This window comes from Astyanax mexicanus, chromosome 5 (genome assembly GCF_023375975.1).
Source record: "Astyanax mexicanus isolate ESR-SI-001 chromosome 5, AstMex3_surface, whole genome shotgun sequence".
In the NCBI taxonomy this organism is placed as follows: Eukaryota; Metazoa; Chordata; class Actinopteri; order Characiformes; family Acestrorhamphidae; genus Astyanax; species Astyanax mexicanus.
In genome coordinates, this window is record NC_064412.1 from 33,959,681 (window position 1) to 34,103,859 (window position 144,179).

The 144,179-nt window shown below is 38.6% G+C and overlaps 1 protein-coding gene and 1 long non-coding RNA gene across 3 annotated transcripts; both read right to left on the reverse strand.

The window, feature by feature from the left end:
* Positions 1-1,829: 1,829 nt before the first annotated feature.
* acvr2ab (activin A receptor type 2Ab) lies at positions 1,830-65,259 on the reverse strand. Of its 2 annotated transcripts, XM_007257547.4 has the most exons (12): positions 63,786-65,259; positions 20,448-20,655; positions 15,550-15,659; positions 13,434-13,588; positions 12,714-12,737; positions 9,680-9,823; positions 9,434-9,577; positions 8,482-8,627; positions 6,934-7,048; positions 5,551-5,689; positions 5,064-5,194; positions 1,830-4,352 (listed from the first exon to the last, which is right to left on the reverse strand). In XM_007257547.4, the coding sequence occupies exons 1-12, from the start codon at positions 63,838-63,840 to the stop codon at positions 4,158-4,160; spliced, it is 1,566 nt and encodes a 521-aa protein (XP_007257609.1). In that variant the 5' UTR covers positions 63,841-65,259; the 3' UTR covers positions 1,830-4,157. The 2 variants fall into 2 exon arrangements, with proteins under 2 accessions (XP_007257609.1, XP_007257610.1); XM_007257548.4 differs by lacking the exon at positions 12,714-12,737 and having other exon boundaries at positions 63,786-65,258.
* A 35,286-nt stretch (positions 65,260-100,545) lies between these two features.
* On the reverse strand, positions 100,546-102,527 carry LOC125802286 (uncharacterized). The gene is made up of 2 exons (XR_007439319.1): positions 101,932-102,527; positions 100,546-101,774 (listed from the first exon to the last, which is right to left on the reverse strand). It is a non-coding gene; the product is annotated as an uncharacterized LOC125802286 (long non-coding RNA).
* Positions 102,528-144,179: the final 41,652 nt, after the last annotated feature.

Consider the following 144,179-nt stretch of genomic DNA (forward strand, 5'->3'; position numbering starts at 1 on the left):
AGTGTATTCCAATATGCTATCTCTATCCAGCAAAAAAAAAAAAAAAAAAAACGGCTGCTGATGGCGAGCAGCATGACCCGGGGTTCGAACCAGCGATCCTCAGATCATACTGACAGTGCTTTGACAGTCTGCTAGATCAGTATTTCTTCTGAACTGGTGGGTTGGGACCCAAAAGTGGGTCGCTGACACGTTCTGGACGGGTTGCGGACAGCTTGTAAAAAATAAATACATAAAAAAATTATGCAGCTCTGGAAAAAAATAAGAGACCACTTAAAATGATGAGTTTCTTTGATTTTACCAAATTAAAAACCTCTGGAATATAATCAAGAGGAAGATGCATGATCACAAGCCATCAAACCAAGCTGAACTGCTTGAATTTTTTGCACCTGGAGAGGCATAAAGTTATCCAAAAGCAGTGTGTAAGACTGGTGGAGAAGAACACACCAATATGCATGAAAACTGTGATTAAAAACCAGGGGTATTCTACCAAACATTGATTTCTGAACTCTTTATTTGCATTATTTGAGGTCTGAAAGCCCTGCATGTTTTTTTTTATTATTTCAGCCATTTCTCATTTTCTGCAAATAAATGATCTAAATGACAATATTTTGTTTATAGAATAGTTTATAGAATAAAACAACAAAGTTCATTTTACTCAAACATATACCTATAAATAGCAAAATCAGAGAAACTGATTCAGAAACTGAAGTGGTCTCAATTGTGGTCTTAATGTTTTTCAGAGCTGTATATACATAATTAATGCTCATCTGATTGTGTACTCATCCTTTATATTGGGAAAAAAAATACATAAAAAGAGTTTCTCACTAATGTTTTCCTAATTCAGAGATATGCAGAGAAGTGAAATATCTAAGTTTGTGTCCTTATTTATTTTGGGCAGTTTAGATATTTAGTGATTGTGTATTATATGAGTGTTTTTTTTTTTATATGAGTGTTTTTTTTTTTTTTTTTTTAGTTTTTTAGTTGGCACCTGCCCCTGTTCAGGTAGGCCTGATAATAAATAAGAAGTAAAGCAGCCCAATTGAGAGTTTAAAAATGCTACAGTTACAGAAAGTTGCTGCTGCACCTGGTATGATTGCATAATTACTGTAACCTCTGCAAAAGCATAGTGCTGAATCCCTGAATACTGATGTAGTGTTTCCATATGGGTGGGGGGGGGGGGGGGGTGGGGGGGGAGAGAGAAACAGAGAGAGAGACAGAGTGTCATAAGATCAACAAACAGGACTGAGTATTATCCTGGTGGCAACAGAAGGACCCTTTATCAGTAAAATAGCAATTTATGGAATATGCGCTGGTTTATGTAAGCATCTGACCGATATGTAACTGGCAGACTCCATTGCAGCAGCTCCTCAATATCAGGTCAGCCCTTAATTTTGCACTGCTTTAACCATTTATACTCCACTGTACAATTAATCCGGCTATTAATGGTGTTCATGGTGAATAGACCAATAGAAATGCTCCAAAATAAGATAAAATGATATTTTTTTGATCAGCTAATGTAATGTCCTGTGCAGAGGTTTTAGGAACTTAATCAAATAAATAAAATATTTATCTCATGCAATCATAGACTGTAAAACCTTCATATCACATCAGAACATCAATACAGGCAACTCCCAGCCAGTGGATGCGTGTTAAGTTCATTCAGCAGTTTTCCTGATTTAGTATGAATCTTATTTGTATTATATTTTATCTGCATTATTCATGTTGATTTAACTCTTTTAATACTTGTAATTAAAAATGGATTGATGACATTGCAGTTATCAGATTGTTAAGTGCATGTACACATGTTAATCGGATTGATGTAAATGGGCATGCTCATTGTGATGATACTATAAAATGGTAAAAATATCCATTTTCACATTATAGTGTTTTTAAGGTACATTCTTTGGAGCATTTTCACCGGTCTATTGCCTTTACATGTTCACCAATATTTACTTCAACAAATATCCAATCATTTTAACTAGGAAACAAAAACTCCTTTCAAGCCATGGGTAATAAAAAATAAAGATGTTGTGAATTTAAAATCCGTCTCTCTTTAAATTTAAACTTTTGTACAAAAACAAAAGCTGAATTTTAAATACCAAATGTATTTTCGCAGGTTTTCATGACCAAATCATCTCTCTTCAATTGACTCCTTCAGCTTCCTGTGTGACTCCAGGGGGTGGACGTGAAATGGTTGGAATTCTTACACTCTGCAGTTCCCCCCCAGGCCCGGTGTGTGTATGGCTGTATGTGTGTGTGTGTGTGTGTGTGTGTGTGTGTGTGTGTGTGTGTATTTGGCTTGATCCTGTTCAGCCTGAGCAGGACCAGCTGCTTCTCTGAGAGGCTGGCTCTCAGTTACAGTAGCTCTGTGTTGCGTGGTGGAAAAGGGGCGGAGCATATGGTGAACTGAGGTATACCTGGTTGAAGGAGGTCTATGCTTGATCTGATGCTGCAGCGCTGTGAAACGATTCCCCAGCAGATCTGACTACTGCTCAGCTACTTTTTCACTGCAGGGCTAAATGGTGCGAACCTGTTAACCTGGCTACAGTTATGACCCAGCTTTGGTTTCTTTTTCCATCTGCTGTGTTGCTAACTCACAATTATAAGATGCTCAGTCATAATTACGAGATACTAAGTCAAAATCATAAGGTGCTAAAGTCATAACTATGAAATACTAAGTCATAATTTTGAGATACTAAGTCCTTATCATGAGATGCTAAGTCATAACTATGAAATACATCATAATTATGAGATAATACTCCCATATTATCTCATAAAAATGGCTTAGTATTTTATAATTATGACTTAGTATTTTATAATTATGACTAAGTATTTTATAATTATGACTAAGTATCTCAATTATAACTTAGTATTGCAAAATTCTGATTTAATATCTCATAGTTTTGACTTACTTAAGCAATAATGCATGGGAGGGAGTGTTATAATGTGTAATATTGGCACAGTGCAAATTTTACATGTTATAGCATGAACCTCGATTGTATAATTGTGTAATAATACCACAGTTCCACCATTATCACTGTATATTGAAAGATTTTAATTTAAGGAGGACGAGAAAATTCTATCTGTTTGGTTACAAACCGAATTCCATTGCTGCTCTGTTTGGTTTGTAAGCGCTGCATCATTGCTAGGTTACCTGTATGTGGCGGAGTAATACATGGAGAGCTTCGGTTACAGTGCATTACTGGCTAATAACGGTACTCATAGAATGCCTTTCAGCCAGTCACATAGCAGGGTTGGAACTAACTCTGGTGAATTATTTCATAATTATGACTTAGTATTTTATAATTATGACTTAGTATCTCGTAAATAGTCCAACATCGCTGTTGTAGCAATACCATGCTGGCAACTTGCCTCATCTGACATGTGGAACGGTTTTCCTCCGAGCTCAGAACTTTTTGGCCCTGCAATGGAAAAGCAGCCTCTGTTTTTTATTGTGTGTGTGTGTGTGTGTGTGTGTGTGTGTGTGTGTGAAAAGCAGTAGTACACTGGACATTCAGAAGCGGTTTCTTATTGGCATTGCAATAATCATTTATAGAAACACGCCAAGGAAAATAAACACGAAAAAAACAAAGCCAATGCAGTTTGAAGAGTGTTGCCCTTTCTGAAAAATCAAACTTTTGTTTCGTTTTTTTTCTTGCTTGTGATAATTTTTTTTCACTCTTAAAAAAAAGAAATAGTGAAAAGTAAAGAAGAGAAGAAAACAAGAAAAAAAAAAAACAACCAAAAAAAAAAAAAATATCAAGGAATCTCCCGCTTGTAGAAAAGAACAGTTTTGGTGCAAACGGCGACTTCCTTGAGCCTCCGTTGTGAAGGTCCTTTGCACACATCTTTGTGTGTGTTTGTGTTTCCATGTGTGTGTTTGTGTGTGTGTTTCCATGTGTGTGTGTGTTTGTTTCGTTTCACGAACGTCTGAAGTGTTTCCTTTTTTCTCTCCATCATCAGTGCAGAGTCTGGAATGAGTCTGTAAATAGTCTCAAATACACAAACACACACTTGAACACACGTAGACACACTTAAACACACACCTGGGGCTAGAGGTCATTGGCTCCTGACGCACCCCAGGTCACACACGCATCACGCGCTACGTCGTCCGGTTGCTGCAGTCTGATTGGTGCGTGTCTGGACGACGTGCTGCATCATAGGCTGGACTCCTTGGGCGGGTAGTCCAGGTTGGTCACCATTGTGACGACGGTGAGGATGTCGTCGGGGGCGATGAGGTTGGTCTGTCGCTGCATAGTGATGATGCGCTCCTCCACGCAGCCGGCCGAGAGCCGTGCCTCCGCCTCGTGATCCCAGCACTCCTCGATGGTCTCGCACAGCATGGCCAGTCCCTGCCACACACACACAACAAAAAGCAATTACAAAAAAACAAGTCACAATAGCTGGACAGGATTAGTTTCTCAGGGGGACGTCTGTGAAAAATATTTCACACTTCTACTCAGTGATAAAATCTCTGCATCTGGACTGAAATTGAAAAAAAGAGAAGGACCAGTGAGTTTTTTGGCTTTCTTGGTCACATGACATCACGTTCAGTAGCTCCTCCATTTTCACTCGCTGTTGTGTTTACATAGATCTCCATGGAAACTCAAGCACAAAGTGTAATTACGGTGCATGGAAAAAAAAGCTATTTTATTCACCGTGGATTGACTAAACAAATAGCAGCAAACTGCGAGAGGGAACCTGAAAGTGAGTTCTAGTGAATGGAGTGAAATGTCTAAAAAATATTTTTCACCAACGTTAAAGCGTTAACACAATTTACTACATGTACATCTGTGCTGCATGTCCCTTTGAAAATGCTGTGTTTAAAAGTGCAGCAGCAAATGTTCAGTGTTCTCTGTTGAAGCAGTTTCACACTGTACACATATACGCTGTAGAACACAGAATATTCTCGCTATATTTACTTTCTTGCTCCTGTGCCAGCCAGCTCTGACCAATCAGAAGAGACAGAGTGCTCGTGTGGTTTATTGGTTCGCATTTTGGTACGTTTGTGTCTTTACGCCTGTGTGAATCCAAACCAAACAGAGTGTGTGCGTGTGTCTCACCGTGTGTTTCTGCCAGTACTCTCTTAGGGTGGGTCTGAGTTTCTTGTGTACGACGACTTCCTGCATGTCTTCTAATGACGGGTGCTGCCCCACCTCCTCTTCAAACGGCAATGCATATTCATCAACTGGACCTAAACACACACACACACACACCCCTCAGTCAACCCTGTCCGTGCATGTGTGCTTTAAAGGGTGTGAAGGGCAGGTCAGTAGGATCATGTTCTGTACGGTAAGCACTAATTTCACACACACAGCTTTCCTCCCCCACTCAGCAGTGTCCCTCAAAAATCCTCACGACACACGCACATACACACACGCACACACAACACACATACACACACACGCTCTGTATGGTAAGGGTTGAGGACATGGGCTTTTGATAATGACTGTGTGTAAATATGAATCTGTATGCAGACATATGTGTATTTATATAATTGTGCGTGGGAGAAAGTGTGTGTGTATCTGTGTGTGCGCGTGTGTGTATTACCGTCAGCAGCAGTGCAACGGAATGCCAGTTCCCACAGCACAAGTCCCACAGCATACATGTCGATCCTCAGGAAGGCGTCTCGCTGGAAATTTATAGCTCCCTCCAACACCTCTGGAGCCATGTAGCGCCGAGTGCCCACCTTAATAACACACACACACACAGTTTAACACACAGTATGAGGAACCATCTTAAGAACAAAAACAGATGTCTGAAGTTCGATTAAAGGTTTATTTTTTTATTTTTAATTCTGATTGGGCTACGTCAATATGTGGTACTGAAATCCGGTACAAATGTGACCCAGTCAGTCTGAATGGCCAGATCGGATTTATGCAACATTTATTTTAAGGAAAAGGAAAAAATAGACATCAGTAGAAAAGAAAAGTATTTTTTTGTGGCGGGATGATGTTTGTAAGCTCAGCCTTCATAACCACTACATATTTCTTCTTAAATTGCCCAAAAACAATGTTTAAATGACTATTAAAGATAATATATTCTGTAATAACATGATGTATCAGTATGTATCATTAGATTTTAAGGAAATATGCTAAGTTTTAGCACTGGCAACTCTGGTCAGCAAAGCTTCAGCCAGTATTTTCTTTTTGAACTGTCCAATACGTCACAGTAATGTGCGTGGGTTGTGGCCTCTGAATCAGCCCACCGTCGATCATTCCCCCAGTCCTATTTCCACACCCCGGGTTGCCAGGTATAGACAACAACAGCATGCAAGCAGTTTGCATGCAAGCAGTCATGGAAAAGGGCAAGCTCAACAGGTAATCACTGAGTTTCAGTGAGGTTGCTGACCATAGCTGGGTAGGTAATTTACCAACACCACTGGCGTAGTAGAGACAAGCTTTTCATTGAAAGTTATATATTCACTTGTTGCCGCTTGCCATTTATTGTTGTCAATCTGTCAACCAATGTGAGTTTTCTGTCTAAGCAGGAGAGGATGGGGCAGAAAACTCTCTTCAGTGTTTAGAAATTGGGACTCCTCTAGACATTTCATTCACTCGCTCTCATTCATTACTGATCGTTCCTATTAAGAAACCAAGGACGCAAAATGAAGCTGAAATGTCCTTTGCTGACTAACCAGCTCAAACACATTTTCAGTGATGAGCCCAGCTGTCAGCCTCTGGGGCTACCTTATAGCTCCTGCAATCTGATGATGAATCTGGATAAAACTTAAACTTTCATTTATACAGTGTAAGCTATTTATACGAATGTCAGACATGGGTCACGATAAAAAGATGAAGAGAACAAAATAAACATTGTATTTAGTGAGAAAATAGGAAAATAGGATTTGAGACACTTTCACATGCTGTGTGAACGTAGTCACAACGTAATGTTGTGCCTGTTAAAGAAATCCACATGTAAAGGTCAGCTTACCTGTCCATGAGTGTCACCCGCAGACTTCCCTGCCTCGAATTTAAGCGCAAGGCCAAAATCAGCAATGCAGGCAGTCAAATTAGTCTTCATCAGTATATTCTTACTCTTTATATCCCTGAGAACAGAGTAGAAAAAATAGGTTAATAAGAGGACACTACAGCAACATATACAAGGTTAGGGGTGGGGACATTTTTTTTTTGTAAGATTCATCTCGATTTAGATGTAAATCATTTTGAACTCAAATCAATTCAGATCTGCCAACATGTAGCTACACATTTTGGATAACGGGCAAGCATTTTGACATCCTAGTATGCTTATACGATTCCATGTTGTAAAGTATGCTGTCACGCTGCCCAGGTTGAGCACATAGCTGTCAAGTCTCCCGTTTTGCCTGGGGAACTACCATATTTTACCCCTCTTTTCCGCTGTCCTCCCGTATTAGTAAATTTCCCAAATTATATTTTTATTAAAAAAAAATAATTCTAGCCACTGAACGCTCTGTGAATGGGAAATCTCTAAATGCCAATCACGGTACCGGTTCAAGGATAAAGTTCCGCCTCAGGAGAAGCAGCCAATCAGCTTGCTGGTTTTGCCGAGGAGAGTCAGTGTGCTAATGGGGAAGCCTCACCCTCTCTGTGAGTTTTGGTAGTGGATTGCAGCTAGCTGGATGTACAGCGATTTTTCTAAAAGAAAGGTAACGGTAGCTAACTATGTAAACTGTGATGGCATTGTTTCTGCAGCTGTTTTCTGATAGCTGGTGAAAAAAAACACAAATCAAAACACACAGGACAAAAAAGCACTGTGTGATTAATAAAATGCAATTCGTGACTAGTCAGATAGATTACATTCGTAACTAGCTAGCTTATTTAGGTATGAGAAAATATTATACAGGTTGAGAAAAAATATATATGTAATGTTCAACTTGCCCTTTCTGGGTATTTGTATTTTTCCAAAACGTCCTGGGAATTGCTATTTTCAAATTCCATGACTTTTGCAGGTTTAATATATATATATAATATCCGCTTGTTGTCCGGAGCTGGTAAATGTAACTAATAAAGTAACTTGTAATCTAACCTACTTAAAAAACTAAGTAATCCATAAGGTAATCAAGTTTTGTTTAACGGTGTAATGAGTAATCAGTAAAGATTACTTTTTATAACTAAATTAACTATGCCATCACTGCCTGTGACCATAGAAGTGATTGCAACCTGAGTTCAATGATATTGATTGGTGAACGAATACTTTTGCTAATACAGTCTAGTTGGGATCTATCTGACTTTATTGATAAGGATGACAGGAGCGTTAAAGCACAGTGCTTTATGTCTAATTTCTATTTTTGTGCAGAAACAATAATACAATATAAAAATGTAGACTTTTACTTTTACAGTGCTCAGCACACATCTAAAGCAGGCACACTGGCAACCTCCCTAGAGTTAAAAAGAAATCCTGAAAGCTATGGTTGCCACTGTTTGCAGGGGTAATAATAAGTACATTTTTCATTTTGGCAGGACAAGTGTAAGACTGTGTGCGCAGCCTGTGAAAGCCTACCTGTGTGCAATAGCCGGCTTATGACCATCCTTAAGTCCAGGGATATCCTCGTGCAGATACGCCAAACCCCTCGCGAACGTCTGCGCAATGTGGCACAGCTCGTTCCAGGATACCACATTAGCCTTTAGGTAATCAGTCAAGGAGCCCTGCAGATACACACACATGGTCAGACAGACAGGAACACAGTGAGCACAGGCAGCAGATTAATGTGAAATACTGTGGTGGCCACCAGGGGGCAGTTGTGAGTTGGGAGTGAATGGCAGGAGCATTTGCTGCCCACAGCCAAAGAATGGTTGAATAGAATGGCCTACAAATGTTAGGGTTAGAGTTAGTGAGTGAATAGGTGAGTCTAAATGAGAGTATGTGGAGTGGGATAATGTATGTAAGTATTCAAATATACAATTTTAATGTACTCCACAATGAGCCACAATTTGTCTATATAGAGCATGTGCAGGTGCATCGTAAAAAAAAATAAATAAATAGTAATTCAGTTAAAAATGTAAAACTCATATATATAATATAGGTGTATTACACACAGAGTGTTCTATTTGAGGCGTTTATTTCTTTTAGTGTTGATGATTATGGCTTACAGCTAATGGAAACCCAAAAATCAGTGTCTCAGAAAATTTGAATATTATATAAGATCAATTGGTACTTTTGGCAGTGTGGGCGGTTTGCCAAATCCTGCTGGAAAATGAAATCTGCATCTCCATAAAATTGTCAGCAGAGGGAAGCACAAAGTGCTGTAAGATTTTTCTGGGAAAACACTGCACTGACTTTGGACTTGATATAACACAGTGGCGCAACAGCAGCAGTAATATACAGCACTAGTATATTTTTCTTTAGTTGTATATTTTTTTATATGTAAATTTTATGTCAGGTTGTGACAGGTTTCAGCTCTTTGCACATACGTTCTTATGCACTGTACCTATTTGTGTGTGTGTGTGTGTACCTTCTCATGGTAGCTTGTGATGAGCCACAGCTCAATGTCCATGCCGTTTCCTCTCTTCTCGGCTCCGATGAAGTTGAGAAGGTTCTCGTGTTTCATTCCACTAATACAGTAAATCTCGTACTCATTCTGCCATGACTGCTTATTCTACACACACACGCGCACACACACACACACATACAAAATGTTATGTACTTTTATGCACTTTTGAGTGCTCTGATCAGGTATACACACACTTCTCTCACTTACCTGTATGGGGAAGATCTTGACAGCCACATGTTCGTTGAGTAGCTGAGCCTTCCACACGCAGCCAAAGCGCCCCCTGGCTTTGACCTCCAGCAACTGCAGCGGCTTTTGGCCCAGGAGAGGAGAAGGGGGAGTCGGCCCAGGGTCCTGCAACAAGACCAGCAGCACATTAATAAAAACAGTTAACTACAACATTCACTCAACCACTCAGATCAGATCGCACTTAAAATCCTTTAATTTTCCCAAAAATGAATAGTGCGTCTTTTAATCCAGTACGCTTTATGTATGAATTCTATCAGTCTGGTTGTAAAGAGCAGTAAAGCCACTCTGCTGAAGTACAGAGTTATACAGACGATTTAGTTCAGTTCTCCGGTACAGTGACTCAAGACTGGAGCAGTATTAGCATTAGACGCTAATTGCTGTTCAGAGGTGTCTACTATTGGCCTGTAGCCTGCTGCTAACCCTGGCTAACACTGCTGGAGCAGTATTAGCATTAGCCGCTCAGCACGCTAGCCCTTTCGCCATTCAGAGGTGTGTTTTATCAGCCTGTAGCCTGCTGCTAACCCCAGCTAGCAATGCTGGAGCAGCATTAGCATTACCTGCTAACCGCCCTAGTGCTAGCTTTTGTTCGCCATTCGGAGGTCAGTATTTTGGACTGTAGCCTGCATACTGCATACTGACTGTGTCAAAACAAGCTACACTGGATGAACCACTAGCTAATGTCGCCCTGGCTTACCGGAACACTCAAGATTCTTCAGTGTAGCGCTGTCAGAAGGCATAAGCCGCTAAACACGGCTAGCACTACCTGATTATACTGAATATAGACCGGGTTATTCCATCAATGGATTTTTTCTTCCCTGATGGCACGGGCATATTCCAAGATGATAATGCCAGGATTAATGGTGCTCGAATTGTGAAAGAGTGATTCAGGGAGCATGAAATCATAATTTTCACACATGGATTGTTCACCACAGAGTCCAGATCTTAACCTCATTGAGAATCTTTCGGATGTGCTGGAGAAGGGCTGCTTTGTGCAGTGGTCAGACTCTACCATCATCAATGCTACAGCATCTTGGTGAAAAATTAATGCAACACTGGATTGAAATAAATCTTGTGAAATTGTAGAAGTTTATCGAAACAATGCCACAGTGATTGTGTGCTGCAATCTAAGCTAATAGTGGTCCAACAAAATTTAGAGTGTGAGACCTTTTTTTTTGGCCAGGAAGTGTATTTTTTTTTAAATTACTAACGTGATTTAGAAAGTATCTTATAAATCGTTAACCATTTAAACAAACTAAATTGTAAAAATCAAGAATCACTAATGAATTCGAAGAATATCGAGTTTTTGTTTTTAACAATATCACCTAGCCTTATTCTACTCTGTCCCCAATTACAGCACAGTGATGTTTCCAGTAGGGTATCAGCTCTCGCTCTCTCTCAGTGCTGGTGAGGTTGAGCAACAGCCCCACAGTGGGGCGTAATCTTCGCTCTGCCACCCACTACCCTTTACTCCCCACTAATCAGAACCAGAACGAGAGCATGTCTCTCTGAGGACATTGAAAGAGAGGACGAGGGGCGTGCAAGGCTGGTTTGACATTGGTCAGGGTCACCCGGGTGGTAAACAGGCGCAGCTACATGCTTACGTTCTGACTTTTCCTCCGCTCTCAATTATTAAAGAGATGTTGAGAGCTGACAGTGGAACTGAAAACGCTTTAAAACCTAGAAGCAGTTTCCCTGAGACACACACACGCACTAACACACACTCACACTTACACATACAGTGAAATGTGTGTATCTGCTTTAAAACATGCAGCTAATGTCAACAAACGTTGACATCCCACTGCCTTCCACGTGTTTCCCACCAGAGAAAGTGACATCATTAGATGTGGGTCACATGTTTTTATTAGCACTGTCTGCAGAGTGTGTGAAATTTTATATTAAATGTAACAGAGTTGGCCAGAACATCGAGATTGATAAAATATATTTGTAATCACTTAATCTCTGATTTTTCTATTTAAAGGTATGTTTGAGTAAAGTAACATTGTTGTTTTATTCTATAAACTACAGACAACATTTCTCCCAAATTCCTAATTATATAGTCATTTAGAGCATTTATTTGGAAAAAATAAGAAATGGCTGAAATAACAAAAAACGATGCAGAGCTTTGAGACCTCAAACAATGCAAAGAAAACAAGTTCATATTCATAAAGTTTTAAGAGTTCAGAAATCAATATTTGGTGGGATAACCCTGGTTTTTAGTCACCGTTTTCATGCATCTTGCCATGTTCTCCTCCACCAGTCTTACACACTGCTTTTGAATAAACTTATGCCACTCCTGGTACAAAAACTCATGCAGTTCATTTTGGTTTGATTGGTTGTGATTATCCATCTTCCTCTTGATTATATTTCAGAGGGAATTTGGTAACATCAAATCAAAGAACTCATTATTTTTTGGTGGTCTCTATTATTGTTTTTTAGAGCTGTATATATAAAATGCTGAAATTATTCAGGACTAAGCTGAATCATAAAGGAATTAGCATAAATCAGTAAGGTCCCTTGATAAAAATACATACTGGTGCAGAAAACAATTAACTAAATTATTAAATACACTGTATTTACCTGAGTACACCCACATGACATGCATTCCATACACTCCCATCACCATTCCTATCTCCCCGCCCACACTACCTTGTCTTACTGTTATTGCTAAGTGTGTATCTGCTGTTACCAAACAGAAGCAGAACAGTATCACAATCAGAATACATCCATTCATGCTCTGAATAACACATACACACACAGATCTGTCCATCCATGCAAACTGAAAAGAACCTTAGAAAAATCAGAGAATGGAAAAAAAGAAAATAGGGAAAAATAAACCCAATGAACAGAAATGATGTGTTTTTTTTTCTGAATGGGGCAGCAAAAACTAGAATATACCAGTAACAGTAAATAAATACAAATAAATTAAAAATAAAAAAATAATCCCACCGGAAAAAAGAAGTAAAGCAACTTGATGAGTTAATCAAAGAGTTCTTACCTCTATCATTATATGAAAGGCGTGCTAGCGAAAGAGAAGAAAGGCAAAAGAATTACTGCTTCCAGCGCAGTGGAGGAGAGGATGAAGGATGGAGAAGCGTAAGAGTAAAAGAGGATGAATTCTATGAACCCTACAGTTAGCTCACTTTTGCATGACGTGCATGAAGATGTAAATAGAGAACTAAGGAACAAAATTAAGAACAAAAAAAAACTAAAAGAAAAAGAAAGAAAGAAAGAAGGTAGAAAGAAAAACAAGACAAAGAACATTTGAAAAAAAAAAAGATGTAGAACAAGACTAAAAGAAACAAAACAAAAAAAATACGAAAAAAAGAAACAACGGCAAAAACAAACAAAAAAAGACGGAAGGAAATACACAATAAAGAAGAAAAATGAAAAGAAATTAAAATAAACAATCCACCACATCCATGTGTGAGAATGAGTTCGAGTCATGGGACTGGGATCTGTATCATGCAGCCAATCAGACACAGCTCTAAGTAAATCTGAGAAAGTGCATTATTGATCTAAAATTCTCATACTCATAGCCCCCTGCCCCAAAACACTCACACACACACATACTCTCCCCAACAGCTTTTTATAGCCTGTCAGACACGTTGCATTATTCATGTGCATGTTCTGAGCCTTCCATCACCTTTAGTGCTCAATAAATGTGGTGTGTGTGTGTGTGTTTGGACTGTATGTGTGTAGAAGTAGTAGGGCTTACCTGTGTGGGCACAAGAACGGGTGGGTAGGCCAACTTATGGTGGCGATACATCCAGAATGAGAAGAGCAGGATAGCAGCAATGCCCATGATGGGCACCAGCGAGTAGAGCAATGTGCTGCAGAGCTCCGGCTTCGGCGGATAGGGATTTAACGTGGCTGTAAATGAAAAAGAAGAGAGAAAGAGAGAGAGAAAGAGAGAGAGACTTGTTTACAACTGGAAAAAAACACTTTTTACAGCTAAAATGAGTATAAAGGCCTCACAGCCCCCAGCATTTGGGTTGAAGCATCAGCTAGAGGGGTACCCAGAATTTGATCTGTAGGTTTTTAAGGCCAATAACTTCTGGAAGTGGATGAAAATATTGATATTTCGAATCATTGTGATTTTTTTTGCAATACTGTATCGAAAAAAAAGTACATGTAAATACTGGTGGCAGACAGTGGATCATTAAGTCTAGATAGCAGTATTGTAATCAACAAAGAGACACTAAATCCAGAACCATATGTTTTTCCATTAATAGCTAAATTGTGTTTTAAGTAATTAAACATACCAGTCCTGCTTAAAACTTTTCTAAACCTTTCCTAACCTTTAAAAAAAAAAACGCTTTCATTGTGGTAATTTCCGCCTCTGCAGTGACCTATCAGGTTCGACTGTGCTATGGGCCTGGATGATGTGTCCGTATACTTTGGCATACAGATATATTACAATATGCAAATAAGTAAATCAATAACACCACCACCCTGCTGACATCCAACCATCTGCATCTCACTGCTATCAGAGGCACACTGCTGCTGCTGCTCAGCCAATCAGCTCTCCCTTCTGCACTGAATCTAAACCCATACATCACCCAGTGTATCTGCCAAACTACCCCTCCCATTTTTTTTTTGCCTTTTTCAAATTTAAGCTGAGGGTGGAGTCAGCAAAAATCAAGGTGGTTTAGTGCCCTTTTAAAAAGTAAACTTTATATTCACTCACATTTTTTAAATATGGTGCCCTTCAATATCGCAATATATTGCACTATATTGAATTGAAAGGTCTTTATTGTGATAGAATAAATTGTATCGGCAAGTTCTTGCCAATACACAGCCCTTATGACTCGTAAAGTATAAATAAGAGACAGACTGATACCTACTAATAGCGTTTTTTTGTGTTTTTTTTTTTTTGGGGGGGGGGGCTGATCACATATGATAATGACGATATTATTATAATAAATATTAATATTGTATAATAAATTCAAGTTCAGGGAGCTGAGATTAGCTTTAGCAAGTATTTGGCTTACAATTCCCAACATGCCAATAAAACACACCAGACATGGCACACCAGACGCCACCTGCTCAGCAGCGCAGAGAGCACGCCAACAACCCTTATCTCACAGCCACACACACACACACATGCATGTAACATGTTCAGCCAGCTCCCTGTTAAATAAAAGGAATTACACAGCGTCTTTCTGATCTAAATGCTCTCCCAAGGCTCCAGCATTACCAGCTGGACGATATGTACAAAATTTGCATCACAATACCTACAACTCTGAAAACATTTAAGAGACCACTTTAGTTTCTAAATCAGTTGCTCTGATTTCACTATTTATAGTTATATGTAAAAATAACATTTTGTTTTATTCTACTATTATTCTGACAATATTTCTTCCAAATTCCAAATAAAAATATTGTCATTTAGAGCATTTATTTGCAGAAAATGAGAAATTGCTAAAATAACAAAAAAGATGCAGAGCTTTCAGACCTCAAATAATGCAAAAAAACCTTCAACATTTAGTGGAATAACCATGTTTTTTTAATCACAGTTTTCATGCATCTGGCATGTTCTCCTCCACCAGTCTTACTCACTGCTTTCCTCCACTGTACATGTAATCAAATCAGTATTAATAATACAAGTATCCAGATTAATATCAGTATATCAGATCATCTGAATCTGTTTCACTAAAAAAATGCAGCATTTCTTTCTTTAGGCCATCCCAGAGAAGACCCAGCCAATCAGAACTCAGAGCAGAGCAGCACAGTGCATCAGTGTGTGTATGTGTGTGTGTGTGAGGTTGTTATTCTTAGAGCACTAAAACCTCACAATCACAACTTGCTGAGTGTGTGTGTGTGTTACTCACTCTGAACAGCTTGTGTGTCCGGGCTGTAGTAAATCTTCTCGTTGCACATGTTTCCCTCACAGCAACAGAAAAACACTTCAGGACTGTCCTTCCTCTCCACGCACTCACCACTGCGGAGACACACACAGAGAACAGAGGGAATGAGGGAAAAGACAAAGTATGTGTATGTGTGTGTGTGTGTGTGTGTGAATACACATGTGCATGTGTTTAATTGCCACCATTTCCTGTTTAATTGTCTATTATTAAGAAGTTGGTCATCTTATGCAATACAATAAAAAAAATTAGGGATGCACTAAAATTTGTCTTTTTTTAAACTGATTATCACATACCATATTTTTCACACTATAAGGAACACCGTATAATAAGGCACACTATCAATAAATGTCTATTTTCTAGTCTGTTTAAATGTTTATTTTCTAGTCTGTTTTACATACATAAGGTGCATTTTATGCGACACTAATAACCAGTAACTAGTAGTAGAAACAGGGCTGTCACCATGTTTTCCTTCTAAATTCAGCAGGTCTCAGGGGAGAGCTGTAAAGCTAAGCTAAGTAAACAAAATTGTAATTCTTAAAAAAAAAAAAAAAAAAAAAAAAAAACTATTTCAGACAAAAGTTCTGTTTATTTACAGTAAGCTTAGATTTCCAGATTTCCACAAAAGCTGGAGTGGTTAGCGGCTAATTTCATCCGACAGAGCTAAACTGAGGAGCTCTAAGTGTTCCGGTAAGCCAGAGCAATTTTTGCTGGTGGTTCGTCCCATGTATCTTGTTTTAACATGTCTAACCTGCAGGCTACAGTCAGATATACTCAGCAAAAGAGCTAGCACTGTGGTTAACGGCTAATGCTAATGCTGCCCCAGCTTTGTGTGATTAGCATCTAATGCTAATACTGCTGGAATACTAAACTGAAACTCTTTTATAAGGCTGTACCTCAGCGGAGTGGCTTTATTGCTCCTTACAAACTGACTGGTAGAATTCATATGTAAGGCGCATCGGATTATACGGCGCACTGAGGGGTTTTGGAAAAAATTAAGGAATTTAAGTGCGCTTTATAGTGCAAAAATCTGGTATCTACCGATATTGAGTACCGATACCATAATAAACTAAAATACAAAAAAACTATGACTAAACTACTGGACAGGTGCTCATAAATCCTGATCTTTATAGAATTCCATTTTTATAGGTTTTATGTTGATAAAGGCAGTGTTCTGTATCCTACATAAAAAAGAATAAGGTTAAAAGAACATCAATTACTGTTTGAGTAACTGTACATTTTAAAAGATTTATGAAAGTTATGAAAAAATGATGAAAAAAAAAAATACTGTTTGTAAGTGCCAGTAACTAAAATTGAAATTGAAATACAGCACTTTTAGCCAATGCTTCTAACAGGCTTACAATGCCAGTGATAAAGAAATCGCTAGTTTACATCATTAACAAGTTTAGAGTAGCTCCACACTCTAATTTGTAGAATTCTGATGAGCCTGACATTTAAAGCGAGGCACTGAGAAATGATCGTGACCTAAATTCAAGATGGTGGCACCCAGAGACCTATCTAAAGGTACTGTGAGTATAAACAGTGCTTAGTTTTTTTAATAAACTATCTGTGCACTTTTAAAGTTCGCAGTGTCTTGTTTAGTGTTAGGGCCCTTAGAATTTTAACAATTAGGTGTGGGGCTACTTTGATCTATTTTACAGTGTAAAATAGTGATTTCTTTGCATGGGCAGCACTATGCCCCTATCACTAGCGTTGTCTGTTAGAAGCATCAGCTGAAAGTGCTGTATTTCAGAATGCTGGGAATAAATGGAGGTGGGATATTTGACAAAAGTTTGTACTCGTTATCGTCTTTTACAACAACCGAAGTTCATTTCACAATGGATTTTTTTTTAAATAGGATTTCACTTGCTAATATACACTTAAATAAAAACTTCTATTAGTTTGTACACTCAATTTTCATTTTATGATCACTGGGAGTTATGAATTATATATGTATATCATTTGTCCTAATAATGTATTTTGATAAAGCTGTTTTGTGACAATGTTGGTTGGAAAAAGCCTTACACAAATGAATCTAATTTGAATCTAAATTCATTTGAGTTTTCTGAGACTAATTCTAACCGTAATCCTACTGCTTTCCTTAACTGCAGTTCTTGGAATCTTTCCGTTTCAATTTTAGTTTTAAGCAAAGAAAGAAACAGAGCACAAACTCTCGTACATACTCATGAGTATTACTCATACCATGCTTTCTCTTCTCTGTCCAGACTACAAATTACTACCCAAACATTTCAGACTCAATTTAGTCCCACTGACAGTCATGTGCAACAAACAGACACATGTAAACAGTTTATTCCTATAACCATATATAATTACATTATGTACTGCAGGAATGTGTAATTTTTTTTTTTACAATAAGATAACATCACAGAACAAGAAGACACATCATTAAACCCAATGTATCATTTAAAAGGTTTTCTGCAGTGCAAAGTGTGGTACAGAAAGAAATAGCAGGAAAAAAGCTATAGGCTGGTGCTACAGTAATGGCTATGTTTGTATTATTTACATTACAAATCTCATTTTGGCTCACAATTTGCTAAATTTAACACTCAAAGGTTCTTAAATTCTTAAATGTAAGTAACCTGTCTGTAATGTGAACAAAGTGACTCAAATCTGATTTGACATGTTCATACAGCTCTGCAAAAATCTGACCTGTCACTTCAGTCTGGTAATGTCAACATAGCAATGGTGACCCAAATCTGATTAGAAAACAAATTAGATTTCACATGTTCACACAGTCTTGGAAAAATCAGATCAGACTCACATTAATGCAGGAAAATTCTGATTTGTATGACTTGTAATGTGAACATAGCAAACGTGACTCAAATATGTTTAGAAACAAATAGATTTGACAAATTTCTGGAAAAAAAAGGACCTGTCTCAAATTAAACCACAAAACCTGATTTTCAGTCACCTTAGCCTGGTAATGTGAAAACAGCAAAAGTGACTCAAATCTGATTGGAAAAATCAGATTTCACACAGGCCTAAAATTTGTCTCACATTAATGCAAAAAAAATCTTATTGAAATCACTTCAGTTTGGAAAGCTGAACATAGCAAAAGTGACTAAAATCTGAATGGAAAACACCGGAATTGACAGGTTTACACAGCTTTTAAAAAATCTGATCAGATTAGAAAACACCAGAATTTACATGTTTACACAGCCCTGAATCAAATCTGATCTGTCCCAGATAAAACAAAATCAGATTAGAATCACCAAAGCCTGGTGATATCTACGTAGCAAGGGTGACTCAAATCACATTAGAAAAAAATATCAGAATTGACAAGTTTATACAGTCCTGAAACAAATCTGATCTGTGTCGCATTAATACGAAAAATCAGATTTGAATCACTCTGGCCTGGTAATGTGAAAATAACTAATAAGACCTGCATCAAACCTGCATCTCCTGTTTTGCATGTCAGTTAAGTAAGTTAAGTTCTTGTTTAAATAGGTGCTTCTTGGCCATGATATGTGCTAAAACCTGTTACACAGCATCACAGAAGCAAAAAGTCTAAAGACTAATTAAAACAGAGAACAGCTATTTGCTGTAGTATGAAAGGGGAATCTTGTAACACTAATCATGGCGTCTGTTTACAGATTAAATCGTAATCTTACCCTTCAACCAAAAAAGACAATCAGTTTGAGGAATGTCCACATGCTAGTAGGGATGCCCTTTCTTTTGATGTGGAGATCTGTGTAACGCATGTGTTTTGAGTATTATTGAGCTGAACACTACAAACTATTCATTTGGAATTTACCTAATTTTTCTTAGTGTTGTTAAATATATTTCTGAAATTATAATCTGTCCTTTAATTTCTAGCATTTTGGTCTCTTCATTCAAATAAATGGGAGGTTGGTCTTGTGTGAGTGGATATAACAGCCTGGCTGCATTGCAAAGCAAGTATAAGAATTTCTTAGAAAAGACAGTACCACTTTAAAATAAGGTTATTTTATAAGGGTTTATGAATAGTTTACAAATTAATTTATTAATGTTATTAATTAGATTTAAGCAGTTACAACACATAAATAGAAAAGACAACAGTGGCCTGCCATGTAACAAATAGTGATTCCACATACATTTCTACTGTTAAACCTCAGATCTTTCTATATGCTTATCTTACTTTGTGGTTTACATTAATCATTATGGCATCTGTTTACAGGTAAAATCTCACCCTTTATCAAACAAAGACAATCAGTTTGAGGAAGATCCACATGCTATTAGGGATGCCCCTCCTTTTGATATGGAAATCTGCGCATTCGCAATAGCCGTAACAAGTAGAAAAAATCATGGTTTTGAGTATTATTGATCTGAACACTACAAATTAGCAATTTGGTATTTGCTAAATTTATACATTTATAAGTTTATAAATAGTTTATAAAAAAAAGATTTGATTTAATTTAATTAACCATTAATAAGCAGTTACAACACATAAATAAAAAGGGCAACAGTGGCCTGCCATGTACCAAATAGTAATTCCACATTTATTTACTGTTTTACCTCAGACCTTACTAGATCTTTCTTTGTCTTTTCTATCAAGCAACACAATACCTATAACTATATATATATATATATATATATATATATATATATATTAGGGGTGTCACGATTCTCTAAATCCTCGATTCGATTTTATTTCCGATTTTAGGGTCAGATCAAAGATCAAAATACTGGAAACTAAAAGACAGATTATTATTTCAGAAATATATTTCATAACAATGATAAAATTTGTTAAATACCAAATTAATAGTTTGTAGTGTTCAGAGCTTTATTTTAAAGTGGTACAGGTCTCAATTTCTGATGTAGAAGAGTTGATGCAGATTTCATAAAGGCACCGTGCAGCAGTATACCTGTCATAGCAGTTGACATCATCCAGCCAACATCCCTGTTTGACGATCTCAATGGTTCCCGAGTTGTTCTTCCAGGTGGAGAAACAATGTCGCCGTTTATCTTTCTCTCCAGAACAAACCTCGATTCCACTTCGATTCGTCCGCTCTTTCTCCCAGCTCGAGTTGTAGAACACACACTCCTGCGTTTCTGAGCGGCCCAGGATCGCTCCTAAAAAAAGAGAGAGAGAGAGATGTTAGCTGGCGTGTACCAAATAAAAACAAAGTTTCAGAAGATCAAAAAAATCAATGCCATCGAGCTGTGTGGGAGGTTATTAAAAAAAGTTTGGGATCCAGACAAGAAAGTCAAGAAAGCCAGGTACCTCTCCACGATTCCTAGAAAAATGCACATAATTGTGTTTTTAAAATAAGGCAATCACAACTGGCCTTCACAATACTGATACTGCAGAAGTGTGGATTTTTTTACACTTTTTTGTGTTTATAAATAAAGCATCGTGGTCCGTCAAGACAGCCACCAGTCCTGCTGCCCACCTGGTGCACGTGCTTGAAATTCAGAAATCCTTACAACCAAGCTGAGATGTTTACAATAAAATTTTTAAAAATCCTCTATCAAATTTATTATACATTCTTTATTCCAGTGCCCACGTTGGCTTTATCTTCCCTCAAACACACAAAAATATACTAGTATTTTAAGGGACATCATTAATATAAACATAATTGTATTATTTACATTTAAATATCCACTATAAAAACTTGCGTCTTAAGAAGAACAAGTGCGATTAATCGCAGTTAACCACAGAATATTTTCAAGATTCATCGGATTAATTTTTTTAATCATTTATTTTAAATCTGGTTTACTTTCGAAGGTGCAGGTGATTAATCAACTTAGTCCACTAAAATCAAAGTTATAGTTAGGTGGCATTTTACTAACCTCAGAACGACAGACCCCACTAATAACTTTATGTGCAATAAAATGAAAAATAGATAAATAAATAAATAAATAAATAAATAAATATATATATATATATATATATATATATATATATATATATATATATATATATATATATATAAGCAAAAGAGAACTAGTAATATTCACTCATTTGTGCTAATCTGTTATCTGTCTTTGATCTAAACGCTCTTTAGTTCTATCTCTGCCCCTACAAAGCCCTTAAAAACAAACACACGCACACACAGAGTGTGTGTCTAGTCCCGGTTTAAACAAGCTGTTTGTCTCCTACATCTCCTACACTCACACACACACAGCTAATACAATATGATCACTCAACCACATGAACCTCAATTCTCTCTCTCTCTCTCTCTCTCACACACACACACACCTAAAACACCTTCAGTTAATTTCCCAGAATAAACAGCAGGCCAGGTCAGGCCGGGGTGAACAAACAGAGAGTCAGAAAAGCTACAGAGTGCTTCATCATCATCATCATCATCAATCTGCAGACAGAATACAGTCAGCCCACCTCCATGTAAACATGCCAACGGACACACCTGAGAAACACAAACACACACACACACACACACACCTACACACCTACACACTGTTGTTGCACAAGTCCTGGATCTGAACCCAAACACACCTGATAACTTGAGGCCACGCCTCTGGATACACACCTGGATGTTCACTTAATGAAATGCTGGATGAAATGAAAAAAAAACTCGAAAGAAAAATGTAGCAAGTCTGGCAGCTGGTTGTGTGTCTTTCCCAGAAAAACTACTTCAGAACAATGTTAGATTGACAGTTTCTGAATCAGTTACATTTAGACGTCAAATAATGCAAATAAAGTTCTAAGAGTTCAGAAATCAATATTTGGTGGAATAACGCTGGTGTTTAATCACAGTTTTCAAGCATTTTGTCATGTTCTTTTTCTCCTCCACCAGTCTTACACAGCTTTTGGATAACTTTATGTCAGTCCTGGTGCAAAAATTTGAGCAGTTCAGCTTGGTTTAATGTCTTGTATTCATTCTAATATTCCAGAGGTTTTTAATTTGGTAAAATTTTTAATTGTTTTTTAGTGGTCTCTTTTTTGTTCCAGAGCTATTAATGGCATCAGTCCCAAATAAAATATTCACTAAAAGAAGAAGTCTACAGACAACAGACTCCTTCAACAGTTCATACACTTAATATGTAGGTGTGCTGTGGTTTCTGCTACTAACCTCAGCGGTGTTGCTCGAATGGATGTGGTGCTGTTGTTGTTATGTTCTGGTCAGGCCTTTCTTACTGTGTTTCACAAGAAAAACATTGACGTAACATAGTGAAGGATAAAAAAAAAAAAAAACTAGGCCTGCTATGACACATTCCTGCTCTGACGTTCACCTCCAGCCACTTCCTCATACAATATCGCACTAATGATAGCCTTGAAGTGAATAACCCTGCTGACTGAAGCAAAACTCTAATCATGTATTCAACACACTCTACAATAATGATATTCAGTGTTCACAATTTCTGCAATTTTAATGCAAACAAAATGATTTGGTTATATGAAACCACCAAATAATTTATACCCAACAATTAGACCTACACAATATCAATATAATAGTGCTTAAATAACAATGACCCAACGTTACATTTAATTAAAGAGAGTGTAAAAATTCTGTTATTGCATGATGTGCAGCATCAGGGTTTAAAGAATCTACTACTCCTGGTGCCTTTTGTCTGTGAGTCAAAAAAAAAAAAAAAAAAAAGAACTTCAAGTGTTTAAGATTATCTTCAAATAAAAAAACATTAGCTCACAGATGCCTTGTGCTGGCCGACATCACCCTAGGAGTGATATGGGGAAAGAGCGCTATCTATCCACCCAGAGAGAGCAGAGCCAATTTTACCCTCTCAGGGCTCCGGCAGCTGATGGCAAGCTGCATGACCGGGATTTGAACCAGCGATCTTCCGACCATTGTAGCACTGCTTGGCCTGCTGGACCACTTGGTGCCCCAAAAAAATTATTTCGTGGGTTTTAATTTGAAGATAATCTTATGAAACACAGTATTTATAGTGTTTTAACTCGCAGTCAAAATACACAAGGATTTACACCTCTGGACCACTTAACGCCCCACAATTTATGTATTTAAACATTACAATTAACAATCAGCAGTTAATGTTTAATCATTATGAACATTTAGAAGTTGGAGTTGGAATCTTAAAAAAATCTTAAAAATCTTAAAACTTCTGACGGTTTCACTGTATATCACTGTATTTATTATTTTATATTATTATTATTTATTTATTTTTGCATTACTTGGCTTTAATATAGGTTTGTGACTTACTGTATTTATAGGAGTACATGTAATATAAAACTCTTAAGCTTTAAATGAATGCATTGATTACTTTTGGGTTTACTTTGTCCTACAAAATTACACAATATATGAAGAAATCAGACTTCATTAGCAGAAAAACAGCAGAAGAATGTAAACAATAGACCCTAAAAAGCTTTAACACGACTTACTTTACAAAACTAGCAAAATTACTTAAAAAAATATTTCCATAAACACTATATTAGACATAAAATACTTAATGTTTATTCAAAAGAGATACTTCTCAATTTACAATGTATTATTACTAAAGCCAATAAAGACAATAAAGTATTTAAGCAGATTTGTATCAGTTTATCACAGTTTCCTTGGTTCTCCAGTTAACAAATACTTTAATTTCAGTGTTCATTAAAATTATCCTTTAAGCTACAGTATTAATATATTTAAGCAAGACTACAGTTAGTCATATTGTAAGCAGCAGCAGCAGCGGGAGTTTCTGTTCTCATGTTTCTCCAGGTAGGACAGCACCGTAGAGCTATGTTAGCTTGTTATGCTAACTGGCTTATGTTAGCACAGCTATGTTAGTTTGTTATGCTAACTGGCTAACATTAGCACAGCTGTGTTGGCTTGTTATGCTAACTGGCTAACGTTAGCACAGCTGTGTTGGCTTGTTATACTAACTGGCTAGCGTTAGCACAGCTGTGTTGGCTTGTTATACTAACTGGCTAGCATTAGCACAGCTGTGTTGGCTTGTTATGCTAACTGGCTAATGTTACACAGTGCTCCGCATCGCCTCTAGCGGTATGGCATTATGTAAAAAATATGCAAACCAGTTCTTAATTCCACTCCAGTATACCCTACGAACCAGTATACTGCCCAGCACTAATTTAAATTAAAGGTATCTTCTTGCTAAGTAAACCCAATGGCTAATATTGAGGTCAGCAAACAGTGTCCCAATTTATGAACAGCAGTTATGTATATACATTGTATAATAAGTCCAAAACATACTGTAACTAATATAATACTAGACTACTATTACAAAAATAATATGCAGCTTCACAGTTCTTAAACATCTTGAGATTTAGCTCTCAAGAACAACCAAAATCCACAAACCACTATTATACACCCCGTGACCACAGCAGGCCTCTCAGAACAGCCACAGCTATGAAGACCATGCTGCCACGCTTAAAACTTAAAAAAGTGAGAAAACCGCAGCATTACCATAATCACCAACCAAAACAAGTAGCATTCAGAAGGTTGCAATCAAACAGGAGCCTGGAGCTAGCGTGTGGTTTTGGGTCAGATAGTTAAAGGTTAGCCAAAAGCACCCAAGAGGAGAAGCTGATGAGACAAACAGTACCAGCATTTATGTTTTTTTTTTTCAATAATATTCTTTAAATAATAAAAAAAACACTGAAAAATATTTGACTAATTTCAAAAACACATCTCTGGAAAAAAATTAAGAGACCACTTCAGTTTCTGAATCAGTTTCTCTGATTTTGCTATTTATAGGTTTATGTTTGAATAAAATGAACATTGTTGTTTTATTCTATAAACTACAGACATTTCTCCCAAATTCCAAATACAAATATTGTCATTTAGAGCATTTATTTGCAGAAAAAGAGAAATGGCTGAAATATCAAAAAAGATGCAGAGCTTTCAGACCTCAAATAATGCAAAGAAAACAAGTTCATATTAATAAAGTTTTAAGAGCTCAGAAATCAATATTCGGTGGAATAACCCTGGTTTTTAATCACAGTTTTTATGCATCTTGGCATGTTCTCCTCCACCAGTCTTACACACTGCTTTTGGATAACTTAATGCCACTCCTGGTGCAAAAAATTCAAGCATTTTAGTTTGGTTTGATGGCTTGTGATTATCCATCTTCCTCTTGATTATATTCCAGAGGTTTTTCAATTTGGTAAAATCAAAGAAATTCATCATTTTTAAATAAATAAATTTTTTAGAGCTGTATATTACTGTATATAAATAAAAAAGATTTAAAAGTTTTATGATGTACGTATATCAAACATGCAGCAGTAAACTGTAAAAATAATCTCTCGCAAAGACTAACAAAAAGTTATGATGAAACTGGCTGCCATTAGGACTGCCCCAGGAAAGGAAGATTATGGGTTACCTCTGTTGCACAGGATAAGCTGTGAACCAAATGTTTCACAGAGTATTTTGGTTTGTTAAACACTTTTAAGTTTCTACATGATTCATTATGTGTTCCTTCATATTCTGGATGACTTCAGTATTCATTTACATTGTAGAAGAAACTTCTGACTGTTTGATTTAAGGCCTGTGTGTTGCTTACTCCTAACCTCCTGACCTCAGCAAATCAATCTAAATAAACATGCACACAAATGAATTACCAACAAAACACCTGGAGAAAATCAGAGAAATTGGAAATGACCCAATAAATAAAACACTGTCCAACAGGCTGAGCGCTCGGAAGGCCTAGGAAGGCGACTACTTCCCCAGAAAGAAGAGATACAGCTTTAAAACGCACAGAACACGCTTAACAATGCTGCACTGTTGTTGGGAAACCGGAGTGAACTAAACGACATCCGTAAATCAGCATTGTTTAAGTAATTAAATGTACTCAAGCCGGGTTTATGAGACAGGCACGGACAAAACGAGATGCCATTTAGAGATGCACAGCAGCACGAAGCTCGGCTAGCGCCACCAGATAAACCAACAAAGCTTTTATTGGAGCTAAACTGAATGTTAGCCAGCAGACGACCTGCTTCCCTCCTCTCTCAGAGAACCGGAGGGCTAATTAGGACGGACTCCACTCAGTCTGGAAAGAAACCCACTCTCCGGTCCCAGCTCTGCCACACTGCTCCTCTTGTTCATTGTCCTAAATGTCAGTGCACAGTAATCAGCAGAGATCTACTGAAGAGTTAAAAACTGTCCTGCGGGAGGAAGCTCTCAGAAAGCAGCTTTCTCCTGCTAAACAGGAGCTACAGTTACAACACTGTGGGGATTTGTTATCCTTGCATCATTCCAGTGAACTATGTCACCCTGAACGTCATCCACAGGCAACTTAGCTCACTATCTTAATGCACAAAAAAAGAAAGAAAGTTGGATGAGACTGCTGACACGTATACACACAAAGACATACAGTTGTGTTTAAAATTTTTTCAACCCCTGCTGCAGTAAAGTGTTTCAGCAAGTTTAATATTTATTTTTTATCTTGTTCACAATCAGATTAAATAAGGACTTGTAAAATAGACCAACTTAGGAGAGGAAGGAGGAAATGAGGGTAGAAGTAGTTAGTTGTTTTTAGAGTTAGGAGAGTAAGTGCTCTTTGAAGAGCTCTTTCTTCAAGAGTTTCTTAAAGGTAGTCAGTGACGCTCCTGCTCTGGTAGTGGTAGGTAGTTTGTTAGAGGTGTTAGGAGAATTGGTGCTCTTTGAAGAGCTCTGTCTTTAGAAGTTTCTTAAAGATAGAGAGGAATGCTCCTGATCTGGTAGTGGTAGGTAGTTTGTTAGAGGTGTTAGGAGAGTAAGTGCTCTTTGAAGAGCTCTGTCTTCAAGAGTTTCTTAAAGATAGCGAAAGATTCTCCTGATCTGGTAGTGGAAGGTAGTTTGTTTCACCATTGGGGACTCTGTATGAAAACAGTCTGGATTGCTTTGTGTGAGCGCAGCAGCCGGGAGGTAACGTAAGCCTTCAAGAGTGAATGTATGTAGAAAGGAACTTGCTCTGTCATCACCTTTAGGCAATTATAAGAGTTTTGAATGTAATCAGGCATTTAAAAAGCATCTGTAGATGTGAACATAAACATAACAAACATCAATTAAGCAGATTTAAAAGAATGTAGATACTAAGTTCAGAAGTATCTCAGAGGTAACTGCTCTCCATAAGTCAGGATATGAATATAAAAAGATAGCAAGAAAGAGGCTTACACCGAAAAGAACACCTTCCCTATTGTGAAGCATGTGAAGAAAATACGATTAATCGCAGTTAATCACAGTATATTGTTATGATTAATCTGATGTATTTTTTTAAGCAATTGACACCCCTAGTAAAAATATAATGAGAAAAAGAAAATGTATCGCAAATGAAAACAATACAATAAATTGTAATATTAATATTTTGTCCCAACACTAGTAATAATATGCTTTAATATTTCACTTTACACATCATTTTATTGTACTCCATACTATTTTTCACTATACTATATTTTCACTACTTTTACACTAGAATCATGTAAATATTTTAAACTGCTGTAACATCTGACTTTCTCCTCTGGGGATCAATAAGGTGTATCTTATTTTATCCTACAATTTACTTGCCTGTAATTGTCTGTCTTGACAAGTGTAAAAAAAAAAAAAAAAAAAAAAATATATATATATATATATATATATATATATATATATATATATATATATATATATATATATATATATACACATACATATATATATCATATCTATTAAATATATATAAATATATAAATATAAATGTATAAATATAGCCAAATCAACCAACAGAATAAAGCAAGCCTTGCTGCTGTAACTTGAACGCAGCAGGAGCAGCATAGCAATAATGGAGTTGCTTGCATTGAGCTAATCTGTGGGCCATCTCTTGATTAAGACTATATTCATTACTGCCACAGGCCTGTGGGAATTATCTCTGCCTCATAGACTTGCCATTATCTGAATTACTGTAGGAATGTACAGGAATGTCTGGCAGTGTGTCAAAAGGACAGGCTTCGCTGGGTTTGGATTTAAGAGCTACTCAGCACAGAGCTGCTCTTTAAAAGTGCCATTTAATCAACATGAAACAAACCAGGAGGAAAATGTGTAGGAGGACGGGAGTGTTTTTGGAATCGGTGCATCTGTTACAGTAAAACTGCTGTACACAAGTTCTAATAAATCATTTAGTAAATGGCTTTAAAGTAATGATATTTTTCAGTTGCCTATATATATATATTTGCCCCCCTAGAGTCACTTTTGTTTTGTTTTTGCATTTTTCAGATTATCAAAAACTTTAATATCAGACAACTATTACCTGAATCAAAATAAAAACTCTTTTTAAATGATGACTTCATTTATTAAGGGCAAAACTATCCAAACCAAATATCCCTTTGTGAAAAAGTGTCATAATGCTCCTGACTGCTTACTTCTAAGTAGCTATATGTATCTGTATTGGCGACTAAAGAAAAAGATGGTATTGATGCATCCCTAGATTTAAACATCCTGTCAGTTATTCTGATGGAATAATTTAGATCTATTTCCACATCATTCAGTAATTAAAACTATACACTATATTGTAGCAGCAGAACTGAACAAAGCTAAAGAAAGCATCAACAATAAAAGAAAGGTAAAGCTGATTGTTAGCATGATCATTAATCATCATTATTAATCACTCGTACTGTGCCACATTAAGGTGCATGCTTTATAAAGCAGTTTGAGTGGAGGAACATTATAATGCTCTGGTTTTGCAGCCAAAGCTGAGAGCTAATCAAAATCTGTCCATCTGCTCTTGGTATGCCTGTCCCAGGCTCTGGCTTGGGCCCACGCTCCGTCATTGTCTCCTTGGTTTGGCTTGTAGCAAAGGAAACAGGATTAAGTGAAAGGGAAGTGCTTTGACAAATTGCCAGCGTGGTTCATTCATTGCCGGGCTGTGCCAGGCTCGACGCCGCAGAATCCCGAGACGGGGCTCGGGGACGCCGCCGATTCTGGCTACCGACGGCCCAAAGACTTAGCCGCACCTGCGCAACCGGCAGAAACCCGGCCTGTCAAAACTGGGAGCGAGCGAGGGGAGACGAGAGTCACTGTATTCCTCTTTTCCCCTCCCTGAGAGCACGCTGTAGGTGAGGAAGTGACAGGTAGAGGCATTTGGACATGACAGGTGTGGCAGCTCTCAAAGCGCGGTGTTAAATATTTTAGCACGCCTCTGCTGCGACGCAGGAAGTGTCGCATGTCCTTGGAGCAGAGTGAGCGTTGTGCGAAAGGCTTTCAAGCAGCAAAACGAACGCGGCGAATTAATCAAGCGCCGCTTTGTGAGCGTGAATATCTTTCAAACAACACACAAAGGAGCCTATCGGGATTCACTGGAGGGGGGATTTGTTCAAGTGTGAATTAGAGATGCTAATATTCAAGAGGAAATCTACAGTAAAAACAGTGTAATATTCAACACAAGAATACACCGATTAGCCATAACATTGTGTAGGCCACCTTGTGCCAACTTAACAGCTCTGACCAGTCAAGGCATGGACTGGTCAGAAGTGTGTCCTCCATCCCAGATGCCTCCAAGCTCCAAGCCCTTTTGGACATGGTTATATACTATAATACAAAGCTAAGCAGTAAAGTTTTAGGTGGTGTTTGTGCCCATGCGTTTGCTGTTGAATGATATTTCAATAATGCAGTGCTGTTTGAGGGATCGCAGATAACAGGTGTTCAGCTTCGGCTAGTGCCTTTACCCTTTACACACTCTGGAAAAAATTAACAGAGCACTTCAGTTTCTGAATCAGAATCTCTGATTTTGCTATTTGTACATATATATATATATATATATATATATATATATATATATATATATATAGAGCAGAGCTTTTAGACCTTAAACAATGCAGAGAAAACAAGTTCATATTTATAAAATTTGAAGGGTTCACAAATCAATATTTGGTGGAATCACCCTGGTTTTTAATCACAGTTTTCATGCATCTTGGCATATTCTTCTCCAAGAGTCTTACACACTGCTTTTGGATAACTTTATACCACTCCTGGTGCAAGGTTTGATGACTTGTGATCATTCATCTTTCTCTTGATTATATTCCAGAGGTTTTTAATTTGGTCATTTGGTCAAATTGTCGTTATTTTTTCCCAGAGCTGTAGATCCTATGTTGTAAAATACTAAACACAAATGGGATTGGGTCCAAGTGTTGGTGAGCTGAAGCACTGACAGCACTGTAGAAGTCTTGGACAAAGGAGACGCCCAAAATAAAACCTGTAATGAAAAAGTAAAGAAATGACTAATGGGTTGATCCAATCAAATCAGGTTAGGAAAGTTCTCCACACCTCTGTAGTTATGTAGATGACCAAATTGTGACCGGTATAGCAGTACACAGTGCACATCCCAAAGCATGAACTGTGATAGGACCATCACTCATATGATATTGCATCCAATTCCAGTAAAAGACAGCAATCTACAAGCATCGCCAGGCCTACTGTTATTCCCCCGGCCTTTACAGGGCATGATCTGTGCACAACTCTGACTGAGGCTGAAACAATCAGCAGAGGGTCCAAACCTGAAGTCACAAACCAAAAGCCCAAAAGCTCCAATTACACCCTTCTGGTGTCAGGAGAGAAAGAGAGATAGAGATAGAGGGTGAGATAGAGAGAGAGAGAGAGAGAGAGAGAGACAGCTCTCATTAATTCAAGCTAGAACAATGCAGTATTTCAGTAACTTCTTGGCATCATTTAAGATATTCTGTCAATCAAACCGCCAAAATAGGCCAATTAGAGTTGGCTGTAGCACTGTTCAACAATCAAACCAAACTGTGGGGACCCCCACAGAATGAACACTGACCTGAAACCCACTCAGAGCAAGTTCCTCCTGCTCTATTCGCCTTACCTCCGATTTCATCACTCCTATTTCCCCCATGTATTCCCCCTCCATCCCCCGTAACTCAGGACTCACCTCTAAAACTAAGAGCATATGGTAGTGCTGGGAAATATCGAAAAAAAAAATCTAATCTTAATATTCTTCAAATATATTAAATTTTGCATAACAAAATAGATATTTAGAGATGTGCCAGAATTTTAAGATAGCACCACTTAGAGTTTACAAAAAATAAATAATAAATAATTTTTCTTATATTTTTTTATATTTTTATATTAGGGGAGTCAAAACTGTGCAGCACAATAAAACTTGTATGAAACCAATATACAAAAAAAATTAAAAATAAAAGGCTAGCTAAAAGCTTTCTTCAACCCTACAGCAGCTTGTCTATTAAAAAAGGTGCAAACCTAACTGAACTTAATTGAAACCTTAACTGAAATATGAGAAATAAAAAGAAGAAATGTAAAATATGTAAATCACTGCCACATAAAATAGTTCTTTACAGGTTTCCGAAAGAAGCACAGAAGCCTGGCACTCAATTGTCAGATTAGTCAAATAACAAATGTGCTGCACTTTACAATTTACAATTAAATAGGACTAATTGCACTCTTTTTTCATGGAAAATGCAGGTGGGACAGAGTTCTTTAAGAATTTATGATATACTCTATAAGTTAAAAAATTATAAATGATATTGTCGGTACAGTTAAAAAACTGATCACTGGGCTCCTGGTAGTCCAGCAGACTAAAGCACTGCCACTATAAGCAGGAGATTGCTGGTTCGAATCCCGGTCATGCAGCTTGCCATAGGCTGCCGGAGCCTCGAGAGAGCACAATTGGCCTTGCTCTCTCCCCACATCACTGCTACACGCTGTGCTTACTTCCGAGCACGCTGGCTACTTGGCAATGCTGCACATATATATATATAATAAAATACCATCGTAATGCCCGATTCTCATCTTAACTACTCAACTTTCCTTAGAACGAGATGTTCTTGTTACTTTTTACTGTATTTATGTTTATGTGCATTTTTATACTACAGCACTAGGGTTGCAACGGTATGAGATTTTCACGGTATGATAACCGTCTCAGAAAATACCGCGGTATCACGGTTATCACGGTATCACAGTTTGTTACATATATTATTAAAGTGACCCTTAAAGAAATTACAACAAAGGTTTTTTGTTCAATTAACTATTTATTGTAGAAACCTGGAACAACTATATAGATAATGTCTCCTTAAAAAAAAATAAACTGTACACCATTAGGTGAAGGAAACCAGGTTTTTCCACTACTCTTAAGGTCATTAAGGGTGTATATAATTATATATATAATTATATATATATATATATACACACACACACACACACACGCGTGTCACACATTACATGTCCTCTAAGAAGTAAAGATCCTGTGTTTAAACTATTCAGTACAATTATTTAAGTTTAAATTATTTAATATCTGATAAACTGAGCCTGGGTCAGTGTCTGATCAACGACTGTTGTAAACGTCCGTTTTACTGCCAAGTTGGTATATAACCAGATAGAGGGGATTTATTTATGAGTCTGGTTTTAACACATGAAAAACAGGCACGTCAGAATTTGAAAATTAACGCATGTAAATGAATGGCGTCTTTCACATCCAGTCCGGCGAGCACCTTTACACGGACACGTGAATCCGTCGTAGCACGCACTTCACGCCTGTACCTGCGTGCCCAAATTTCGGATAACTCAGCGCTTTTGCGGGCGCTTACCGCATGGGTTGTGCACGACTACAAAGAGATTTTATTTATGTTCAGATTAAAATTATAAACTAAACACATACTTTGCGCTGCACGGCGGGGTGGTGTTCTCGGAGATGGGAACAGGTTTGACGTATGTCCACCTTTAGCTGTGACTTTACGGCCACATTGATTATAAATCGGATAACCATCCTCGGGTGCGTTCGGCGGGTCTCTGAAATAGTCCCACACTGCTGATTTTAGTTTAGCCTTTTTTTAGGCGGACGGAGATTTGTTTAGTCTGATGCACTTTCTGCTGTTCTCACCGCTGTGTGCTGAGCAGCTGAAGCGGAGCAGAGTTGCGCATGCGCGGGTGAGTTTCTCCTCTGGCTTGCGTTTTACCGGTAATAAGCAAACACACACGGTATGATAACCGTGCATTTTAATACCATGGTATACCGTGAAACCGGTTACCGCTGCAACCCTATACAGCACAGGGACATGATCAGCGACAAAAGAGAGAGAGAGAGAGAGAGAGAGAGAAAGAGAGAGAGAGCCTCAAACAGTGAGAGTGAGGTAAAGGTTATATTTCAAACAACAACTGGTGAAAGTGACAAGAGCTGAGAGAGAGAGAGAGAGAGAGAAGGCTCGGAACTGTTCAACATTTCTGCTGACAGACATCTTTGACCCGTCTCAATAATTCAGCAAGCTCAAAAGATTCCCACTCCAGCAGCACAATCTCAAACACAGCACAGAGAGAGAGAGAGAGAGAGAGAGAGAAAAGAGAGACAGATCAGAAGAAAGTGGCTGAATGTTTTAGAATGTTTGTTGTTTATGAAATAAATATGATGTTTTCGCTTACAAGCCAGATCCACATTCAACTTACTTAAAACTCTAAGATCTACTATTCAAACTTCAGCTGAGGGAGAAACACATGCATACAGCTTAAGCTGGACAATATGATGATATTTTATCACATTATGTTTTTTTTTTTAAACATCGCAGAGATCATCAGTGCTTAAAGAACACTGACCCAACTGTACATTTCATTACAGAGAGTGTAACTGGATGGAAGATGAGACACTTTAAATAAAATTAAAAACGTATTCAGTATGAGAGACACTGTTCGAATTGTAGTTTTAGGGTTGTTTTCACACTTTTTTTTTTGGGTGTACGTTCAGTGGTCTGGAGTGGGATTCACTTTAAATTGACTGCTCCCGGTGCTGCGTGTGTGGTTGCATGATTGGTTCATTTTGTAATGTGGCTGCTAATTTATTGTAATACTCTCACCTATGTGGAGTGTCTCATGCTGGCCTGCAAGGATAAATAGCATGGATAAAGGCTGCTTGTTTGGAGCTCCTGCTTGGTGAAAAGCAACACATCCTGAAAACGCTGCTCGAGAGTTTGTATCCAATAAAAATACAAAAAATGTAACAAGCGTTAGTGAAACTACGTGCAAAAACGTGCATCAGTGGAACAGAATAATCATCAGTCCACAGTTTGTAAAAACGTTCTTGTGTGTGAAAACAAACCAGCAATAATGAGTCCCTCCTGCAAAATGAGCCTAAAAAATATTTTCTTGTTTACTGATGTCCTTCCACTATCGATTGTCCCACCCATTCAGCTGCTGGTCAGCTGTATATTGCCTATCACTAGCGATACTACAACACCAGGAGGGTGAAGACTAGCACATGCCTCGTCCGATATATGTGAAGTCAGCCACCGCCTCTTTTTTTAAAAGAGCATCACAGCGCGCTTGGAGGAAAGTGCAGCGACTCAGGTGTGATACATCAGCTCACAGACGCCTTGTGCTGATTGACATCAGCCTAGGAGTGATGGGAGAGAAGGGAAAGAGTATCATCTACCCACCCAGAGAAAACAAGGCCAATTGTGCTCTCTCAGGACTCCAGCAGCTGATGGCAAGCTGCACGACTGGGATGCGAACCAGCGATCACCCAAAAGTGTTGAAATATTAAATTTGACATATCGCTTGTAACCACTTAAGGATCTGCTTTTCCAACAGAACATCCATACGTCCCTTACACTCTCAAAAAAAAATTAAAATAAAGATGGCTGATGAGGCCAACTACAGTTGTGTCATCAGCGAACTTGATGATGTGGTTTGAGCTGTACTTTGCAGTACAGTCATGAGTCAGCAGAGTGAACAGCAGTGGGCTGAGCACACAGCCCTGGGGGGCACCGGTGCTCAGTATGGTGGTGCTGGTGGTGATTGTGGTCTCTCAGTCAGGAAGTCTAAAACCCAGTTGCAGAGGGAGGAGTTCAGGCCCAGCAAGCTCAGTTTTCCTATCAGATGCTGAGGGATGATGGTGTTGAATGCTGAACTGAAGTCGATGAACAGCATTCGAACATAGCAGTCTTTGTTGTCCAGGTGGGTGAGAGCCAGGTGGAGCGCAGTAGAGATGGCATCGTCTGTTGATCTGTTTGGACGATACGCAAACTGGAGAGGGTCCAGTGAGGACGAGAGCTGGTTTTTGATGTGCCTCATGACCAGCTTCTCAAAGCACTTCATGATGATGGGAGTAAGTGCAATGGGACGGTAGTCATTAAGGCAGGACACTTGAGACTTCTTCGGCACAGGGACGATGGTGGTCGTCTTGAAGCACGTCGGCACGATTGCAGTACTCAGAGAGATGTTGAAAATGTCCGTGAGAACATCCGTGAGTTGTTCTGCACATCCTCTGAGCACTCTGCCAGGTATGCTGTCTGGTCCTGGGGCTTTCCGTGGGTTGACTCTGAGTAGAGTTTTCCGCACATCAGCTGAGGACAGGCACAGTACCTGGTCGTTTGGAGGAGGTGTAGTCTTCCTTGCTGTCGTGTAGTTCTGTGCTTCGAACCTTGCGTAGAAGGAGTTCAGTGCATCTGGAAGGGAGGCATCACTGTTACAAGCAGGGGAGGGTGACTTGTAGTTGGTGATGGTCTGGATGCCCTGCCACATGCGCCGAGTGTCAGTAGTGTCCTGGAAGTGGGCGTGGATTTTCTTTGCGTAGGTGCGCTTTGCCTCTCTGATCCCCCGGGAGAGCTTGGCTCTAGCTGTTCGGAGGCCAGCCCTGTCCCCTGACTTAAAGGCCTTGTCTCGGGATCTCAGCAGCGCACGCAGCTCTGCAGTCATCCACGGCTTTTGGTTGGGATGTGATGGTTTTGGAGACAGTAACATCCTCAATGCACTTGCTGATGTAGCCAGTCACTGAGTCTGTGTACTCCTCCAGGTTGATGGAGTCATCAGAAGTAGCAGCTTCTCTGAACATGTCCCAGTCAGTGTGCTCAAAACAGTCCTGAAGAGCAGAGATGGCTCCTGGAGGCCAGGTTGTAACTTGCTTCTTCTCTGATTTGGCACGTCTGATGAGCTGTCTGTATGCTGGGATGAGCATGACAGAAATATGATCAGAGTAGCCGTAGTGGGGGCGGGGCTCTGCTCTGTACGAACCGGGAATGTTAGTATACACACAATCGAGCAGGTTAGCTCCACGGGTTGGAAAATCCACATGTTGGTGAAAGCTGGGCAGCAGAGCCTTCAGATTACTGTGATTGAAATCACCAGCAACAATAAACAGTCCGTCGGGGTGTGAGTTCTGGAGTTTGGAGATAACAGTGTACAGTTCTTGCAGAGCGTTAGCATTAGCACCGTTAGCATTAGCATTAGCACTGGGTGCTACATACACTGCTATTATGTAGACGCTGCTAAGCTCTCTGGGCAGGTAGAATGGCATGGCTCTGACTACAGCAAACTCCACCAGCGGCGAGCAGTAGCTGGAGATCAGCGCAGCGTTGTTACACCATGCTGTGTTGATGTAAACACACACCCCACCTCCACGTACTTTGCCCGAGAGGCCGGCGTCGCGGTAGCTTAGCATGCCGCTCACCTCAATTGCGGAGTCCGGGATGGAGTCCGTTAACCACGTCTCCATGAAAACGAACACACAGCAGTCTCTGAACTCGCGCTGGGATGTCCGCTGGAGCCGGAGGTAGTCAATCTTGTTTGGCAGGGAGCAAACGTTGGAGAGAAGGAGAGATGGAACCGCTGGCCGGCTGGAGTTAGCCATTAGCTTAGCGCGGACTCCGGCTCTCTTACCGCGCTTTCGGCTCCTCGTGCAACGCTTGCGGAGAGACCTCTTCCGGCTAGCAGGCTCAGGAAACGCCGCGGATCTTAGCAGGCCTAGCGCGCGTAGCTCCGCTCGTAGACCGTCTGTAAGTACAGATTTTTGTTGATTTTGCAGGTCTAGCAGGGTCTGTCGGCCGTAAGTTGTTCCCATAGCGAACTTTTGCATGATTGCGAGTTCAGATCAACATGCTCAGATTTATGAAAAAAAATGTCTCAATCTGCAGCATATGATCTGTAACTCAGATACATCTGCCTGAGCTTTGTGAAGAAGCACAACACTGCTGACTTAGAGTACCAGTCAAAATGTAAGAACGTGCCTTAAATTCAGTGTTTTTTCATTATTTTTTTTTATGTTTTTTTAGGGTGCTTTTATGACTGTAAGAAATAAAAAAATATATTAAGGATGTACTATGATTAAACACAAGTTAATTGAGGAACACCTTGAATACTGAATGACTGAATTGATTTATTGGCTAAGATATATCAAAGAAACCCTGAGCTATACAGGCAGTTCCATAGAAAATAAATATGGTTGATTTTTGACCCATGTGGGCACTAGAGGGGTTTTAACACACAAAGGGCTTTTATTCAAAAAGTAAGAAAGGAAAAAATAAAATAAGGATGTATTATGATTAAAAACAAGTTAATTGAGGAATTCCTTGGATTTTAAATTACTGAATTAATGTATGGGCTAAGATATGTCATAGAAACACTCAGCCATACATGAATTTACTATACATAGAAAATGAATGCAGGTCATTTTCGACCCATGTTGAGCATTAGAGGGGTAGTGAAACAAAAAGGGCTTTTATTCCAAAAGCTAAAAAGGAAAAAAATAATAATAAGGATGTACTATACTCAAAAACAAGTTATTTGAGAAATACCTTAAATACTGAACTTAATATGAAATTAAAACTCGTTAATTTCATTAATATGAAATTAAAGCTGTCTCACTTTTGACCCATGTTGCGCATCAAAGGGTTAGGTGCGCCTTAGTTTGGTTAACTTTCACCAGCTCTGTGCAATTACACATTCTCCAAATTCCGACAACCCTAAAACAATTGATCTTCAAACAAGAGTTTGTATCAGTAGAAAAATAAGAAAAGAATGTCAATATCAGCAGTGAAAAGTGGTATCAGTTCATACTCAGCTTCTGTGCTTCTGTAATGAGTGCTGTGGGTTAGATAACGTTTGAGCTCAAGTGGGTTAGTGTGCAATTCTCAATATTTCAATCATCAAAAAAATACAATGTTCTGAAAAGGCTGGGAAGTGTGAGATGGTCTTTTTTATAAACAAAATTAAAATAAAATAAAAAAACAAGCTCTGTGCTCAACTAGGAGCCAATTTCACAAGTGTATTCCTCTGTTTTCCCTGAAGGAATTACTTATTTACTGCTGAACTGGCCGGGGCTGCGTCAGCCTGAATTGCAGCACATCCTGAGACCATAATATTCTTCAACTCTCTCCAATAACGCATGTGTAAATAAAGGCCCAGACACGTTTTATAAAAGTCCCCCTCAGACTTAAAAAGGGAACTCAATAAAAGAAAAGGGTGATGGACAGAAGAACTGTTACCTTTCAGGATAAATAGTTGTTTTTGACACAACCAATGTTTGTGTTAGGAAACTAAGCAAGTCTGTCATTTACACTCTATTGCTCGTTTCTGAGTAAAACTCTGGTGGAACAGACCACAGCCCCCCAAACTCAATTCCTTCAACTTCAATTTCTCATAAATACTTTCACAGTTAGTTTTGGAGCAGCTGTCACAGTCATTCTACAGAACAGGTGCCATGTGTGCTGGCAACATTTATACAAAAGCATTTACCACAAAAAAATGTAGCAAAGTGTGTTTTTTCCAAACCGTAAAGCTATTTTTTAAATGCACTCTTAAACAGGTTACCGTAATTGGTGCATCAGATTATAAGGCACACTATCAAAAAAACTATTTTTTTCTGGTCCATTTGATTATGAGACACTTGTAAGAAACAGGGGTTTCATCATGTTTTTCTTCTAATTTAGCAGGTCTCGGCGCTGGGTGGTGGTGGTGGTGAGGAGGAGTGTAAGTAATTTAAGTAAAGCTAAACTAAGTACACAATACTGTAATTCTTAAAAAAAAAAATTCAAGTCAAACGAGCACTACATGTTAATCTACGCAGATTTTGCTCTAGAAAACGGTTTATTTAGGTGAGTAAAACACTTCCTATTTATTTACAGTAAGCTTGGATTTTCAGCAATTGCCGCAGTTAGCGCTAGTAAATGCAGTGCGACAGTGCTACACAGGGCGATATTAGCTAGAGGTTTGTCCAACGAAGCTTGCGTAAACACTGTAAACGCGCAGGCTACACCCCCATATACTCGCCTCTTGGCGCAGAAAGAGCTAGCGCTTAGCAGCTAATGCTAATGCTGCCCCAGCAGTGCTAGACGGGGTTAGCAGCAGGCTACAGTCCAATAATGCTCACCTCTAAATAACAAAAGAGCTAGCGCTTAGCAGCTAATGCTAATGCTGCTCCAGCTGTTCTGGACGGGGTTAGCAGCAGGCTACAGTCCAATAATGCTCACCTCTAAATAACAAAAGATATATATTTTATGTTGGGTATAAAGAATAAAAAACTGTGCATGTTCTCTTGAACATTTTAAATACTGAACAACAAGTCTTAAAAATAAAACTAAAGACCTGGCCTAAGCAGCTTAAATATTAAACACTCAAAAAAACACTTAAATTCAGGAAAACACGTTTAGATGAAGAGACTCTGAAAAAGGAGGGAGGAAAAAAATGAGAAAGGGGGAAAAAACAGAGAGAATGGAGAGAAAGAGAAGTGGGTTTGAAAGGCTGCACTCTTTCCATAGGGGCAGTAAACAGCAGAACTCTTGCCGCAGAATCTGATCTCTTAATCCAGGCTGGAATGCAGTGCAGCCGATCAGTCTCCACTTCAATTACACTGCAGGGCGGCAGCTGTCCCGGCACAAAACCCCCCTCCCACTGAAACTGTACCCCCGCACTGTACGCCAGACACTGAAGACCCAAATCCAAACACCAATACTGTACTTTTTACTGTACGCTCCGTCTCAGTTGCGGACATGGTGACAAGCTCTAAGACGACGTCTGAATCTGATGTCTCGTTGTGGGGTGCAGAAGAGCACGGAATCCAATGGATTCAGGACACTTTTTGCAGAAGGAAACACTCAATTCTAATTGTGCAAATTCATACTGCTGTGCAATGTATGTGCAAATGAATGGGAGCTGTCTTTTACAACACCACCACCTGTCCTTTTTCTTTCTCTATTTTTTTAGTTTATTGGTGACGACCATAGACTGTGTATAGCTGGACAGAGCATCGTCTCTCAAAAGTGAAGCCACCACAGGTCAGGCACCCATGCTGTTCGGTTGCAGAAAGCTGTGTAACCCCATCCATCCCCATAGGTTTCAATGGAAAAACAGACAACTTTCAATCACCTTTTTTTTCCAATATACTGTAATTCTACCTCCATTATTTAAATGCAGCAGCTCGTGTAACCCTTGCCTATATTGTCAAAATTTTATATCTCCACAGATTTTTTTTTTTTTAACTTTATTCATCTCTATTCAAAAAGGTGTGGCTATTGTAAAAGGGCTGGGTTACACCTAGCCGGGGTGGGACCAATGACTGTATGGGTGGGACCATAGACTGTGTGACCTATGTGGAGGCAGCCCTCAGGGGAGGGTTTATGAAAATAAGTAGACAGTCTCTCCACAGTCTTTCTGCCTCCTCTGGTCTCTACTGCGCAGACTCGGGTTTCAGGATCGCCAACATGGCGGAAGATTTTGGCTTTATTGTCATTGAATGAATGGGAACAGCGACACGGCGTCCATCTTTTTTACAGTCTCTGGTGACGACAATCAGGCTGAACTTTTTGTAATCTAAGAAGGTTTATTCTGGAAGGTCCAAACCATATAGAAAAGTGCTTTCACACTGCAAACAGACCAGACACTTTTGTTTGAAAAACAAATTTGATACGTCCTCACTAGGTAGCCAGCATGCTCAAAGGAAAGCACTGAATCCCCAGCTCTGATACATCAGCTAACAGAAGCCTTTCACACTAGGAGTGCAGTGGGGAGAAAGGGCCATCTAACCACACAGAGACAACAAGACCAATTGTGCTCTTTTGGAACTCCGGCTGCTGATTGCTAGCAGCCAATGTAAGCCCAAAAGTCAGTGTCTCAGAAAATTACAATATTATATAAGACCAATTGGTACCTTTGGCAGTGTGGAAGTCCTGCTTGAATATGAAATCTGCATCTCCATTAAAGTTGTCAGCAGAGGGAAGCATGAAGTGTTGTAAGATTTTGTGGGAAAACAAAACTGCGCTGACTTTGGACTTGATAGAACACAGTGGATCATCACCAGCAGATTACATTTTTCTCTAAACCATCACTGATCATTAGTAAATTTTGCATTTCGTTTGGAAATCAAGGGGCCAGAGTCTGGAGGAAGAGTGGAGAGAAACACAGTCCAAGCTGCTTGGGGTCTAGTGTGAAGTTTCTATAATCAGTGATGGTTTGAAGAGACATGTCATCTGCTGGTGTTGGTCCACTGTGTTTTATTAAGTGTTTTCCCAGAAAATCTTACAGCACTTCATGCTTTCCTCTGCTGACAACTCTTATGGTAAAGTGGATTTCATTTTCCAGCAGGACTGGGCACAATGCCCACACTGCCAAAAGTTCACAATATTCTAATTTTCTGAGATACTGATTTTTGAGTTTTCATTAGCTGTAAGCCATAATTATCAACAATAAAATAAATGCACATGTACAACAAATGATACCTTGTGTAGCAGGAGATATTGCAATATGTGTGATTTTATTTAACATTATTTATCGTAATTTAATGAAATCTGAAGTAAAACCTGACAAACATGTAGACAGAACTCCCTTTTTTCCCTTAAAACCTACATACCAGCCAAATCCAGCACCCACCACCCCAACACCTCACTATAAATCTCAAATATCAGGCTGCTACTCCACCCAGATGCTAGCAGTTCACCCTGAACATAAATGCTGACCTCCTCTCTGTACTGCATTCATTCCTGCCTCCAGATCTGCCTCTCCACTCCTCTCTACTATAGCCCAGTCTATAGCGCTCTGCATTCCTGCCTGGTGCCCTTCAGACCAGCCAGGCTGCACATAGCAGTCATTCTTCCTGTCCAGCGCTGCAGGAGAGCTCCTCTGAACCTCTCTCTTTTACATACCGCTGGCAGCGTCTGGAGTTCAGCGCACAGACCGCCGCGATAAGGGCCGAGATATCCAGGCTTAAGGAGCTGATTTAAGAGGCTGGATGGTGAAAGTAAAGGCAGGAGTGGCTCATTTAGCAAGCTGCGCTGTAGGAAGACTTGCACAACAGGAGCTTAAAAAGCATATGGGAGCGAGAGAAGATTCAGCAGAACTCACGTCAAAGCACAAGAAAATCACCCATAGTACCCTGGACAGAGAGGCCTTATTATTATTATTCATTCTACTTAGAAAGCACCTTTCTAGAACCCAGAAAAGCTTACGATCAACACTCAATGCTTTACATATTTCATTGCACTTAGAACTCAACCAAAACACACACTGATGAGAAGTAGCAGCCAATCGTGTACAGCATACTCTCAGTCTAAAAGATTTCATAACTGTATTTATTTACACAAACATGCTTAAATCAGCATTCTGGAGCATGTTTACCCTAAAATAGCATCATTCTGATACTCCACTAATGTGTAATGAGCATAATAGTGTCTGTTTTTGCTACTCTGATCTTGGCACACTGCTAACTGCACTATGTAACTTTGGTAAAGCCATAGACTGTACAGTACGCCCCTGTCCACTCTCACTGCTACGAGAGGCTAGAGATATACGTGCTGTTTGGCCAATAGTAAATAGACATTACCTCAATAAATGTTTGATAAAGATGATGTCATCGATTGTGTTCATTTGTTCACTGCATCGACCAATGCTTCAATAACAGCGACTCCATACACACAGTGTGTCACACCTGGTGCCGTAAGACTCTCTCACTCTCCCAGACTGCGCTCTCCAGTCTCCGGACTACGTTACCCAGAACGCACCTTACCATTTCATTACACAATCACATGACTCTGCACCCACCTCCAGGAAGCTAATCCATGAAATTTTCTACACCTGTGAACTCTGTATAAATAGGACTTGAGCATACACACTGGTCACTGAGTAATTGTTTGGTTTCACCTGCATTACAAAGCGTTTCCTATTGCTTGTTTTTTTCTCTCGTTTACCCTGGATTGTTTTTCACAGACGCTGATTTTTGCCCGCCATCTGCTACTGCATTCCGTGTATTACCTGGACTGTTTATGATTCAGATTTTTGCCCTTTCTCTGTTATTGTCCTGCTGTGTACGACCCCTGGCCTGTTTATCATTTATGGTTTGTCTTCTCCTAAATACTGCTTTTTAATGTTACTGACCCTTTTCCCCCATTTTCTTCCCAATTTTGCACAGCAAATTACCCAACCCACTCATTAGGACTCCCCTATCACTAGTAATGCCCCCAAACAGCAAGAGGGTGAAGACAAGGACATGCCTCCTCCGATACATGTGAAGTCAACCATTGCTTCTTTTCGAGCTGCTGCTGATGCAGCATTGCCGAGTAGCATCACAGCGCGCTTGAAGGAAAACGCATCAACTCGGTTCCTATACATCAGCTCACAGACACCCTGTGCTGCAGGCATCCCCATTTAGTGATGTGGGGAGAGAGCGTCATCTACCCACCTGGCGGGAGCAGGGCCAATTTTCCTTCCTCTAAGTGCCAGCAGCTTGATGGCAAAGCTACATGAGCGGGGGTTCGAACCTGCGACACTATAATTAATTAAAACTGTGTTGTCTTTAAATGGGAATACTTGTTTTGTTGTGCTGTACGGTCTCATCGTTACATCAGTGGAATTTAATGGTCTTAAAATAACATTTATAAAAATTATCGCTAAAATCCTGGAAAAAAATATATCGTCGATAAAAAGTCTTATTGGAAAATCATGTAATCCATGCTGCCCAGCGCGAGACAACCATTTACGCTTAAATACCTGTACTCACTCTACAGAGGTGAGCTTATTACAGTACCCTTGCTCCAGTTCTATCACAGTGTGTATTTATTATGTATTAAGTATTATAATACTGACGGAAAGGGAAATAACACATTAAGAAAGCCTATCCTTGTCCAAAAAAAAGGCTAGTGTGAAAACGCACTAAAACTGGTGCAAACGCAGGATGGTTTGATGAAAAGCACCAAGGTTTTTATAAGCCTGAATGGAATCATTTTAAGAACCAGAGTTATTTTGGTCGAAATGCGCTATCAGAGACTCCTTTGAGAGCACCTTTATTTTGAAGAGTTTATTATTAGACCATGAAAGATATGTGCTGATCCAGTCCTTCAGAGCTTCCACAGGAGAAAGGGAGAGTATGGAGATGAGGTGGTGAATGAAAAGAAAGAAAAAGAAGGAAGAAGAGACCCTTGAGAACTTTAAACAACAGCATGAGAGAGATAAACGTACAACATCTAGTTTTAATGAAGGATCAAAGAAGAGTGCAGCAGCCAGTGTGTCTAGACTGCAGGCTGCTGGAGGAAAGGCTCTTAGGCATATAAAGCACCATCTGTAACTCCCATTAATCTCACTACTCTCTCTCCTCTACCAGCAGTTACTGCTGCCCTACACACACACACACACACACACACACACACTAGTAATATGGTCCAAACACTACTGTCAGAACAGTAGTAATCCATTACTGATGTCAGAAAGGAAATGCACTTGCATACACATGGCAGTATCATCCTTTCACAAATAGTCACACATACAAACAAGCAGAACATGTTTTCACATGCATCCACTGATCATATAGAAACACTTTGTAGTTCTATAATTACAGTATCTGTTTCTCTTCATAGTTTATTATCCTCCCTTCACCCTGTTCTTTAATGGTCTTGACCGCAAATTACTACCACAGAGCAGCTATTATTTGGGTGGTGGGTCATTCCTCTCAGCCCTGCAGTGACGCTGGCATGGTGGTGGTGGGTTCATAGTGTGTGTTGTGCTGTCATGAGTCAATTTGACACAGCAGTGCACTTAAAACACAATTATTGTGTTCGCCTCCACGTTTTGTTTCACATTCTATTGTTCCAAACTGATTCTGATATCACTATCATAGGAACTATATATTTGACAACATTTAACTATCACTTATGTCATTATCATGTAGATTAGAGTGACTGCTTAAATTAGTGAGAGAATGCTTGATTTTTTTAACATCATGTAGCAGGTAAAAAGAATGTAATCATAATAATAATAAAATCCTAAATATAAACTCTGTAAATGTTGTACATTAAGAATGTAATTACACGTAAGATTTTTTTATTGTAAAAAGAAAACTGTGTCAAGTCTTTGTGATGTATCAAGAGCCACGGTATCCAGGGTAATGTCAGCATACCACCAAGAAAGATGAACCACATCCAACAGGATTAACTGTGGACGCATGAAGAAGCTGTCTTAAAAGGGATGTTCGGGTGCTAACCCGGATTGTATCCAAAAAACATAAAACCACGGCTGCCCAAATCACGGCAGAATTCAATGTGCACCTCAACTCTCCTGTTTCCACCAGAACTGTCCGACAATAAATTATTGTGGCCTAAAGCCAGGTGTTTCAGTTTTATTGTGAAACCCCTGTATATAAAATCACAGTTTTCATGCATCTTGGCATGTTCTCCTCCACCAATCTTACACACTGCTTTTGGATAATTATGCCACTCCTGGTGCAAAAGTTCAAGCAGTTAAGCTTGGTTTGATGGCTTGTGATCAACCGTCTCTTACTTTTTTTTTCCAGAGTTGTATATATACACACTTTTTTTTGTGAGTACTGGCTCAAGGCTTGTCAAGTCACTGTAGCTCTATTGGCTTTGTGGACAGAGCACTCTCAGCCAGCAGCAGTAAGGCAGAACAAAGAGAGATACTACCAGATATCCTCAACGTGTGTGTGTGTGTGTGTCTGTGCATTTCCAGTGGAAAAAAAAAAAATCATGGTTGATGTATTGCAGTCAGTGAACCTGCTGACTAAACAGATATGTTATAATGTCTGGAATATTTGATTTCCTTCAGTCTAGAAGATTTCCCGATTATATTTCTCTCATTTATGTACTAAAATATGCTTAAACAGCATTCTGGAGCATGTTTACCTTAAAATAGCATCAACTTGATACTCCACTGATGCGCAGTAAGCAGAATAGCACCACGATTGCAAAAGTATTCATACCCCTTGAACATTTTCACATTTTGTCACCTAACAACCATAAACTTAAATGTATTTTATTGAGATTTTAAGTGATAGACAAACACAAAGTATTGCATATGTGTGAAGTGGAATGGAAATGATATATGGTTTACAAAATGTTCATCAAATAAAAATCTGAAAAGTGTGACATGCAAAAGTATTAACTCTAAAAACCCTAAATAAATTCCAGTGCAATCAACTTTGTCACTTAATTAGTTAATAGAGTCTAGCTGTGTGTAATTTAGTCTCTTCTGTGAAGACCTCAGTGATTTGTTAAAGAACACTAGCTAACAAACAGCATCATGAAGACCAAGGAACTCACCGGACGGGTCAGAGATAAAGTCGTGGAGAAGTTTAAAGCAGGGTTAAGTTACAAAACATATTCAAAGCTTTGAACATCCCAAGGAGCATTGTTTAATCGATAATCCAAAAATAGAAAATGTATTCTACACCTGCAAACCTACCAAGTCATGGCAGTTCACCCAAACGGACAGTTCAAGCAAGGAGAACATTGGTCAGAGTAGCAGCCAAGAGGCTCATGATCACTCTGGAGGAGCTGCAGAAATCCACAACTCAGGTGGGAGAAATTGTCATAAGTTATGCACTCTGAGATTGGTGAAGACAAACACCAAAGCACTTAAAATTTTTAATTGCAGCGAATGGTGGCTTTACTAAGTATTGATATGGAGCTGAATACTTTAAGTTTGTCTATCACTTGAAATCTTAATAAAATACATTTAAATTTGTGGTTATAAGGTGACACAATGTAGAGAAGTTCAAAACATATGAATACTTTTGGAAGCCACTGTGTATCACAACTTTAACACTACCTCCTTAGTCCACATGATTCTTCCACTCTCAGTGACGGTTCTGTAACTCTCAGCTTGTCCAGAAATGTATGTGTCCTCTTCTTGAGTGTAGGGCAGGGGTGTCCAAACTACGGTTCGCTGGTCATTTACGGCCCTTTCCTTTTTTGGAACGGCCCATGAGGTATTTTAAAAATAGAGTGAAAGTTGTTTTATGAAATTCTAAGTTTAAACACTAGATGTGGCTATCACATTAAGTCAACCTAAAACACTTAAAACGCTAGATAGAAAATGCAGAAAATTTCAGACATGTTGGGAAAATTACTATTTTTTTTAACTGAGTTCAGAGGGAAGTGTGTTTAGCGTTTAATTTGTCAGGAATCAGTCGCCGTAATGAAGGAGTTTAATATTAAGAGACATTATGAAACATTGAAACATTACTTCAACAAAAATCTTAGTTTACACAACACTGTCAAATATAAATAAATATAGAAACTCAGTAACTCAAGGGCGAGCAAATGATACTAATCAAGAAAATGTATTATTGTAAGTGGTATATTTGATTATTTGCTGTATTACAGAGTCTGTGGCCTTATTTATTTGACTGCACATATGTTTCTCCTTCTGGCCCACCAACAAAAAAATTTGGACACCCCTGCTGTAGGGGAATCTCAAGAGCCAGAAACGCCTTTTTCTAGTTTTCCCATTTATGTTCCACCAGAAATCAAGGTGCCGATTTAGGGCGTTTTAACACTAGCCAAGTGTCAGAACACCCTTAATGTTCATTACACACAATGATGCACACAATATTGTGGCATTTGAAACGGCACCAACCCATTTCCATTGAAATCACTTGTAGCCGACATCTCAGTGTGTTTCCCGTATTCAGTAGCGTTTGCAAGGCAAAGCAGCTTTTGGTTGTCTAAACACCTCCTGTCCTCTTTAATAGCACAGGGAAGGTTAAGGTGGCTGAGGGCTGTGTGGAAGCTGGCGTTAACACACACACACACACACACACACACACACACACACACACACACACACACACACACACACACACACACACACACACACACACACACACACACACACACACACACACACACACACACACACACACACAAACAAACACACACACACACACACACACACACACACACACACACACACAAACACACACACACACACACAAACAAAAAAACACACACAAACCTACCTGTCCAGTCATCTGACATAAAGCTTGCCGTACACATGGCAGACACAAGAACATTGGTAGTAATAAGGAGAATCAGGACTGCACTAGGTACACAGCCTGATGTTTGACAGTGTGTGTGTGTGTTTCAGAAGACTTGTCTGAACAAATGTACCTGACCGCTCACTGAGCTCTGAACATTATTCTCTGTCTCTTTCGCATACACACAGCTCTTGTTCTGCCAGTGTGTGTGTGTGTGTGTGTGTTAGTGTGTGTGTGTGGTTAGACATTGATGCTAAGTTCCTTCTTTACTCTCCGGCTGCTGTGAGGGTGAGGTTTCAGCTCATTATGGACTACACAGGTTCTAATGATGGTGGATGAGTGCAAATAATGAGATAATATCAGATTTAATTGTGCTGGTGGTTAAGGCCTGAGGTGGAGAGCTGCGGTAAGTACTGTATAAACAGTAGACAGTTCTGTGTTGTGTGAAGGCTCAGTTACTGTGATCTTTTTTTGGAGTAAAATGTACAGGGGAAGTTGTGGCATCTTCTGGCTTTTTTGGTTTTGGCCCTCAAGACTCAAATCAGTGCAAAAGTTATACCATACCGTACGGAAAAACGTATGGTAAAATAACTAATGGCAACTATTATTAAAAGGTTTTAAAGGCCGTGGTTTTATGTTTGTTGGATACAATGTGGGTTAGCACCTGAACATCCCTTTCAGACAGCTTCCTCTTGCTACCCCGGTAATCCTGTTGGATGTGGTTGGTCCTTATTGGTACTTCACAAAGACTTGCTGTCTTGTTCACAGATGCGCCAGCAAGACGTGCACCAACAATTTGTCCTCTTTTGAACTCTGGTATGTCACCTATAATGTTACTTTTGGTTCATGATTTTTAAACCATCATCTACAAGAGGTTTTTTACGAACCCTTGAAGAATCCTCTATTTCTACTGTGCAGCTAGCATACTGATGGATGTCATTTGGTATGGGTCCAATATCAGCAGAAAATTCTGAAAGTGATATGGGACAGGGGAAAGATCAGTCAATATGATACCTAGCTTTAAATAACACACTCAGTGTTTTTCTTAAGAATCGGTATCCCTGGGGTGCCTAAGTAAACAAAACTGTAATTCTTAAAAAAAAACAAAAAAAAAAACATTTTCTTCAAACGAGGGCTGGATATTCATCTACATATATTCTTTCCTGAAAACTGTTTATTTGAGTGAATAAAGTGCTTCCATTTATTCACAGTAAGCTTAGAATTCCAGTCTTTTGTCCAAAGGGTGAGCGCTAGCCAGCCGTGGTTAGCAATAGTTAATGCCACTCGATAGAAGTGCTAGTGGATCAGCTAGATGTTCATCCCATGTAGCTTTTTTTTAACACAGCAAACACAGACTACAGCTCGATATACTCACCTCTGAACGGCTAAGGAGCTAACGCTGAAGAAACTCCCTTATATCACTGTACTTCAGCAAAGTGGCTGGTAAAACTCATACATAAGGCGCACTGGATTAAAAGGCGCACGGTCAATTTTTGGGAAAAAATAAATTATTTTAAGTGCACCTTATAGTCTCAAAAATAAGGTAGCTTCAAATTAAAACCAGAATCATAATAAACTCATATCCAAAACTCCACAACCTTGCTACAACTGGACACTCCTAAAAAATGATAAAAAAAAATTTACCAAGCAATGAAAGATGACATCTATTACAAGAATTTCATCTGAAAAGCATGTTATTTGTTAATTTATACTACACAAGTACTGGGGACAGAAAGACAATGGGAGAAGGATAATGCGCTCACACACACAAGTGCAATATTTTGGACATTTAAAGGAAATTTTAATTCCCATGTTCAGCTGTTTCTCTCATTTCTAAGCTATAGAATAAGATGGCAAGAAGGAGGGCATAGCGGAAGTAATCGTTGACCAATCGACTAATTGGATAAAATATCGCCAGATTAGTCTAGTACCAAAATAATTAATATTTTCAGCCCTATTTCTCACCTAAATATGATACGAGTTCTTTCCAAGTCCTGCAAGTTGTGAGGTGGCACCTCCATGGGCTGAACTGATCAGCCTTGGGTGGTCCTGACCCTTGGTTGGTTCACCATCAGGGTTGCCCTTTCTTGGGGCACTTTAGGAGGGTGCTGACTACTGCATTCATGGACCACCCAACACCCGGCCGTCTAGACATCACAATTTTGCCACAGTAACCAGATAATCAATGTTATTCCCACTGTTTCAGTGGTTTTAATGTAATGGCAGTTTGACTTATAACACTACCTGCCTAAACACTCTCCATCAAAACTATATTTAAAGAGCCCAGTGTTTCTCCTGAGCAGGAAAACAGATGCAACCATGTCATTTTAACACACTACACCTGGACCAGGCCACTACGGTCACCAGAAGCAACAAAATATACACAGAGCTGCCAAATCCACACAGGAAGAGAAATCAATACACCCTCTGGCTCTTACTGAAGACATGCAAGGAGGAAGATAAGAGAACCACAGATGCTGTTTAAAAATAGTTTGCCCAGACTGGCAGGCAAGGAGTGCCGAGCAGACTTCTGGTGTCTTTAGCATCTCCACCATCAACACCACCATCAAAATATGGATCTGTAATCCTAGCAAAACCATCAGACATGCTGCGGGACTGGGGGCGGCATATGTATCAGTGTGTGTGTGTGTGGGTGTGTGTCCGAGACTACACTACACACTGGCATTGTGTTTGCAGATTGCAGTAAAGTGAAGATGTGAGACAAGCTGTTAAATATTCCAATATTGATGTTTAAGTTTTCCTGAAGGTTCAGCTGCAACCAGCTCTCTCTACCTCACTCTGCCTCCAGCCTTGGTGTGTCACATGATCGCAGTAATTTAGCAATGCAATTTTAGTTTGATTTTGTCAAACACAGTGAAGTAAAAACCACCACTTCCTGTAGTATGTGTGTGTGTGTGTGTGTGTATATATATATATATATATATATATATATATATATATATATATATATATATATATATATATATATATATATATATATATATATATATATATATCATTTTTTTTTATGAGCTACATGTACAGCTCTGGACAAAATTAAGAGACTTCAGTTTCTGAATCAGTTTCTTAGTTTTTGCTATTTATAGGTATATGTTTGAGAAAAATGAACATTGTTGTTTTAACTACAGACAACATTCCTCCTAAATTCCAAATAAAAATATTGCTACTTAGAGCTTTTATATGCAGAAAATGAGAAATGGCTGAAATAACAAAAAAAAAGATGCAAATAATGCAGACAAGACAAATTCATATTCATAAAGTTTTAAGAGTTATCAATATTTGGCGGAACCGTGGTTTTTAATTGCAGCTTTCATGCATCTTGGCATGTTCTCCTCCACCAGTCTTACAAACTGCTTTTGGATACTTTTAAACCTTTACTCCTGGTGCACAAATCCAAGCAGTACAGTTTGGTTTGATGGCTTGTGATCATCCATCTTCCTCTTGATTATATTCCAGAGGTTTTTAATTTGGGAAAAATGAAAAATATTCTCATTATTAAGTGGTCTCTTACTTTTTCCAGAGTTGTATATGTGACCTAATAAATTCATTAATTTATTCAATTTTATTTCTATAGCGCTTCTTACAACAAAAGTTGTCATAAAGCACCTTTACAGAAAAAACAGGTCCACGCCTCTTATGAGCGAACACCACAGAGGTGCCAATTATTGTAGTGAAAACAGTGGCAAGGGAATTCACATCTAATTCTAATTTCCACAGGTGCCTGAAACTACTGCACAGTGCTGTATATAAAGCCGCCCTTTATACCACCGCCCAGCTAAATTACGCAGGCCTCTTATAATTGTGGCACATTTTCTCTCCTCATTTGTCCTTGAATGCCCCCAGTCCCGCTGCCCTGACCCTCGAATGCACACACCCCCACACAGGCAAACATACAAACACATCCCCTCAAACTGGCTCATACTGGAGAACTACGCTGCTTCCGTTCCCAGTAACACCCTCGCTCTCTCTCACTTTCTATCTCTCACACTCACACAAATATCACACGTCTACGATTCCGCAGATCGTCTCAGTGTGCTCTTTCCAAGTGTGAAAAGGCTCCAGGTCGCAGTTCTGTGTGTGTGTGTGTGGGAGTGTGTGTATTGCTCTGTGCTGACGATGAGGAGCTTTAGTGTGAATGATGCACGATGGAGTTGTGTAACCGACTAGAAGGGGATTCACAGTCATTTCTCTGGAGTAAGGAGAAAGAAACAGTGATGTGTTATGTTTCTCTGATGAGACACACAGTAGGAAACATGTTAATCATTATATTATTTCATTTTGGATTAACTGATATCTGATTAAAAACGCCACAATGGTTGAATAGGCAGAGACAGAGATGCACCAAAATAAAGCTGTGTGTAGGCAAGAAATGCTAGAAATATGAAAAATATCACAATACAGAGGTTAGACTTTGATATATTGCGATGTTGTCAGCATGATGATATATTATTTTTTGACAAAGAGTGTTCACTGTTAAATATAAAAACATCAAATACATCATCATTTGCACAAATATAATAATTATAATATAATTTACTTTTTATCTAATCAGAAGAGTGGGATCTAAAAAAAACAAAATGAACCACTGTCTGCTATCAATCTTTATATGTAACCTATAATTAATTATAAAAAAATCTATATTGTTGTTTTAAGAATCGATTCAGCAAAACATATCAGGATCCTTTGATATATCAATATTTTCTTACACCCCTACACCGAAACGATTTTTTTTCCAAAAAGCTTTAGACTACTGTTTGACACTTTTTTCACTATTGCATAAATATGTTGGCCTACATTAATTTTAGTTCTGCCCTTCAACAAAAAACATGACTGTTTGCTAATTACTTAACCGTTTAAAAGTTTTCGGTCGAATAGTTTTGATTACTGAATATTTGGAATATTTAGATTTATTTAAAGAAAGAAAGACAATGGACAAAGACAGAACAGTAGAGAAAGAGGGAGAACATTCAAACTAAAATAACAGAAGGAAATCAGCCAGAGGAGACTGAAAAAAGGGACAACAGATTAGAAAATAGAGTACGTAATAAGCAAAAAAAGGAGTGAAATAAAATGAATGAAATAGAATGAGAGCAAGAGAGTGAAAAAAAAGAACAAAAGACAATACGAACGAGCACAAGAGCAAAAGTGTGAAAGAAAAAATGTGAATCACAGAAGAAACTAATAAATAAAAGACAAAGAGAATGAGAAAGGAAGTAAGAAAATGAAGAGAGGAAGACGAAGATACAAAAAGGAAACGAGTGTAAGAGAGACCTTATAGACAAGACAACAGCTCATCATACAATGTTAGAATTATTACAAGAATGTTTATTAGCATTATGCTAATTGCTGAGGTATAACAGTAGCTACTACAGGCTAAGAGTACACAAAAGTCATGTTTCAGTTCCCACCATAAAGGTCAGCGTTACAGCAACATTACTACGATACTGCTCCAGTGACCTGTAAAAGGTAGTGTTGCCATATATTACAGGTCAGTGGAGAATCACAGTCATTTTAAAACTTTTTACTAAGCTTTTTACTAATTTTTGGCCATTAAAATAGTCAATTATTACGTTTGTGTAAATGGTTCTTTCGCTCTCAGCTTGTCCAAAAAATGATTGACCTCCAGGGGTGGTTCAAAGTATGAATTACAGTTTCCAATAGTAGGGGGAGCCTAGGACCAAGAAATGACAATTGTAGAATAATGCTTCTTTAACTGGACGAGCGAGCATCACATTAAACACTCTCTCTAAAAATAAGGAAACTGATCTGCGATCAGTTGGTTTGCTCTTTATCTGATCATCACGAAGGTACTACCAGCATTTGTTTTTCTTGTGTATTACCAGCAGTAAAACCAGCAAACTCATGCATCGAACCATGATGTCCGTAACGAATACATGTCCCTTCGCACCAGTATTAGCTACATTAGCCTCATAGCTCTAAATTTAGACCACTAAACAGGTCTTGGCTGATCTCTTTTAGTTGGAGTAATGAAGAACACTGTGTATATGTATAATCGGATACTTCTTTGTTAAGGAACAAAAAATAAATATCTATTGAAAACTCACTAAAAGCCGAGCTGCGCTCTGACTTCACCTTACACACTGGCATAACGTGGGTAACACGCTAGTCTGCAGACTGTGTTTGGTGTGTGTCTTGACGCTGAAGAAAAGTTTTGTAAGCTGCAAAAAAATATATATATATATATATATATAAATTCACATCGTCTGTATAATAAAGTTAATCTGCCTTCATTCCTGCCTCAATTCTAACATATTCCTTCCAGTGTGCATGTGTGTGTGTATGTTTGAGGGCAGGGATTTTCTGAGCTACATTAACCTTGGCATATGTCGGACGAAGCTCTGTGGGCTTAAGTTAAAGAGGATGAAGTCTGCTGTAGACCTTTGGCCCATTTCGGAAGCAGACAGGCGAGAGCCGGGTCTCCGACTGCGACCCTGCAGTCAAACTACATCCCTCTGTTCTGTAAAGTGCACTGTCACTTTTAATAACTACGTACAACACAGCTAAACACCCATGAAAGAGAGATCATTGTCGCAGCGAGGCCTACAATTAACTTTCCTGAGAAGGCAAACATTGTGCCAGAAAACGCTTGCCTTGGGTTGGGTAACGTGACTCTATTAACACTGTGGAATTTGTCATCACTCTGCCATAATAATACTATGGCTGTATGACTCAGAGCCACCAGGATTTAGCAGCTTGTTTGTTTGTGTGATAAAGAGTGCGGTACTTCTGTATTTCTTGTATTACATGCCTTTACTTTTTGGGGTGTATGATGTAGACAACAAACATGTAATGTGTGAAACCACTGTTGGATACCTTGCTATTGTTGTGAAATTTAAGATTCTAATTTTTAGTTGCACTGATTTCCCAGGCTAAGAAGTAGTTTTGTTTGGGTGTTCACTGTGGACATCTACCTCACTCTACCGCAGCCAAGTTATGACGTGTGCAATTTAAATGTGCAGTTATTCTCAGCATTGTATTGATAGTGTATTGCTTGGGTGGTTATTGTGAAAACTCATATAGCAATACCAGTACATAACAATATGATTTAATTGCACCAACTAAGAGCTTAATACATATTAGTTACAAACTGTGCCCCACTAATAAACACTATGGTCTTTTCTTTCAAAATAAACACCAGCACAACCAAAATAGCTGTAAGCCGGACCAATTCCAATTCAACAAAATACCAAGCACACTAACAAAAAGCCTTTTGAGGCTAAACATAGTAGATACAGGGAAAAGTAGAGCCCTGTGAGGCTCTTTCATTTTATTTTTTTCTCATTTATAATTTTTCAGATTTGAAAAATTAAACTATTAAAAAATATAGTAGTATATCTGAAATTATTTTCTCAGTGCCATGCTTTTATCCATGTTATCTCAGCATCTCATAGAGTCTTTTTTTATTATTCAAACCTTTTTTAAAGAGCTTAAATTAATATAGGATCTTAAATAATTTCATAATTGTACATTGATATCTGGATATCCAATAGCGCTGTCAGGCATTACATTTCTTGCACATAATGTTTACCCCTTTCTTGCAATATTCTCTGATTTGAACCATGGAAAAGATTATACAGGTGTGAAAACACTCTGAAAATAAGGTTAAATAAATGCTTTATGGCTTTTACACCCAATCAGTGCAGTGGAAATGTTTGCACTAATGATATTCTTGCCAATAGGACAAACGCTAAACAATATTCATTCATTTCAACAAGTTACTTGTGCAACTAAACATTTTTTTAGAATAAAATATTAATAAATGTACTAAACAAATTAAACAATGGAACAAAATATTGTACCACAAATCTGTGCATGGATATAAACTGTGACCCTGAAAAAAAATATATAGAATACCACTATCATCACAATATGGATGTTTTTGAATTGTTTAAAAAAAAAAATATGAAGGTATCAATGTGTCTGATATGATATGGCACACCCCTACTGTGCACCTGAACTGAATGCCAAGCAGCTCTTAGACATAGATGTAGAAAAGTAACTTTTGTACTCAAACCATTCATTCTATATACTGCGCTATATCTAGAGATGAAAACCACTTCAGATTAAGTCTATCTAAACAGAAACAAAAGCCAATCTAATATGCTCTAAACAGCGATCAGCTCTTGATTTTTTTACAGTAATATAAATACTGAAGAATAAAATACAGCATGTACAGTGGGAGAAAAACATAGAAAAATGTAATCAATTCGCCGATTGTTTTTACTAAGGTCAGCAATCAGATACGCATATGATTTAGGACCATGTGTGAAAGTGTAAAATCGGATCGGACTTGAAAACATCTGTTTAACAAGAAACAAAAAAGCCACACTATTTCTAGCTGGTTATGCGAGCGTAGCAGGCATAGAATTAGCAGTAGGAATTAATAATCACGCTGTCTAAATCAAGGGTGGGAAACTCCAGTCCTGGAGGGCCAGATTCCAACAACATTTGGCAATTTTCCTGTCCAAACACACCTGATTCAATTCAGCAGTTAATAACTAGGTTCAGTCATTGGCTGTATCTGAAATTTAGGAAATGCTGCTGACTTGACTTGAATCATGCCAAGGTACCAAATCATTCCTGACTTTGCCAAGATATGGACAGATCACAGCTAGAAAACATTTGTGGCATCATCATTAGCTGTCAGCATGTTTGCTCAATAAAACAGAAGGCTACATTACTACACTTTGATTCAGACATTCATTCAGAGTGACTGATTCAGAATGTCCGAGCTGAGAAATCTGCATGATCTGTGCTAGATTTGAGGTTTTGGTTCCTCAACCCTGGTCTAATGGTGTGGTCTATTTGTCTAAGAATGAGCACCAGAGTCCCACAATAGCATTGTTAGTATTTATTTTAGTGATACAAAGTTATTAGGCACCATTTAATGCAACACAACATTATGTAAACATGTCCTCAGATAGAAGTTTGACAGTATTGTGTGTTTGATTGATTTAATACGACACAAATTGACAGACGTTCTATCAAATCAGTAAAATACTACTGCCTTTACCACTATTGATGTGCAGGGCAGCCATCTTGGATTCTAAACTCACAGTTGGTGAGATGCTCCCGACTTTCCAACTTGAAACTCAAAAGGTTGAATAGGTTTGACATCCAAGTTCAAATGCTACATAAGTGTAGAATCAGAGTTCAGACTAAGGCTGTGTCCCAAACTGCATTCTCCATATTCTATACTATATAAAACTTATATGTCAACTAGGCCTGTCACAAAAACTACATTATCGACTTATCGTTCAATAAATGGACATGACCTTAATCATTTTAATAATCGTGATATTGCCCTTTGTGTTGCACTTACAAAATGCATTTACATATATTGACTGTGGGGCTGCACCTTTAATAGGAAAAATGCCCTCTATTAACGCCCAAAACAAAGTTAAAGAAACATAGTAAAAGCCCAGCGCAGCTCTAGTTGCTTAACTTTATTGTCTTAGGTTCATGTTGCCTCAGCCATCCATTCATCATCAGCCTTGCTCTTTATGCCGGTTCAACGCGTGCCAGCTGGGGCAGACCGGGGCTGCAAGTCATGGAGTGGGGCAGACAAACGGTTCCCCTGCCTCCACACTTTGCAATGTGTGCGCATATATAGTACACACTGAAGAACCTACTGTAACCTACTTTTGTTCAAGGTGGAACTTTCAGTTTCCAAAATTAGCTGTTTAAACAGGAATGGAAAGTTTATTGTCTTTAAATGGGTTAATTCAATATAATGTTATTATTTTATTAGTGCCAAATTAGTGGTCTAAAAATGTCGTTTTATCGCAATAATTTCTAGGACAAAATTTCGTTTGCAAAAAATGTTATTGTGACAGGCCTAACATCAACACAAGAATCTGTATTATTGAGGCTATGGTGTTTTAGGCAAATACTGCAAGGATTGGTTCAAATCGTGTGAACTCCTGCAGATGCAAGAATATCTGTTCATGCTTATACAAAGTCAAATGTCAGTTTACAGATTTTTGATCGGCAGGCTTATCTATAGCTTATTTGAATAGCTAGGTAAATCGACACAGAAAAGGCTCAGACCAAAATGTGTCAATACTACAGAGTATCAAAAGGTCTAAAAAGGTATTTTTTTGATACTTTGCATGAAACGTGAATCATTAAAATTGTTCGACACACCGCTGTTTTGTCTCACTCTCATGCTTTTTCTCACTCAAACCCACTCGAGCAATATGCTTAGGGAAAAATATTTGTAGTTTAAGCAGTTCACGCAGACAGCAGTTGTTTTAGTTTTTAATGCTAATTGTTTGTTTGTTTCAACAAGATCCAAAAAGATGGAGAACCTCAAACTCGTACTGGTGCAGTTTGCAGGCCTGGCATGGAAATTGCAGCCTAGTCTTCTACAAAATATTTGATTCCTGTTACCCACTTTGCTACATCTACAATACACATTATGGTGCCAATTACATGACCAGATAAAATAGGTGGTTCAGTTATAGCAGAAAAATACGTTTACAAAACACACGCTAGGTCATCTGCTGGCTTCTATTCGCTCATCCAATCAATTGCCTGCACATGTCGGTTCATGAGAACTCTGGTGTAATCCTAAGAGTGGCAAGGACAAAGGGCACGGCTGCGTAATACTATTCCTCTTACTTGTGTCATCAGCCTTTAGAGGATCCTCTTGAGCAGCCAACTGTCGGGCAGCTTTAAAAAGCAGCGTTATTGTGCTCAATGTAAGTGAGCAGGTGAACAGGGACAGTGCATTGTAAAGCGTACAGTGGCGGCTTTATACATATACATACCACAACACAAGTCTCAGGATACAACACAGTACAATACAAAACAGAGGAACACATCTATGTGTAAAATTATCCAGACATCCCTGATCATTAACGAACGCAGCTGCTTGATAAATAGATCAAGCATAACATTATGACTAACCGTTATTTTTAACTTTTTTTACAGCTATACTGAACATATAGGAGCTCTGTAACATTTCTGTAATGACAGACTGTTTTCCTGCATACTTTATTATTTATTATTACAGAGTGGATCAGACACAGCAGAACACAGTGTCCACTCTCTAATGGTCACTCCTACTTAACTGCTTGTAAATTTAGATTTAAAGCAGGGAGACAGAAGCTCACAGGACACTGGCTACAGGACTCTATTAGTGGACTTTTCTCAGTCCAGCAGCAGATGTTCAGAGATGCTCTTGTTTCAACATAGTTCTGGGGGGTATGACCAAAAATATATATCACGCCATTTTTCAAGATTCTGACGATATATCACAGTATTTTTATTATTATTATTATTAAATAATAGTTTTGTGCATGACTGGGCTTTAATATAGGGTTGTGACTTACTCTACTGTCAGGAGTACATATAATATAAAACACTAAAGGTTTGTATGAAGTCTGAAGAACACAGTATATGAAGGAATCAGACTTCACTTCACAGCAGAAAAAACAGCTGAAGGATGTAAACAATAGACCTTAAAAACAGACACACCAGCAACTTTAAAATGTCTTCCTTTTCAAAACTAAATAATTTAAGTTTAATTTCAAAATGACAGTGATTCTTGAAGCCATTAGAGGCATTAAAGTATTTGAATAGCAGTTTATCAGTTATGGCTCTCTTGGTTTTCCACAAATACATTCAATTCAGTGTGCATTAAAAGCACCCCAAGCTACAGTATTAATATATTTAAAAGGGCTATAGTTACTGTTCTTGGGGATTTTTTGCACCTCATATCCAGTGTTCTATGGAGTTTTATCACTTGTGCTAAATAAATAATTCCACACTCAGGACTGATTCTGGAATAAGGGAAAGGTTTCAATCTGTCTGCTGTTGTTTTTCTATTTTACTTGGATAAAAACACTGACAGGGCCAGAGACAGCAGCAGGAGCTCTTTAGATAAAGTGCTGTTCTCCTTTCTCTCCTGCATGAGACAGAGCTGATCTACCATTACTGGCTAACTGGCTAACGTTGCTAGCAAGCTGTACCAGTATGCTTTTTTTGGTGGTGCTGTTCTACACAGTGTCCCACAGTGCCTCTGACGGTATGGCTGTACGTAAAAGAAAGCATACTGGAGGAGAAACTAAAACCGGTATACTGCCCGGCATTATTCCAACAAGCAATGTAATACATTCCCTGAAGAGCAGTCTGTTACTGCAGCAATCTAGGGATTACAAACTCTATTCCAACCTTACATTTCAGAAAAAATCTTGTGCAAACTGGCATCTACAAGGTGCTAATGTTGCTCTTGTGTGCGATCGGAGCAGAGTTGCTTGCTTTTACTCCATACAACCATCAACAAGCTTTGGGAGTCCATGACCCTGTGCCGTTTCTTCAGTTGTCCTTCCAGGACCCTCATATTTTGGTAGGTATTACCACTGCATACCAGGAACAGCCCACAAGTTCTCCCTGAAGTTTTGGAGATGTTCTGACCCAGTCATCTATCTATCATGAAAGTTTGATCCAATTTGCTAAATTATCTCATTCTTACCCATGCTTGCCCAATTCTTCTGCTTAGAAAAGATTAATACACTTCAAGAACTGACTATATTAACAAGATAATGCTATCCAATGATAATTTACTGCAATTGTTGATGATCATTCAATTCCTCTGCAATCGCACTCAAACGACCGGCAAAGCTTTTGATCTGAACCTCTGCAACTGTACTCCTATGAAAGCCAAAATGCTGAGCAAGCAGGCAGCAACAGGCAGGCAACTGATATGACTCTGTCATTCACTCACTTACACACACATACACACACACGCCCCAAAGCAGAATTCCTCATCTGGAATACACACATTTCTCAGCATGACTCGAAAACATCTCGTAGATTCAGTCCTTCTGTTCTTATCTAATCCCATCCCTCCCTCCACCCGAAGAGTGAAAGCGTAATTAACCTTGTTCTGGGCACCAGCCCAACTCTACAACCGAACACACGCACGCACACATGCATGCAGCATTACACAATCACGAATGCACCACGTTGCACACCCTCGAACTGAACAACACTTAGTGAACCACTAGAAAGAACCCCGATACAGGAGTGCAAGCAGTGTTACTATGATCCTTCGTCAAGGTCAAACCTGCTGAGGAGCAAAAGAGGAAAAATCTGAAAACAGAACATAATAGAATAAAGAAACAGTATTGAACAGAATATCAGAACAGAATATTGAATAGTATTAGAGTCTAGAAAACAATATATGACTAAGAAAATAATAGAATATATGAAGAAAACATTCTATTATGGTCAACGGAACAGAATAGACAAACTGAATATAGAACAGTAAGCCTGTTAAAATATTATACTATATTATACTACATATACATATATATATATATATACGTATATATATATATATATATATATATATATATATATATATATATATATATATATATATATATATATATATATATATATATATATATATATATATATATACGTATATATATATATACGTATATATATATATATATATATATATGTATATATATATATATATACGTATATATATATATATATATATATATATATATATATATATATATTGTATAAAACCAACAACTAGGCATGCAGACTGCTTCTACAAACATTAGTGAAAGATTAGGTCACTCTCAGGAGCTCAGTAAACTCCAGCACAATACAGCCCTAAGATGCCACCTGTGCAACAAGTCCAGTTGTGAAATTTTCTCACCAATAAATATTCCACAGCCAATTGTCAGTGCTATCATAATACAGTGCAAGTGACTTAAAATTACAGAGCCAGATCAGTGGATAGCGCACAGAGACTGTCAACTGTCAATCGCTACAGACCCCAAAACCAAATGTTTTGTGAGGGAAACGTCGTGTGAACAGGTCATTGTGTGACTGGCACAAACATTGGTGACCTTCATTCCTAACAACAAAAACAATCTCAAGGAAACAAAGTAGCTCAAGTATGAGCTCTAACCAATAACTTTTGAGGTGTAAATCAATTTTTTATAACAGAATACAACTAAATATAAGCAGAATAAAAAAATGACTGGCATTAAAATAAAGAACTAAATGCAGAACCCATTTTTGATCTACTCAAGAGAAAATAACTGGTTTAAAATGGTTTAGCTGGTCTACAAGCAGGTCCAACCTGACAAAAGCTAGACAACCAGTACGACCAGGCTTGGCCATGCTGGTTTGTAGGACTGCACAATATTAAATGGATAATTTAATACAATACATATTTTTTACACACATTTACAATGTATTAAATAATTCAGTCTGTGTATATTGGAGTAGAATAAACTATACTAGCCAGATATAACTGGCCTCTAGCCATGCGAAATAAGAAAATTCTGAATATGTTGTATCAAGCAAGTTCAAAGGCAATGATGTATTTGCCATGTGAATGTGACCATTGCAAACACGAACATTGTGATAGTGTTGCTGAAACTTCATAGATTGTGCAACCCTACTGTTTTTTGTAGCATGACCAGCCTAACCAATCTGGTTGACCAGCAGGATTTAAATCAAATCCAACATCCTATGCTGGCCAATAATAAATTTTGCCCTGGACCATAAACAAAAAATACAGTTTTGACCATCTGAAAGCACCTATAACCAGAACTGCCATGCGTGACCATGCTGGTTGACCAGCATGACCAAAATTAAATCCAACATACACTATGCTGATCAAGATCTGGTTAGTTTCTTTTTGTCAGAATGGTCAGCTTTTCAAACAATTTGGCCCGAAAAAGACCAGTTTAGACCTTTTGAAACCAACTACCAGCAAAACTGGTCTAAAGCAGATTTCAGAATACTGAAGCAGCCCAGTCCTCGCTTTAAAGCAGGCCTGCTGGGACACCAACAAGCCAAAGCAACAGGCTTTAATGTGCACTGTTGCTATTTAAACTCTGCTGTGTGCAAACGCTGCATCACACCTAATCCGATTCATGCAGCAAAAGCCTTCCTGGGGCCCCTGCACGACTGAAGCTGCTGTTTCAACCAGCAAACGGTGGGATTAATCTATATATACTTGGGGTGCTCCAATCCACACTCAAACACTCCCCAGAGGAGGAGAAAGGGGAGGAAGGGGGGGAGGAGAAAACAATTTAATGCAGCCATTCCGCAGAAATGATTACAGCAAGAATGACGTGACACAGATTACAGATTACAGGCACGAGGTCACGTGGGTGCGATCATGGGCTTCGTGCTGCTGCTGTCCTGGTAGAGGAGAAAGGCAGGCGCGTGCATGCGCGCGAGCGCTGCGCGTTTGTTGTAAGAGACTGTAGCTAGTCCCATTAGTGAGAGTTACCCACCTGAGGAGCAGGAGAAGAGGAACACGGCCAAGGCGAGCTTAGTAGCAGACCCCATGCTTAGTCCCAAGCCCAGCACGTCCCTTTACTGGAGTAACGTTAAATCCGTCAGTTTATAGTTAGATAGATGGTGTCTCTCCAGGCAATAGTCAAAAGGTTGTCAAACGCTGCTGAATGAAAACACCAACACGCAGAAAGAGCCAGAGCTTTTAGCAGGAGGATGGAAGGTGTTCCCCAGGATGAGCGGCTCCTCTCCAGTTAACATCCTTAGTTTTTTTTTTCTTTCTTAGAACCTCTTATTTATTCTTTCTTGGATTAGACAAAAGTGAAAATCTGAATGTAATGACCTTTTAATGAAAACTGACCAGATAAGATAGGTACGTTATCTAACTAGCTATTTTTCTCCTTTATGTAGGATACATTCTGACTGGAAAACATTTTGAACAAAAAAACAAGCGCTTTAAAACTGAGGTTCCACCATCAGAAATATTTCATAAATGTGTATCTTAGCTTGTTGAGATAAATAATAAAACAAAACCTTGCTAGCTAGAGGGCTAGCTAACCTAGGTTATCTATTTCAGTCAGTTGTTGAGTTGCAAGTTCATAAATGCACCTCAGAAATAGCAGGATCTGGTGTAACTACTGGTTAGCTAATGTAGTTAGCTAACTATTTAATCTATCTTAGCTAGATAATTAGCTTCTGTCCAAAATGAGAGCAACTTAGAGCAACAACTAACCTAGCTAAAGCTACCTAACAGTCAACAGCACACAAACTCTCTCAGTTTAATAATCTTGATAGAGTTCCTTAAATTTTCCCACCCGAGGAGGATAATGATGATGGTGATTATTATGATGAGGAGGAGGAAGGTGGTGGTGGTGGTTCTGGCCACACGGATAAATCAATATCATCCTTGTGTGAAAACCGAAGATTAAAAACAAAAACACGGCCAAAAAACACAGGTAACTAGCAATGTAGTTAGCTGGTTAGTTATGTCCCAAATCCTATAGGCTTGAATATCACACAAGAATGTCACCTCAGAAGTGTTTCGGTCTCAAAATCCTATAAATACTGCTTCAGACCGGTACAAATTCTCAGATCCGTACAGTCACCCGTTAAAACCCTTAAGGTTAGTTTCCAGAGTGCCTTTAGCCTTCAGGCAGGCTAACACCGCTCTCTCTCTCTCTTTCCACGCAGCCGAGGAAAAAGTACGTTATCAGCTGAAGCCAATCCGACCGGGCTCGTTCCGATCTCCTTCCACAAGCTGCTCCAAAACCTCCTCATAAACAGCTCCCACAAGTCCCCGTCCTCACACACCACTGTCTTCTGGGATTATTTCACACTTTCGGCCGCCAACCTGCTGCAAATAACGTCGAGAGACTTTCCCCTCCTCCTTCTCAATCCCAGAGCGCTGGCTGGCTCTCTCCTCATTCAGAGAGAAAACTACACTGGATTCAAGATGGCGTTCAGCACGGATTGTTTTTGTTTTTTTCCCGTCTCTCAGCTCCTCCTCGACTTGGATTTTTTTCCCGCCCGTTTTCCATCAGGCCCCGCCCACTGCGCTGAGATTGGTTCCTGCTCAATACTGACAACAGTATGATTGATTACTATACAATCATAAAGTCATAAAGAACAAAATGTACAGTGAACCTCTGCTGGTGCAGGTGGACACACACACAATTCCCCATGGAATACAAATAGGATATGATTTAAAGTGCTAAACGTTATTTGCTGGTAGCTGACTTTGTGAGACTTATCTGATCTTTGATGGTAGAAAAGCTGGTAATCAAGGTGAAAACATTCCATATACTGGTAGATAAATTACATTTGATTTCGACCATGCTTTGTCATGCTGGTCTACCACCTTGGTTATGCTGTTTGACCACTTGGTTATGCTGGTCAAGCAGTTTGGTCAAGCTTGTTCATTCTGGTTGTCTAGAGGTTTAGATTGACTAGCTTGACCAAATTGATCCGGCCAAGTTCTTTTTTAAGTAGGGTATGGATGGAGGATATGGCCAAAATCACAATATATTTATTTTATATTTTTATTTTATAAAAGCCACAAAAAATGTTTCAACCTGTCCACAATGGATGCCTGTATCTACATCTTTTTGCCAATTCATGTAATGAATGTAATGAATGTCAGTCAGTGACAGAAACACGCAAAGGGCATGAACTAATTCTCTTAATTAATCATAAATGTGCTTTATCTCTTAATGTGAAATAAACCAATAAGTGTGCCACTTGCCATTCCCTTTAAGAGCCGGGTGCGCTCTGATTTTGGCACATTGCTATTTTAATGGCGCAGCTATCTTTAGCAGACGTTCACATGGTAAAGGCAATTTAATGCATAAGCAGATAAATTAAGGGAACAGCAATTGTTCTCTTTATTGTTGATGTAAAAGTTGAGTTTGTGCACTGCTGCATTTTCTTTTGTGCGTAATAAGCAGGGGTGTCTTGCCAAGATGACAATAAACGCCTGACTGTTGACTGTATTCAGACAGTGGCACACTTGTGATTTCTGTTGCCAAGATAGAACTACGACAGAAATGGTATTTCAACACTTCATTACCTCACCTAGATCTGACCAACTGCAGCAACCAGCGACTTTTTAGGGCCAGGCAGTGTATGTATCTACAGGTTGAGAAAATTAAATAGATTTAACATAGTTACTTGGATAAAGACATCAATGTAAATGGGGGTCCCAATTGCATATAAGTAATACCAAACATAGGTATGCAGTTAAAAGTGAAAATAAAGTGTAGAAATGTGTAGTGTCAAATTTAGATGGAGAACCTGCAAAGACGTATTTTGGCATAGCAACAGTTCATCTTTTCCTGTTTATACATGAGGTTTCAGTACAATATTTTGTGCCCTAATCGGACAAACTCACACTTAATGTACAGTAGTCTAAGTCAAGACCATGGAAGATGGATGATCACAAGCCATCAAACCAAGCTGAACTACTTGAATTTTTGCACCAGGAGTGGCATAAAGTTATCAAAAAGCAGTGTGTTATACTGGTGGAGGAAAACATGCCAAGATGCATGAAAACTGTTATTACAAATCAGGGTTATTAAATAAATGTTGTAAATGACAATATTTTTATTTGGAATTTGGGAGAAATGTTGTCTGTAGTTTATAGTATAAAAAACAATGTTCATTTTACTCAAACATATACCTATAAATAGCCAAATCAGAGAAACTGATTAAGAAAAGGAAGTAATAAATAATAATAATAATAATAATAATAATAATAATAATAATAATAATAATAATAATAATAATCATATTAATAACAACAACAACATAGCACGTATTATTATTATTATTATTATTATTATTATTATTATTATTATTATTATTATTATTATTATGCAGTTACAGTAGTTAGCAGTGGTCTTTACTGACTGTAGAAGAGAAGAAGAGGGGTGGGTCCTACAGAAGGACTTGTTGGAACGATACTAGCCAATCACAGCGCTGCAGGGCGGGGCCTTACCAGCCAATCGCATGACAGGTGACTGGATTTTACGAGCCAATAATAAAACAGGAAGCTGGGCGCTAATAACCAATCCTGGCGAAAGGGGCGGGTCCTGCCACAAAACGGGTAGGAAAATACCCTTCACCTCCACTCGGAATACAGTCGGAGAGGAGTTTGATTGACATCTAAACGCGTCCAATCGCACGAGTTGCCAATAAATAGATAAATAAACGGCTCCAGTTCCCCCAGTGTGGAAATAGCAGGGGTTGCACATGTGTGGGCTGGAAAGAAACAGCATGAGCACAGTTAGTTAGGGCAGGGGTGCAACTACATACTTTTTGAGGTGAATGTAAACATACTATAGATGCAGAATATCAGTTATGTAATATAAAAAACAGCGTTGGCAACCCCTGTTCTATAATTTATTAGTTTTATGATTCACCATTCATATACTTGCTTGTTATGATCCGTTATATTGTAAATACAGCCCCTGTCCTGCAGGTGCCCCACGATGTGTGTTTGTGAGGAAGTGACAGGAGGATAGATGGGTGCCTGATTAGTGCTATGCTTCAGTTTTTTGATATGTATTATCAGGGGGGTATATAAAAATCAGGGGCTCAGCCCAGTTAAACATATTAGTTTATTATCTGATTAGTTGGATCCGGTGGAAAACAATTTTAGGGCTAAGAAACTCATTTAAACTAAGTAAACAAAATTCTGGCTATCCACAACATCCAGCTTCTAGCTAACTGGTTAGCTAAATACATTTTCGTTAATTATAGCTTACAGTAACCCTGCAAACCTAAATTAATAAGAACAATTTAAAAAATGAAACAGTTATTGGCTGATCAGGTACATTAGGGCAAGTTAAACATATATAGTTTTATTTTCTCAAACCTTGATTTGTGTGATTTGATCCAGAGACGTGTCTTTTTAACCAGCTGAAAACAGAAACATATCACAGTTTACATGGTTAGTTCAGTTACCTTTCTATTAGAAAAATCGCCGAATATCCAGATATGTTTTATTATCAGCGCTGAAATCCGATGCAAGAACTCAAAAATCCTCCCCAGTGAGGCGGTCCACCTACTAGTCCACCGTGCTCTGCAAAACCAGCAAGTTGATTGGCTGTTTCTCCTGAGAGGTGGAACTTTATCCCTGAACTGGCTCCGTGATTCGCATCAAGAGTTTTTTCATTCACACACGGTCAGTGACCTGTCTCCGTATTAATAATACAGCTGAGCAAAACAATTCGGGGCTACTGGAAATTTATTCGGGGCTAAAGCCCCGGAAGCCCAGGACAGGCCATGCCCCTGCGTATTATCATACATGAACAAACAGCTCTTACAGAAAATGCAGACTAGAAATCATTTTCCAGCATCGATTTTTCGCCACCTCTAGTGCAGCGCCCCTATGCTTCGCATACGCTGCATACCCCCTTTTTGCGCCACTGAGTTAGGGATAGAGCACACACACACACACACATACAGCTGTAGCTTAGGGGAAGGGTTTTATCAACATGTATGACTTTATACAGAACGACTTGAGTGGGTAATAATGATAGTGACCTTTGGCATCTGGCTAGAATTTTCCATACGAAGAGACAAGTGACTCTGGCAGAAATCATAGCAATACATGCATGTCTCACTGGTCAGGGCAGCTTTGTTTAGCTTCTATAGAACATGGCAAAAGTCAGGGGACACAATAATCTCTGTTTCCCCCTTGAAACACTGGAACACAGTCTTCTTTCTGTGTCTCGTGTATTGGACTAATTTTTACACAATGGTAGCTTGTGGACTATAGAGTTACAGTACTGAGTGACAGGTGGTTGTTAAAGCAGTTCTGCTTTAAAGTGTAAGGTATCATTGCTCCATCAGTGAATTACTGAGCCATTTAGGGTAAAATGTGGCACCCTGGGATTGAGCAGGTAGCATAAATGCAAAAACACATTTCCTGCACACTAACCCAGAATCACCCTATCAGCTAGTAAATAAACGCAAATGAAGACATATATATATATTAGAAATATTTTTCTAATCATTTCCCATATACAGACAAAAGAGATGCTTAAAGTGCCAGTCTGTATTATTTTGTTTCTAAACTGAAAGCAGAAGCATTTCTGAGTGGGGAAGGGACAAAATATTGTATTTAATGGTACCTTAATGGTGTGCTAAAACGACATCCCTGCTAAGCCTAATATAATCATTCTAAAAACTTGGGTGTCGGGTCACTTTTCACAGAAGTTCTTCTGGCAACGTCACGTGCACAGAATCCATGGATCCAACTCAATTTTACTGAATGCAAGCGGCTGGTGGAGCAATGGAGACTTCAGAAGGGGGAATTTAGAGCTCAGTAGCCCATTCACTCATAGTAAAAACAAAGAAACGAAGAAATGAAGTTGCAAAACTATCTATGCAATTTTGAAGTTTGCAGTGCCTCATTTTAAATGTCAGGGCCCTCAAAATTCTACAAATGAAGTGTAGAGCTACTTTGAGCTTGTTAACGGTGTAAAAATAGCAATTGCTTTGCATGGGCAACGCTATCCCCCTATCACTAGCATTGTAAGAATGTTAGAAGCATTAACTAAAAGAGCTGTATTGCAGAATGCTGGGGGTGAATGGAGGTGGGCTATTTGAGAAAAGTTTGTACTCGTTATCATGTTTCACTACAACCCAAGTCCATTTCATACCAGATTTCTCCTTTAAGACACCATCTGGGTTACCAAGTATTTTTTAAAAATACTACAAGCTGCACATATTACAAAGGCATTGAAGAAAAGGATATCAGTACTGGACTGATAGCACATAGCACATGGCTCAGGGCTCTCGTGTCTCTCCTTGTCTCCGCCCATGTCTTCAGTGCTCCCACCTGTGTTAATTTGCAGTCCCCCCATTACCTGTCCCCAGGTGTTTCCTTTAACCTCCATGTGTATTTAAGCCCCTGTGTTTTCAGTGTTAGGTTGTCTGGACTTTTACGTTTTCACGTCAGTTCAGGTTACATGTTTTCTTGGTCTCAGTTTACTCCTTGTTGTTTTGGTTTATTGTTTGTTTATATGTTTACTTAGTTTAGTAATAAAAAAAAAATTACTTGCATTTGCATCTGCTCTTTGCGTTCTCTCTCTGCGCTTTCCTGACAACACTCCTGACCTCTACCTAGTAGAGAATTTTGAAAAGAAACATGCAGAAATTGTGATCCTGTTTTGTTGCACATTTTAGGATGTGTTTGCAGGAAGAGGGACAAGGAACAAAATAATAACTGAAACACCTTAATTGCGTAGTATCCTCCGTGCCAAAATATTTTTTTAAATATACTAGAACATACAGTATTACATAAGGGGCATATTGCATTTATGTCTCATGTCCTTTTAAAGCATTAAAACAAAGAATTGTGATTGACATAGGGAAAGAGAGTAGTAGGAGAGGTAAGTGAGGCCAGTTATGTGTGATTGACTGAGTGGTGAGCTTGTATATCTGTGTGTGTGTGTGTGTGTGTGTGTAAGTGTGTGTGTGTGGTTATTCTGAGAGGACTGTTCTCTAGGGGTCTGGAGCAACATTCCAAAATGCACACCCAAGGTCTATGAGGTCAAATACTTCTTACTTGATGGATGAGCTTGTGATGAGGTAGCACCCAGTCTTACACAAAACACACACACACATACTCTGAAGCGTGAACACACAACGCCTCTGTCCTACCATTCCGCATTTATCCCTACACACAAGGTCCAGCCCTCCAGGCTAAGCCCCCTGGAAAGCTTTGTCGCCAGCAGCAATTTGTCATTGAAGGTTTTTATTTTTTGTATTTTTTTTTGTGTATTCATTGTGAACGTATGACGCTGTCTCCGCACAGAGGTTCACTCATGATACACCAGCACGGGTCAGGGTTGCTATAATAAATCGGGTTGCTGGGCAAAAGTGGCTTAACCCTAAAGATGGCGGCGTGCTTTCTGTGTTTGTTTTTCTGCAGTAAATCTGGTAACTTGGCAAACACACATATGATGGATTACCGTGCACAACAATTCAGCCTTTATGGCACCCACACACACAGAGGGAGAGAGAGAGAGAGAGAGAGAGAGAAACAAAACCCTAATAAAAAAGTCTAATAAAAAAATAATACAACGTGATTAATACAAAAACAAAAAGTACTTACATGTCAGCTTTTCAGTATATTGCTTTTAAAAAATATTACTCTACACTTTGTGTACACGTTTGTAATGCAGAACCAATCATCATCCATTATCATTCAATCATCACCAGACCTTGCTTATGCTCTCTCTGTATGAATGAAATCTGTAGAAGATTCCAAAGCCCTTAAAGTTTTCAGAATGTGAATAACCTATTTTACTGCAAAGAAAAAAGGGTTTAGAAAAAGGGATTATTTTGCAATTTTAAGATAAATTGCCTGCCCTGCCCAAAAATGGTCACATCCTGGATTTAACTAAGCAAATAGATATGAGCCTCCAATTGAAAAAGCACTGTATGGGTGATTATGTTTTAGCTGGCAACAAATTATTAAGCCCTAACTGATGCAGGGAGTTGCTTCTCATTTGTTAAACAACCATGTGGAAAGACCCATCTGTTTCAAAAGGGTCAAATTATTGTCAGCTATGAAGCTGAGAAAACTACAAAAAGATTGCTAAAACTAATGAAACCAGGTAAAGAAGGTTACATTAAGTTTAAAATCTTAAATCAGGTTAAGATCTTGACTTAAACGTTTGGCGAAATCAAGTCAAAGGCAAAAACATTAGTAGGATATGTTTAAAAGTGAAAGTAGGAGCATTTCCAAACACACAATGTGGAGGGTACTCAATGGATTGGGACTAAAGCTGTGTAGCTTTAAGAACAACATTTATCAGTAGGGCTAAACTGCAAAAAATACTCATAAACTCATTATGCTAAGGAGCATAAAGATTGGACACTGGAGCAATAAAAGAAGGTCACGTGGTCCAGATTTACCCTGTTCCAGAGTGGTCTAGTGCCTGCCATACAAGCTTGTGGGCACAGTGCTACGATTTGGAGTTGCTGCAGTTGGTCAGGTCTATGTTCAGCAACACTATGTGCTTAAAGACTAAGGTCAGCTGACTACCTGAATATACTAAATATAGACCAGGTTATTCCATCAATGGATTTTTAATTCCCCAATGCATGGGCATATTCCAAGATGACAATGTCAGATAAAAAAGTGCAGGGTTCAGGGAGCATGAGATCATCATTTTCACACATGGATTGGCCAACACAGAGTCCAGACCTCAACTCCATTGAGAATCTTTGGGATGTGCTGGAGAAGACTTGGTCCAGATCTCCCAACATTCAGGAGATCTTGGGGAAAATTAATGCAACTCTGGACAGAAATAAATGTTGTGACATTGCAGAATCTTGGTCTTCTAATCCATAAATAATCCATAAAGCCTTCTCAGAAGAATAGTGGTTGTTACTACAGGTTGAACAATCATTTTGTTGACAGTCAACAGGAGAAATGTTACTGTAGCTGCCTACACTTTTTGGACATTTTGGACATACAGTATATTACATGCAAAACATCTCCACCCTCAACACACACATTTACACACACCCTCTGTGACAGTTAACCGCTAACCCAACGTCCTCAGCTGCCGTGGAATTTCCCTTCACAGAAATGAGGGTTGTCCAATTTCACTCCTACCGTTTAATGCTAATCCTAACATATGACAAACACACATATACACACACTAACACATACGCACACACAGAAACAACCTGTGGATAAAGCTCAATCACTAGCCTGTCTGCCTGAGAGTAGAGTGGCTATATGGCACAGCTTAAATAACACTGTTCACATCCGTCATTCAAAGCAAGACAACTGAATGTGAGCAGAAAAATAATTGTCTCAGTTTACAGTAATCTGATCTGAACTACTGCTGAACTTTAAACTCAGACACATTTTCTGAGAACTATAGGAGACAGTGGGGTTAGTAAGCTGGCAGAGTTTTCACTCTGTTCCATGTTCACTGATTGATGAAATAAAATATTGCTCCATTCCAGTTCACTGTTGAAATGGAATGATATTTTATAGGTCTGAAAGTAGCCTAATGATGTACACAGTTCCAGTCAAATGTATGGGCCCACCTTTTCTCATGCAATGTGTTTTCTTTCCTTTTCTGATTTTTTTACATTGTAAATGTAATTTTAAGGACATGAAAATTATACAGGAACACATGCAGAATTATTTTGTAAAGTGTTAAACAAACCAGAATGCAGTGGCATGAAAAAGTATTTTTAGTTTTGCTATTTTGTCATACTGATATTTTTTCCAGTTATTAAACACACTTTAATATCATACAAAGATAACCTAATTACAAATACAAAAAGCACTTTTTTAATGATAATTTTATTAATTAAAGTAAAAAGAATATCCAAACAACTGCAATCATGCATTGATAATAACTGGCAATGAGTCTTTCACATCTCTGTGGAGAAATGTTATCCCACTCTTCTTTAAAGAATTGTTTTAATTCAGCCACATTGGAGGGTCTTCAAGCAAGATGAATGTCATGTTAAAGATCACACCACAGCATCTCAATCAAACTTTGACTACACCACTCCAAAAGCCATTCAAAGGTGAACTTGTTTGTATGCTTGTTTGTTTGTATCATTGTCCTGCTGCAGAATTCAAGTACGCCTGAGCTATTCTCCTTCAGGATTGTCTGGTAAACAACAAATTCTTGGTTGCATTTATTACAGCAAGTTGTCCAGACCCTGAAGCAGCAAAGCAGCCCCAGAACATCACACTACCACCACCATGTTTTACATTCAGTATGATGTTTTCTTTTTCTGAAATGATGTGCTTGTTTTACACCAGATGTTAAGCAGTTAAGATGGTTTTGGACATTTGAGACGGGTCGTTGTTTTCTTTTTGGTCAGCAGTGTTTTTTATGGAACTTTCCCATGGAAGCCATTTTCAACCAGCCTCTTTCTTATTATTAAATCATTAACTCTGACCTTAACTGAGGCAAGTAAGACCTGCAGTTCTTTAAATGTTGTTCTGGATGACCTGTGCTTGCACTCTTAGAATAGTTTTGGTAGGCCGGCCACTCCTGGGAAGGTTCACCAGTGTTCAAAATGTTTTCCCCATTTGTGAATAATAGTTTTCACTGTGGTCTGCTAGAGTCCCAAAGGCTTAAAAATTATTTCGTAACCTTTTCCAGACTGATAGATTATCAGTGACTTTTTGTTTTTGAATTCAGATTATACAGATAATAATCTGTATGACAAAAACAATGTATGACAAATGTTGTAGCAGCCTTACTAGAACATTAAATAAAAATGTTCTAAGAACATCCAGAAAACGGGGAACGTATTCTAAACTGGTGAGCCAGCTGTTTTCACCAGCATAGTGTAAACCAATTGAGTCATAAAACCTAAAAGACTTAAAAATGTCAAGCCTAAACTGGCCAACCATGTTAACCAGCTTGAGCTAGGCTGATTTTTTTTTTCCAGGAAGAATTTCCACACTATGCTTCTCCAGACTATGGTTTTACTATAGTATCACTGCAGAAGTCTGTTTGTACAGATTCACCCCCACTCTCCATCCCCATGGTTAATTTCACACTTTCTGACAGGGAGTGAAAAGGAATGGCAGGAACAGCATCTGTATTCACCTCCACTCATTAACTTTCTCATAGCAAAGATGGGAGATTATTAAGATGGATGTCTCTCTCCTTCTCTCTCTCTCTCTTTCTCTCTGTATATAACCTGTTTGTCCTACAGGTGTTGGGGGTGGACACGTCTGTCTCTTGTGCCATCTTGTCTTCTCTCTGCCCTTCAGGAAATGAACACACATCTTTATGAAGGTGCTCGTCAGTAATTAATAAACAGCTTGTCCTATTAATATCAGCAAATACATATTTAGACGGGAACGTATATTACCTCTACGTTCCCGTCTAAATAGGTGGATTGGTTACACAAAACATGAAGTTCTTTGCACAAAATCACTCGAACATAAAGATATATAACCAGCTCTATACTTGCCAGTTTCATTTCCTTTAAAAATGAGCCGTTTAAGAGCTCTGTCACTTTTATGCAAATAAGCTGTCGCTGGCCATGCCATGTTTACACTGAGGGTTTACCACACGTTAGTGTTTGCTTGTGTTGAATGGCAAAAATAAAACAAACACGCTAGCTCATGCTTAACTGCAATAGAAGCACATAACTCATTATCTGAAAGTAGTCTACTTACCTCTCCCTCATCTGCTGACTTGCCACAGACAGTAGATACAGATCCCTCCATCAGACAAAGTCTTATCCAGTATTCTAGGCTTGATAACCATGAAGTATTCAGATAATAATAAAAATATTCACCCACATCGAAAAATGCCCCAGGGAAATCCAGACCATCACTGTGTGGTTGGTTCTATCAGCTGTTGTTAAATAATGAGTCTTAAAGCAGTGCAGATTGAGGGATCAGAGCATTGATATAAGTTGTCTTGCTTTAAATACTTAACATTTTTATATCTTAGCAGACAAATCAACGAAGCACAATGCATTTACCTCAGTAGTGCCATTCTAATCATAAATATATTTTAAGCAATGCAATTATAACCACATATTTAAATAGATACCTACCTCACTTCTGCTATGTTAATCATAAATGTACTTAAGCAGATTAAGTTTAGTCATGAAATACTCAAGCAGAGCTACTATTTAATTACATTTAAATGTGTAGAGCGTAGATCAAATTAATTTAATCTTCGAACCTAGTTCGAACCTCGAAAGTGCTTTCTTGCCATTTTCAGCAAAATATTTACAGTTGTCAGATATAAGGTCCATCCCTAGTCTTTTTTACTGGAGAATCATCACTGAGGGTGGAATTTAGAATAAGATGGAATCAGACTGTGTTGTATCTTTTTCTCCTGAAAGAGTTCTAAATATTAATAAAGAAACAAACTCTATTACAGTTCAGAACCTGTGTAATACAGTACAGATCTATAAAGCAGGCTATGGGCACACGCTGGAGAAGTTTCAGCCTCTAGCAGGACGAGGTCTGGTTTTAGTTCAGGGATTTGTGCGTCATAACCGTCGGCTGTTGCTGCTGTTTCGGCCGCCTTTGTTGCTGAAAATATTGCGGAGGTGCAGAATTCCAGGAATGCCAGATCAGATGCCCGCGTGTTGACTCTCTCGAATGGCTTGGGTTCAAAGGACCTGACTGAAACCTTTCCAGAGCCGTGACTTGATGGATGATCTCATGCCTGTTGGTGTGAGATACAGAAACAATGCTTGTTTATATAGTTTGAGTGGGTGATATGGTAAACCTATTACAGTACGCATATGGATGACTTATATTTTTTATATGATTCACTGCAAGCTTAAAAAGATAATGTGACTGATTACAGAGAGTGTATAGAGCGTGTTCTATAAACTCACATTTACCCTCTCTGCTAATTCTATTTTTAACTCTGCATTTCATGTTTCATGTTTGATCAACAACCTATATTGAACTGAGCTTTAAAACATGAGCTTCAAAATGACCTGCAGCTGTATTTGATTAAACATTGTATAGTATGATATACTATATTGCCAAAAGTATTCACTCACCCATCCAAATCAGTGAACTCCAATCACTGTCATGGCCACATGTGTATAAAGCCAAGCACCTAGGCATGCAGACTTCTACAAACATTAGTGAAAGAATACTGATACTAAATATTCCACAGTCAACTGTCAGTGATATTATAACAAAGTGGAAGTGACAATAGGCCTTAATCCCTGCAGACCTTCAAACCTTCAGAAATGGCCTTCAGATCGTATTTTTCGCACTATAAGGAACACTTAAAATCCTTAAATTTTAAGGTTGTAAGGAGCAGTTATAACAGAGTTTCATTTTAGTTCTCCAGCAGTATTGACATTAGCCACTAACCGCGCTAGGTCTTTTGCCATTCAAAAGTGAGTATTATCGGCCTGTAGCCTGCTGCTAACCCTGGCTAGCACTGCTGGAGCAGCATTAGCATTAGCCGCTAACCGTGCTAAATGCTAGCTCTTTTGCCATCATGTTGCCTGCATGTCAACCGTTTAAAAACAAGATACGTGGGAATATCACCCTGGCCCAAAATACAGTTTTCAGGAGTGAAATCTGCGTAGATTAACATCCAGTGCTCATTTGAATTTAAAAGATAATGTTTTTTTTTTTTTTTAAGAATTACAGTTTTGTTTACTTAACTTAGCTCAGCTTTACAGGTCTCGCCACCTGCTACTGTCGCAAAATGCACCTTATAATCTGTTGCGCCTTATGTATAAAAATAGACTAGAAAATAGACTTTCTTTGATAGTGTGTCGTATCATCCAGTGTGACTTATAGTGCTAAAAATACGATAGTTTAAGAACAGTGGAGTATAGAGAGGTTCATGGAATGGGTAGCCGTGGCCAAGCAGCTCCATCCAAGCCTTACACCACCAAACGCAAAGTATCTGAGAATAGAAAGGCACCCATCTATGTGACAAAGGAAGTTCTAATTTATATATTCCACAGTTTTTAAAGACTTTCACATGCAGCAAAAGTCTACTAACACCCATTTTTTTTAAAGACAGGGCCCAAGGGAATCTTTCAATGCAGTGCAAGGCTGACAGCTTGCTCATAGAATGCTAAAATATGGCAAGTTAAATTGTTGAACTGTTTAAAGATATTTAAATTAATTTAATTAATTTTAATAACAAGGTGGTCAGCTTAAGTGTCACAATATGATAAAAAAAATCAAGGAAATTAATTCATTGCTGATCATGTAGCAAATAAAAGAAAATAAAAGAGTATGAAGGTTGAAACACGTTTAAATAGCTTGATTGTTTAAAATGAAAATAGCAAAATAAATAGTTTAAATTGTCTATATTGTTAGAAACATCTTAATAACCACTTCAAATCATTGTTCAATTAAACAAGGCACAAGGCAAATACTGTATAAAATGTAGAAAAAAGTTATTTAAAGGACATATTAACAAGAGTAAATGTTGAAAACTGGAAATAGGTTTACACAGCCATGCTTCAGACACAAAAGACAAGTTATAATAACATTGACTTAACTACAAATAGGGATAACTATCATATCTGTGTCTCCTTTTCCTTGTTCCTGAGTTAGTTATGGTTCCTGCAAATGCCAGTATGCGCTTGTTAGAGGATTCGTTTCCTGCTGAAATTGTGATTTCTTTCCATCTGCTGGGGTCACAAATGGCCCGCACTTGTTGCCATAGGAACACCAGTCATATAGGCCAGTATATAGAGATGGCAGTCCAGTCGGCTAGTCGCAGTGGTTGGGGGAAGTGATAAGGATGGAGGATCTTTATGGAAATTGAAGTAGGACACTGATCCATATATCAGAGGCATAGTCAGCATCAGTGAACCTGGTTCTATCATTCAGATTGCAGGAGCTGAGCAGCAGTAGATAGTAGTGTAGATCTGCCCTATTTAGTGACTTCCACTGCAAACTTCAGCCAACTCTAAAAGTGGAGGAGGGTCAAAAACTGGATTTTGTTCCCTGTCCCTTGTGAAAAGTACGCTTATAAGGCAACCTGTGGCTGCTTAACCCAATTTTAGTCCTCGAATAACAGAATAAAAACATATTGGGGATGCCCAGTATACAAATAGATGGTGCCATGAGCCAGTGGGAATCATCAAAACTGCACTGTTCAAACACAAGGGGCCCTATCGTACACCCTGTGCAATGCTCTTTCTACCTTACACAAAGTTTAGGAATAAATCTACACTGATGAGCGTGGTGGTTTGAAGTGAGGCATGATCAGGTACATTTCTGGCGTGTTTCTATCTTGGTGGCAGGTCTGCCACTGACTGATTTAAACCCTGACAGCTTTCAACAGTCAACCATTCGTATTTATCATACATACGCAAGTGCAGGGCACAAAGCACATGCTCGGGGCACATACACGCCTGCTCGCTACACACATGTACGTGCGGCACTGTGTAGCTTTTACATTGACAATAGATAGAATAAACAATAAAATAACATCGCACCATTTCTTAATGGGAATTGCAAGTAAAATGCTGATTGGTTTATTTTATGTATATTATTCCAAAAACATAGCCATGAGTAGGCCTGTCATGATAATAACATTTTCAGGATGATATATTGTTCCAGAAATTATTGCAATAAACGATAATATTGTCATTTTAAAGCACCACTATAGAAAATGCTTTTTCCTGCTTCTGGGCTCTCAAAGGTGTGCCAAACTCAAATGTGCCAAACTAATATTAAACTAGCATAATACTATTACACCATTTTACAGTTAAACTAACTATATATTATTAAGAGCAGACATTGGGCTCCCAATATAAAAATATTTTAATATCGTAAATAGCTAAAACAAATAAAGTTCTGAAAAACTGCACTAAATATCAAAGAGACCCTTATTTGAAAACTAAAGTAACAACAAATAGATTAAAGTAAAATTTACATTCATTATTTTTTAAATACTCTCAACACATTGGCACTTGCAGATTCCTTTTTCTGATCCTATATGTATATGCTGTAAAACACACATTAGCTTAGTCCATATGATCGAAGACACACAGATAGCTCAGCAGGCCACATTGCTCTTGCTTTAAATGTATTTTTTAATGTAACTGTCAGACAAATTCAGAGCAAGAAATACCAGCGTGTTTACCGTGTGGGGCTTGAGGCAGGATCTGTCTGGGGGAACAATTTTTCTATTCAGTATTCAGCTGGATGAATTGGGCTGAATGATTTTGCTTTAAATAAGATCTCAGGTTAGTAGTATTGCCAGCTTTTGTTTCCACTGTTGTGAAACTTTGTAAACATACCAGTTGATTCGCGTTGATGGTTCTTCTTAAAGCCAAAATACTCCCGCACCGGAGCTGTGGAATACGGTTTTAAAACACAGCCCATCCCGGACTAAACTTCCTCAAACTCTCTCTAAAGCGGTTTAGTTTTGAGAAAGTCCAATTAGCCTTGAATACGTTCGCTAGCTAACACATCTCCCCACACACACTCTCAGCTGTGTGCCATCACTGCGCACTCTCCCTGCTACATAAACTCTGCGTACACTCAGTTCCTAACCTATAGATCGCAGATCTGGCGAGAGAGCAGCGAGACTCGCTCTCTCGTGTAAACAAATCCACACGGAAACATGCGGCTGTTATCGATGTCGACAAAATTATTGCGATAAAAAAAATGATCGTACAATAATAATAATTTACTAGCGCTAACCGTGACTTGCTAGCTCTGCTAATCACAGCTGGCTAGTGCTGCTGCTAGTACTTTGACCTCGGACAAAATACTGAAATTCTAAGCTTACTGTAAATAAACGGAAGCACTTTACTCACCCAAATAAACGTTTTTCAGGAGAGAAATCTGTAGATTAACATCCAGCACTCGTTTGACTTAGAAAAGTTTTTTTTTTATTACAGTTTTGTTTACTTAGGTGCCCCCCAGTGGCGAGACTTGCTGAATTAGAAGGGAAACGTGTGCCTTACAATCCGGTGTGATTTATTGTATATGGGTTGTAAACACAATTTCATAGTTGTTTCTCACTAATTTATAGTAGATAGTGAGTAATTCACAGTAGATACTGAAAAATCCACAGTAGAGACTGAAAAAATCACAGTAGATATTAAATAATTCATAATTGATACTGAAGAATACAAAGTGGTTATTGACTTATTTATAGTAGACGGTTTCATAATAGATACTAATTAACTCCTAGTTGTTATTGGACATGTCATAGTGGCCTGGTTATAAATTTTGCAGGTCTTGTTTGTTATTGATAGATTGATTTTGGTAGAAAAATTTAAGACAGCAGCTGAAGTAGGTGGAGTTTGGGCAGCAGAGTTTGGGCAGCAGAATTTGGGCGGCGGCTCTGGACGTCCAGATGAGCCGATTCTGGTTTTGTTTGGACTGGCTCTGCTGCGAGAGCTTCTGTTTGGGAGGTCTGTTCTGCGCCCATAATTAGCTTTCCTGTCCAGAGTAATGAACCAGCACTCTGCCAGCTGGGACCCTCGCCAACACCAGCACCGGGCAGAAGCTTGGCACACACACACACACACACGCACAGTAAAACCTGCTGAGACCTCCCATAGTGCTGCACTTAGTGTTGAAATCCAGCTCTGGCGGTTTTGGGCTTTGCAGTCGTAAACACCTCCAACCACAAACAAATCAAACAGGCTCCCTTTGGCAAAGAGTAACTGGCTATGTGTGTGTGCTCAGAGATTTATGGGAAATGAAGTTCTGAATGGATAGTGGCATGGCTGGATTGTACTGTGAATTGTTGGTGACATGTGTGTGGTCATAATGTACATCATTACATTATTACATCATAACATCATTTCATTTTCAAAAACAGTGGCGTAGTTAAGTCATAATTAAATAAACTATTCTAAACAATTCCATATGTTTAACCCATTAAGCTCTAAAAACCTTGATATGGGGCCTATTCCTCAACCCTTTCTACACAAAATATATAGTTATTATTTAGAAATATAATAGTTTCATAGCAGTTACTGAATAATTAATTGTAGATTTTGAATAATTCATGAAGATAACTGAATAGTGCACAGTGGACACTGATTAATTATTTATAGTCGCTACTGGAAAATCCTTAGTAGAAATAATGAACACCAGGGTGCTGAGTGGTCCAGCGGTCTAAAGCGGAGGCTCTAAAGGGGGTCGCAGGTTCGAACCCCTGATCATGCAGCTTTGCCATCAAGCTGCCGGCAGTGGGAACACAATTGGCCTTGCTCCCTCCGGGTGGGTAGATGGCGCTCTCTCCCCACATTACTACTACTCCCTCTGCAGCACAAGGCCTCTGTGAGCTGATGTACCAGAGCCGAGCCGCTGAGCTTTCCTCCAAGCGCGCCGGCTGCTCGGCAATGCTGCATCAGCAGCAGCTCGAAAAGAAGCGGTAGCTGACTTCACATGTATCAGAGGAAGCATGTGTTAGTCTTCACCCTCCTGGTGTGTTGGGGCATTACTAGTGATAGGGGAAGTCCTAATGAGTGGGTTGGGTAATTGGGTAATTGCCCGGAGATTGGAGATTAGAGAATGTAACATCCTCCTATATCCCCCTGAACCAGAAGTGCAGTTCGACTTGACAGAGCTGCAGTTGAAGGAAATCAGAGATTTCTTCCACAATGCAAGGGCGAGATCTGCTCCAGGATCAAGTGGCACTTCTTATTAAGTGTACAAAAACTGTCCCAAACTCTTATTGCATCTGTGAAAAATCCTGTAAAAAATTCATCTTCTGAAGAAAAGAGAAGGTCCTAGAACAATGGTGAGTCACTGAAACACTGTGGATCCTGAGAGGAGATTCGGAAGGCCAGAGAGAAAAAAGGCAACTGTCAGTGTCATGGCTTGACCTGACACTGGAATGGAGCATTCCGCAAGTCCAGCTCACGCTGAAAAAACATCATGTTCCAAGTGGGTCTAGAGACCTCTTCAATGTTTATTACAACAACTTCACGATGAGGGTCTCTTCTGGAGCAACTACATCTAGTTGGCATAAGCTGGAGATCGGAATCATCACAGGGTGCACCATCTCTGGGGTTTTGTTCTCTGTGGCCATGAATCTGCTCACCAAGGTCACTGAGTCAGAGTGCAGAGGGCCCTGAACAAATTCTGAACAATGGCAGCCACCTATCGGGGCATTCATGGATGACCTGAGAGTCACAACAGAATTGGTCCCAGGCTGCAGGTGGATTCTAAAGGGACTAGAGAAGCTGATGAAGTGCGCACAGATGTGTTTTAAACTTGCCAAATCAAAATCCTTGGTCCTGAGAAAAGAAAAGATGAACGACAAGTTTCGGTTTTGCTTTTCAGGCACAGCCATTCCAACGATTACAGAGAAGCCAGTTAAGGGTTTGGGCTAGGTTTATGACAGCTCTCTAAAAGACTCAACTCATCTGGTCTACCTGGAAAGTTCAAAGCCTGAGCTACCAGCATGGTGTCCTTTCTTGGATCCTTTGTCTTATCTACACCGTCCCAATCTCCACAGTTGAGACCTTAGAGAGGAAAGTCAGCAAACACCTCTGGAGATGGCTTGGGTTACCAAAAAGCCTGAGCAGCATCACACTGTATGGGTGCAACAACAAACTGCAGTTGCCCTTCAAATCCTTGGAAAAGGAATTCAAGGTTTTAAGAGCTAGAGAAGTGGTGCAGTACAGGGACTCTAATGATCTAATGAAGGTGGCCAAAGCCAGAATCCAAATGAGTATAGTCAGGACCTGTTCAAGAGGCTGAAGCAAGGCTGTGTCACAGGAGGTGGCAGTGGTCACAAGAGGCCAAGCTGGGGTAGCATCCTTTCCAGTTCTCCATCCAGGTAGTATATGATGTGCTTCCAAGCCCATTTAACCTGCACACAAGAGGCATAGCAGAAACACCAGCATGTCCCTTGTGTTTCAAGAGAGGTACCCAGTATTATGTTCTTAGCTGCTGCACTACGGCACTTGGAGAAGGAGGAGGTATGACCAAGTTCTTAAGACCCTCACTGAAACCATCAGCACTGGACTTGTGTGGGCAAAGCAGTTTCGTCCCTCCAAGAAAAACATCACCTTCATCAGAGCTGGGAAGCAGGCAGCCCTGGTCAAAAGATCAATTGCAGGCATCCTGAATACTGCTAGAGATTGGCAGGTGATGGTGGAACTTGAATGGCAGCTGAAGTTTCCCCAGCCACATTGGTGTTTCCACCCTTTGACCAGACTTTGTTCTCTGGGTGTCTGGGTCGAGCAAGCAAGCCGTGCTTTGGAGCTGATAGTCCCATGGGAAGACCGCTTGGCAGAAGCGATTTAAAAATGCTCTTCAGGTAGAGATTGAATTCAGAGGTTTTGCAGCCCATACTCTGGCCAGAGCCTTAAGAAGTTTAGGCACTGTGGGAGAGCAAAACAGCAGAGCCATCTGCAATACCAACCGTGCAGCTTAAAGGTCCTCAAGATGGCTGTGGGTCAAAAAAGGGGAATCATGGAGACGTGGTAGCCTGCCAGCCATATGGACACAAGCTGTGCTCTGATCAACCTCAGCTGGGTCACCTGGATGAGGGTGTATGATGTTGAAAGACCCAAAACACCATATGAATCCAAAAACATCACTGATAATGTGTCCATATGCATCAAAAGATGTATTTACGAAGAGTAGTGTTTGAAAGAAAAAAAAAACTACATATGTATATTAAATATTTGATAGTGGAATATTAAATGATTTACAGTGCTTAACACATAATAGATTTTAAAATGTCTCAAATGGCATCAAATGTCCAATAGCTTTTAAACTGACCTTCTTTTATTACAAATCAAGCAGACTGTTACATGATAAAGTTAAAGTTTGTGTGAATTTTATTGTCGTTCCTGCTAGGCACAGAACTCTGAACAATGCACTAAACCACATAAACTATATAAACACCATACAATAAACTATACAACTCTGAAGCACAGGATAGAGATTAGACAGAGTTTAGAGATTAGAGTACAGCAGCTGAACTTCCCACAGGGACAATCAGCCAGCAAGGCCGTTGATTGTATACGTATATGTGTGTGGGAGCAGTAAAGGAAGCCTGTCGATGTGTGACGGCAGTCTGTATCAGCTGAAGTGTTCGGTGTAGAGTAAACCCAGTGAACTCTCCCTCACGCTACACGATCGAGAGAAAGAGAGAGAAAAAAATATAAAAAAAACAGGCAGAATCCATCAGCCAGAGTGATCCTCTCAAGACTCAACCTGTTTTTCTCTGAAGGCCTGCGTCTGAAAGCTGACCTTTATCCAAAACAGACCGAGCCGACAGCGAAACATCAGCGTGCTCACTCTCAGATTCACTTATCCTTCGGGGGGGGGAACTCAATGAACCTTGTATTTGGCAGCTTTTCCATCATTCTGAACATATTGTAACTGTAAACATCTCTACTTTCTGAGGTTTACATGCTTTACTTTACTGTTAAAAATAAAAAAAGGTTGTCTGGTATCACACAATAAAATCAGAATATTAGGATCACCTCACTCATTGGGTTCATTTACCAATATCTTCTGAAGCAGTTTGGCAAATCTGGTTCTAAAATGTTGCATGACTCCGTCAACACCAGTATTGGTAGCCTAGACCTTGATATCAGGTTAAAAAAAAATTGCTGTGTGGTTTCCCCCAGATAAGAGATGATTATTGTTCCATATTGGAGATGATTTGCACCATAAACATTTACAATTTCTGAATTGTTCGACTGCTTTGAACAGCATATGAGTTCAGGTCAGATATGCTCTTTTGATGGAATATGCCTTGCATGGCTTAAAACGTGTAAATAGCATGTACTTCTCTTAATGTAATTCTCTTAATTAATCATGGGTGTTTTGGACATAACATAAAATAAATCATTCAGTCTGTAAATTGTTGTTCCCTTAAGGAACCAGGTGTGCTCTGACATGGCGCATTCGTATCCTAACAGCACTGGGCTGTACCCAATGTTTCTACACCCACTGTCCATATTATCAGCCCCACTGACCATAGAGGAGCACAGTAGACTGTAGTCCTGTATCTGTTTTTTGGCATACTTTATTATCCCCCTTGTACCCTATACCTTAATGGTCTGGTGCCCACAGGAGAGACCACCACAGAGCAGCTATTATTTGGGTGGTGGCTCATTCTCATTCTCAGCACTGCAGTGACTGTACTGGCATGGTGGAGGTGTGTTAGTGTGTGTTGTTCTGGCCTCAGTGGATCAGATACAGACAGCAGTGCTGCTGGAGTTTTTAAACACCTCAGTGTCACTGATGGACTTAGAATAGACCGGAGTCCTGTAGGCAGTGACATGTGGCCACTGATAAAAGACTAGATTACGACCAAGACAAACTGTGAAGCAACAGATTTAGAGCTTCTGTCTCTGACTTTACATCTACAGTACAAGGTAAGGCAGCTAGATACAGTAAGAGTGTCTAATAGAGTGGAGGACAGTGAGTGAATACAGTGTTTAAAAACTCCAGCAGCACTGCTGTATCTGACCAGCATTAGAAGGAGGACCATAAAGTTGGAAGAGAAACAGAATGACCACAATTATACTACAAGTACTATTATACTATAACTCATTGGTTATAAGATAACCAAATTATTGGTTATAAATTAATGCATGATTTTGATGATGCATGCCCTAGTTAAAAAAAAAAGTAGATTAAATTATACAAAGCATTATTATGCTATAGTGCACTAATAGCAAATAGCATTTAATTATATAAAAATAGTACAAAAGTCTTACTTAAATTGTGCTACTTAACTGTACTAAAATATTTTAAATATACTCAAGTGACATTTAAACATACTACTACTTCATGTATTAAACCACATATTTTAAATATGCGTACAGTAAACTTATAATGCATTTAATGAGTATTACAACTCCATCACTATTATACACCGGGTATATTAGAAATGTACTAAGAATTGATGTTAAATATATGTAATCTATTTACATTAGAGTACAAACATGCTCCTGTCTCCTGAAATACTTCGTTAGGTATAAAATGTATTTTGTTATACTGTACTACAATTTTTTGCGTGTTACAAATGTACTTAATTTGTTTTATTCAACATTTAAATGTGTTATTTAAATGAACACTGGATCCTATAATTTACTCATATTTATATTTCCCTAATTATAATTACAGAGCATTGAAATACATTTTAACTGTTATTAATTATGTGTAATACCTTAATATATTTTTAAACATTTTACCAATGTAGTGATTTAATTTACTTTCTAAAAAGTTACATGATACATTGTACTTTAAGTGAACTACTGTAACAGTTGTTTTTAACACACTTTGCTAAAAATGTAAAAGTAGAAGTATATTGAATAACATTAAACTAAAAATGTCCTTCATAGTAATCAATTTTTTTTAAATACACTATATTGTCCTTTTTAAAAAGTATGATCAAAGTTTAATTTCAAACATATGAAAAAAGCATAATATTAATGTACTTTTAATTTATTTTGAGGAAGTACATTCTTGCATGGCTCTATGGGCTGCGTTCAGATTGCAAGCAATCTGATTTGTTTCTCAGATCAGATCTGTTATAAACAATCTGTTATAAATCTATATTTACAGCATACTTAGACATTTCTTAATATGTTTTAAGTACAATTAAGTATATATATTTTTTCACCAGTGTGGTGAAAAAAAGTTAGTCCAGTTCAGTTTTCCTAAAAATCCCTGGAACTTTTTTCAATAGGTTCAGTGGGATTTTTGCCAGCGTTCTGTAAACGAATGTTCTGCAACAGCTGCTTTGTGGTGGGAGGAGCACGGAGAGTTCAACTGAGGGTCCGACAAGCCACTCAAGGCAGAGGAGGTGACTGACTGACTCCGAGGCATGATACAGAATCCTCTCCACCTGTGCCAAACCCAGCCATCAACAGCTATAAACTCTGGATTATAAACTTCTTTTTAAGGCCTCATGCCAAGCTTTCAGCTCCTAAGAAGAAGAAGACGAAGAAAAAGAAAAAAAAGACTCTGCTGAATGCTGAATATCCCTCAGTTCAAGTTCAGACAAATTACTGGGATCAAATTCACACATCAAACAGCAGGCTGGTGCTCTAAAAAACGACAGCTTTATTTCTGAACAGGGACGTGCTGTGACAATAGGGGTTTATAGATGGATGTTGCAGTGTGAAGTGTGAATACACACTAACACTCTGATTCTGTGCTTCAGCAAATGTCACAACAGATGCGCATTCCACCACTTAGGTAGCTCTTATCCAGAAAGTCTTGTAAAAGTGAAGAAAAAAAAAGACATATGTCTTGTTTTAACTTGTCTTAACTTGAGTGTCTGAACTGAAATCTAAAAGAAATGACACGTCAGCATAGTGTAATTTGTGTACTGTAAATTGTGTATCTATTGCTAGATTTAGGAAAAAGAAAATGTTACTGAAAGTCAATGTTATGTTGGGTTGTTGTGTAAAATGTAAATATATATAATTAAAAGCAATGCAAAGATTGGCAAATCACATACAGTACCAGTCAAATGTGTCAAATCTGTCAGGGCCAGGCAGGAATGAGACAAGCATGGATAAAATAAAAAGGCTTCATTTATTAGGCACAATCCAAAAGATGAAAAGGCAAAAATCAATCAATCAAAGGAAATAACAAAAAGGGTCACAGACAAAATAATCAGAAACATGGGTAAGATAAATGCTTTATAAATGAAAGACAGAACCAGATCGCATACTCTGTACGGAGTGTGTATGTGTTGAAGAAGTTTATATAGTGAGTGCAACAGGTGAAGTCAATATTCAGGTGATTGTGATCTGGAAGGTGTCATATGAGGGAGTGAATGATGTGGTGGGTCAGTGTCAGTGTTGTCAATATATCTGGTGCATTCTGGTATGTAGATGGTATGTATAATGTAGTCCAGAGACAGGAGATCACTGGTAGGCACAGATGCAGGAGAAATAAAAGCCAGTGTGACATTTTGCATTGCTATTACATTAATACAGTAATTACAATAATATTTACTACGTTACTATTTATTTTATACATTAATTAAAAAAAAAAAAACAATTGAGGGGCACATATGAAATTATGTAGTAAACTAAAAAAGTGTTTGTCCTCCCTAATCCCCTGACCTAAACCTGATCAACAAAGATGGGTGATTTGGGATGAGCACACAAAGGGTAAAATACTAGATAGATCTGGTAAAATTACCTGGTTAGTTTAAACCAGTTTCGTTCGGGCTTATAAGAACAGTGGTGCTTTTTTTAGTTAACCAGACGTAAAAAATGTCAAGTCAGTTGTCATCAACATAAGGTGTTGCACAGTGGCGGTGAACACGATTCGCACTGAAGAACCTAGTATTCTTCGGTTCACACTGCACATTCTTGTTTTCAGAACTTGCTTTTGTTGGTGGAAGCAAGGCAAACGGTTCAAAATTAGGTTCACAAATCAGAACCAGTTCCACGTTGTTGGAAAAGCGTTAAGTGTGCATGTAAAATATGAAATTAAGTTTAAATTTTACATTAGGCAAAGTATAAATCAGATTATTGTCAGACTCATGTGAACTCTCTGATTTCCAATTATCAGATTACCCAAATGCTTGTAAACCCTTTGATCGATTACTGACAAACTGGTTCTTTTTCTTCTTCTATTGTTAATAGTATAGAACAGGGGTTAGACAATGAAAACTGAAACACCTGTCATTTTAGTGTGGGAGGTTTCATGGCTAAATTGGACGAGCCTATGGTGGCCAATCTTCACTAATTGCACATTGCAGCAGTAAGAGCAGTGTGAAGGTTCAATTAGCAGGGTAAGAGCACAGTTTTGCTCAAAATACTGCAATGCACACAACATTATGGGTTTAAAAGAGAACAAATATTTGTTGCACGTCTTGCTGGTGCATCTGTGACCAAGACAGAAAATCTTTGTGATGTATCAAGAGCCACGGTATCCAGATTAATGTCAGCATACCACCAAGAAGAACCAACCACATCCAACAGGATTAACTGTGGACGCTGTAAGAGGAAGCTGTTAAAAGAACAAAAAAAAAACATAAAACCACGGCTGCCCAAATCACAGCAGAATTCAATGTGCACCTCAACTCTCCTGTTTCCACCAGAACTGTCCGTCGAGACAATAAATTATTGTGGTCTAAAACCAGGTGTTTCAGTTTCATTGTCCAACCCCTGTATAGGGATGATAGCCTGTCCCATTTTTCTGTAATTGATCCACAGGTCTGAAATCATCACATACATAAAAAAGGCTCAGTTTGAGCCAGACAAATGCTGTTTTTTCAAGATTTTTCCAAACTGATTTTCACAGCCAGAAACCACATAAAATCAGATTTAAAATCAAATCAGATTCAAATAACTTTTGAAGTCCGCTGGAAATGCAGTTATATTTGGATTTGTACAGATGCGTCTCAGTCTGGACACTCTAGATGATCATTTCGGGTTCAGCTTCTTTTTTTTTTTGCATTGTTTGCAACACAACAACCACTGCAGCTGCAAATCTGATCACTTAATACAGTCATCTCAACAGATCTGATCTGAGAAACAAATCAGATTGCTTGCAATCTGAACGCAGCCCATAGAGCCATGCAAGCTTTCAACAACCACTCAAGCGAAATCATCCCACGACGCTAATGATAATACCACCATGACATGCTGGAGTAAATAACACCCACTATATCACCTATCCTTCTGCTGCTTTAGATTAAATTCATGCTACGTTGCTACAGAGACACTGGGCTCAGTGTGTTTATCATCCAATGGCAGCGTTCGTCAGCTTTCCTGAACCAATCAGGTTCTCAGGCCCGTCCTTGTCTGAACCGGACACTGGATCTTGCCCAGCTGTGAAATGTAAATCTCTCTGATCTGTTTCTCACACCCAGTTTCACATGCTGTTTTACACACATACTGTATATAGACCCACCCACCGCACACACGGACCACTTCACAGTCATCACATAATACACATCAATCACCAGCCCCGGAGTCTAGTTACACTCACACACAACATAAAAAAGTCCTTATTCCATCGCTAACTGTTTTTACAGCACTGAGGTGGGTGGGTCTGTGCTGTATATGCAAGAAAAAGTATGTGAACGCTTTGGTATTACTTGGATTTCTGCATAAATTGGTCATTTAATGTGTTCTGATCTTCAGCTAAATCACAACAATAGACAAACACAGTCTGCTTAAACTAATACCACACAAAAACATTATATGTTTGGATGGTGTTATTGAACACAACATGTTAACACTCACAGTGTGGGGGGAAAAAGTATGTGAACCCCCAGGTTAATGACTTTTCTAAGAGCTAATTGGTCAGCCAACCTGGAATCCAATCAATCTGATGAGACTGGATGTGTGGGTTAAAGCTGTCTTGCCCTATAAAAAAAACACACACCAGATTTTAGTTTGCTGTTCTTAAGAAGCATTGCTTGATATGAATCATGTGATATGAATCATGCCTCACAAAAACATAATTTTAATATTAAAAATGAGCAATTTTTACATTTTATAGTATATCTGGTTATAGTACACGCTGATGTTCTGAAGTCAAAAACTAAGGATGTGAGTAAACTATAAACATAATCCACATATCGTATCAAACCACAGAACATACTAATCAAGACAGATCACTTTCATTGATTTGTTATCAAAAATAAATGGTTTATTTAGCTCTGAAAGCGGTTTGAGCTTCATAGTAAAAATGTACTAATGAAAAGATATATAGTATAGTTTTGGGACTATTGTATATTATTTACAATTACTAAGTAAACGTTTGGTCAAATATTTAAATTCTGTTAATATTTTTACTTTAATATTCAACATTTTTAAGCATTTAGGGCTGGTAAAGTAGGGCTGGTATATTTCATTATTATATTGCAACATATTTTAACAATATTTCAGCTATTACAGTTTTTCTCGATTGTTTACACACAAATATTGGTACTTGAAACACAATGACCACAAAATGTAACTCATGCACCAACCCCCTGAACCAATTCTGCTAAACTACAAGCACAATTCCTGCTTTACACTCAAATTGCAGTTCTAAAACACACTTTTTCCAAAACTCTACACACAATTGTCATGAAGAAAATCTCTTGTTTTCACAAGGAACACACTGTTATTCAAAACTCTAAAGTTAATTGCCCTACTATGCACACTGGCTCCTCACATGGGCAAACACCTAACACACACGTTTCCACTCAGCAATCAGAGCTTTAGCATAAAAGGGCAACAGGTGAGCTCTTCTGTTTTGGAGCAATGGAGGCCAATGTTGTAAACAGAGGCAGAGCCAGAGCCAGAGGAGTGAGAGTAAGAGGAGGACGATGGGGAGGACGAGGACGAGGAAGGCCAAGGACAATCATTTCTGATGAGATCCGAGCCACTTTGGTTGACCATGTGGTCAACCATGGCCTAACAATGAGGGAGGCTGGGCAAAGAGTACAGCCAAATTTGAGCAGGTACACTGTAGCATCCATCATCCGGACTTTCCGCAATGAGAATAGGTAAGAAATCTACTCTCACTACAAAACTGCAGTACTGCATATCAATACAGTACTCAATGAGTACAGTAGTACAGTATTACCTGTGGACTGTTCTGTAGGACATTGTGTTTCGAGTATTTGGGAAATGTATTCCTACACAGTATTTACAGTATTGCAGAACTGAAAGATTACCAACAAGAGGTGGACGGGGCCGTCTTCTGTCTCCTGAACAGAAAACAGAGATCATGAACATGGTTCTTGAAAATAACGCCATTACCTTACGGCAAATACAAAGAAAAATAATAGAAAACAATGAGATATTTCAAAATATTGATAGGGTAAGTTTATCAACGCTGGACCGTGTCTTGCACAGAAATAAACTGAGGATGAAGCAGGTCTACAGGGTGCCGTTTGAGCGCAATTCAGAAAGAGTCAAAGAATTGCGATAAAACTATGTGCAAGTACGTCCTATACATTCCCACCCTTGATGCATACTGTCAACATTGTATAAATCATACATATTTCTTTCTATTATATTGTAATCATAATGATTGTGCTTCACAATAGTGACCGCTCCATGTCTACTTCTGATATTGTCATGTGTGTTTCAGAGAGTCCTTGAGCTGGAGGTGGATGCAGTGGAGCACCAGTTCATCTTCATTGATGAGGTTGGATTCAACCTCACAAAAAGACGAAGGAGGGGAAGGAATATAATCGGCCAGCGTGCCATTGTTGAAGTCCCTGGCCAGCGCGGAGGGAACATCACAATGTGTGCAGCGATGACCCACCATGGCATCATCCATCACCATGCTACCCTTGGCCCCTACAACACTGCCCATCTGATCACATTCCTGGACACCCTACACAACACACTCATTCCACCAGATCAGATAGACGGCCCAGAGCAGCTCAGGTACGTTGTCATTTGGGACAACGTAAGCTTCCACCGGGCTGCTCTGGTTCATAACTGGTTCACTGACCACCCACGCTTTTCAGTTGTTTATCTCCCTCCATATTCTCCATTCCTCAATCCTATTGAGGAATTTTTTTCTGCCTGGAGATGGAAAGTGTACGACCTAAATTCAGAAACGCGTATACCCCTTTTCCAAGCTATGGAAGACGCATGTGGAGATATAGCAGTTGATGCTTTTCATGGCTGGATTCGCCATGCTAGGCGATATTTCCCCCGCTGCTTGGCCAGGGAAAACATTGCTTGTGATGTAGATGAGGTGCTGTGGCCAGACCGAAACAGAAGAGAGGATGCAGCATAGTTTATTTTGTTTTGTTTTTTTTATTATTAACTGTATACAGTAAAATCTTCTGCACTGTATGTGCAACTTTGTGTCGGTTGGGATGTACACTGTGTACATTGTTTTGTGGGAAAAATAAAACATGTTTGTTACAGTATATTTGTGTGTTCTGAGTATAAAAACAATATTCTAAAATATTTTACAACGCACTTATGTATTTAATGTCTGTAGTAAGTGTAACCCTGAACAAAAAGTCATTATGATGAATGGAGAATGGTGTTTTACACTGAGCACATCAGTGTTTAAATGCTTTTTTTAATTGTCTGTTCATATGATAGTTTGTGTGTGTCATCTGAACACAAAATGGCCTTTTGTGAAGAGATAAAACTGTTTTGAATGTAAAGTTTCATTTTGCAGGAGAATTGAAGGGTTTTGCCCATTGTGTGTGTGTTTGTTGGATTTGTGTGTAGAGTTCTGAGAATACGAGGCATGTTTTCAGAAATGTGTGTAAACAATCCAGAAAAACTGTAATGTAAAAATGTATTAAAGTATAGTTACTCTATAATACATATTTAGCCAGCCTAGAATCCTCTGAAAATAACCTGTGAACATTTTTATAATTGTTTGTTTTGTAATTTGTAGGTAAATAAAGGCACATCATAGTATAAAAATTTGTGTAGGGTTGTAAGAGACATACAGTATTAACAGCATCTGTTACTGATGCTGAATTCATTTGATGAATTAGATTAATCTTTTAATTGCTTGATTTTTTTGGTTTTAACTGTCATAGATTTAGATATCATTTAGTGTTTGTTAAGTAGTATCTTTTTATTTGATTTAAACAGTATTTTCCTGTCAGTTTTGAGCAGTGTACTTTACTTTTCTACAAATGTTTTGTAGCTTTGTTTTTTTGGTAATTTATCATAATGTGTGTGTGTGTGTGTGTGTGTGTGTGTGTGTGTGTGTGTGTGTGTGTGAGAGAGAAAGAGAGAGAAAATATGGATAAGTGATTTAAACACCTTGGACTTATAGAGTAGAAGAGTAAAGCACCATGAAGTCCTTACAGTTGCAGAGTTGTGCATAAGAATATGATATATGAGCTTTGTGTATAAGAATGTGTGTGTGTGTTTGTGTGTGTGTTTGAGAGAGAGAGAGAGAGAGAGAGAGAGAGAGAGAGTTGTGGTACGTGTGAAACCACCTGAGCTTAGAGAGAGATGATGCAATATGAACAGAAGCAGAGAAACCTGGCACACAGCAACTGAGCATGCTCAGATCTGTTCTCACCTTCCCATAGTCCATCTGCTTAGAGACATAAACCTACCTACATTAGGGCTTTATAACACATGAAACATATGAAAAGCATTGAATAATGTAACTATTCCTAAAGCAATGTCTAAGTATTCATTAACCTATAGATTAGAATGATGGTTGTATTAGCTGAGATTGAGTATTGATTGGTTTCACTCTGATTGGGTATGGATTGGATTCACTGAGAATAGAAATTGGTTGGATTCATACAGATTGGGCATTGGATAGATTTACTAAGATTGGACATTAAATGGATTTACTCAGATTCACTGAAATTGGGTAAGAGTTGGATTAACATAGATTGGGAATTGGTTGGATTCATTTAGGTTGGACGTTGGGTAGATTAATTTAGATTGGGCATTGGTTGGATTTATTCAGTTTGGGTATTGGTCAGATCATTTTAGATTGGACATTGGTTAAATTCACTGGCAATGGACTGGATTCACTAAGAATGGGCATTGGTTGGATTTAGTGAAATTGTCAATGGACTGGATTCACTAAGAATAGGCATTGGTTGGATTTAGTGAGATTGTCGATGGACTGGATTCACTACATTTACATTTTTTTGGTTGATCACTGATTGGATTCATTCAGATTTAGCATTGGTTGAATCTATGCATACAACATGTTTTTGGTAGTAGCTGGTTGGCTGGTGGGTTTATAATAGTGAGTTAAAATCAAGCATAACACTATTAGCACTATCCAAAAGCATTTATAGATACATGTAAGCTACTACACACCAATGCCTAAAGGCCAGGCCAATCATAACTCATCATCTGCCCAAAAACCAGAGATTCAGTAACTAAACTTCTCACTCCCAGCAGGCCTTTAGTTTGATTGAAGTTAATGCCATTAGTTCAAGCTGGGCTGATTGCAGCCGGCCTCGTTTTTGCATATCAACCTCACTTTGGAATTTGAACTCGGCGAAACCCAGATGGTTGCAGGCTGTGAAAGTGCAAATGAAGAGAAGCGGGAACCTTCAATTAACAACTTTCAACACTACACCCTTCCAGCACAGCCTGTGCTCCTAGTGAATCCTTATCAATTTCAATATAACCCCTGCTTGGGAGACATTTTACAGCTGGAGCATATGGCAGAATTGTGCATTCATATCCAACCATAAGTTCTGGGGTCACAAGGTCATTTAAAAAAACATACATTCTGAGGCTGGATTCTTAAAAACAGCTTATACCATCTCTCATCATCAATATATAGTTGCGTGCAGAAGAAGTGCTTGGTTACTATGCTATTCAATGAGGCCATGGCATAGCATCTGTATCTTCAATCTCTTGAGGTAACAGCAGTATGTGGACGAGCATTGTCTTGTTGGAATTATGCACCACAGTGTGTGTTCAGAAAAGATAAGCCCACTGGTTGCAGGATCTTTATTAACATAACATTGTCTTGTGAAAGTGCCTGTAATAAAGTCTAAATGTGATCTGACATCATATAAAATTACACCCCACACCATGACACCAGTGACAAGTCAATTTAGTCTGACTGAATTGAATTGCAAGTGAGTTAAGGGTGTGTTGAATGATAAGTGAATTAAGGGCAAATTCAAACTAAGATTGTAGTCAGTTAAGGGTGAGTTGAGTCACAAGTAAATTACGGGTTAATTAGAGTTATGAGTCATACGTCAGTTTAAGTCAAAGGGTAAGTTTGAGTCAAGTGTCCTTGGCAAATTTTAATCAAAAGTCATTTAAAGGCAAGTTTGAGTTGAGTCATGAGTCCAATAAAAATAAGTCTGTGTCAAGTTTAGAGTCAGTTAATTAAGTCAAATCACTTAATTACAAGTAAAGGCCATCTTGGGGTCAGTAGCAAGTCATTTATGGATGAGAATTGACTTCTGAATCAGTTAGAGATACAGTTAATAAAAGTTGAGTTGTGGTTCAGTTAAGGGTGATTTTGAACTATGTTTAGGTCAAGTCTTAAGTCAGTTAAAGTGCAAATTTGAGAGCTGAGTTCCAAGTCTGTTAGTGGGCGACTAATGATGAGTTAAGAGCTAGTTACAATCAAATCTTCAGTCACATAATAAGTTGAGTTGTGAGTCAGTTAAGGAGAAGTTTGAATTGACCTCTGAATCAGTGTGGGCTAAATTTAAGTTGAGTTGTGATTCAGATAAGGGTACATTTGAACTATGTTTAGGTCAATCCTTAAGTCAGTTAAAGTTGAGTTGAGTTGCAAGTCAGTTAGTGGGTGACTAACGATGAGTTACAGGTGAGTTACAATCAAACTTCAGTCACATTATGACAAGTTATAAATCAGTTACAGGCCACTCTGTGGCCAGATATAAGTCAGCTGTGGATGAGTTTGAGTTGAGTTGCAAGTTAGAATCAAGTTCTAAAGCAGGTCGTTCAGTTTAGGGTGAATTAGAGTAATGTTTGGGTCAAGTCTTAAGTCAGTTAAAGTTAAAGTTAAATTTGAGTCAAGTTGCAAGTCAGTTAGTGGCCGACTGAGGATGAGTTAAGTGTGACTTACAATCAAACCTTAACAGTCATTTAATGACAAGTTACGAGTCAGTTAGAGGTCACTTTGAGTTGAGTTGCGGGTCAGTTAAGGGGATGACTCAGTAAGGGCTAAATTAAGTTGAGTGATTCAAATGAGTCATTTTGGGTCAAGTCCAAATTTGAGTTGAGTTGCAATTCAGTTAGTGGGCGACTAAGGATGAGTTAAGTGTGACAATCAAACCTTCTGCCACTTAATGACAAGTTTAATTCAAGTTATGAGTCAGTTACAGATCACTTTGGGGCCAGTTGCAAGTCAGTTGTGGATGAGTTTAAATTGAGTTGTAAGTTTGAATTGAGTTCTGAATCTGTTAGAGAGTTGCAAGGCAGTAAAAGACAAGTTGAAGTCAAATCAGAGAAAGGGTAAATTTCAATTTAGGCCAGTTGCTAGTCAGTTATGGATGAGCTTGTGTTCAGTTGCAAGTCAATTATGGATGTTATGGGTGACTCACAACTCATCTCAAAGTGGCCAATAATTGACTTGCAACTGAAGTCAGTTACTGGCCACTTTGAGATGAGTTGTGAGTCAGTTAAGAGAAAGTTCAGTCCTACATTAAGCTGAGTTGCAATTCAATTGAGGGTGCATTTCAACTATGTTTTGGTCAAGTCTTAAGTCAGTTAAAGTCCAAATTTGAGAGTTGAGCAGCAAGTCAGTTGAGTTAAGAATGCATTACAATCAGTGATGTCAGTAACGCGTTACTCTGATCTGACCCTCACTGTCTTAATATTGATTATTTATTAGTCTGTATTGTGTTGTATTGTCTGTCTGCACTTTTGTACTGTTGCACTATTGTTCTGTCTACACTGTGTTTATGTGCACCATGGTCCCTGGAGGAACGTTGTTTCGTTTCACTGTGTACTCTGTATATAGCTGAAATGACAATAAAAACCACTTTGACTTTGACTTTGACTTATTTCTTCAGTAACGAGTAATCTAACGTGTTACTATTTCCAATCCAGTAATCAGATTAAAGTTACTTATCCAAGTCACTGTGCATTACTCTCTCTTTCTCTCTCTCCACCACACTCACACACATACACACACACACACACACATACATACTGGTCTTTTTTTCAGGAAATAGTTCAACTTTAAATGTCTAGAGATAAATTGTTGCTGTTAAAAATGCATTTGTCAATAAAGGCAGTATTGGCAAAACTGGTTATAATGTTTATGTTAAGGCGGCGGGAGGTGGTGTCTGCAGCTGCTGACAGTAACTAATAAAGTAACTTGTAAAGTAACTTAGTTACTTTTAAAATCAAGTAATCCATAAAGTAACTAAGTTACTTTTTAAAGGAGTAATCAGTAAAAGTAATCGGATTACTTTTTCAAAGTAACTATACCATCGCTGGTTACAATCAAACCTAGTTTTGTTTTGAAAATGCATTTTTGTGAACAGGAATTTTTTTTCTAAAGACTCTTTGTTGATCTCATCGTTGTGTTTTCCTTCTTTCTATGTTGTGTGTATTGACTGTTCAGTGGTGTTTTTCAAATCACTTATTAACAAGTTTATTTCAAGTTATGTGTCAGTTACATGAGTATGAGTATGAGTTTGAGTTGACTGCCTTGCAGTATTTATGATTTCATGCTTCTCACGACGCCCGCCTGGAACAAAAAGCCAGACATGAACCTCTAGGAAAAGAGTAAAAGAAGAGACAGAGACAGATGGACAGAGCGAGACGGAGGAGGTCAGCCAGTTCTTTAGCATTGTGTATTCCACATTTCAACATCTCGCCAAATCTCATCTGTCCTCTGCTTCTCTCATATCGGCGGCTGTGCGTGACCTGCAGCTTCAGGTTCAGACTCTGATAAACACGCAGTTATTTATGAGCGCTTACAGTAGTGCCTTATATTTAGGGATGGAGGGGGCGAATCTCGATGTCAGCAGCCCTTAAATAACATTAACACTATTGATGCCCTGTGATGTATTAACTCAGCACAGGGTCATAAACTTACGTTACAGGGATATTTGTGCACTAAACGAATCTGACACCTTATTTTCGGTGTCAGGCTGACATGCCTCTCCGGTGGTGTCAGAGTGGACGCTCGGGACAGTGGTTAGAAAAGCCCTATCCAGTCAAATAAGAGCAGAGTCAGCTCATAAACATCCGTGCACTGCAAAGCTCAGGCAGCAGGACGATCATGTGATTCCTCCCGTTTATAAACACTCACATACACTGCCTGTCAGAAGTTTCAGGACATTCCTGTAAAGGTTTGGGTAAGCTAATATGAAAAGTTTAAATTAAAGCATCCTCTACAATCCCTGCAATTTAAGGCCTTAAGTTATTATTATATAACACTGGCGAATTGCAATGACATGTTATACCAGTATTTTCAGGATAGCATAAAAAGTGTTTAATTAAAAACACTGTTATAAATAAAACAATCATTCCCATTAGAATAGGCAATGAGATAAATAAAGCACTGAAAAAGTCCTGTGTCTCGATGTGCAGCATTAGGTTTTGCATTTTTGCATTGTCTTGTTTAGAAAGGTACGAATATTCCTGGTAAAGATGTTGCATTAATGGCAGCACACATTCTGCTGATAACAATCTGAATGGTCCTTTTTGCCGTTGTTTCAGAGCAGAAGCTGTCCATTTCTTTTTTAAAGCTGTAAACCTGGAATACTGATGCCTCCAAGCACAGAGAAGCTGATGCCACTTCTGCACAGCTCTGAAAAAAATTAAGAGACCACTTTAGTTTCTGAATCAGTTTCTCTGATTTTACTATGTATAGATATATGATTGTTTTCTCTTCTGAAGTGTCCATTGCTCCACCGGCCGCTCGTACTAAGTAAAACTGAGATGGATCCTCTTTTAGAAGCTGTACGTGTGACGTAAGTGTGTAAAGACGCATGACACAGCCAGAGGAACTCCCGCGAAAAGACACCCGACACCCCAGTTCTTACAGTTTTTCTGGATTGTTTACACACATTTCTGAAAACATGCCTCGTATTCTCAGAACTCTACACACAAATCCAACAAACACACACACAATGGGCAAAACCCTTCAATTCTCCTGCAAAATGAAACTTTACATTCAAAACAGTTTTATCTCTTCACAAAAGGCCATTTTGTGTTCAAATGACACACACAAACTATCATATGAACAGACAATTAAAAAAAGCATTTAAACACTGATGTGCTCAGTGTAAAACACCATTCTCCATTCATCATAATGACTTTTTGTTCAGGGTTACACTTACTACAGACATTAAATACATAAGTGCGTTGTAAAATATTTTAGAATATTGTTTTTATACTCAGAACACACAAATATACTGTAACAAACATGTTTTATTTTTCCCACAAAACAATGTACACAGTGTACATCCCAACCGACACAAAGTTGCACATACAGTGCAGAAGATTTTACTGTATACAGTTAATAATAAAAAAAACAAAACAAAATAAACTATGCTGCATCCTCTCTTCTGTTTCGGTCTGGCCACAGCACCTCATCTACATCACAAGCAATGTTTTCCCTGGCCAAGCAGCGGGGGAAATATCGCCTAGCATGGCGAATCCAGCCATGAAAAGCATCAACTGCTATATCTCCACATGCGTCTTCCATAGCTTGGAAAAGGGGTATACGCGTTTCTGAATTTAGGTCGTACACTTTCCATCTCCAGGCAGAAAAAAATTCCTCAATAGGATTGAGGAATGGAGAATATGGAGGGAGATAAACAACTGAAAAGCGTGGGTGGTCAGTGAACCAGTTATGAACCAGAGCAGCCCGGTGGAAGCTTACGTTGTCCCAAATGACAACGTACCTGAGCTGCTCTGGGCCGTCTATCTGATCTGGTGGAATGAGTGTGTTGTGTAGGGTGTCCAGGAATGTGATCAGATGGGCAGTGTTGTAGGGGCCAAGGGTAGCATGGTGATGGATGATGCCATGGTGGGTCATCGCTGCACACATTGTGATGTTCCCTCCGCGCTGGCCAGGGACTTCAACAATGGCACGCTGGCCGATTATATTCCTTCCCCTCCTTCGTCTTTTTGTGAGGTTGAATCCAACCTCATCAATGAAGATGAACTGGTGCTCCACTGCATCCACCTCCAGCTCAAGGACTCTCTGAAACACACATGACAATATCAGAAGTAGACATGGAGCGGTCACTATTGTGAAGCACAATCATTATGATTACAATATAATAGAAAGAAATATGTATGATTTATACAATGTTGACAGTATGCATCAAGGGTGGGAATGTATAGGACGTACTTGCACATAGTTTTATCGCAATTCTTTGACTCTTTCTGAATTGCGCTCAAACGGCACCCTGTAGACCTGCTTCATCCTCAGTTTATTTCTGTGCAAGACACGGTCCAGCGTTGATAAACTTACCCTATCAATATTTTGAAATATCTCATTGTTTTCTATTATTTTTCTTTGTATTTGCCGTAAGGTAATGGCGTTATTTTCAAGAACCATGTTCATGATCTCTGTTTTCTGTTCAGGAGACAGAAGACGGCCCCGTCCACCTCTTGTTGGTAATCTTTCAGTTCTGCAATACTGTAAATACTGTGTAGGAATACATTTCCCAAATACTCGAAACACAATGTCCTACAGAACAGTCCACAGGTAATACTGTACTACTGTACTCATTGAGTACTGTATTGATATGCAGTACTGCAGTTTTGTAGTGAGAGTAGATTTCTTACCTATTCTCATTGCGGAAAGTCCGGATGATGGATGCTACAGTGTACCTGCTCAAATTTGGCTGTACTCTTTGCCCAGCCTCCCTCATTGTTAGGCCATGGTTGACCACATGGTCAACCAAAGTGGCTCGGATCTCATCAGAAATGATTGTCCTTGGCCTTCCTCGTCCTCGTCCTCCCCATCGTCCTCCTCTTACTCTCACTCCTCTGGCTCTGGCTCTGCCTCTGTTTACAACATTGGCCTCCATTGCTCCAAAACAGAAGAGCTCACCTGTTGCCCTTTTATGCTAAAGCTCTGATTGCTGAGTGGAAACGTGTGTGTTAGGTGTTTGCCCATGTGAGGAGCCAGTGTGCATAGTAGGGCAATTAACTTTAGAGTTTTGAATAACAGTGTGTTCCTTGTGAAAACAAGAGATTTTCTTCATGACAATTGTGTGTAGAGTTTTGGAAAAAGTGTGTTTTAGAACTGCAATTTGAGTGTAAAGCAGGAATTGTGCTTGTAGTTTAGCAGAATTGGTTCAGGGGGTTGGTGCATGAGTTACATTTTGTGGTCATTGTGTTTCAAGTACCAATATTTGTGTGTAAACAATCGAGAAAAACTGTAAAATGAATATATTAGGCTTAGCAGGGATGGTCGTTTAAAAACACTGGTACCATTAAACACAGTATTTTGATTCTTCTTTCAGTTTAGAAACTAAATAATATGAAGATAATGGAATGTTAATTGTAATTTTAATTACAAAAATATTACATTTGTAGGTTAATTTGTTCACTTGTGTCTCCATATTACTGGTGGTTTTGAAAAAGCCTCATTTGGTGGTCCATGTACCTCTAAAATCTCTCCCTACCACTATATCCCAACAAGAATTGGGGATCCCTACCTCTAGGCGTGAACAGGGGCAAAGGGTGAAATGGGATAGGGCCTTTATCTAGGGGAGGACGGGTGGTCTGATATTTAGGAAATGACTCTCCATAGGCTCTCTCCATGGGAGTGTTGTGAAGCTTGTTTTTAAGGATATGATTTACACAGGGAAACGCAGATAACATCGTAAACTGCGTACGAGCGAACAACTCCTCAGAGCAGCTGGATTTTATCTGGATGGAGGAAACAGTGGAGCACACAGAGACGCCTCAGATCAGGGTAGGATTGGACGGAGTGGGTTGTGGACAGTGTAGTAATTGTCACTTTGAATAATGAGAAGAAAGTGGTTTTCTTTTTATCTCAGAGGCAAATCCTAACTCACCACATTCTTTAAGTGCTCGCTCGCCCACGTACACTTCAAAGAAGGCCTCTGAACCTGCCTGATCTACATACGGTTTGCATTCATTCTCTTTCCTCACACACACACACACACACACACACACACACACAGTCCCTACGCCGTATGTGAGACCTGTGAGTGCATATGTGTCAGTGTGTGTGTGTGTGTCTGAGTGTGTGTGTGTGCGCTCCAGGAAGCTCCTGGCCAGTCTGAGATTCATGCTTGATAAGCGGCGCCAGCAGTGATCTCACCATCTCTGGCTGTGGCCCATTTCTTTCACTATCTTTCTCTTTCTCTCTCTCTCTCTCTCTCTCTCTCACTCACACTCACACACTCGTACTAAACCTTTTCGGCCCCCGCAGTCTTGGCTAGGCTCCAAAAATGTCAAATATTTCCCTTAAACTGGACAAACCAGTAAACAATGGCTGGGTGGCTACTGGCCCAAATCATCTGCTACTCCCTGTCTCTAATACACACACACACACAGACACACACACAGACAGACACACACAGACAGACACACACACACACAGTCTAAGCTGAGCTCCAGGGTGGACAAACTTTCTCACTTTTCTCACTTAGTCTGAGAAGATTTCTTTTCTCTCTCATGACCTCCCTAACCCCTCTTACTCACTCTCTCTTGTTTATTTCTCTCTCTGTCTGTATATTTCTCTTTCTTTCATTCTTTATTTCTGTATGGCTCTTTCTTTATTTCTCTCTTTTCTCTCTTTTCTCTCTCTCTCCCTTGCTTTCTTTCTGTATGTCTTTCTTTCTCTCTGTCTTTTCTTTTTCTCTCCCTGTCTCTTTCTCTGTCTCTGCTCCTTGTTTTCTCTCTCTTTTCTCTCTTTCTCTTTTTCTCTGTCTGTCTCTCTTTCTCTCTTTGTCCCTTGCTATCAAACTCTTTTCTCTCTCTCTCTCTGTATGTCCCTTTCTTTATCTCTCTGTTCCTTGCTTTTTCGTCTTTTTTTCATGGCCCTGAAGCCATTAATTGAAATGGTCACCCTTTTGGCAGACTCTTGAGCACTTTTCACCCCAAAAAAAAACACATGTTGCACTGTGATGCACTTGGGTAGCCTTATAGTAAGCACAGGTAGCAAAAGTGAAACTCAGTGAAAGCACAGGTGTCTCAAATTGAACACAGCAACTCAAAATTGATCACACATGTGTCTTATGATGTGAAAAAAAAAAAACAGTACAAGGAGCTCTGGTCTTTGAGGTCTCTTGTTCTTGTCCACAATTTGACAATGAGGGAAGTGGGACTTCAAGTTCAGCCTAACCTAAGAAGATTCACTGCGTCTACCCTAGTCCGAAGATTCAGAGAGGAGAAAATATACTTGCTTTTTTCATTATGTACATGTACATACATTCGTTTTCCCTGTAGGCCTAGTATTGCATGCATTTTTTGTAACTGTATGTTCTTTTTGTAGAATTATTCTTTTTGTAGAATAATATATATTTGTACTAAACAGTGCTAAACAGTAGTTTTGTTTTGAAAATGCATTTTTGTGAACAGAATTTTTTTTTCTAAAGACTCTATGTTGATCTCATCGTTGTGTTTTCCTTCTTTCTATGTTGTGTGTATTGACTGTTCAGTGGTGTTTTTCATTTTGATTAACTCAGGGTCTGATCTGAGAACACTATTTGCTTTTGAGCACAGTTTAAACTGTTTTGAAGCGATAGTTTGGTTTTGCAGGAAGAGTGAGAGGTTTTGTGAATGTAAATTGAGTTTTGTGTTTACAGTTTAGAGACATGGAGGGATGGTTTCAAGAAATGTGTCTTGGCAATTGAGAAAAACTGTACATGTCTGTCTTTTTCTTTCTTTAGCCATCTGTCTGTCTTTCTCTCTCTCTCTTTGTCAATCTCTCTCACTCTCTCCCTCTCTCCTTCTTTCTTTGTGTAGAAACTGTATAAATATACAGGGCTGTGTGACTCATGTAATCGTGTTCATGTGTTAATGCTGAAAAATATAATAATATAAATGTGTAGATGCCAGTTTCACTCCTACTACTGAACCTGATCCAGATCCAGAGTTTCCTGCATCTTTACTGCACTTTAGCTGAATGTAGGATGGTGAAATGATCTACCAGTATTTTAGGTGTTAAAGGAGAAATGGACTTGGAGTGAAATGGACTTGGGGTTTGGTGAAACATGCTAAACTGTATGAACTTTTGTTGACCCCAGCATTTCAAAATACATGCCAACATCATACATCATATATTTAACAACAGTTGTTATATAGTAAATTTATAATTTATAATTGTTTATCAACACTTTTAGTGTTAGATTAATTCTGCCAAATGTACTGTGTGGGTATGGAGACAGCTAAACTTCACACAGCCTGAAATTGTATAATTGACTGACATTAAATATATCCCATTTTTTACCCAATTTGACAGGCTAATTACCTGCCTACTCATTAAGACTCCCCTAACACTAGAATGGTGTAGACTAGTACATAAGCGGGTAGCTGTCCCCCCAAGAGGAAAGTGTGTTATCCCCAGCTCTAATACATCAGCCAACAGACATCTGTGTTGACCTCCATCATACTAGGAGTGATATGGGGAAAGAGCTGGATATACCCACAAAGAGACAGCATGTCCGGTTGTGCTCTCTCAGACTCATGGTGCTGATGCCAAGCAGCATTTTCTGGGATTTGAACCAACAAAAGTTGGTTTAAAGCTGGATTTCTCCAGGATGGACAGTTACTCAAATGAAAGCAGAATAAACTTCTTTAAATACCTGTGATTTTAGAAAAAATATATAAATAAGCAGGTGTCCCTGTACTTTAGCGATTTTTTAACATTTTAAAAACTATACTTTGGTCATCCGCCATGTTTTGTTCACTGTGGGATGCATGGGACCTTCACCCCAGTGGAAATTTCATATATGATACATATTATTTGAGTATTTGACCCCTTGCACTGTAAGATCCACTGCCTTTATTCAATTTACTCATCCATTCTGCACCTTTCATACCACCAACTGACATCAACATCTGCCACAGGCTAACACCAACTTGCAAAAAAGTTCCCAGCATAGCTTCCTTCAGTGTCAGAGAGAGGGATATGGAACATGCAAGAGGAAGTAGAGCGGTAGGAATTGAACAATTTGATGCTAGAAGGTGATTCAGCATTAGCATGCTAGTGTTACTGGTGTAAGTGAGATTGTGTTGTTGTTGATAGCGGTGGGTGGTGCTGTTAGCTAGCTAGCACTGCGTTGTATTCTCTCATTTACTGAGTCACCAGGCTAAGCTCTTCTTCCCTTTTTGTCATTAACTGTCGTTGTCCACTCTCTAGCCTCAAAAGTAAACAAATCTAAGGTGTTTTCACATTTAAATGACTGACCCAAGGTTGCAATCTACAGATACCATAGATACAGCAGTCACCAGCTTAATCTGTTGTTCCTACATTGCTGCAAAATGTGGGTGCATGTAAATGGAGTACCAGAGATTTCGCCAAAACACTTCTGTTGTTAAATGAAAGAATATAGCCTGCCTCGACTTCCTGTAATCGGACTGAAAGCCTAAACCAGGGGTTGGCAATTAAGTTTGGCCACAGGCCAGATATTTTCCAAGCCATTTTGTGCAATGGGATGGAGTATTACAGATTAGACTAGAACCTGGGCGTTATGGATTGATGACCAGTTCTCCTTCACGCACCATGTGGCATCAGTTGCTCGATCCTGACGCTTTGTGCTTTATAACATCTGAAAAATTTGACAGTTTCTAACACAACGGGCCACCCAACTCCTAATACAAGCAGTGGTCATCTCACGCCTCGACTACTGCAATGCCCTGCTAACTGGCCTCCCGGCCTGTGTAGTAAAACCACTCCAAATAATCCAGTATGCAGCAGCACGTCTGGTCTTCAACCAGCCAAAACGGGCACGTCACCCCGCTGGTCATTGAGCTCCATTGGCTACCAGTTGATGCTCGTATCAAATTTAAAGCTCTTACATTCGCCTACAAGGTGATGACAGAACAGCCTACCTGCACTCACTCCTGAAGGCTTACGCTACCTCCTGGCCGCTGCGCTCCTCCAGTGAACATCACCTAGCTTTACCAAACACAATCCACACAAAACAATCCAGACTGTTCTCATACAGAGTTCCCCAATGCTGGAACAAACTACCTTCCACTACCAGATCAGGAGAATCTCTCATTATCTTTAAGAAACTCCTGAAGACAGAGCTCTTCAAAGAGCACTTACTCTCCTAACACCTCTAACACACTAACTACTTCTAACCCCATTTCCTTCTTCCGCTCCTTTCTTCCTCTATCTTATTATTTCCCTTTGACCTCTATTAGGCCCTATCTACAAATATTTTTTACCTTTAACTTCTATTACTCTATGTACATCATTATTGTAAGTCGCTTTGGACAAAAGTGTCTGCCAAATGTAATGTAATGTGATGTAATGTAAGGTAAAAGAATTTCAATAAGAAGAATGCATAAAAATAACATCCTTTGGCAGAACTGCTAGCTCTGATATTAACAGGAGGCCCAGGCATTTTAAGCCCCTCTTTGGAAAGTCTGGCTATTCTTATAAATGGCCCCGCATGGCAGTCATTTTTTATAAGAGCTCTTTTAAGATGGATCTCATCGACTGCTCGCCCACTTAATGCATCGGTGGAACATTAAAACCAGCGGCCCTTCAGAACCCAAATATTGGACACCCAATCCTGCACACAATAAGAGTGGCTGGTGCTCTAATGTACGTCTTCCCTTTACCCTCGCCCACCCAGTCAATACCCCTGGCGCCATGCACACACGCCTCCATCACTCATGCCCTGACGCACGGCCCAGACGACCTGTTGCGGCGTGAAGAAATGTGTGTGGGTGCGAGTGTGTGCTTGGGATGGAGGAAGGTCACATTGGCCTTTTGATGGCCTTTTTCTTTCTGAAGGTTTGGAACTCGGTGAGTGTGTGTATGTGTGTGTGTGTGTGAGTGAGTGTGTAACTTTAGACTCTTTCCTCTGCACAGAATAGCCATTCAATCCCTCTGGTCAATACCCACTGCCTGCTCTTTCTGCTAACTCTGCTAGCCACAATAGTGGACAGGGACATCAGAGAAAAGGAGCAGGAAGGAATAAATGGCACTTTCCTCCTAAGGGGGGGGGGCGACCACCGTACATTAGCCCAGTCTGGAGCTTCGGGCTAACATAAGGGTAATACAAATCAGTCAATTAAAACCAGCTAATCTTCTTTTAGCCCACGCAGGGGAGAGCAGACTGTACACGTTACACTGGTCACCAAATACTGATAGTACGGCTAATGAGACACTGGGGAGAGGAAGAGAAGATGGAGGTGGAGGGAAAAGCCGGGGGGCTGCACAAGTGGCATGGCTAGAGTTTCAGTTTAGCCGGCCTGGTTACAGTTTTGTGGGGTGAGAGGGTGGGTACAGGTGGAAGGCATTATAGCCCAGGGACGTTATTAACCCTGCCTGTGCTTCACTGTAGCTCCCATAATCAGAGATGTGGATGTGTATCCCAAATTGAGTACTACACACTAGTGCTACACACTAGTGCTACAAGGTGTCCTCTTTGTTCTGTGTAAAATACAATAGGTCTCTCTGAGTTGTATATGATGCTGCACATGAAACTGTTTCTCAACCTCCATTGTCTGCAGTAGCTAGGAAAAGAAAATAGAAGACAAAAAAAAGTCGATGAGGAAAAATACCCATATCTACATCAACTCGTTAATTAGTATTTATGGCCTCACCTACCTTGGTTCGTGACCGCCATCACGTCTGGTCATACAGATGCTAACAGTGTTAGGAACAATGTCGCAGTTCAGTCCTGTGTTATTTGTGCCAATAACACATCAGTATTTTATGCTTTGCCCAGTAATTACATAATAATTCAGAGCTAAGGAACAAACGGTTAGTCCATGGAACACCATCAGCGAAGTACAATTGAGATAGGTAGGTGTATTTGTAAAATAGTTCTGTTTACACTAGTAAAAGTAAAAATCCCCCCCAAGGTTTTATTCCAACTGCCTGAACGGCTCTGCTGCGGCTGATCCAACAAAAACCCAGGGTGGATTTTTACTTTCTGGACCTGCACTACCCACTAGTCTGTGTAACTAACTAGGTTTACATAGGATCTCCGGTGGATTTTGCATTTTACAGGAACTCTAAGACTAGAACAGCATCTAAAATGTACTTAGCAGGACATTATACATGTTGTAAAGTAACATATGACATTGCAAAGACTATAACATAGTGTAAAAATGTCTTTATTTTAAAAGGTTTCTAACTGTTGTCCGTCTGGCTGCATTGCACTGCTGTTGGCCAATCATAGGCGATATGTTTGCATGATCTTCAAAGATCACTAATTCAGTGGTCTAAAGCAGGGCTAAACAGAAACAATGGAGCATTTTTTTCCACAAAAAATGGCTCACATGGCATTTATTCATACTAGAGACCAAAACTAGACATTTAAAATAAATAAAAAAACATGGAATGAGACCTTTAAAATTGGTTTTCTTACACCCCTATTATGTAAAATAATTCAAATGTAAGCCACTCAGGATAAAAGTAGTAAATGCTGTAAATGTACAGTACTGTTGCATTACTTAATCCAAGGGGCAGGTCTGTGTGCACCAACACTTATTTAACTCACATTATTGCACATAAAACATTATTTAAGTATAGTTAGGCACAGTTCATGACCTATATTGTGCACTACATAGTGAGCTGGGGGCTGTGAGAGATTCAAAGAGAGACAGAGAGAGAAGTAAAGGCAGAGACTGATAGAGAAAGAATACCCTTTCTTGTTGTTAGAAGGGAAACAATAGAATAGAAACCCAATCCACTGAAAATTACTCCGGATGAAATGCGAGTTGGTGTAACTGTAAAGGTTGTGGTTTCCAGTACAGATGCTCGTCCCCCCAGCCGGAATTAACACTTCGGCTGCAGGCTGCCACTCCGGACATATACTATGAAATCCATACGGATGGCAGCGGTGACATCATCGTGCATCTGCTCGACCTTCCACATGAGAGACATAAAAAATACACGGACTCTCTCTCTCTCACTATTCGCTGTGGTATGATTCAATCAGTGTAATGCTCCAAAATCAATGATGTATACCGCCTGCATGTACACTCTGCCATCAGGACATGCTGACCTACTTACAGGCACTTTCAAACACACACACACTCATCTGTACGTGTGTGTGTGTGTGTGTACAGCGCACTGATATTATTAAATCCTCTTAAAGGTGTAAAGGCACTACACGCAGTTATTTAGGAGATGCCATAGAAGAAACACTTTTTTTGCATGGAGAACCATTTTTGCTAACAGATGCTAGCATTCAGCTAAGCAATGGGGAAGAAGTAAGGCCCACCAACCCTTTCAGAGTGAGAGAAAGAAAAAAAATGTAAAGATTTAAACCCCTCTAAAGCCTGGCACACAATATGCAATATTTATCCTGATTTTAGCATCAATTTTGCACTCAATAAAACAAAATTTTATATTGGAAAAGATTTCCGGTTTGGGAGGTCAATCAGATGTGATTGTTGCACAGAAAATATGACAGTTTGAGAGCAGCAGCAGCGCATCAATCATAAAACTTCCAATCAAACTTCCAAGCTAAATTGTGATCCAAAGCTCAGGTTTGTACATGACAGGATCTTACAGAGTTGAATCTGCGAAAAAGATACATGTACATATATATATATATGCATACATATATATATGTATAATACATATAATTATATATATGTATAATAATGTCAGACAACAGCCATGTTAATTTGGTTTGTTGACGCCCCTTCATATGTGTTTAGTTGTGTATTTTGTGCAGGGCATCCTTTGGCCTTATGTGGTGCCTCTTATGGCAGGACTCGTATTGGAAGCCCAAATTAAAATGTATTAAAAGCCGTAAAATTATTATTTTTTTTATTGCAGAAGCAAAATCTCACTCTGAAAAAATGGAAAAAGCCAATCTTCAACTCAAGTGAATAAAAAAGCATGAGACAATAAATGGAGAGAAAAAAAAAGACCTGTCCTGCAATTATTGGCATCCTTAACAATTTCTTGAAAATAAATGTATTTGAACCATTTAAGTATGTAATTCTTACTGTATCAACTGGATCAACGTATCTAGGAACCTTTCATTAGTAGTTCATCACTTCCTGTTTTCCTGGGGTATAATTATGGTGTTACACAGAGGCCTATTATTTCTCTTACTCACTCTTAAACATGGGAAAGACATGAGAAAGGTAAAAAAAAAATTCTCCAAAGCTCACTGTAATAGAATTGAATTAAATGGGAGCATCTTGGCGTTACAAGGTCTCCCAAAACAACCATCAGGCGCTATCTACAGGCCAACAAGCTGTTTGGGAGGCGTGCTGCATGGAGAAAGCCTTTTCTGAGTCATAGAGGTTGTGTAAAGAGAGGTTGAGTAAAGAGGAATGGTGGAAGATCCTTCTTTCTGTATTCTCTTATCTTGTGAAGAGTTATAGGAGAAGATAAAGTGCTATCTCTTGTTGGCAAAAGAAGATTGTACAATGTACCCCCCCCCCCCCCCCCACTAAATAAAGACACTTGAATTAAAGCTTAGATTTGTCTCTTTTTGGCATTGTAGTTCTATATTATTAAAAAATTATAATTTATTAAAAGCCAAAGAACACTTCTTAACCAGGGGTGCCAGTAATTATGGAGGGCGCTGAATATGCAGTGAATATTTGCTATCAAAAAACATGTTCAGTATTCATCCTTCAGTCACAAGGGTTAGACAATGAAACTGAAACACCTGTCATTTTAGTGTGGGAGATTTCATGGCTAAATTGGAGCAACCTGGTGGACAATCTTCATTAATTGCACATTGCACCAGTAAGAGCAGAGTGTGAAGGTTCAATTAGCAGGGTAAGAGCACAGTTTTGCTCAAAATATTTCAATGCACACAACATTATGGGTGACATACCAGAGTTCAAAAGAGGATAAATTGTTGGTGCACATCTTGCTGGCGCATCTGTGACCAAGACAGCAAGTCTTTGTGATGTATCAAGAGCCACGGTATCCAGGGTAATGTCAGCATACCACCAAGAAGGACCAACCACATCCAACAGGATTAACTGTGGACGCTGTAAGAGGAAGCTGTCTGAAAGGGATGTTCGGGTGAATTCAATGTGCACCTCAACTCTCCTGTTTCTACCAGAATTGTCTGTCACCACAATCAATTATTGTGGTCTAAAACCAGGTGTTTCAGTTTCATTATCCAACCCCTGTAGTTGTTTCATTTTGTTTGGTGCATCCCAAGCCATAAGATTAGCAACAGTGTTGCCTGTATTTTGGGCGTATTTGATCTATGTCAGTCTATTATACCTGATGAGTGCAGGGGTTTATAAATTAGCATTTGTAATTGCAATTGCTATGAAGACAGATCGGCTAAGTGATGCAATAGCTGTTTGTTTTTGGCCGTCCTGTTCAGTAAGTGGCCTAATGATAGCAGAGCCTCCGGCGCAGAGGCTCATCTGCTCCTGAATGCAGCATTATGCAAGTGCTTATTCTTTCCTCATGGTGTGAAGCCACAGTAACATGTTAGATCTGACAGCTCTGAGCTGAAGATCTGCAGCACCACACAGGATGTGATCTGCACTTTGTTTCTTAACACAGCAACAGCTGAAGGCACTGACACATTACACACTGTCATACTACCCCCTTCCCACTGCCCTCACACACACACACACACACACACACACACACACACACACACACACGCGTGTGTAAGCATGTACACACACACACACACACACACACACTCACGAACACACCAGTAAACCTTGTAACTGTATAGCACCCAAGCATGCTATTATGTGAAAATGATTCTTGCTCACAGTGTTCCAGTACATCAGTGACTCAGGAGAGGCCACAGGCAGGAGGTCTCAGAGCTGATCTGTGGTTAAAGGGATCTTGTAGTTCCATCTCACAGTTCCACAGTTTACATGCACTTCAGAATTGATTACAAAAGAACATCGGAGTTTGCCAGTGATCCAATCAACATGTTTACATGAGCTTTGTCTAATCAGATTATTGGAAAAACAACAGTTTATGTGATTTAGGCAATAATCCGATTTTTTTTAGAATAAGACATATCTTAGTAGGGGTGAGCGGTGTGGCCCTAAAGTAATATAACGATATTTCATGGCATTTTCGTGATAACGAAACTTTTGGCGATATGAAAAAATACTGAATTAAAAACAAAAACAAAAATATCTCAAGAATACACTACTGCAACAAAATAATAATAAAAAAATATATATATAATTTTATTATTGCATACGATAATGCATGTTATGGCACACCCTTAATCGAGAGAAAAAAAATACAAAATAATTTTTTATAAGATTTGTAACAGAAGTCAATGATCCAAAATGTCATGTTGCTAATAATGCACTCCATATATCTCCATATTTCCAGGATTAAAGTAAAATAAATTATACTGGACAGACAGGATAATCTGTCTCTAGTAGGTATGTCATGGAAAACGATATTTCAGGGTATAATATCGTTCACGGTATTAAAAAATATTGGCGATTTTATCGTGTAAGATATGATATGGCACACCCCTATATCTTAGGGCGTTTTGACACCTGTAGTTCGTTTCTCTGGTCCGAATCAGTTGATGAGTTCGTTTACTTGGAGCGTTTTCTCGCTCTGTTTGGTCTGGTTTCACACAGGCATAAATGTAAACGCACCAAAATGAGCACCAATAAACACAGAAGCAGGCTGTGTCCTCTGATTGGTCAGAGTGTGGTCTGGCGTGGAAGTAAATATACATATACAAAAAAAGTAAATATAGTGAGAAGATTCTGCGTTCCAGCGCATATATGTGTATTTACACTGAACGCTGAAACGTTGCGCTTTTAAACACAGCGTTTCTATGTGCAGCGCAGATGTAAACATAGTAAACAGAGTCACGCGGCTGTGAGCTGTGAATGCAGAGCAGACAACGCGCGCATGGACACAGCGTTTGTTCTTAGCTGTAGTAATTAGCGTTATCTGGCTAATATATCAGTTTAGACTGCGTCTTATCAGCCGTTTAGCTCAAATAAATGGACTATATTTAATAGCTGGGTCGGATCGAGACCGAATCACGTTCTCACCAAAGCGAACCGCTCCAGAGTTCATTTGGTACCGGACCGAGACCACCTCCTCTAGCTGGTCTCGGTCCGGTTCTTTTGATCCGCACCCGAGTGTGATTACTGTTTTCACACCTGCTCAATCGAACCGCACTAAAGTTACAAACGGACCAGAGTTTGTTTTAACCGGACCAAACAGTGCTGGTATGAAAACGCCCTTAGACTGTTATTGTTGAGTTAAAAGTGGGTTTGCACTCTGCTTTGCGTCCGTGTGTGTGTGTTTAACAATGGGGATGTACATGCACTGGGCTCACCTACAGAAATTAACTCATTCAGTGGTGCACCTGTGTTTTCGGCCGCCAAAATACGAACACAACAGAATATGAACACAACAGAATAAACTTCTTGAACACTTCCAGACCACCACCCATCCGTGTAGATATATTCCTAAACTCTAAATGCTCTTTTAATGCCCATAAGTTGTTTTTTTTTAAGACATCGAGCAGCAGTTTCATACAAGCAGCTCTAATGTCATGAGAGGACTTTTATTTATGCAGGACAACGCAAGACAAATGTTAATCCCAATTCTTTCGCTACCCACACACTCCAGTGAGTTGAGCTGAATTCTACCACAGATTTAGGAGTATAAGAGATATACTGACAATAATCCTGGGCTCCAAAACACTTTCACACTTGACCAAACATACAAAACTCATAGAGGAAGTGCTTTAGGGTTTTGTGTAAAAACGCCCTAAAAAATCTTTAGAAAGATTCAGCAGACTCCGGAGTAAATTCTGCACAAATATTTGTACTGTAAAAAAAAAGAATTTACTGTAAAATAAAATAATTAAGGTAAGATCACATTGACTTTTTAACTTTAAACTAAAGATTGTTTTTTGTAAACAATATTTAAGTCTCTGTTGAATTTCAAAAAAGAAAAAAAAAACTATGCAAAATATAAAGAAAAGAAGGATGAAAGATTCTCTTTAAAGTTCTGATTGTTAAATCTTATCCTCTTATATTTTATCGTTTTTTTAATATTATATATTTTTTTGCTGGTGTGGGCCACCACACTAGAAACCTGACGCACTGACAACAAAGTGCTGAACAAAAAATTCTTTCTTAATGTGTCTCACAGTCAAACAAAAAAGGTTGTAGGTGGTTGGCTCCTGTTGGCATCCTGATCGCCCACACTGGTAAAAGCTTGACGTTCAACTCGTTACTGACATCCACCAGTTTATTTTACTGGTAGAAACTTTACATTCATCCAGTTACTGACATCCACCAGTTTATTTTACTGGTAGAAACTTTACATTCATCCAGTTACTGACATCCACCAGTTTGGTTTACTGCATAAAAAAGGGGTGCAGACTTCCATTTAATGAATATTTCTCCAACTGTTAAGCATGGGGTTGGGCGTATTGATCATAGTTAACAATATTTAGAAGATTTTCTTTCTGCAGACACTTTTATGAATCCAGCCACTGGTCTTATAGCTCTATGCGTAAATATATTTTGCCCATGTTCGCAGATAACAGTGTGATACACAGCGTCGGAACCACATACGGAAGTCTGTTTGTGATTATTTAACATTTTAATCATGCTAATTAGCTCATGCCCATTAGCTTTATAACTTCAGTTCAAATCTAAAGAAGCGAACTTCAGACGTTAAAATGTTAAAGAGAAAAGTTGTGCAAAAACATTTTTTGATCAAACTTTCCATTTAAAGATTAGACCTTATTACACAACATAAGCGGGAAGACGCACAAACAATGTGTTCTGTTTTCTGAGAAGAGATTTGTATGCATAAGTGTCATAGCAGGTATTTGAATGCAGACTGTCAGGCGTCATGGGGTGCTGCAGAAATATGACTTGTTCGTGTGTGTGTGTGTGTGTGCGTGTGTGTGTGTGGAGCTTATTAACCGGAGCCGACTCGCTGCTCATGCTCCGCTCTTTCTGTTATGGCTGTGAAAATCAGAAACATAAGGACAGAAAGATAATCCAGCGTAAAACATGATTTGTTTAGTGCGTACAAATGGTCTGTGGAAAATGATTACCTTCATTCATTCTGCTCCTTCATAGCCAACTGTGTTGCGTAAGCTGTGCTCATAAGCACAGCTTTTCACACAACGACTGCTCAACCAATTCCTCAAAAACATTTCTCTGAAAAGCAGAGAGACTGAAATGAGAACTGTTCTGAAGGTGGATCTGTGAGTCGACTGCTCTCGCTGTGGCAGGATGAAATCTATACAGTTGCAAGAAAAAGTATGTGAACCCTTTGTATTAGTCATTAAATGTGTTCTGATCTTCATCTAAGTCACAACAATAGACAAACACAGTCTGCTTAAACTAATAAAACACAAATGTTATATGTTTGCATGATTTTATTGAACACAACATGTTAAGATTCACAGTGAGGGGGCAAAAAGTATGTGAACCTCTAGGCCTATGATTTTCTAAGAGCTAATTGGAGCCAGGATGTGATGAGGTTGGATGTGTTGGTTAAAGCTGCCCTGCCCTATAAAAATGTATCTTTTTTCAGCTACACCAACAGCATCCTTTAGGCAGCGCCATGAAGACAGCATCCTGTTCCCACTGATGAAGGATAAGAATTAAGGAAGCTTCTGTGGAGCAGTTAGGTAAGAGTGTATAATAGAGTGTACAGTAGGACAGTGATAGAACACAGTGTTTAAAGCTCAATAACCAGTGGAAAAACGAGAACAGGTGAAAACTAAAGTCACACCGAGCGCAACAGAAAGACAAGGGAGGGATGTAAACAAAAGCTGGCCAGAGAGGCATTTTATTTATTTATTTTTTTTCATTATCATTGATTGTAGTTCAAACAACCTCACGGGCCAGATGTTTCACGCTTCTGGGCCACATCTGGCCCGTGGGTCTCCTATTGCTGACGGGGGGGGGGGGCGTGGTTACAAACAAGACAACACTAATGGCTAGGACGGTGCTAGTGCGGAAACAAAACAAGGCCATGTGCTTAAACCTTTACATGGCTGAGAACACAAGACAGGAAAACAGAAGGCAGAAGCACATGGAATCACAAGAGAAAAAACACAAGCAGGCACAGGCTAAGGTGTGACTGACATTAACTCTGAAAATGGAATCACACCTAGTGCTGATACAGCCCTTGTCTCTTCCACATTTAGCACTAGCTGCGATCTCCAGCCTCCGGACTACGACACCCAAAATCCACCTCACAATGACATCACTCCATCATGGGATCAAATGACACTGCACACAGCACTCCCAGGAAGCCAATCACCTGAGTATTGAATTCACTGGTTCACTCCACACACAACTTGCTGAGTATTGTTTAGTTTATCCACTTTCAAAGCGTTATACATTGCCTGTGTTGACTCTCTCCTGTTCCAACCTGTTTTTTGTAAATGGCCACATTACTGGAAAAGACAGAAAAAGTTATTTACTAAATAGTAATAGAATTTGAACACCCTGCATGCCCCCGTTGGTTCAGATAGTATTTTTTACTCTAAATGTTTTTGTAGGACATTTGAAAAATTGGTTAATTTCCTTTGTAATTCAGGCTCTCTATATATCAGGCCTCAGATCATTCTGTTCACCAGCACAGCTGCCACTGCAGCCAGATGTATGAAGATAAGCAGAGACAAATGTTAACTGTGTGTGAGAGAAAGAGAGAGAGAGAGAGAGAGAGAGAGAGAGAGAGAGAGAGACAGAAAAACAGACAACATTCCTCCTTCTGTCACGGTTAATTAAAGTTAAAGTTACGATCAGTATGATTTAACATACATTCAGTACCGATCACAGTTCATTAATTCACTTTACTGTCAAAACAGCCATTACGTACAAATCGTTCATTTTATAAATATTTCAGAGGAAACTTGAAGATCCAGAAGATCTACTTGCCTAAGGAGACAGTTAAACGAAAGAAGTGGAAAAGCTTTAAAGTTTTCAAAAAGGGACCCCTTACCCCTGTGTAACATCTGGTTTACAACCTAAATCAGTAAAAAGCAAAGAAAAGGATGTAATCTGTAATAAAGGTAAAGGTGGACATTTGAAACACTCAACAATTTGAAAATAAATCAATTTAGTAGCACAGGAAAGAAGCACTTTGTGGAAAGACAGAGGACCTCATCTTACACACTGCACAAGACATGCCGCAATGCTCATTACTGTCTTACACCCTGCCAACAGTCTATTTCAAGCCCTGTGCCTGTGTCTTTTAGATAGCAAAGGTGCTTGTGAATATATCTACGTGGATGGGCTTGGCGTCTTGACATGAGGTGTTTTCAGGTAAAACACTGGTGCGCCACTGACTGAATGCAACCTAGACAGACGTCAAGAGTCAGAGGTTCATTGCTATCTTGGCAGTGAACTGTCAACAGGTATACCCAAACACATGTACACCCCTGCTTATTACACAGACACAGCCATGCAGCAGCGCACAAACCCATAGCGTGTGTCTGATGGCAGCTATGCAAACTTTGACATAAACAATAAACAGAATGAAAAAGTATGAACAAGCAGGTCAGTTTCCTCTGCTAAGAAGCGCTGGACACGTCCAGGTAGCTGCGCCCCTGAAATAGAGATGCGCCAAAGTCAGAAAGCACCTGGATCTTAAAGGAAATGGCAAGTGACAAGTGACAAAACACACCTATAATTAATTATGAGAATTAGTACACATGTTTTGAGCTGTACTGTGTTTTGAGAGTACTTTTCCCATTGTTCCGATAGCAAAGACAAACTGTGGCTCATGATGACCACACCTGTAACCATTTCTATATCATACATACTGTATTTGCCTGAGACATGACTACTGCTTAGAGTTTTGCAGCAATATGAGATTGTCATGACCCAGTAGATCATAATTTTTTATCATTTTTTTTTTTATTATTGTATTCTTGCTGAAGGTTGCTGAATTTATGATTGACTGAACCAAGCTCAACTGGCACACTGATTGGTTTATTTCCATGTTACACCCGAAACACACCCATGATTAACTAAGAGATGTAGAACATACATGTTTTTTGCACATTTTGAGCAGGTAGCTGCATTGCTGACTGATTGAACCAAGCTGATTGGTCACAACCAGGAGGAACCAGCCCTTAAAGGGACAGGAACTGGAAGTGCTGGGTGTGCTTGGCTTCCAACATGGGTCCTGTATGTTCCTGGTTCCCTGCAGCATGGCTGTTTTAGAGATTACAGCCTGTGGAAGTGGTAGAACTAAGCTAATGCTAAAAACAAGCTGTTAACAATGGCATTGTTAATGCTGTAATGTTTTCTCAGTGTGGAAATGTTTTTTTTTTTCGTTATATCGTCGCTGTTCGATGAAAAAAAAAGTATGTCCAAAATAGCAACTTTACAGGAAACACAAAAAACCTTCTAAACTTTCAATGGAAGTCGATGTAAAAAGAGTTTCTCAGAACATTTTGAAGTATTTCTATTGGTCTGTTCATCAAGAAATTTTGGACTGTTTCTGTGTTCAAATTATGTAGTAAATTAAAATTCGACAAAAATGGAGATACTTGCTTTTTATTGGACAGCAACGATATGTTTTTTTTTGTTTAGTGATTAGGCAAATATACTGTATTTTTTCCTTTTTTTTCCTTTGTTAGTTAAGTTAATTTTCTTAATCTTTCATTAGCTTTGTTTTGTTTGCTATTTGTCTCTTTCCTACCTCCTTCCTTTTAATTTTTGAAGTTATGCATTGTTTATGATTTGTTAAATGAATCAAACTTTTTGTAAATAAGTTGTATGAGTTGTTGGGGAAACAGAGGGGCATTTAGGTCTCATTTATTTACGTTACGAGCTGACCTAGACCATGTCGCAACATAGATTTTTTTTTTTGTCTAAGTGAATACAGAATGTACTCTGACTGTATTTTTAAAGGATAAGCATGTAGTGAAGGGCATGGAGAACAAATAGCAGAATAATGCAAGAATAAGTGCTCTGTTTCTCTCAGTACCGGGTTGCCAGATTTCTGCAGTTAGGTTTAATGTGTTTTTTTTTTCTCTCTGTGTGGATAAATAAACATAGTTTTCTAAATAATGTATTGTTCATCATGGTCTAGATTATTATCTGCTGTGTTGATGAGGTCATATTTGTGTGTGTGTGTGAGAGAGAGAGAGTGAGGTTGTTAAGACTCACATTGTATTCATGAGTCAGATCTAACAGACAGACGAGACAACACACAGCATAAATTTAGCTTGTTTGTTTGTGTGTGTGTGTTTGTGTGTGTGTGTTTGTTATTTGTCTTGGTTGACATTCAACTGATTAATGCAGGAATGCTCTTCAGGATGGAAGTGAATGTGTTTTTTATGTCTGATGCATATCTACTGTATGTATGTGTGTGTCATTTGTGTGTGTTTTTATGTGTATTTGTAGTATAGCATGCAGGTCTTATAACACAGTAATTATATCAGACAGTCACATGCCCTGATCTCTTTTACTCCAGAAGCCATACGGCTGCTCAAAAATATAATCATTTAAAATAAAAAGGAAGTAAAAGGAAGCAGAACTGTTATATTTTCCTGTAACTGATCATGTTCTGGTCAAAATTTTACCCAGCACCTTTTTTTTATTTTTTTTTTACTTTTTGAATCTATAGACTTTAAATATATTCACACCTAAGATATCTTTTTAAAAAATGGTTAGACTAGAGTGTTTATGAGTTGAAAGCATAAGAATATTAATGAACCATTACATGGTTTATTACTTTGATAAAATACATGGAGAGCATCAGGTGGAGTTATTTTTTTTGATAATCACACCTCTAGGATACATGTAGATTACTAAACACCTGACACTCAGAGCAGTGTACGCCTTTCAGTATTTTGATCAGGACACAAAAAGAAAACTATATACAAAAATATTAACTTTTTAGTCTAAATAAATAAAAATGTTTAGTGCAAAATAACTACAGCATACCTAGCTTTAGTTTGAGTTCAGGTAGTTTCACACTTTTTCTGTGGACAAACTTTTGAGTCATTTACTGATATTATTTGGTTTGAAACATCATGTAAATATGTTGAAGCACTAAAGGTAAATAATATTGGTTGGGGAAAAATCTCACTTTTTTAGGTGTTTTTCTCAATGGGTTTCTTGTAGATGCTTTATTGCACTGGGATGTCATCGCTATTATTATAAAGAGTAAGTTCCGCCCTTTTTAGCCATATATGGTTTATGTTGATGTCTGAAGGGATTCCTGAGTAATTAACACAAGGTGCAATTTTGGACGTAAAATCCGTCCGTAGGGTTCTAAGGGTTAATCAAGCACTTAATCAGGTTTTTTAAACCAATAAGAGAACTGTATTCAGAGCAGCATCCTATTTACTTTACTGAAAAGGGCACCCTTTGCGGCTCTTTCTAGTAAGGGTAGAAAAGAAGGCATGAACTGGAAGGGCAGTAGAAGAGCAAATATCATAAGCCTTAAACCATTTAGTAAACACTGAAATTAGTGAAATTAGTTGTGGGCATGGCCATGGCCAGATACATTGACAACTTGGCTGTTATTAATTTAATATGTATTCCTCCACTCTAATACCATAATTTTTTATACTATAAGGAGCACCGGATTATAATGTGCATTTTAAGAGACAATATAAGGAACTTCTAATTCAGCAGGTCTCAACGTTGGGTGGTGGTGGGGTGGGGGGGTAGCTAACTAAGTTAAGTAAAGCTAAGCTACATAAACAAAACTGTAATAAAAAAAAGAGCTGGATGTAAATCTACACAGATTTCTTTTCTGAAAAAAACTGTTTATTTGGGTGAGTAAAGCATGAAATGCTGTTGCACCCAGCCTTAGTGCTGGAGAAACTTTCCTAAAAACTTACCTTTAGACAAAATACTGGAATTCTAAGCTTACTCTAAATAAACAGAGGCGCTTTGCTCACCCAAATAAATGTTTTTTTCAGGATAAATATCTTTGTAGATAAACATTCAGCGCTCGTTTGACTTTGAAAGAAATGTTTTTTTGTTTACTTAGGCGCTTCCCCCTGCTTCACCGTTGAAAGGACACCCTCAATGGTGACACCCTTGCTCACTTCGATGTAGGGATTCTTACTAGTGTCGCTTAATGCGTCTTATAAACTGGTGCACGTTATGTATAAAAATAGACCAGAAAATAGACGTTCATTGATAGTGCACCTTAAAATCCGGTCGCCTTAAAGTAAAAAATAAAATGCTTTAACATTTACATTTACAAAAAGCAAATAGCTTGCAATCGAAAAAAATATATATATATATACTGGGTCAATCATATATGTCATGTGTGATCATTTACTTAAACTGTGTTATCTTGTTCCGGTGTTTTTTTGTTTATTACTGTGTTGCTTGTGTGCAGAAATTTGAACATAAATAGATCAGATTGTATCTACACTAAATAATTACGTATCATGGAAAGCTCATTTAACTGGGTTTAAAAATCACTATATATTAATGTTCAGATATAAGACATAATGTACTGTCATACCAGTGTTTTCATAAAGCTATTAAATGTCATCAAATTTGTAACAATTAATGTAAAAAAGGCTCAAACTTATTAACCCTTCAACAGGCCTTGTCCCGTATATCAGCTACAGGTGTAGGTGATACAAAAAAACCTTTTCTCTAAAGTAAAATAACTTATTTACATTCTAAAGGTTTGAGAGCTTTGAAATCTCCTACAGGACACTTTTAGAAGCTGCCTGTTTTCTGTCTACTTCGCTTATTTATTCCCTATCAGTAACAGGAATCAACCCAAATTCTGTATGTTTGAAAATAGATGTAAAAACTAGACAATTTTGATTTTGATTTGTATTCAGGAATATATTAATTGAAAAAAAAGTTTAGGAAAAAGACAATTTTATGATTTTATTCATTTTATTTTGACATTAGCAGATTTACTTAATTTTTTTAAATATTTTCTATAACAATCACAATTATGCTTTTCAGACATAAAGGCTTTTCATGTAATGCTTGAATAGAAATCCTCAAGAATTAGTGGGGTAATGTCAGGCAGACAATTGACAAAAATCCTGGTCTTTAAGGTCTGAGAATTCAAGTCTTTTGGGGTACCCAACTTTTTGTTTTCACTCTAACTATTAACTTCATGGCTTATGGAGATCGGCTCATCTTCTACTAAATTAATTATTTACTGTAAAAGAAAATTTGAACAGGTTTCAGTCTGTGAGATGAGTGACCTGCGACCATCTCGATCTCATTAGATTCACCACACACACACACACACGCACACGCTAGAACATTTTAGATTAGAAGTTCATTTAGAGTGCAAAGCAGGATTACAACACTTGGAAGTCAGTTATCAGGAGAGCATGCTATCAGAGCTTATTGAAAACACCATTTCTTTTTTTTTTAAGACAGACAGAAACAGCTCAGTCCACGAAATTCTCTGGATGCTAACAGTGATCTACAACATCTAAATCCTGATCTACACAAGCGTCAGAGGTGTTCAGGACACTCCAAAACTAGTTATGGCAGGTGTCAGCCTGGAGGTTCCACTCAGCAGCCTGGACAGAGCTTTTCCCAGGAGGCACGGCTGATCTGGCCCACAACTGTCCACCTGCAGGACTGTGATGGAGCTGCTCAGGTGCAATGTGAGGAGAAAGGTGGCTGTGGAGCACTCAGATACTGCGCTAATACTAAAACTAGAATTTAGCTACAGTGCACCAGCGAGCTGGAATTCACTACAGGAATCACTGAAGCTCAGCTCGCTGGAATCACTGAATCATTTTAAACTTTTAGTTTCTAATCACCATCAGAAAGGCTGTGACTGTTTTAAATGACTTTTTTATTTGTTTACTTTTTCTCTTATTTTTTATCATTTTATTTATTTATTTTGTTTATTTATTATTACTTTTATTTTTCTTTAATTTTAATGTTTATTTTTTCATTCTTGTTCTTAGTTCTATTATTCATGTAATCACTTATCATTTTTAACATTTTACTTTACTTTTACTATTATCTATTTACTTATTTTATATTTTATACTTTTTTACTTTTTATGTGTTAAATTTGATTTTTTTTTATGGTATTTTAGAATTCTCTGTTTTTCATATATATTTTTATTAAATGTTGATTTAAAATTAGTACTTCTTTTGTTTTTTTTTTTTTTTTTTTTTTTACTATTTTATTTCTTATTATTTCTAAATTATTATTAAATGTGTTCAATCCCTTTGCTGTTATAAAGGCTCGGCAACATTGTAAATGACGGTCACCCTAATTTTTTTTTTTTCCGAGTGAAAATAAATGTTGACTGATTGATAAAGTCGGAAGCGGCAATCATAGTGTTCATGCACCAACTGGCACTATGGAACCTTCTAAAGCATGGGATGGTGATGTGTAAGAAGGTTTATTACAATTGGGGACACTTTTTAGATTTAAAGACTAGCAAAAGCTTTTCACCTGTTATAATTGTTGAGCAGAGGCTGTTAAACATGATCAGTGCTTAAAGAGACACTGTACTTAAAATGACAAAACTAAGTAGACGTTAAAATATTATACATATTACATTATACTTGATTTTCCTGATCAGCGCCTCCAGTGGCCAAATATATTTTGATACTTTGCAGGTCACTACAATGTCCCCTCCTGAACATAACACCCAAATTTCATCCTGATTGGGCAATGTACAGCCTGCCAAAAAGCCTGCTGAATGCTGATTGGCTGATGGTGTTCAGCCATTTTAATTGATGAAGGTGCCCTTTAAACATCCTATAGAGTTTGTATAATAGACCCTGTATGCAAAGTTTTAGGTTGCTAGGTTGCACGGTTGCTGAGAAACAGTGTTCCAGATTTAACTTTTGCATATGGTGGCCATATTGTTTACAGATTAAACTTTTTTTTTAATATTAAAGCTCATGCTCTCACAAATATTTTGATAACAAACATGTCAGGATTGGTCAAAATTCCTATGACTAGTTCGCAAAAGTATATTTTGCATATTATGCAAATTAGCAAAAAATCTAGGTGGGCTGAAATGCGTAGTCCAAAAGGGAAAGTTGAAAGTAGGTATTGACCAAACAAATACAGGATTTTTTTTATGTAGGTCTTAAGGTTCTGGAGATATTGAGCAAAATGTGAAAAATTAACTTTCCTTGTTTATAGCACCTCCCATTGACCAATCAGTGCTATTTTTGTTGCCCACTGAGATGCCCAATCCTACATCATGGCCAGGCCACTAGTTGCAGGATCTTTTTAACATAATTTTAGGTTAATAATTGCTTGTAATAATGGCCTGGCATCGCACAAATTTTAACTTTCTCACAGTATTTTTTAACTCTCTCGCGGAGCTTTTTAACTGTCTTGCAGGGTTTATCTACTGTAACGACAATAGCTGAGCTCTGCGGTACAGTTAAAAAGCTCAGCACGACAGTAGATGCACCCGAAAAAAAATCATTTTTTGAAAATGAGAATCGATTCTGAATCGTTCAATGTTAGAAACGAGATTCAAGCTAAAATCATTTTTTTCCTGCACCCCTAGTCGTTCCTATCAACAACTAATTTGAAGTAGCTCCATACTTCTGACAATCCTTCACATTGGGCCAAAGTTAGCTCACCTGATGTAATTTTTCTCCTCACTTCAGAAAGCTCCACTTTGTTGACAGCGCTGCAAGTCCAGTTAATGTGGAGAAGCGGAGGAGCTGATGCGTGCAGTTCCAGAGCTGCGTGATTATAACATTCTAACTTTTTTTATTTTTTTTAAAACACAGTTTGATTTGTTACTTTACTATATTGCAGGGGTTACCAATAGCCCAAACCAATAAACTACTGAGAAGGATTTAATTCTGACTACTGACTTCTGACGAACCACATCCAACAGGATTAACTGTGGACTCAAGAGGAAGCTGTCTGAAAGGGATGCACGGCTGCCCAAATCACGGCAGAATTCAATGTGCTCCTCAACTCTCCTGTTTCCAGCAGAACTGTCCGTTGGGACAATAAATTATTGTGGTCTAAAACCTCTAAAACCGGGTGTTTTAGTTTCATTGTCCAACCCCTGGATATAGCACTGAATCATAACACAAGTTAAAATGACGACTGACAAAATTTTCTCCAACTGGGCCATACTGATTTCTAATTAAATACCCCTGCTATATTGTGATTATCACGCCATAGCTTTATATAAAATAATAATAGCATTAAAAACAGAGCCCGACACGACCCGGCCTGAGGAAAGTGGTGGGAAATCTCGGGTTGGGTTGGGTTCGGGCAGAGAATCTAACCTTTATGCTGTATATAATAATGATATGTCATACAGTATGTGCAGAGGACACTTTCAACTCTGTTTGTGCAGCTAAGCAAAGGCTGATGTTGACTACACCCATCATGAGAGTGTGAGAGACTGTGTGAAAAAGAGTGTGAGAGGGTGTAACTAACTCCTCACAGATGTTTGGGGTATTTGGCAGGGCAGATGGAGTTTGACTCAGTGACTGATTGTGTTTGCGTTTATCGCTCTTGCGCCACACAGTCCATTCCGGAGAGACAGAGGGTGAGCAAGACTTCCCAAAAGACCTTCGGATGGAAGCTGAGTAAGGAGCGTGTTGGAAAAGGCTGTGGGCGATTTGTGCATATCGTTCTGATCTGACGGCTTCTGGGCCTTTTCCAAAAACATCCAGCTGGTGAGAAGATCTCAGAACATGCAGAGCAATTACTGAACAGAGAGAACTTACAGAACTGTGGTATAAAATATAAGCCTTACTGAAAAAGACCATGGTTTTCAACCTGACCATGATAGACAAACAGTATGACCAAGCTTGACAGTGCTAACTGACTAACATAACCAGCGAGACCAAATCAAATGCAACATATTCTAGGTTGGCAAAGAGCTGGATGACAGGTGATGTTCTTTTTGCTGAATGCAAGCAAATCCTCACAGCAATGCTCCAAAATCTAGTAGAATGCCTTCCCTGGACAGTAGGTACAATAAATGCAGCTGAAGTAGGATAAACTCTTTTTTAAAACCTCTAATTTGAAGAAAACCTATAATGAGTAGATATCACAATACATTTGTCATGCAGTTCTGGATTTTTGAGGACTATACATTTGTTCTTCTGTAAATGTAGTATATACACATACATATATGACATTGGCATACAGTATCAGTCAACATTTTGTTTAAATAAATACTTAATTTATCCAGACTATGAAGGAACACATAAGGAATCATGTAGTTACTTGAAAGTGTTAAACCAACCAAAATACTGAAGCATTTGAGTAGGCATTTACCCGGGGTGGTGTTCACAAAAATGTGTAGCATTTCCAGACATTTCTATACTTAGTTGAGTAGTTCTTGCCATAATATGGATAAGAACATTACTCAAGGTGCCGATTGGTCCAGCGGGCTGATTTGAATCCTGGTTATGCAGCTTGCCATTAGCAGCCGGAGCCTTCTCTCTGGGTGGATAGATGGTGCTTTTTCCCCTCATTACTTCTAGGGTCATGTCAATCAGCACAATACATCTGTGAACTGATGTATTAGAACCGCTGCGCTTTCTCACACTTGCAGAACACTTGCAGAAGCACGAGGTAGATAAAACCTGTCATGTCATTATAGCTGAACAGCAAATAGCAGATAGTAAGCAACTGGTGATAGTGAGCTACTGCTCGATGAACTACGTGTTGATGCTTTAACAACAACAACAAACTCATCACACGCATCAAAACTTAATCAAAAGTTACTAAGACTCATAACATAACATTAGAACAGTAAATACAACAATAACTGCAGCAGAAAGCTTCATAGAGAGACCACAACTACATTTACATATACACTTCTGTGTAGGAATTTCATGTATGTTATAAACTTATATCTAAATATATCCAGATAAGAGATTCTGTCTACAACAAATTGTGCTCCCTTTAGGTCAGGGGCTTATGCGGCCTGTGAAATGCATATTTGATCTGGTGATAAAAAAGGCGACTGAAGAATAATGTGTTAAACATTAAAATATTATTTAGCTTGTACTGACTCTTACTCTTACACTTTAGCAGATGATTAAAGCTCGGAGGAAACATATCATACACTTTTCACTTTTTAAAGTGCCTATAAATCAGTCCTTCAGCATCCAGAGGTAACATTTAGAGGCAGTAGAGGAGCACCCTGAGAACCTGCTGATCTATCTGCTGTCTAAGAAATGTCTATTCCGGTCTCCACTGCAGCTGAGGAAGCTTTTATGCAGACACCCAATATCTGATGGATTAATGAGCCTCCATATATAGTGTAGAAGCAGCCCATGAGCAGTGTAATGCTAACCCCTGAGCTAGGTGGTGGTGGAGCTCTTTTTTTCACTGGCCAAAAGCCAAAGGCATGAGTTTATATAGCTGACAGTTGTGTACGTTCAGTGTGAAAGCTGTGATCTACTACTCTAATGGGTAATGCATTAAATCTGAGGTTCTCAAAGGTTGTAGGCCATGTACCACCTATTATCAAATATAATGAGGTAAAAGAAAATACTGATATCAAAGTATCGCAATATTTAGTTTTGCAGTTCTGTATCGATTAGCCTTATTGTTGTTTTATGTGTTTTGCTATAGGCTATATGTTTAAAAAAGAAATTGTTCAGAAAGTGTTTTATATTCTTAAACATTGTTAATGATATTAGAGTAGACAGGGAGCTTCTTCAGTGTTGCAATGTTTTTTATGAACATCAAACTGAACAGACAGTGGTTCATTTATTGTTGTGTTTAAGCCGTGCCCACTATGGAAATAGAGCAGTGTTCTACTCTGTATTTAGATCCCACTGTTGAATATATTGACAAGCTTACATTATAGAATATGTTGTGATTTTGTATTGTATTGTCACAAAGTTACACACAGTGTAACTTCTAAGCAACTGAAGGCCTCTCTCACATTAGCTAATATCAATGTTCATGAGTCCACCATGATGTCATGCTCAGGCAGTACTCGACACGTGCATATGCAAATCAAAATATACTTTATTAGATAAAGTATCAGACAAATGGGTAGTCAGAACAAGCAAGGTAAACAATGGTAAACAGCAACAGCAATAAGGGTGTAAACACACCAGAAACTAAACACAGTCCTGACATCATACACAGCAGTGCGGTATCAGAGGGCAGGCTAGAATCAGGGTCGGTAAATACAAACAAGGCCAAAAACGAGATAGCTAACACAGGAAATGGGATAACGCATTGTACGAGGATAAATCCGTCAATACTCAGCAAAGAATGAACTGGAGTGTGTCCTTTAAATAAGGCCTAGAGCAGGTGTTGTCAATATTCAGGTGATTGGCTTCCTGGTGCAGTATAATGTAAGTGATGTCTTTGTGTGGTGCATTCTGGGTAGTGTAGTGTGGAGACTGGAGATCACAGGTAGAGCTGAGTGTGGGAGAGACAAGAGCGCTTTCAGCACCAGGTGTGATACATGAACAGGAAAGAGAACACCAATGGCAGGGTTACAAAAAGAGAAAGCCAATTATTTATCCTTAATGGATGTAGAACAAAGGTCTTTAAATTGAGAGAATATAAATCATATAGTGAATGAATGAAAAGAATAGTCATAAAACATCTATAAACCTATTGGGATTGGTTGCACAATCAAAACTTAATGCTGAAGTATTGCTTTATAAAAAAAACAAAAAAAAAACATGATATTTAATGCTTATGCATGTATAACCTCTTGAGACTTTGAATCCTCATATGGGGACGTTATATTTCTGCTTCTCTGCACCATGACACTTATTTTTTAAATCATTGACCCTTTGGCCATATACGGAGACACTGCCATACTATATAGTGGTTACATGAAAACATTACACTCAATTGATTAAAACAAGATACCGAGAATCCCAGTCAAAAGTTTCTACAGCCAGTCCAGGCAGAAATATGGGCCAGGCAAAAACTGAATTTTATGAAGTTTGAAACTAGTTTATTTATTTACTCCAAAAAGCATAAATTGGCTAATTGGCTCCATCTGAACCCAAAGGTTAATTTTAAAATGTTAAAACAATGCAAAAACAACGTCCTGTAAAGAGACAGTTTAGTTTTTATACTTGCTTATCCCAAATAGCTACGAGAAATGAAAAATGCACACCAAGCAAGGAGGTTAATGAAGTCTCTATGTAAGCAGACTTGCCTTTTAAGATTAACTGTAGTGTTCTTCTAATTTCCTGCAGAACCACACTGTGGTGTTCTGCATTTCTCTTAATCTACCATTCAATTTACGAGGTTCTGGTACTTTGCACAAATGGTATCCATAAAATAAAAAGCCACAGATATTGATCACTAAAATGCATTAAAAACAATTTTATTGGCCAAATTAGGGTATGTCAAAATTTCAAATGAATATGTGGAATTTATGGATTTTTTTATACTATATGGAATTACCTCCACTATAAATTAAAACCCCTTAGCAGGTCTTGAACTGTATACGGAATACAAGTGCAGGTGATACAAAATCCTTTTCTCTGCAGTACAAAAAGTTATTTAAATTCTGAAAACTTTGAGGGCTTTGGAGATTCATACAGGACACTTGGAGAAGCAGCCTGTCCCTTTTTACTCCACTTATTTTAATATCAGTAAGTGGAATCAACCCAAATTCTGCACGTTTGAAAATAGACATATACAACTAGACAACCATAAAGAAAAAAGGGTTTGGAGGACATAAAATGTTGGATTTGTATTCATTGAAATATACATTTTCTGAAATTGAAATAAATGTTACTATTTTTATGAATTTTATTTTGACATTTGCAGATTAACTGTATTTCTGCACTATTATAGCACACTATCAATAAACGTCTACTTTCTTGTCTATTTTTAAGACGCACCAAATTATAAGGTGCATTATATGACATTATTAAGGAACAAGAGTGTCATCGTGTTTCTCTTGTAGATCTGTAAAGCTAAGCTAAGTAAAAAAACAACAACTGTAATTTCTACTCTGTTTATTTACAGAAAGCTTAGATTTCCAGATTTCCCCTAAGGCTGGCTGCAGCAAAATTAGCATTAGCGGCTAACCACTAGCACTAGCTGAGGTTAGTGGCCAACGCTACACTGAGAAATTCTGAGTGTTCTGGTAAGCCAGGGTGATATTAGCTAGCAGTTTGTTCCATGCAGCTTGTTTTGACAGGCTAAATACATAGACTACATAATAATAATCACAGATAATACTCACCTCTGAACAGCGAAAGAGCTAGCACTTAGTGCGGTCAGCAGCTAATGCTAATGCTGCTCCAGCATTGATAGCTGTGGTTAGCAGCAGCTACAATCCAATATACTCACCTCTGAACAGCAAAAGAGCTAGCGCTGCGGTTAGCAGCTAATACGAAAGCCAGGCGGACACTGTGCGATTTTTTTAATCGGATGCGTTCTGGAGAGCTCACACTGCACGTTTGAATCGTTTGTCGTGTATGAACAACGCCTGCGATTCATCTGCACACACTGTACGGTCCGACTGACCTGCTGCGACGGGGGAGCTTACACTGCACGTCTAAACGCAGCCCGTAGGCGGAGCTTTCTTTGAGTACAAACTCTCGCTTCAACACAACATGTCGCCTTGCAAAAGAAAGCGCTTAGCTTTGCTTATTTGTGCCCTGTGACGTACATGGACTCGCAGGTGGCTGAGGCGACGTGGACTCTACGGGTTGTCCGTTTTACAGAAGGAGAGCGCATAGAAAAATGACTGCGCGTCAGGCTGCGAAAGAAACACCAGCAGCTTAAATAAAATAAAATAATTTTATTTTTTATTCTGTTTATTGTTTATGTAAAAACTGGTTTTGCAACACTGAATATTAAACAAGCAATCGATTATTCACACTGGATAGGGACCCTCATTTACAGTGCCTCTGAGCATTAACAGTTTAAAAGGGATTAAAAAAATATATAAAAAATAGAAATAAAAACTGACATTTATTATAGACGAATAAAATATATACGTAAAAAAGGAAAAATAGGACCTTTTAAAAAGATCATAAAAATTGACATAAAAGGTAAAAAATTAATATCTTATGAAGATAAATGTTTAATAATTTGATTAATAAAAGAAGAAAAATAATTAAAATGAATAAATAAAAAATATAAAATATAAACTCATTAAAAATTTGTTTAAAATAACCCAGGCTTTCTGCAGAATAATCAAAGTTTCAGTTAGTTTCAGTTTCAAATCATGAAAACAGCTCACCAAAACCTCAAACTATTCTTTATATTTGACAATATTTACTTACAGGTCCTTTGCTTGTACTTACAGGCCCTTACTTATTTTTATTCAACTGAACTGAGTTTTATATTATCTGTAGCCTCACGCTGAATTCAGCTCCGCGCTGCGAAAGAGAGCGAGAGAGAGGCGCAGCGCATTTATTAGCTTTAGTAAGTTTAATAGCATTAATTTTACTAAACTTCTCCGACCTTATTTATTAAAACGTTTATTTTAGAAGACAGAGGTTATTCTGCGCGAATTCTGTTCATGTAGCTCGCCATCAGTTAAAAAAAAAAATAATAATTTCATGTAATTCTTGAATAAGAATACTCAAGTTTAAGGCATGTAATATCAGGCAGAGAATTTACAAAAAATGCTGGCTTGTTAATTAAGGAATCTTAAAATAGCAAGTTTTTGTGTTTGCCATGAAAGAATTAGCAAAGAAATGCTACAAGGCATATGCTATATGCTAATATATTCTAGATATGATTCCAGTTAAGCGTCTGAGATGATAGAAAGCACTGCATTGTGCAGCAGTGTGGTTCTGATTTACACTGGGATTATTACAGGAGCAGTTAGTTGTATTGTGGTACAGATGTGAGACTGCTGGCTTTCACTCCCCCTGCTGGACCAGAAGCAGTACAGCATCTTCAGTAGAAGAGGGAGAGGGTTTCCTAAGAGAGATGGAGACCTCAATCTAACACCAAGGAGTCACTATCAGAAAACTGTGCTTTTTGGTTTTTAAAAATCCAATTTCAACAATTTAACTTCTTTTGACAATTTTTCATTTTTATAAGATTTGTTTCCTACACTGTAAATTAATACAAAACACATTAGGAATTGTTTAGAAACTTAAAAGTTTTAAACAAAACAAAATATCAAAATTAGGTGGCTCTTATCTCGGGTGCTGTTAACTTGTGGTTTCTGAGGCAGGCAACTCTGATAAACTTATCCTGTGCAACAGAGGAAACTCTTGGTCTTTCTTTTCTAAGGTGGTCCTGATGAGAGCCAGTTTTATCACAACGTTTTTGATTGTTTTTATGATTGCACTTGAGGAGACTTTTGGATTGACTGATATTAATTTCTTTTTTTTTTCTTTATTTAGTTGAGTTTTTCTTGCCATAATATGAATTTTAACATTGCTCAACTAGAGCTATTCACTGTATACCATCTCTACCTCTTCACAACCTTACAACTGATGCTCTCAAACACATTAAGAGGCAAAAAATCCAAGTAATTAACTCTTGACAAGTTCAGCACAGCTGTTAAAGTCATTCCAGCTTAAAGTCATTCCAGGTGATTCTACCTCATTAAGCTGACTGAGAAAATACCAAAATAGGCAAATCTGTCACCCAAGCAAGAAGTGCCACTTTGAAGAATCTAAAATATAAATCATATTCTGGTTTCTTTAATATGTTTTTGTTTACTAAATATTTCCTTATGTTTTTCATCACAGTTTGGATGATGTTAGTATTAAACTACTATGCAGAAAACATTTAAATAATGAAAAACACTGAATTTAAGGTGTCTCCAAACTTTTACTGGTACTGTATACATATTTTAAAATTATTATAATTATAATTAAAATTGTATAAAAAAAAATCAAGAGAGTGATTAATAAACTATGGTATGAATTCTACAAGTCAGATATCAAGGAGAAGTAAAACCAGGGTGAGTTTTCAGTGAAGTTTCTCCAGCACTTAGCAGCGATAGCATTAGCTGCTAACCATAGCGCTAGCCCTTTTGCTGTTCAGAGGCGAGTATGTTAGACTGTAGTCTGCTTGTTTACCGTGGTAAAACAAGCTATGTGGGAAGAACCGCTAGCTTTTAGCACCCTGGGTTCCTTATTCCTGTGCTATCGGGCAGCATTTACAACCCACTAGCACTTTGGTTAGCAGCTAATGCTAATGCTGCTGCACACAGCTTTAGTGCTCAAAAATCTTCATTAACTCAAAATATTGAGCATCTAAGCTTACTGTAAATACACAGAAGAGCTTTACTTACCCAAATAAATGATTTTCAGGAGAGAACTTTGTGTAAATTAAAATCCTGTGCTCTTTTGACTTTTTTTTTAAGAACTACAGTTTTGTTTACTTCAGCATTTTCCCCAGCTTCCCCATTATAGGAGGGAAACATGGCGACACCCCAGCTCACTTCAATGTAGGCATCCTAACTAGTCTTACTTAATGCGCTATATAATCTGTTGCTCATTCTGTATGAAAATAGACCAGAGTATAGATGATAATTGTAGTGCGCCTTATAGTCTGAAAAATATTGGTATTTTACCATGACAGCGTGGCCAGCTTAAGCTTTACCGATATCCCAAGATCACAGGGTGGACATGGGATTTTTGGACTCAATTAAAAAGCTTGATATTTTTATAAAAATGTCTAAAAAATGATTTTAGTGCCTAACAAAATTCTTCAAAATTTTAAGAAAAGATATCACATAACGCAACTGCAAAAAGTGTGTAAACCCACCCCCACATCAAAGACACCTGTAAAAGACTAGGTTAATTGAGTTTGAGTTTATTTGAGTAAATGAATAAATCTGGTAAAAATTATTGTCTAACAGTTTTTGTATGAAATTTAATCTATGTCGTGGATATATAAAAAAAAGCACATTATATTAATACTGACCCATCTATGCGTATGTGGCAGGGTTTGTACTGCGGCCTGTGTGCAGCATTAGCGATGGCTGCTGAGCTCAGTGTAGGTGTTTTTTTCGGGCTTCTCCTCAGATTAATGCTCTTTCCCTAAAGCTTGTATTATCCTGTATTATATGCTACACAGAATAATCTGCACTGATCAGATCATCTCCTATTTAATAACCCATAGTGCACACAATGATGTCTCTGAGACTGTCTATATCATTGACAGTACAGTGGCGTAAAAATGTATTTGCCCCCAATAGATTTCTTTTGTTTTTGCATTTTTAGCTTACTGATATTTTTCTGATTATCAAGAACACTTTATTATCAGACAAATATAATCTGAGTAAATATAAAAAGCACTTTTTAAATGATAATTTTATTTATTAAAATAAAAAATATATATTTTTTTTAAAAGTCATTTAGAGGTGGACTTGTTTGTGTGTTTTGGATCATTGTCCTGCTGCAAAACCGAAGTACACCTGAGCTTGAGGTCACAAACAGATGTCCGGACATTCTCCTTAAGGATTTTCTGATAAACAGCAGAATTCCAGGTTCTATTTATTACAGCAAGTTGTCAGGACCCTGAAGCAGCAAAGCAGCCACAGACCACACACTACCACCACCATGTTTTACATTCAGTATGATGTTCTTTTTCTGAAATGATTTGTTTGTTTTTTGACAGATGTAACAGGACACACACGTGAGTCTAAAGACTAAAGATTTTATTTACCCAAAGTCCTAGGCAACCTCAAGATATTTTTTGGAAAATGTGAAATGGGCCGTTTTGCTCGTTTTGGTCAGCAGTGATTTTTGCCTTGGAACTCTCCCATGAAGACCATTTTCGACCAGTCTCTATATTGTTATTAAATCATTAACACTAACTATAAGTGAGGCAAGTGAGACCTGCAGTTCTTTAAATATTGTTCTGGGTTCTTTTGTGACCTCCTGGATGAGTTGTCTATGCTCTTTTGGAATAATTTTGGTCAGCCAGCCACTCCTGGGAAGGTTCACCATTGTTCCAGCTCTCAATGTGGTGTGCTGGAGCCCCAAAGCCTTAGAAATTACTTTGTAACCTTTTCCAGACTGAAAGATGATCAATGACTTTGTTTCATATATTTCTTCAGATCAGGGCATAATGTGTTTCTTTTTGAGATCTTTTAGCTGCTTCATGTTGTCAGACAGGTTCTATTTAAGTGATTTCTTGATTCTACAGGTCTGGCAGTAATCAGGTCTGGTTGAGTTCAGTAGTGAAATTGAACTCAGCTTTCCAAAAAGTGTGATTAATCACAGTTAATTTATACTTTTTCACAACGGGCTAGACTGGGAGATATGCATGTTGATTTGATTTCTGCCAGAGTGACTTCTCTATTTGCATGGACAACTCTAACCAGATGCCACCGGTCACGATCATTGCCATCACATACTGTGATACCTTTGCAGAGATCAAACCCATGATGCCTTGGCTCAAAGCCAGATTCTGTAAGTGATTAGCCACTACCACTGAAATTGCTAATTGCTAATGCCATTAGCCCTGAGGGGCTTAGCAACACATTGACCTGTGTTTGAACTTGAGCTCACTACCTCCATCTCTGAGCACTGGGTGACTCAGAGTCAAGAGTTTGGAACAGCTTGATGATGCATATAGCTAATGGGTTATGAGTTACAGCAGAAGTACTCCTTTTTTTACTTACAAACTACATATATGGACACACGTATTTGGACATACACTACAATACATTGTCTTCAGCATTTACTCACCCATCCAAATCAATGAATGCAGGTGTTGCAGTCACTTCCATAACCACAAATGCTTAAAATCAAGCACCTAGGCATGCTGACAGCTTCCAGTCATGACCTTTCCTAAATACTAGTAATTTATATTCCACAGACAACTAAACCACTTAAATTAATGTGACATCATGTTAAACCCTATGGTTTTTTTTCAAACCCGCTTCAGTTTGTTTTTGTCTCGTTGCTGCCCACTCCCACCAAAAATCGGTTGTTTTAATCTGCCACATACACATTGCTTCTGCTCTCTAATATGAACTGAATCCAATTTAGTGATTTAAATGTATTTGTATATTTATTAAAAAAGCAATATAGCGCTGAATAGCTCTGTCCCATTTCTTACAGTCTAACACACAGTCTAAACACATGCCGTCAGGTGAATTGGAGATGCTAAAAATTGTCCAATCTTTGTGTATGTCTGTCGGTCCATCCTCCACTTTTATTGTTTTTTTGTTGCTTGCATTGGCTATTAACTTATAAACTGCTTTCTTTTTTCTTTGCTGCTTTCTTTCTGAATGGCGGTTGTGTCTGTTTTACTCATGAAGTTTGTTTTAGAATACGTTTTTCTGAGTTATTCTCAGTGCTGGATGCATTGATTTAGATGTAAGCATTGATTGCAGCCAGATCAAAAATCTTGTAGTAGAGGTGAATTTAGGCCTGTACGAATGGATAAAAGAATTGATTCAGTAATAAAAAAATATATCAAATTTAATTCAATGTTATGCATGGAAATCATTACACGATTATTATAATTTTCTAGACTAGCATATTTTTTGCACTATAAGGCGCACTTAAAATCTTTTATTTTTCCCCCAAATTTTTAACAGTCAGGTTGTAATAAGCAGTAAAGCCACTTCTGCTAACCCAGGCCAGCACTGCTGGAGAAGTATAAGCATTAGCTACTAACTGTGTTAGCTCTTTCCTCATTCAGAGGTGAGTATATCAGACCGTAGACTCCGCGTTTATCATGTTAAAACAAGCTACGTGGGCCAAACCGCTAGCTTATATCACGTTGGCTTACTGGAACACTCAGGGTTCCTCAGTGTGTTGCTATCAGTCGTTTAGCAGTTAGCGACTAATGCTAATACTCCAGCTTTAGTTCTAGAGAAATTTGTGAATCTAAGCTTTCTGTAAATAAACAGAAGTGCTTTACTCATCCAAAAAAACAGTTTTAGGAGAGAAATCTGTGTAGATTCACATCCAGCGCTTTAAAAGAAAGTCTTTTTTTTGTACTATGGTTTTGTTTACTTAGCTTAGCTTTACTTAACTTATTTGTTTACATGGTCATCCAGTAATTTTACTCCCGGAAGCACATATCTGAGTTTCGTCACCTTATTTTTAATAAAATATCTTTTTGTCCACTGCTACACACCGTAATTACACTTTGGGCGCTTATTTTCACGGAGATTCACGTAAAAACACAACAGCAAGTGGAAATGGAGGAGCTACTGAACCCTATCTCATGTGACCGAGAAAGCAAAAAAAAAAACTCACTGGTTCTCCTGTTTTATCTATTGCAGTCCGGATGCAAGAGTTTTATCACTAAATAGAACTGTGCAATATTTTTCACAAACTCCCCCCGTTAGAAACTAATCCCATCCGGTTAGGGCTTAGGATGTCATCTGTGGGTGGAATTTAGAATTTGGTGGGCAGGCAACAACAAGAACAGGAACATCAAGGAATAGAAAATTGTGTAAAAATTAGATTTTGATCTTTTTATGAGTACTTGTACAATGAGTGCAAACTTTTTTTAGACTTTTTTTTTTTTTTCATTATTTTTGATACCCAATACCAAATATACTGAGAAATGACCACCCCAGCTCACCTGTAGACAAGCCTCTGACTTAACCTGTACAGTCTATTTATTTTCATTTAGGAACGACACCAAATTAGCCAAGACGTTACAGTTTTACAACTAAAATTCTGAACTGCAAAGGGGGACCAACTTTACACTAATACCTATACATTTAGAATGGGTTTTTCCATTAATGCTCCTAAATGCAGTGTGTGATGTTCCAATACTTCTGTATATAAAGTGTTTGAGACCACTTTAAGACCTGCTGATAGAACTGCAAAGATGGACAGACTCCACACTGATGTGTATGTAGGGAATAAAATGCAATGTCATTAAAACTGAATAATATCTGCTTCTTCTTAGATTGATATCTTGCTGTTACACCAATATTGCGTAATGTACAATGATATCATATCCTGGCTATCAACATACCTCATACACATATTCACAATTATAGGTCAGGGAGGGAGAAGGTGGAGTTTGGATGGGAGGGTTTTAAGTGTGATGATATGCTGCTGTAATGGACAGGTCATGGAGGGGTCATAGCAAGTGGGCCTGCCACTAGACTTATTGGAATGGTTATAATGCAACTTCACAGATGATTCATGGGTATCCATGACAACTTAAAAATAGACTCATCTTGACTAAGACAATAACAGCTCAATGACACAGAAAACGTTTGCCTCCCAAAAATACCAAGAGACTCCATATAAAGTAAAAGTGTCAAGAAAAATCCTTAAATACAGCTCTGGAAAAAAATAAGAGACCACTTAAAAATGATGAGTTTCTCTGATTTTACCAAATTGAAAACCTCTGGAATATAATCAAGAGGAAGATGGATGATCACAAGCCATCAAACCAAGCTGAACTGCTTGAATTTTTGCACCAGAAATGGCATAAAGTTATCCAAAAGCAGTGTGTAAGACTGGTGGAGGAGAGCATGCCAAGATGCATGAAAACTGTGATTAAAAATCAGGGTTATTTAACTAAAAATTGATTTCTGAACTCTTAAAACTGTATTATTTTAGGTCTGAAAGCTCTGTATATTTTTGTTATTTCAGCCATTTCTCATTTTCTGCAAATAAATGGTCTACATAACAATATTTTATTTGAAATTTGGTAGAAATGTTGCCTGTAGTTTAAAGAATAAAACAACAATATTCATTTTACTCAAACATAAACCTATAAATAGCAAAATCCGAGAAACTGATTCAGAAACTGAAGTGGTCTCTTAATTGTTTTTTTTAAACCTTTACTTAATGCACAATCTCAGTTCCAAAAAATGTGCTGTGTAAAATATACCTAAATGTAACTTAAAACAGTACAGCATAATTTGCAAATATCAAAGACCCATATTTTCTTCACAATTGAACTTGCAGAATGCATTGTAGATGATAAAAGTGAACTCATTTAAAATTTGATGTCAGAAACATATCTTAAAAGTTGTGACGGTGCAACAAAAGGTTGGAAAAGGCAGTAGTACTAATAAAACAGCTGCAAAAAATAAATTCAATTCAGAAGGTTCGTATTGATTACGGGTGATCTTTGGGCCCTCAGGCAGCTCTGTATAAAAAAAAAAAACAGGCATGATCCTGTACTGGAAATGAATGCATGGGCTCAGGATCATTTCCATAAACCACTGTCAGTAATGGTTAAAGAGAAGTTGTAATTTACATGGGAGCCAATAGAATTGGCCAATGTATTTCTTCATATATTACATTGTTCAGTGGAGGGTCAGAAGCAAAAAAACAAAAAGGGCACCTATCACAAGACACATGGCTCTTCCAGCTCGAAAAACTTATGATGTACATTTTATCAAAAAATAGTAATGTTAGTTAGCTAGGGGTCACCTACGTGGAACTTATCATATTTATTTTCTCTACTGGAAAGGACACCCTTTTGGACATAGTGGTCTATTAAGGGGGTCATCATAAAACCGTGAAGCAGGCGTCACATCTGTCGCTGAAGGTGTTTCTGTCCCTCCCACACTCAGCTCTACCTGCGATCTCCAGCCTCTGGACTACGATACCCAGAATGCACTGCACACTGACATCAGTGCCTCACATGATCACATGACACTGCACATGTGTTTTCTAGGAATCATATCACCAGAATATTGACAACACCTGTCTCACCTGTTACACCTACACTCCACTCACTCGTCATCGAGTATTGTTGGTTAACCACTTTACAAAGCGTTTATGCCTGCCTGTGTTTTCTCTCTCGTTAAGACCTTGTTTTATATTTCCTGGCCTGATTTTTGCCTGCCCTTTGATTTTGTCCTGCTGTGTTAGAGCCTTAACTCGTTTTTCGTTCATGGTATGTTTATCCTCTCTTGCTGCTGTTTACCGGTGTTAATGCTGCTCGCTTTGACTACCTTCTGTATCTCTGCTTTCTTTACTAAAGTATTTGATTTGCATCTGTGAGTGTCTACGTCCTGTCCAGCCATAAAAATAGAGGCAGCATCCCCTGTTGACATAAGTATGATCTGATAATATCTGTAACTGTATACAAAATATAAACAAAAGAAATAAATAAAATAGAAAAGAAAACAAATAAATGTAAAATTACATTAATTATTTAAAAAATATAGTTTTATTTATAATAATCTGTTATTTCAGGCCATGAAAATATCAGCTATCTGAGCCCTCTTCCACAGCAGCTAAACTCAGACAGAGATCACCTAAAAATGTAAATAAAAATGCTTGGAGGTGATGTTCACAATTATCTGTGTAACATTTTGGACTGTTTGAATAGAGGCGCTGCAATGAGGGCTCTTAGTAGCGCCAGCTCAGAGAAATGCTGGGTTTAGGGGTTGAAGGTTGAAGGACCTGGGCTGGTTGCAGAGAAACGGTATTACAGTGGTTTATCCTACCACTGTTAAGAGTGCATACGTCCATGTTATTTATTTAAAAAATTAATTAACTAAAGTCTTCCCCGATCCCCAGTGCTAAGACCCCACAAAAACACAAGCTCTGCAACCCCTCCTATTCTGAACCCCAACTGAGCACCACCTACTCAAAATACATCCCTGTGCCTACAGATGCCATAGAAGGCACTTTAAAAAGCCACCCTTTTCTACTGGAAGGGCAGAAGGACACTCATAGATGGGAAATCATTAAGACACATTTTCATATTCATAATTTATTGCAAGAAGTGGACACTCAATTACTTTCTTTCCACAAGAAGGGCAACCAACAGGGCACTGTCTCCTTTTTTTGTCTCTCTGGAGGGCCCTTTATGGATGCTTTGTCAACCATGGGGGCATCAAGGGCGTCAGTTCCCCCTTGAGTCCACCAGTGATAGTGTCATATTTCTTGCCAAATCATTTACCCTTAACAAAAAGCTACATACTAAGAAAGGAGGTGAAAGGTGAGGAGAGGGGAAAGGTTGTATAAGGAGAAAAAGAGATAGAGGGGAAGAAGATGTCATCAAAAACACAGGGGAGGGAAAAAAGAGGAAGTGCAGAAGAGATGAGGGGGAGGGATGGAGTAGGAGGATAAGGGAAACTGATGAGCGAGGATAAGAAGCTTATAAACGCTTAACTCCCTCTCTTTCCCCTCCCCTCCCCTTCCACCTCTCCTGCCCCCCTCCCTCCTCTCATCCAGCCCCATGCCATCTGGCGGCGTGGCTAAAGTCAGGGATTTAGAGGTTAGAGAAAAGGGAATTAAGTAACTGATTGTGTAAATACCAGCCATTCTGTTTATCATTTTAGCCTTTTTCCTCGGAAGAGGCTCTTTTCTGTCTGAAAGTGGTTGTCACTGCTATTGCTGTGAATATGTGAATGCGTTACGCTGGATACAGGTATGATCTATTGCCATGCAACATGAATGTGAACGGTCTTTTTGCTTTTACACATGCGCTACATGCTTTGCAGCTGCTCCAGTAAAAACAGCAAAAGCAAGCCGCCTGGCCTTTTTTTGCTCTCCACTAGAGCAAAAGATGCTTCACATATGAGCTGCTAACGCATCCATTTTACCTTTATAAAACTATGAGTCGTCTCTCAAATATGATGTTTTTTGTTGTTAGTGAAGAAGGTGACATTTACACAAATGTTTGGGCATCCACTTTTGCTCTCACAAACACTACCATTGTTTAAATTCACCAATACACATGCACACACAAACACATGCACTAGGTGTGTTACACCTTAGCCCATTTTTGTAGTTTGTTCTTTTCTTTGTCCTTCTTTTTCATTTCTTGCCTTTCTGCCTGTGTGTTTCTGTTTCTGCCTGTTTTTTCTTTTTTATTTTTGTGCTTTAAGCTTTGTTTTGGCTAGTCTCTGCCAAAGCCATGTACTGTCATCAATGTTCTAACCTGTGGTTGTTTATTATGCTGCCCTCTCGTTATCTTTCCCACGTGTTCCCAGTCCCTCAGTGTATATAGAGACCCTTTGTTTTGCATTACCCTACCTGTGTTGGCTTAAATTTTTTTTCTGTCTTTTCTCCCCAATTTAGCTATGCCGATATTCCCACCCACTCAGCTGTATTCCCCCTATCACTAGCAATGGCCCACCACCAACATTTTGAGAGTAAAGAGCAGCATATACCTCCTCTGATACATGTAAAGTCAGACACCATAGCGAAAGTGCAGCGACTCGGTTCTGATACATCAGGTCAAAGACGACTGGCATCACCTTAGGAGTGATGTGGGCAAAAACAGCCATCTACCCACTCAAAGAGACCATAGCCAATTGTGCTCTCTCAGACTCTGGCTGCTGATGGTGAGTTGCATGGCCAGGATTCAAATCAGCAGACCACTCAGAACCCCTGCTCTCTATGTTTGTTTTTAGTTTACTCTTGCTTGTTTAATAAATCTTTCACCTGCGTTAATGTACACCCTCTCATCCCACAACAACCGTGACACTAAAATATTGTGATATCTTAGTTCTTACACAATGTTAGTATAGTCTATAATAAGGTATATATAATAAAGTATGCTGCAGCTAAGTGGTATTGAGAAATAAAGCACTGTGATGAAACTGAATAAATGAATATCAATAACATTTAATTTAAATCTATAAAATATAACATAGAGACTTTTCAAAAGCATTTTCCAACATTTGCTCGCTAATAAAAGATTCCTGTTGCAGTTCTGCTCTCATTATCTCTAATGATGCCATTGATTATTTGATTGAGTAGCTGATTATCTCGATATTTGTGGGATTAATTGGTAAACATTTTAATGAGAAGCTCATAATATATTAAATTACTCCTAAATGACTCAAATGACACAATTAACAGTAAATTATAATGAAAATAATTAGGCTGCTCATTAAGATGTTATCTTAATGACACTGAGCAGATCTGTTAATTGGATCAACTCAGCATGCATAAATTAGCAGAAACAGCTGACTTGTTTGTTGTTTGTTCCCTTAAGGGATAGGAGAGAGAGAAAGAGAGAGAGAGACAGAATGAGAGAGAGAGGGGGGAGGGAGAGAGAGACTCATTTAATGGCCTCAATGATGCAATCAAACAGCAATCATCTTGATGAAAATAACTTTGTGGCTTAATTCCTGAGCT

Bases quoted from the DNA above. Each gene is read 5' to 3' on its own strand.
- acvr2ab (XM_007257547.4), bottom strand. From the start codon at position 63,840: ATGGGGTCTGCTACTAAGCTCGCCTTGGCCGTGTTCCTCTTCTCCTGC. The intron at 15,660-20,447 runs GTATACTGCTGC...GTGTCTCCGCAG, and splicing joins GATGTCAACTGCTATGACAG to TGGTGAGTGCGTGGAGAGGA. The intron at 5,690-6,933 runs GTAAGCTGACCT...TGTGTTATTAAG, and splicing joins CGGGTGACACTCATGGACAG to GTGGGCACTCGGCGCTACAT.